Source organism: Physella acuta, unplaced genomic scaffold, assembly GCF_028476545.2.
Source record: "Physella acuta isolate Inbredline_101_S28 unplaced genomic scaffold, ASM2847654v3 ptg002269l, whole genome shotgun sequence".
In the NCBI taxonomy this organism is placed as follows: domain Eukaryota; kingdom Metazoa; phylum Mollusca; class Gastropoda; family Physidae; genus Physella; species Physella acuta.
The window spans coordinates 8,013-152,191 of NW_026733768.1; the positions used below are offsets into that span (position 1 = coordinate 8,013).

Genomic DNA, 144,179 nt, shown 5'->3' on the forward strand with positions numbered 1-144,179 from the left:
TTTTCATCATTATTGTTGACGTGGAAAAAAATCACTTTTTGTCAATTTTGCATTCATAGTAGTATTAAAAAAAACTTAAATTAAGCATGAAAATTTTCCGAAATTTAAAATTTGAAGAATCAATGATATAAAAGTTGCAAATGTATATAATTTTTTTTTGCATTAAATGCTACATTTCTAACTATTTTCTTAGCCTAAATAGTAGATTTTGCTTTATTAAGGTAAAAATTGATTAGTTGTTTAGGAACACCGTGATCAATTTTATGAAAACCCCACTTTGTCGTAATATTTTACACTCATAACTTTTTAATAAAACTACACTTTAAAAAAACAAACAGTTAACCTGGCAAGGCCATGTTTATTTACATTTTGGCTTTTAAAAAATTTGATAAGTTACCGAAAATACCTAAAACGTCCATACATTCATTCTCTCAATATAGTTAAGTCCTACAAAAAAAAACGCACAGTAAAGTTATAGCCGCATTTAACTTAGAAAACCTCACACAATTTTAAAATAATCAATGGACTATTCGATAATATTCCCGGTGGGGTAAGTTTAGTAGTGAACACAGAAATTATTTTTAAGAAGAAGGGAAAAAATCAAATTAAAAGTTTTTAAAAATTTATTTATATATATATTTTTTACAAATTTACTATTTGCATTAACATAATGCCTCATAAAATTGAGCTACTCCGTTAGAATACTTTTATTTAAGAAGTTTCTTGTTTCTTGATATTGAATAGCTAGTTATAAACCAACACAGATTTGAAAAGTAAACAAAAGTTAGACCTAACAGTACATGGGGTCACTGTTTCTGTGAATTAATAGTGTGGCCAGTACTATCCCCTGCCGCCTCTACTTTCCCGGATTTGAACTCGTATGCCCTACCATTCAACCACGACGTCCCATAAATATTGTACTGCTGTGACCGTAATGATAGATACATCCAATTTTTATAACTGCGTTTTGTATGTCAATATGTATGTCAATATAGATAAAGCTGTTATACAAATTGGACTCATCGATCATGTATGTCAATAAAGATAACAAATGTTATAGTGTGGTCCGCGATACGCCGTGCGGCATTTGCATTCCCAAACGTGTGTTAGGTAACCCCCTGAGCTGGGTGGACTCAAGGAGGTCTCATTTATTCGAGCACAGGATCCGAACTCGAGTCCTTCGGGTTTTCGCTCGCGCGCTCTGCCATCAATATTGTATTACTTTGACGGTAATGATGGGTATATACTATTTTGTTACTGTGTTCTGAATGTCAGTTTAGATAATAATGTGATAGACATTTCTATATTGTACTAACACAAGTATATATATATATATATATATATATATATATATATATATATATATATATATATATCTGCGTGTGTGTATCTGTGTGTGTATATGTGTGTGAACGCATGTTATGTTTACATTTAGGGGTATAGTGTAAATATAATCTCCACAATGCGAGAAAACGATTTTTTTTTCTCCTCACAAACATCTGTTTTGTATCTATCCTTCAGAAACGGACAAATAAATGTGATTTTTGTGTAGGTGTGTGGGTGTGTGAGTGGAGTGAGTGTGAGTGTGTGTGCGTGTGCGTGTGTGTTTGTGTGTGTGTGCGTCTCAACATGAGACGGGCAAACATTTTTCGCTAGAATATAACTGCCGCGTCTCTATTGTTCAAACCATCACGGATTTGCGAGACAACTATTTTAATGTTGCCCATGGGGGCGTTTGGCTTTTTTATGTATCAAATATGGTGTAGTTACGGCGCCTGGCTATAAGTTATGGTTATTGTTAAACTAATGTTCAATTTAGCATTTTAAGTACGTGAGATTATACCAAAATAATCCTTGGTTTTTTTTTTTTTTCTGAATTCTTTAGACGAATAAGAAAACAAAACGAACGGGGTAATGTATACTGAGTACAACGTTTGAAAGAGATATTAGAAAAAATATTGTATGTTGTTGGCTACCATGCCCTAGCGTTTAAAGTAACTCTGGTACTAAGACATTCACCCAACCGTTATAGCAATACAGGCAGAATACTATTAATAATATAGCCATTGCGGCTTTCTTTATAACAATATGTGCACCGCCGAACAATATTTTCAAAAAATGAGCCTACCACAATGAAAATAAATTCAGTTGCACGTATTGTGTTGGGACTCCACATAATTATTCCATAAAAAATGTAATCGCTCTGCATTGTTCCGTTTGTTGGCATAACAAGCTTTGTCCCATGGTCTCCGTATCTCCCACACGCCGTGTGTCGATAGTGAGGCTAGTTTGCCGGTCAATCAATACTGCAAATAGGACGGTCATAAGACGTTAAAATTAGCGGTTTTTTTTACACAATTATCGATTGTCTGTTATAATCAACAAAGTTTCTTAATCTTTTAATCAATGCGGGACACTTTTTTTATGTTTCTTCTGCGTAGTAAAAAATAAATTTATATATATATATATATATATATATATATATATATATATATATATATATATATATATATATATATATATATATATATATATATATATATATATATATATGAAACATAGCAACAAAAGAATTTAAAACACAGAAAACGGTCTCGGCCCTCGACAAAGTAATTGTCTTTCTTGATGGCCTTGTTTGTAAGTACTTTGAGGTAACCGGAGTTGTATTTGTGTTATTAATGCTGTTGAAAAATTCATTACCTAACTATTGAAATTACGGATACAATAAATGGGTGGTAGAGCTTACGAGTGCTAACCCGAAAGTCTCGAGTTTGAATCCCGGGCTCGAGTCTGTAGAACATCCTTGAGTTCACCAATTTTTTATTTGTACCAGAATCACTTTACAAAGGTGGTTCGGTATAGTACTGACCACACATTCGAAATAACTGTGTATAAAAACATAATCTCTCCTTTGTCTGCCCCATGTGTCGTGGGCACAATGAGATAGAACGACGAGATATGAGTATGTACTACGTAGAGCTGTAGCATAGATAGGATGTTGTAATAAAACATATCCACAGATTCTTGTGTTTTGAAATGAAGCACTATCAATCGTGTGGGTCAACATTTAGTCTAAATTCTCCTGAACTAATTAGTCGACGCGCGCTGAACTGCTAGCCCGCGTTCGGATCTGGTTCCGGAGTCGGACTGCGGGATGCAGAAGCGTAGCGACCCTTCCCGGCGCCCGGGGACAAACTTTGCGATTTGTACCCCCCTCCCCCCTCAAGATTTCGATGTGCACCCCCCCACCCTTCAATCTTGTGATTTGCACCCCCCTCAACCTTTCAATTTATTTTTCCAACCCATTTTGGCGCCCCCTAAGGTCGGCACCCGGGGACATATGTCCCCCCCCCCGTCCCCCCCCCCCCCTCGCTACGCTACTGGCAGGATGTCCTTGTCCACTCAGCTTTGATTAATTCCTTGCCTACGTTATGGAAAGAAAAGACTGCTGGACATAGTGCTGACCACCTTTTCCCTTCATATGCTGAGGTCAATGAAACAGGTGAACACTACAGGATTAACTTCTTGTGGTTTGACATACTTAGAAGGATTATTGCTGAAGGTGGATTAAAATTGTAACAGCTGCGTCACTGTTGGCGAACGAATTAGAAACAGTCCGCTAGTCTCAGCAGGCACGAGCAAGGTGGATTTAACTTTCTCGTGTAGGAGTGTTGAGGAAAGGTGGTAATCGTGCAAAAAATAAAATCGAAGTTGAGCTTTCGACTCTCTCGACGTTTTACCCATTCCTGAGTTGAAGAAAAAAAATTAGCAAAAAGGTGGGTGTATGTGTGTGTGAGAGAGAGAGAGGGAGTGTGTGTATGTGTGTGTGCGTATGTGGATGTGGACACTATAACGACATAGATTATATAAGTATTTGGCCATATACGTAGGTTTCTTTCAACTTTCGAGCGATTTCCGGTAACCGGAAATGTTTTTACTCTATTTCCGTTTTTCTAAAACCATCAGAATTTGATATTTTATATCGTATTTTCAAAAAACAACATATTTTAAGAACCTCCCGCATGCCTGTGTTTTCTATAATAACGAGTGGTTTTGTCACAAATTACCAACCATTTCTATAACCTGGTTCCACTAGATGGGGTACCCCGCCCCTTACTGCTATATAGGAATAAATAATTCAAGACATCTCTCTAACACTTTATTTAAAATCCATTGTTTTGTTAGACACATTAAAAATATACTACAGGGCTAACGACACGCTCTGCATTAACTAGTCAAGAGTTATTAGACAGGTATTGTTTCCGGAATTGTCAGTTGTAAAAATGGAAGGGTTATGTGTTCGGACTCCTATTGCAAGGCGTCAGATGACGCGGTATCCTAGGACGCAGCCTCGCTTTACTCTGCTTTCGTCTGCATACAATTTTTATCTTAATAACTTTTTTATTATTGCTTCTGCCAGTTCCCTGGGGAGCATGACGGCATGACTACCCTTTCTGCGAGGTAACGAAAGGGGTCATAGCTGAGTAATCACCACTAATACTGCTTTGTTTGCATGCACACTACGACAAACTTAGCTCCGCGATGACCGCTTTTATTTAAATAGCGTTTATTTGTCACCTAATCACTAAGGCGTGACCGACGCATAACAATGTTAGTTGTATTGTCCATGGAGGGCGGTTGTTTTTCCCTTAAGGCATTTCTCTGCCATCAAAGCGGGCGGCAACCTTGATGCAAAGGTGCGTCTTTATCGTTATTTCATTCTCTTTGATCTAGTTTCGTCCACCTGACATGGTAGGATTGTCTCATGTTTGTCAAGCCCACCTACGGTGTCTATCGAAACATTTTTTTTTAAATCTTCGCATACTATATTAGTAATTTAATTTTAAAATGTTTAGTGCAATATGACAAATTTATACGGCAACTATTTCTTACAATAAACAATATTTAACATAGTAAACAAAACCATATGACAATCAACACAAAAAATATCCAGATCAACTAAAATCATCCAATACACTATTACAATTTTGCTGTGAGATATTTTGTCTGAGATCAATTGTCCTTGGTATCATTGGTCCTGATATATTTTATTATGGTATCTTTTCTCCGTGAGATCATTTGTCCTGAGATCATTTGTCCTGATGTATTTCGTCCTGGTATCTTTTGTCTGAGGTCATTTGTCCTGAGATCATTTGTCCTGAGATCATTTGTCCTGTCACCCAGAAAACAGCTACTGAAACTGCTGCAGCTGGAGGTTTTTGATGATATCGCATGCAAATAACGCGGGGAACTCGGTGGTTGCTTTATCCATGAAGATTTAGCACTACTGAAAGTGCGTCAAGTTGTTGGCCTGTACTTGTTCCAAAAAAATGAGAAGTTTGGATCTGAAGGCCTTTAGGTGGCTGTATGGATCAGAAAGTAGATTTCCCTCTCTTGTAGCTTTAGGTTCAGAAAATTAAAATGACCAATTATGTCTTCAGCAAAGGCCAATTTTTTATACCCACTTTTTATCAGACTTTAATGGCTGTGGCTTGTCTTTACTTTCCATGAAGTAACTTATTTCCTTTCTTAACGTAAATACTCTGCTCAGAGTTTTCTCACAAATTAGCCATCTTGCTGCTGTGTAATATGATAAATCTTGTGATTCCGTGTTGTTTTTTTACATGTCTCTGAACTTTCTGTGATTGAGCCCATGTGATAGTATGAAATTCACTACCTTCACCACATGATTCAGTACACTGTTAATGTCCAAATTTTGCTGGTGAATAATACAGTGCAGGAAAATTGGTTGTAGAATGTTTTTCTCGTTCGCTTGTCCAACCAAACCTTTCTTTATGCCACTCTTGTACTTTCCTCTATCAACTGTCTGGCAACTGAGGTTAGTCCAGTCCAAGTTACAATCAGCAAATGTTTTCTTTAACTCATTGAATATATCCTATCCGGCAACAGTGTCATACATGTTATGTAGGGAAGCCAGCTCTTGTGTTATGTTCATGTCTACATCCATACCTCTAATGAACACAAGCAGTTGAGAGGTGGAACAGCTGTCCAGGGACTCATCCATTTTAGCCACGATGTTTTCACCAATGTCTGCAACATGGCGGGCAATGGTATTTGCACCCAAAGCTATATTTTGAAATTGTTTTCATTTTTCTGGGCAAACCATCTCCAACAAACATTTTTTTCTGTGGACAAAAAGAGAGGGCGTCGCGGGCTGTATTCGGCCCACGGACCGTAGTTTGGAGACCCCTGCTTTATATCATTGTTTTAGAATTATCCAGTCCATGTATATGTTATACTTTATATCATTGTTTCAGAAACATCCAGTCCATGTATATGCTATAATTTATATCATTGTTTTAGAATTATCCAGTCCATGTATATTCTATACTTTATATCATTGTTTCAGAAACATCCAGTCCATGTTTATGCTAAACTTTATATTAGTTTCAGAATTATCCAGTCCATGTATATGTCTTTTTATAATTGTTTCAGAAACATGCAGTCCATGTATATGTTATGTTTCATATAATTGTTTCAGATTCATCCAGTCCATGTTTATACCGTACGTCACATCATGAACCAAAACGGATTCTTGCGCGTGCTGATGCTGGCCGGCTGCATAGCCTTGACCGTCTTGCTGACCCTTCACCTTCGTCCCCACGTCATCAACTACATGGTCACGCCCACCGGAAGTCAGGCTGACGTAAGCAACATGGCGGCAAATAAAGGTGAGATCATCTCAGTTTCACGTCAAATCTCCTAATTAATGATTTGGTGTTGCAGTAGTTGTCAAGTCTCCTTGTCATTGATTACATGATTTGTGGACGTTTGTGGTTGCAACAGTTGTCAAATCGTCTAATACAGATTTTTCTCAGATAGACAGATACAACGATTGCTTTACAACTTTACAGATAAGATCATCTTATTTTCAATCTAATTAATTTTTTATAATATTTAATAAGACATTCAAAATAACACACACCATTATATATATATATATATATATATATATATATATATATATATATATATATATATATATATATATATATATATATATATATAAATACATACATATATATATACATATATATATATACATATATATATATATATATATATATATATATATATATATATATATATATATATATATATATATATATATATAAATACATACATATATATATATATATGTATATATATATATATATATATATATATATATATATATATATATATATATATATATATATATATATATATATATATATATATATATATATATATATGTATGGTACTATATATTATATGATGGGTTTCACGTTTAAGGCCTGCACAGATTAAGCCAGAGGCAACACTTATCTTAAGTTGATTGAAATATCTCAAATCCCTTCTCACAATTCGCAATAACACTTGAGTTAATTAACAGAAAGCTGAGACCTATATATACAATTACCCGCGATCAATATGAAAAACCCACAGAATTGTGAAGTATTTTTTCGAACGTAATGATGGGTCATTGTTCAGGTGAAGTAGAGTCCACAAAGTTCAATGACCTCGGCATATGGAAGTATAATGTGGTCATTTACCCAACTCAGGGACGTCGAGCCTTGATCCGAACTCGAAACTTTGGGGTCAGCGGTCCTACGCTCTATCATTCGACCACGCCCTTCTCTAACCAGCAGTTGGATATTGTTTTGCTCCTACAAGGTTGTTTTTTTTTATCTTTAACAAATAATATCCTCGCCTTGGAAAATTTAGGTCACTATGAAAACGATATAATGGCCAATATGTTAGTTACAGACCTTTGTGAAATAAAAAATATGGTATGTACTGTTTCAGAAGTTGGACAAGTTAAGGCACAAGACACGACGGGTAACCTCTTTAACCCGCTTCAACTCAAGGAGGATTTTGGTTCAGGTACATCTTACGATAGCTTCAACTATCTTTGTTATTTCTAGTAGTCGACAACTTCAAGTGAACATGAGCGGGGTGGGGAGGGCTAAACCCATATATATATATATATATATATATATATATATATATATATATATATATATATATATATATATATATATATATATATATATATATATATATATATATATATATATATATATATATATATAGTGTGTGTGTGTGTGTTTTGGGTTTAACTTTCCCTATAACCCCCCCCCCCCCCAACCCTAGACCCAGAAATGCCTCACGCAAACGTGTCAACGAGAGTTATGTTAAAACTTTTGTCATTTGTTGATTTTATGTCAGGATTCAGTTCAGCATTGAAATCATTTTTGTTTCAGCACTTCCCTTTGGACAGTTGTGTGGTTGTTGCGTGTGTGGTTTCTCGCCCTTTGCAAACTCTGTATCTGCTAGTTACCTCATACATTTTGTGTTGGCACTTCACACTCTGCCCCCACTTTTCACTCAAACGTGTCAACGACAGTAATGTTAACATTTTTGTCATTTGTTGATTTTATGTCAGGATTCAGTTCAGTATTGAAATCCATAATTTTTTTCTATCTAAAAATATTGAACTGATCCTTCAAGGCGAAGGTTTATGTTTTTTTTTTAAATCTCAGTTATTTAAAAAAAAACGTGTTGTCTGTATGATTTATCTTGAACGTGGTCTATTGTTTCTCGTCTGTTCTGGTTTGGTCCATCTGTTCTGGTTTGGTCCATCTGTTCTGATTTGGTCCATCTGTTCTGGTTTGGTCCATCACTTCTGGTTTGGTCCATCTGGTCTAGTTTGGTCCATCTGGTCTAGTTTGGTCCATCTGTTCTGGTTTGGTCCATCTGGTCTAGTTTGGTCCATCTGTTCTGGTTTGGTCCATCTGGTCTAGTTTGGTCCATCTGTTCTGGTTTGGTCCATCTGGTCTAGTTTGGTCCATCTGTTCTGGTTTGGTCCATCTGGTCTAGTTTGGTCCATCTGGTCTAGTTTGGTCCATCTGTTCTGGTTTGGTCCATCTGGTCTAGTTTGGTCCATCTGTTCTGGTTTGGTCCATCTGGTCTAGTTTGATCCATCTGTTCTGGTTTCATCTCGTCTACTTTGATCGTAAGATTCTAAATCTAAGTGAAAACAAAGATTCCACAAAAGAAGTTAGTTTTACTTTCAAAGTTTCAGTCGTTTTAAAAGGTTGTTTTTTGTTTATAATATAGGTTTGAATATTTATGTTAGTAAACAAAATGTAACCCCAACAGTGTAGAGATTTCAGCTACCACCCTGAGCTAAATGTGATGGTGTATTCGATTGGTAGAGCGCTCGACTTAATACCCGGAAGTGGCCAGGGAGAAAAGTAATCGATACTTACGGCAGTAAATGTATTGATATATAGTCCACCTATTTTCGAATGTAATCGATACTGACGGCAGTAGATGTATTGAAAAATAGTCCACTTGTTTTCGAATGTAATCGATACCGACGGCAGTAGTTGTATTGAAAAATAGTCCACCAGTTTTCGAATGTAATCGAAACTGACGTCAGTAGATGTATTGAATTATAGTCCATCTGTTTCTGTAACCTCGTAATATTACGTGGGATAGAAGTCAGTACTGCGGCCGCTCTTATTTACTTTGGAAGTGGTATCTGTCATGGACTCCGGAGAACCGAACTCGAGACTGTTGGGTTACAAGTCTTGTGCTCTACCCTACTATTGCTTGAACATTCCTGTGTATACCGAAACTAAGTAGGACTTAAGAGGTATAAGTAGTTTTTTTTCTATACAGAATCTTTTTTTTTTAATTTTCCAGGACCATTGAGCATTGTGCGTCAAAAAGGCTATGTCACAGACCTATCCAGCTTGGATCTAGACAGGTTATCCACAGATGAGCTCCTGATGACAATCCATAGTTATCCAGATAACGCAGATGTAGGTTTAAAAACTGAATTTTTTATATTTAAATCTTGACTCGGCTCCAGAGTTCGACACCTCGGTTTATTGAGGCTCGACATCTAAGAACAGCAACCCATGTAGGAGAGACAACTCCAAAATCTAAACACTGCTGCCTTGTTTACTTGTAGTTTTCTCTTGGGTGAACAAAGGCTATGGAAGCAAATCTATAAAAGCAGGCTAAAATCGGAGTGAAGTTGACTCGTAATAGTTAATTGTGTTGGAGGAAATCTTGTCCAACATTACAATTAAAACGAATACGAAGTCTACATGGCAAGAAAGGTTAAAGATGTGTGAGTGTATGTATGGCTGTGTGGGTGTCTGTGTGGGTTTCTGTGTGCGTGTCTGTGTGCATGTCTGTAGGTGTGTCTGTGTGGGTGTATATGTGGCTGTATATGTAACTGTATGTTTGGGTGTCTGTGTGCGTGTCTGTGTCGGTGTATGTATGGCTGTATGTGTGGGTGTATGTATGGCTGTATGTGTGGGTGTATGTGTGGCTGTATGTATGGCTGTATGTGTGGATGTCTGTGTGCGTGTCTGTGTGCGTGTCTGTGTCTGTGTTCTCTGGTCAGTTGTTCCTACTTGTCCAGTGTTTTGTTATTGGCAACGATCTGATATGTCAAAACAGTTTAGTCGAGAGCGAATATGTCGGTGGTCTATCGGTCTTGTGGCCGAATTCTCTGGGGAGCAAGTAACTCATCGGATATTTTGTAAGGGGTAAGGTGGAGTTTGGTGGAGTTTGTTGGAGTTTGGTAGAGTTTAGTGGAGTTTGGTGGAGTTTAGTGGAGTTTGGTAGAGTTTAGTGGAGTTTGGTGGATTTTAGTGGAGTTTGGTGGAGTTTGGTAGAGTTTTTGGTCCAGCTCTTTGCTCTCTAAGGACCAGAAATAAATGAAAGTCAAACCCCCAACATATTCTTGGAGCAACGAATTACCGAAGCACGGGATAAATTATTCACCTGCTAATCAAGCCAGCGCTTATCTAAAAGTCCAGAAAATCTGAAGGCCGAAAGGTGGAGTACAGTTACATTCAGACGTCCTCAACAAATCGATCATCTTCAACAGGGAGGGTCGGGTTGGGGCAGGGAGGGAGGGGGGTATGTAGACCGTGCTCCTTTTTTTTTTTATAGATTTACCATGCGAGTGTATCTAGCGACCTAGATACATTTTAGTGACGGGCGGGGAAAGTTTGATTAATCACGCCATTGGTGTAGGCACTGTAGGTCAAAGCGGTGAGGGGATGAAGGGGGGGAGGGGGGGTGATAGAATGAGCTCACCATGGAAATACTAAATTGCTAGTTAGCACTAGAGAATAATTTAATCAGAATAACAGAAATAACATCATTTTATTTGTGTAGAGATATATTTTACTGTATTATATTGAACTAGCTTTTGACTTTTTAATAAACCATGTTATAGCTTGCGAGTAGTAATTGTTTGGTATTATGATTCTTGTAATGGTTTTTATAGGACTAATAATAAAACAATATTTTCAATTGATTGGTAGGTAATATATTGTATTTTTAAAATATATATATACTTACTATTTTGGTTTTTAAAGGATTTTTAGAACAATGGTTATTCAGTAATTATTTTGTTGATAGAAAAAAATAATTTCATTTATTTTTCAGGTTTTATGTCGAAGAAAGATCCGTATGGGGAAGGTAGGTGACGGGGGGTGGGAGATCTGTGACGACCCAGACATCCGCCCCCGGGCACCCTGCATCATCTACTCACTCGGCATCAACTACGACTTCTCGTTTGACGACGACGCCGCCAAGCTGTACGACTGCCACGTGTACTCATTCGACCCCAGCATGGCTAAAGAAAAAGATCAATACGACAGGTACAATTGAGATCGATATGACCAATAAAAGGACTAAAAAGTCGCGGTTTCCGGTCTCGTCGGCCGGCTAATGCCGTGATCTTTTGTTTACATTCATAGAGGTTGCCGGTAACCGGTAACTATGATCAATGGCTTAGGGGGTGTGTTGGGGTGGGGGTTAGAGCCTTCTCTACCCCCCTCCACCCTCCCCTCCCTCTTACACATGAATTGGTAGTCTCACTTTTAGTTAAACTTTTTAAAATGTTTACAACAACGCTTTAAAGTGTTGTTTTCTTTATTATTTATATGATAAAGGTCTTGGTAAAATTAAAGTGTTGTGTAATAATGGTGAGAAATATAGCCACAAAATTTCTGGACATGATGCGTTGGCAGATTTAGAACACAACGATATATAAATCTAAAAAAAATGTATTTAGAAAAATCTAGTTTTAGGGAAGCGACATATAGGCAATTCATTACTTTCCCTAATTTGATTAAAGAGCACCCTTACTACACGATAACAATACTAAATAACAAATCAGTGTATAGTTGTAGTAGTTTGTTTAAATAATTCAGTGTGTTGTATCAGAAGGAAACTGTTATAAGGGAGGTCATCCTGTTAATTAAATCAAATCCCAAGATGTTACTAGATTACCTCTCTTTAAAACTACATTTCGATATTTAAATGGCCCTAAAAAATTATTTAAAGTTCTTTATTTTATTATTATATTATTATTATTATTATTATTATTATTATTATTATTATTATTATTATTATTATTATTATTATTATTATTATTATTATTATTATTATTATTATTATTATTATTATTACTATTTAATGGTTTTATTTTAAAAGACGTGTTTAAAATTAAGCTGTGTTTGCCTGTCAGTGTAAATTAATATAAACAATATTTCTTTGTAAAAATATGTATTGTGTCTAAGATATAGCGCAACTGAAAACACGAAGAAATAGTTATTGTTCCTAAAGTGAATCGGTTGTAAAATCAAGACTGTCTTTAGATTTTAGATTGCATATTTTTTATTACTTTGGTTTTGTTGTTTTGTTTTGTACTGTTGGGTTTTGTTGTGGGGTAGTGGCTGGAGGGTGGGGTAATATTATTAATTAATCACTTTTTGAGTTTCTTTTATTTATTTTTTAAATAGCAAAATAGAAAAAAAAAGATTTTTTTTCAAATCTTCTCATCCAGATCTGAAAAAGTCCATTTCTACAAGATTGGCCTGGACGGAAGCACAAACAAAAACAGCAAAAACTGGCAGCTCTACACGTTAGGTGACCTAAGGAAAAAACTAGGCCACCAAAACTCGACCATCGACGTCATCAAAATGGACATTGAGAGCTCCGAATGGGGGGCGCTGCCAGAGATGGCGTCTTCCGGCGAGCTGGCAAAAGTCCGGCAACTCCTGCTGGAGTTTCACGTGGTGAGTGCATCACGTGACTACCTTCTGCCGAGACTGAAGGCCATGCAGGCCATCGAGAGAAGTGGGCTGAGAAAGTTCTACGCGCATAAAAACCACGCATGCGTCACGACTATTCCGGGATTTCCCGTTGCACGGACGATGTGCTACGAGGTGCATTTCCTCAGGAGGTGACCAGCTACCTAGACTTTAGAATAACTGCATCAACATTCAAAAGTCTACGTGATTATTATTTTTTGTTCAAATATTGATTAAATTTCTATTTTTTTATTGTGCCTTATTGAAAGCGAGGTAAGTTTTTATAAAAACGTCAACGTAATAAATTCAATGCAATTATTTTTGCTTGTTTTCATAACCCTAAACAGAACCCTTGTGCTTACCCTAAAAAAAACCCAAGATCAAACCAAGAGTTAACCAGAATACGAACCCGGATATCAACAGAAATATTTATTGGGGTGTCTTAAAAAAAAGAAACTCAATATGACATCATTTTTATAAGAACAATGGCTTTTCAAATAGTAGATTCTAAAAAAGGGCATAGAAATGAAGGTGGTTTACAATTTCAATTTAAAAAAACTTTAAATTTCAACAAATTACCTCCAATTGAGCCTGCAGTTACATTACTCTGAGTACTCTATGGGTTAGAAATATTTTGTTAACTCTTTATCAAACACGTTTTATTTCTGTTTTAATCGTTGACTTTTAAATTATTTTTCATGTGGTGCTCTGTTATGGGTATTTTAACTTCGCTAGCTTTTTATAGTACCCGTAGATTAGCCATACCCACATATTCGTGTATTTGGTATCATCGATATCATTACACTACCAGTGATCAAAGATCCAGCTTAAATTATAACCCGACTATTCCAACAAGTGTGTATGGCAATAGTTAAACTGTTTTTTCTATAGTATTTAGAGGGCTTACATTTTTTATCATAATTCTAAAAAATTGTGATTATATATATATATATATATATATATATATATATATATATATATATATATATATATATATATATATATATATATATATATATATATAAACGTGTGGGGTGTTTGAGTGAAATTGGGGCAGATTGTGATGTAGATACAGAGTTGCTATGGCGTTTGCAAAGGGAGAGAAACCACTTAAACAACAACCACACAACAGTCCAAATGGAAGTGCTGTAATCTAAATTATTATCTGAAACTAAACGAGTGTTAAAGTTGAATCTCTATCTTTGAATGTATTCAATGCAGTAAAAAAAGTTTTTAAAAAAAAAAGAACTTACCCTTAAATTAATTTCTTGTTTTGTTTGTTTAGTATAAGAATAATTTCCCCAATCGAATACGCTTTTACCTATTGTTTTGAATTAGTATGAGCATTTCCGGTTTGATAATACAAGCTCAATACAAGCAACCATTTTGTTTTTTGTGACATGTGATAGCAGCAATCATTCCTTTTCTACGTGCTAAATTTGTGTTTATTATATCTATATAATTATTTGCATATCGTTTGTGTGTTGGTCACTTTTTAGATTACTTTATTACTGAGAGGATTTTGCTTCATGCTTCATCAGCTCATCAGGGTTCACTATGAACCACAGTATGCAACATGTACAATATTTTATGTAAAAAAAAATGTGTTATATTTATGCTATGTTGATATACAAAAGAAAATGTATAATTTTTTAAAGGGGTTTCTTTGCATTAAAACTTAAATCAAGTTTATTTTATGAAAGCATGCTGTGTAGTTGAATACGTTATTTTTTTAAAATTTTGATGAAGATGTAAAACTGCTTTTATAATTCTGGGTTGAAATAGATGTGAAATGAATTTAACAAATGATGATGTAAAAAATGTTTTTTAAAAAGCTTATATTGGTGTGAAAATGTAATTTTTGCTCATATGTTTGTGAAAACTGTTTTTTTTAAAATAATGAATAGATGTTACAACTTTAGATCTTTTTTAAAGAATAAATAATTGTAAAAAAAATTGGTTTGAAAAATAACGGTTGATACCTATTTAAATGCTTGGTTTTATAAAAGGAGTTAATTGCCTTTTTTTGTTTAACCTCTAAAGATGGTATATTGGTTTTTATTTACGAATTAAAACTAATTGCTGTGAATGTGTTAGAATCTAACACTGTACAAAAATGCAATTTCTCTTTAAAGCTGTAATATTAACATATGTTATTATTGTATTTACATTCATTTTTAAATCGTGGAATAAAATAAATGTGGTTTTATTGAAGAAACAATGTCGAAGTTTATTTTTTAATACTGAATCAAATTTACGATTTTTAGTTTCTTACCCTGACCGCTGCCTTAATGGGAGGGGAAAACCTATAATACACTATTTTTGTTTTATAGGTCTGCCAATTTTAATTATTATTTTAATTATTATTTTAATTATTATTTTAATTATTATTTTAATTATTATTTTAATTATTATTTTAATTATTATTTTAATTATTAATTTAGTATATTTACATATAGCTCGAGTCTGAAAGACACACCTGAGTTTACCCAGCTTTAATGGGTACCTGACTCACGTTAGAGAAACGAATGCGGCTGGACTTAGTACTGACATTATAACCCTGCGTACTGAAGCCATTGAAATAGACGAACTCTACTTCATCTGTCCCGTTTGTCTTTAGCACGAACGGGGGTACAGTGGTGCTGATTGTAGACCTACATTATTATATTGTATGATAAAAAAAATAAGGCTTACTCTTCAGAACTTTCAGATTGTAACATTCTCTAGGTTAAAAAAAAAATTTGCATACAATTTAATCTCATTAAATTGTTAACTTCAAGTGTTGATAACATTGTGTAAAATACAATTTTAAATATAGTGACATTGCGTTTTCATTGAAAATAGATCTTATTTTAAGTGAAAGTATGGTGTGGTCTAACGTTAGAGCGCACGACAGCGAACCCGTGAGTCTCCAGTTCGGATTCCGTGCTCAAATCCGATGGACGTGTTCACCCAGCTCTGATTAGTACCTGACTCATATTAGGGAAAGTAAAGGCGGCTGGTCATAGTGCTGACCACAGTCCCTACATATGCTGAGGTAAGAGAAACACCACAGCTTGATGCAGTATTTGTATTGGTTTCTTTAAAGAAGCCTCTACTTCGTTAACAATGTCTAGATATCTGTTTGTTTGTAGGTGGGGGAATCGGTGAATATTACCCAAATCTCGTCCCTCAATTTTTATCCAAATCCAATCCAGCAATTTACTTTTAAATTTTTTAAATAAATTCATTTATAACGCCAACACAACCATTTTATTTTTTATTTTTAGTCAAATTAAATTTTAATACAGTCATTAAAAAATTAATTTGAAGATTACTATATTTAATCACTAAAAGGGAGACAAGAAAATGAATTAGCAAGCAGCGCTGAATCTGGTGAATTATCAGCCCTGTTCACTGATTTTTTTTTTTTTTAACACGAAAACAGACTCTAAAATCGACTCAAAATTTCTGAGTGATCATCGTATAAAATATACGCAAATATCAAATAAAAATTTGTTTATTTCACCACTAGAGCAAATGTTAATCTTGCTATTCTATAGGTTTATATGAAATGAATGATTTACTTCGGCATTGTATTCGTAGGGGTATTGATATGGTGGTATTGTTTAACAAAGTATAGGACTCGTATTTATACCAGCTAATAGTTTAATACCTAATAACCATTTATTTATTGCTTAATGTAACAAACCTTTGTATTTCGAGGATTGTGTGTTGAATTACAGAGCTGATAATGGAACTTAGGTAATTCAGTCCATATATTTTTTTTTATTTCAATACATTAGGTCTGTTTAAATAAATTTCAACTTGCTGAATTAATTTAAATCATGAATTGCAAATTGTGGGACGGTGTGGTGTTTGAGTGGTAGAGCGTTCGACTGCTAACCCGAAAGTTTCGAGTTCGGATCCCGGGCTCGAGTCCACCCAGCTGTGATGGGTACCTTTGTCATGTTAGGGAAAGTAATGGCGGCATTGTGCTGACAATTTGCCCATTTCGTTTCCCGAGGTCACTGAAACAGGTGAACTCTACTTCACCTATTCCATGGACTGTAAGGTTCAAAAGAGAACTTTACTTTTTAAAATTGCTAATTAAATGCTGTTTCCATAACAACTTTCTGCCCACATAGATATTTAAGATATAATTTACACACGAAACAACACACACACACACACACACACATACACACAAAATATTCAATAAAAACGTGAGTTAATAGAATATTTTTTATTATAGACTGAGATATAGATGGTGCTATCCATACGACTTCACAGTGACCAACATGACTTGGTATACTTGGTGATGAGGCGGGAAAACAGCTTTTGAAGCTAGGCAACTGGATTAATACAATCCGCCCAAGCCGCCGTATCCACCGTATCCACCAAGACCTCCGTATCCACCGTATCCACCAAGACCGCCATAACCTCCGTATCCACCCTGGCTGCCGTATCCGCCCTGTCCTCCGGCACCAGCGGCGCTTCCGACAGCTCCGGCTCCGGCAGTGTTGGAGTTGTAGGAGAAGCCGTTCATTGAGGTGGAGCTGCCACCTTTGTTGAATCCACCCTGGCCTCCGTATCCACCCTGGCTTCCGTATCCACCTTGGCCTCCGTACCCGCCTTGGCCTCCGTATCCACCGTATCCACCGTATCCTCCTAGACCACCGTATCCACCGTATCCACCGTATCCTCCTAGACCACCGTATCCACCGTATCCTCCTAGACCACCGTACAGGCCAGGGTATCCGTAGCCGTATTGCCCTAAAGCGCAGGCAGCAAAGCAAGCAAGCAACAAGGTAACTGCAACGAATGAACCCATGCTAAACGATGTCTGGAAAGGAAAAATATGAAAAAATAATTTGATAATTTCTCAGTATATTATGTTTATAAGCCTCCTACAGGAAAGAATTAACCAATACTACATATGTAGATGGTTTATCACAGTTCACAAGGTTTTATGATTCAACTTTTCGATTGGCACGGATAAAATATGTGCCCTTTGCACATTTTATCGTCTCAGTAGCCTTATATTCCTTTTTAATTATTTTAAAAAAATCTTTAAAATAGAGCAAAGTTTTTTTCTTGAATTATTTATGTAAACTAGATAATAAATAGGAATTAAACATCATTGTTAGTTAAAGGCAATAAATTTGATTAACCGAAAATAACCTTTACGGTTATTGTTCATTTCATCTTTGAAATGTTAACTTTCATTAACTGTGGTCGATTTTTTAAAAAATTCTGAACGGACACACTTTATTTACGCTAAATATTTATTAATACAATTTTTAAACAGCAACATCACTTAGATTACATTAGTTGGTTAACATTTAAATTACATTATAAGAGGCGACTAGCGAAAAATTGTGTGAGTTTTTTATAGTGTTTAGTTACCTAAAATAATAATAACAAAAATATATCGAATTTCTATTTTTAAAAATACAGAATATACATAATAAAGTTTTTATAATCAAGTATTTTTTTAAATAATGTCACAACATTCGATAGACCAACACTTAAGATTACATTGCCGCTAGTTTAACGTTTTTCTACTTAAAATGAGCACTAAATGTTACATATTATGTCTAAGTTAAACATGCACATCACTTTTAAGTAATGACGTAAATTACCATTTAGAACAATTTATGAAAGTGTTACCCTTCTAGTTAAACTCTAATAAATTTGAATTAAGATAGTGTAAGGGCTATAGAGGCTGCTAACAATGGAAATTCACCGTATTCAATTTAACTACAGATTTATCGATTTTGTTTTCATTTGTGAAGTAAACTAATGTGGAGTTTTACCGAATTATAATTTTAAAAAAATATAATTCCCGATAACGTTTGAAGCTAAAATATTACTAAAATTAACTATTACTTAGGATTTAATTTAAATTTATATTTTTAAAAGAGCTAATGATGAATTGTTAGATAAAAAGTAAACTGCAAATAAAATGTAACATTGTCTTAAATTTTAAAAAGTTACAACTGATAATTTTTGAAGATACAAAAAAAATGTAATGAATGTAACTCAGCATACTGATGAATTTTAAAAAAAAACAACTAAAAAGGTAACTGCTGAGACATTTTACAATAAACCGGTGTACTACCAAGTAAGCCTCTACTGATGAGAAAATACCTACGATAGTATCCAAGAGTGATGAGGTGTAGTGAAGTCTTGGAGTGGACAGCTCGAGTTGCTTCCCTTCTCATTCCCCATCGCTTATATACCTGCTGAACAGGGGCCAATCGTTCACTTGCCCCCTAGCCTAGTCCGATCCATCATACTCTGTTAAGATTCTGGTTAATTCCTTCAGTCCGGCTACTGTTCACGGTGCCCGGGGGAATGACAGGTACGGAAGCGACGACTGGCGAACATTGAACCCTTAATCCAATCAGGCTTTAATTAGTTGATCGCAAGCTTCCGGTGTGATTTTGTACTTAGATTTTTTTATTGCTTGATTCTGTATTGCTAGTAATAAACCCAGTCAACGATTGCTTAAAGGACTTCTTCATTAGAGTACTTTTAATTTGTAGTATAGTCGGCTATTAAAATAAGTTTAATACTAATGAATGCCAGTTATAACTATAACCACACTTTTTTAAACCGTTTTATAAATCATATCTCTGAATCCAATAAAGAATTGTTATGCAATTTTACTAACCTATCTGCCTTTCTCCGTCGACGACCCCGTTCCCTCTAGCTTCCAATCTTTAACGAAAAAATGAGTCCTATCCGCCTCTTTTAGTACTTAAAGTTATCTCAGATACGGTACACAATACAAACATGCACCAGGGATTTCAATCCTGATTGAATGACTAAACATTCGACAGCTAATCCGGATCTGGGTTCAAGTAGAACATCTGCGGTGTACCCTGTTATTATGTAGTGGATGGATACTTCAGGGATTTTTACCCAATACCTGAGTCCACCCAGCTATGATGGGTACCTGACTCACGTTAGTGAAAGAAAAGGCGGCTGGGCACAGTTCACATGCCGTGGTTACAGAAACAAGTAAACTCTACTTCACTTATTCAATGGACCGTTAGGTTCGCAACGGAACATTACTTAATATTAAAATGAAGATGTGCGTGTACTTTTGATAACTAACTTCACACACTTTGATTTTTACAAGTTCTGTCAACTGATTGAAAATGCAAAGCGGAAATCGTTAACTAACTTGCGTTTAACAGATAAGATTGATGGCTTAGTAGGAACAGAAAAAGTACTGTCGAACTTTATAAAACGCATTGACAAAATATCAACTCCATATTATGGTATGCTGATAAATGCGGAAATTGACGGAAAATTCACTTCATGACAAATTAAGAAAACTGGTTAAGTGTCAACATCAATACTAAGAACAAGAAGCTGCATAATTGTGAAATAATTTAAATATATGGACGCTATATCGCAGACGATGAATCGAAACCTAAACTGCGCACCCCAGCTGCGCAGGCCAGATGGGCACTAAAAAGGCTTAAAATCTGAAGCACAAAGAAACAGAAGATCACTCCGATGCATTCAATTGTCATGGCCATACTTCTGTAAGCATTCGATTCTCGGGCTCTGGGATGTGAATTAGAAAATAAAATCCAAGCTATGGGAATGAGATGGTAGATGAAGTTACAGAGAATATCAGAAAAAGAACTCATTTTAGAAGACGAAGTACGTCATGTCACATGTACCCTGTTGACGATAGTTTTAAAAAAATGAAAAAAATGGTGCGAACATATTTTGATGACGTCAGGCCTAAAACTTCTTTACAAGTAAAAGTGGTAGGAAAACAGAACACACGCAGGTAGAAGAAAGGATGGGAAGACAACATCAAGGGAAAGATCGGGTTCGGTACTGGGAGAGACAGTGAGGATGACTGAAGACAGTGGAATAGAGGAACACGATCAGAAGGAATATATTAGCTTCAACAGTTTGTTGGTATTGGTATTGTAAAGTCTTTTGATTGCAAAGGGATTGACACAAAGGTCAATATTTTAAATGTTATTTGACGGTTCAGTATCTCAAAGTTGACATTTTTAAGGAATGATTTCATCGCTACTGTCTAGTACACAGCCTTTATTTTATGTATTTAAAGATCCATTTATTGTTTTTACTAAAATACTAGATAGATGTGTATTACAATTAACTAAAACAACGCACTTTGTTTTTCCACCAAAAAATACATGAGTCGCAAGTACATTCGAAAAACAGTAAAGCTCCATGCACATGTTGTTCAGATGGTATCGAAAGAAGAAAGTTTGAGGTGTGTAGCAGACAGTCATGGACCAAATCTGCACTGCAAAGCTTTGTGGCTAAGCATGAAACTAAGCAAGTGGACAAAGTTCCGACTGGACCCAACTATCAACGCTGCAACTAGAATCAGATCTAGCTTTGTATGTGACCAATATTGTATGTGACTATATTTTACAGTAACAGCCGAAACTCCAAGAAGCCTAGCATGCCTGATGACAAAAAATTCCCCCTGGCATAGGAAACAAAAAGGCTGGAATATAATGGCTTGGAGAATTTAGGGAACGGAATTGTTTTGTCATTGCGTCAACCTGATTCAACTTTAGGTGGCAACCAGAACAGTTTTTATCAGATCGACCAAAAGACAAAATGCAACTACGCGTAACAGTCAAGATGAAACAGGCCTGACAACTGTGTATCAGTCTCTTGCAGTTTCTGCCCAGAAATGGGCAAAACAAGTGGGGAAAGCTGAATAACTGGAAAGGAAAAAAACTCTTTGCGGCAGTTACTGCGGCAGGGACTTGCCTACCAGTCATCTTCCCTTGCCTGTCCCACTTCTCACTACCTCTGTTCCACAGGTTCATATCTTAAATAGATTTTCCCCGCTTAGCGCACCCATTTATGATTGATATAATGCAAATGTAATTAACTTTTTCAAACCCACTCCAGTATCGACTCCCTGTACATTTTTAACATAGAAAACATGTAATAGCCCTGGGATAAAGAGGCCCTTGTCGTAAAGCTATTCCTGAAACTGGAGAATACGAAACAACTGCTCGATACTTCATTAGACGAACAACATATATAATGAAAATTTTCTTCTGAGCCACTTCGTGATGTAGGCCTAGTTGCCGGTACAAAACTATCTAATTAGTTGAGTCTGAACAAAATTAATTAGGCTAATTAGTTGAGTTTAAACAAAACAAAATTAATTAATTGAATCTGAATAAAAATAAATTAGCCTGGCTAATTAGTTGAGAATTTATTTATAATTTAATTCTTACTTTAAACGTTTATGAGATGATGGCACGCTGTAAAAAGTAACGTGCGAATATTACGTTAAAGTGCGAATACTACATTATAAAGCAAATGATTTAAGGTATATTTGGAGGCTAACATTTAAACGAATGTGAACGGCTTTTTGCATCTAATTCATGTGTAATGTGTATCTATGGTTTCCAAAAGAAATATATTAAAAATTACATTTTTTTTAAAACTAACAGTAATGTATTTATTTTCATTCGCGTGGTTCGTTGTCAAGTCTAATTAGATTTTAAATCTATAGATGATCTTTTTTAATTAATTACAAATTGTGCTTGAGGAGGAGACCAATCGAAATTAGACTATGTAGTAATTAATCAAAAAGTTTCAGGAAGGTAAGTCCAACATTTCCTAAACAAAATTTTTTGTTTTATTTAAAACATCTCCAGGGCATATTTGGAGATACCTTTTTAGCTTGTGTTGCTTTCTTAAGCCATGGCGCCAGTTGCAATCACAACCTAATCTAGACACCCCCACCCCCCCCCCCCCTCCCTTCCATGACCCTAGCGTTGGCTTCAGATAACTTTTTTTTTTAAATACTACACTTTCTGATTGATTCCCCCCTAAATGAAACACTGAAATATGTATTAAAGTATGTATTTAAGATTTAGTTTTCCCACTAACTATATATATATATATATATATATATATATATATATATATATATATATATATATATATATATATATATATATATATATAAATATATATATATATATATAAACGTAACACCTTTTCTAATCAAGCAGTTTTTTGTGTAATTTGGTTGTATAAAATCCCATTCATTTACACTAAAAAGTATTTTAATGAATTAAGTTACAAATTTGGAAATGATTTCATCACCCTCTGCAATCGACGTGTCAATGAGTAAAGTACAAAACTGAATCCACCTTGTTGCAGGGCTATCTAATGCGTTACCTGCGGCCTACCTGTACGGCCAAGTCGTTAGGGATTTACAGAACTAAGAGATTTCGTTTGATGACGACTCTGTTAAGGTATAATACTGTCGTGTGCGTACGTTTGATCCTACATTTTAAAAGAAATATTTTATGCTTTTAAAATTGTTCCAAACTTGTTTTTAGTTAATTTAATTTTTTAAATTTCAGTTTTCCACTCTGTTAAGTGGAAGGTTAACCCCCCCCTCCCCCCCCCCCCATACTCATTTAAATCAGAAACTTTAAATTTCTCAACAATTATCGATTTTAAAACTGTATTCAATTCTGAGCATTTTTTGTATATTTATTTTGGCTTGATTAAATGTTGGTAGTATTTTTAATATTTTTTTAATTAAGGTATAATACTGTCGTGTATGCACGTTTGATTCTAAATTGTAAAAGCTATAGTTTATTATTTTAGAATTGTTCAATACTTTCTTTATAATTAGAATATGGGAATTTCAATGTTATCATTCTTTTTGTTTAAAAATTTGAATAATCGTTTTAAAATTTAGTATTTTTTTCAACTGCAACAAAATGTAGATGTTATATTTAAAACTTATGAGGAAAACTCTCAAACAATGACAAAATGATGACAGGATTTTGCCTAATTGAACAATTAAACAAACTCAAACTAAACCCCAAACAATTTTATAAATTTTTTTTTCTTTGATTTGTTTTTGCTCCAAGCCATTTGTCATGAAAGGCGGAAGTGTCAAGTCGACAACTTCCGTTTTTCAATGGGCCAAACCGAGAACAGTTTTGAAATTGTTCTAAATGCCCATTAAATGTTTTAGAAATCATGTATGATGTTATTAAAATAAATATGGTTATAACAATCTGACAGTTTGATTTTTGTTGGATTTAACTAAAGATTACATTATTTAATGTTTTAGTATTTTCAGTAACTAAACCATTTTTTAAGCCGGAAACAATTTGGTTGTTTAAATTTTATCACAGAACATGTAAATAAATATCGCATAACTAGGCCATTAAAAAATAATTATTTGGCAAAGTTTAAATAACAAATTACTAAATAGTGGAATTTACAGAATGTAGATCATAAATGTCCTGAACAGTCAATCAATGTTTGTCTTATGAAAGTGAAACTTAAGGTTATAATTTACTCTTGAAGAAAATAAATAGAAATGTAGCCTTACATTCAAAAACTTTTTTTCACATTCTCTGGATTTGCAAATTTTGAATTATTTTAGGCTTACGTTTTTTTTTTACGGCCATTTTGATTGCAAGTTCTAAAAACAAAAATCACGTTTTTTAACCATGTCAACAATAATGATGGAATGATTCTCGTCAATACATTGATGGCCATTGAAAGTGATTGATAGTCTCTTCAAAAACGCACTAGCTTTTGTATGGAGGTATAAATGTTAACACGATTTAAACATTTTAGCATTTTGGACAATGCAGCGTATTGGACCCCCTTTCATAACTGCTTATATAATTAAATACAAAAAACATACCAGGTGGTATGGCGTTAAAACATCAAATAACGTCAAAACGGATCAAGGTAATAAACTATTTCAAAATGTGAAAAAGAAAGCAAAACGTGATACAATCTTTTGAAAAAAACTTTTGAGCTGTTCTAATAATAACTCAGTTATTGAGAATGAGGTCAGTTGGCTAAGAAGATTTATCTAAGGTTAAGATCTCGAAAGATGTTTAGAGTTAATTAGTGTTATAAGGATTCAAAGTTTACGAGTAGATTAAGACTTGATAGCTTTTAGCTGTTTCAATTTTCAAGTGTACTTTTGCGTATGGTTTAGTTTCGAGTTTTAGTTTTTCACATTTTTTTTTTACTATTTCAACCGCCAACCATGGGACGGCATGGTCCAGCTATAGAGCGCTAGACTGCTAACCTCGAGTTCGAATCTGGGTTCAAGTAAGTGGAACGTCCCTAAATACACCAAGCTATGATGGGTACCTAACTCACGTTAAAAAAAATAAAGACTGCTGGGCATAGTGTTGACTACACTATCCCTTCATATACCGAGGTTAAAGGAACAGGTGGACTCTACTTCACTAGCCCTATGGACAGGTTCGAAAATAAAACTATGCTTTCACAACTTCTCGCCGCTACTCGCGGTCACAAATCGCGACAAAAAGACAGACCCCCCCCCCAACTCTTGATTAAAGACGGCATACTTCAACCGAATAGTACTTTGTTTTTTAAAGGCGATTAGTGTTTAATATATTAATTAAGATGTGTTAAAATTAGGTATGTTGAAAAACTTCATTAAAATTTATAGTAAGTTTAATCCAAGTAAAATTGCTGCAAAAATTCAGTTTAAAATAATTTGAATTAATTTGAAAGAGTGACGTCACGCTTTCTAGACCCCCCCCCCCCCCTCGTCACACAATCGTTTCAAAAAGCCGAAACCTCACCACCCCCTTTCATTAGATTGACGCCATTCATTCCCCCCCCCCCTTTCATGCCCTCCCCCCCCCCCCAAACTTCATTTATTTTTTAATATATACTTTTCAACTTTAGAATTCGATTCTGAATTATTAATTAAGACTGCTGATTCTCTTTCTGGACCAGACGGGGATATTTTTTAAATTTTGGACGTTTTAATTTGTAACAGTAGGCCTACCTCTGACGAATGTTCTCTTTGTTTTATACAAAAGTGCATCTAGCGCTACCGAAAAGGAAAGTTAAAATTTACATTTTACGAAGATCCTTCTTCTTCGATCTTTCTTATATATATATATATATATATATATATATATATATATATATATATATATATATATATATATATATATATAGGGGTCCATGGGAAGGGTTATGACCCCCCTACCCTCCCCTTGCCTACGCCACTGTGTGTCAAAATACTACGCGCCATGGTGCTCGTTGACTCCGCCTTCAGTCTGTTTTTCTTTCTTGACTTGATTTATTCCCATCGTTTTTGTCCAACCAAGAACAAATTACAATGCAGAAGTTGTTTGATATAGTTTTTTCTCTCCCAGATGGATTGCTGTCCCCAGCTAACGAGCCTAATCGGCCTGTGGTTCCGAACTCGTGACTTTTGGAGTTGGCCCAACCATGCCGCTCCCTACCTGAAGGTTCAAATAAATAGCTTCTAAACAAGGTGAATACATTTTGGTGGTGGAAGTTTTCCCAAAGACACTTGCTTAACTTAACACGTGCCCAAATGCGACATTATGCCAAAATGGACACTTGCAAGAATTCGACATTTACCCAAATGGACACTTGCCCGAATGCAACATATGCCCATTTGGACAATTGCACGAATGTGACATATGCCCAAAATGGACACTTGTCCGAATGCAACATATGCCCATTTGGACAATTGCACGAATGCGACATATGCCCACAATGGACACTTGTCCGAATGCAACATATGCCCAAATGTAAACTTGCTCAAATACGACATATGCCCAAATGGACACATGCCGAATGCGACATATGCCGAAATGGAAACTTGCTCAAATACGACATATGCCCAAACGGACACTTGTCCGAATGCGACATGTGCTCAAAAGTCACTTGCCCAAAGACCGTTACCCCGCTTGAGGGCACGTGAGAAGATCACTCTGCTCCATAATATCGTTGCTATGTTATTGTTGCTGAGTGGTTATGTTATTGTTGCTTAGTAGTTATGTTATTGTTGCTTAGTAGTTATGTTATTGTTGCTTAGTAGTTATGTTATTGTTGCTTAGTAGTTATGTTATTGTTGCTTAGTAGTTATGTTATTGTTGCTTAGTAGTTATGTTATTGTTGCTTAGTAGTTATGTTATTGTTGCTTAGTAGTTATGTTATTGTTGCTTAGTGGTTATGTTATTGTTGCTGAGTGTTTATGTTATTGATGCTTAGTAGTTATGTTATTGTTGCTTAGTAGTTATGTTATTGTTGCTTAGTAGTTATGTTATTGTTGCTTAGTGGTTATGTTATTGTTGCTGAGTGTTTATGTTATTGTTGCTTAGTAGTTATGTTATTGTTGCTTAGTAGTTATGTTATTGTTGCTTAGTAGTTATGTTATTGTTGCTTAGTAGTTATGTTATTGTTGCTTAGTGGTTATGTTATTGTTGCTGAGTGTTTATGTTATTGATGCTTAGTAGTTATGTTATTGTTGCTTAGTAGTTATGTTATTGTTGCTTAGTAGTTATGTTATTGTTGCTTAGTGGTTATGTTATTGTTGCTGAGTGTTTATGTTATTGATGCTTAGTAGTTATGTTATTGTTGCTTAGTAGTTATGTTATTGTTGCTTAGTAGTTATGTTATTGTTGCTTAGTAGTTATGTTATTGTTGCTTAGTAGTTATGTTATTGTTGCTTAGTAGTTATGTTATTGTTGCTTAGTAGTTATGTTATTGTTGCTTAGTAGTTATGTTATTGTTGCTTAGTAGTTATGTTATTGTTGCTTAGTAGTTATGTTATTGTTGCTTAGTAGTTATGTTATTGTTGCTTAGTAGTTATGTTATTGTTGCTTAGTAGTTATGTTATTGTTGCTTAGTGGTTATGTTATTGTTGCTGAGTGTTTATGTTATTGATGCTTAGTAGTTATGTTATTGTTGCTTAGTAGTTATGTTATTGTTGCTTAGTAGTTATGTTATTGTTGCTTAGTAGTTATGTTATTGTTGCTGAGTGGTTATGTTATTGATGCTTAGTAGTTATGTTATTGTTGCTTAGTAGTTATGTTATTGTTGCTTAGTGTTTATGTTATTGTTGCTTAGATCATCACTTCTGTTATAAAGTGATGATCGGGACAGGGTCGACGGAAATGAAATACAACATACACAAACGATCCAATTTAAATTATCACAGGACGGCATTGTTCATTTTCATCTTTTAATTTCATACAATAGACACGACTACATCGACGACGACATGACGAAGACTTCCACACACTCACGCGACAAGACCAAAACGAAGACTAGCTTCAATTATTTCCTTTAATAACCAAATCCTATCCTCGCACGTCACATCCTTACTCGCATCGTCACATTCACCACAGAGGCGTAGCGACCCTTCCCGGCGCCCGGGGACAAACTTTCAATTTGGTGCCCCCCCCTCGGGAACAACCTTTCAATTTTCAATTTGCACCCCCCCCCCCTTAAACTTTCAATTTACACACCCCACTCAAACTTTCCATTTACACCCTCACCCCCCCCCCCCCACATATATATTTTATATTTATAGTGCAAAACTACAGCTAAAATGATATTTTAATTTGTTTTTCCAACACATTTTGGCGGCCCCTAAGGTCGGCGCCCGGGGACATATGTACCCCTCCCCCACCCCCACCCCCCTCGCTACGCCTCTGATTCGCCATCTTTTATTAATATATCACATCATTCCACTACACACATACTCCCATACCCATTCAATACACCATTCAATACACCAAGGTCCATTCACAACACCCTCCTTCTGGCTGGTCACAGGTAGGAAATCACTTCGCACGTTACTAGTTTACTTAATGTTGTTTACATAATGTTGTGTACATAATGTTGTTTACATAATGTTGTTTACATAATGTTGTTTACATATTATTGTTGTTTACTTAATGTTTACATAATACTCTTAGCATAATGTTGTTTACTTAATGTTGTTTACATAATGTTGTTACATAATGTTGTTTACTTAATGTTGTTTACTTAATGCTGTTTACTTAATGTTGTTTACTTAATGTTGTTTACTTAATGTTGTTTACTTAATGTTGTTTACTTAATGTTGTTTACATAATGTTGTTTACATAATGTTGTTTACTTAATGTTGTTTACTTAATGTTGTTTACTTAATGTTGTTAACATAATGTTGTTTACATAATATTGTTTATTTGACGTTGTTTACATTATGTTGTCTGCATTATGTGTTTACTTAATGTGGTTACATTAAATGATGTTGTCTACATGATGTTGATTTAAAGATGTCTTTATTTACAGTATGTTGCTTACACATATCTGTTTACATAATGTTGTTTACTTAGGTGTGTTACAATTGATGTTTACATAATGTTGTTTCAATACTTTAGTTTATATAATGTTGTTTACATGATATTGTTTAAATTATGTTGTTTTTTTTTTTGCTGTCATACATAAACAAAACAATCAGAGGTTCTAGCGGTGTGATATTGTTTACTGTTTTTATTTTTCAAGGCTTGTAGATCTACATACGATAGTTTATACACAAAAGGTAACAGTTCAAGTAGTTACACGAGCATCTGTCCAGTTCTACTGACCAGTGGTCGTTCTGGTAGGTTGAAAGAGCAAACACCAGGTGTTCCCTGCTTTCATGAGCCTCTAAAGTTTAAATAAATTACGTTATCTCTGGAGTTGTTTTGTTTTACTGTTTAACAGATTCCAACAAAATACCTCTCCTCTAATTAATCTGTTATAACGAAATGGGATGAGGGGGGGTTATCGTGAGCAGAATGCTACATTTGAAAGCCACTGATCCCTGATTTTTCGATGAGTATTAACATTTAAATATTTATTTTAAATAATCCTAACAAAAGTATAAACTCAATCGAAACGATGATGAGTTTTGAAGCATTTGTCGACAGCCTAATATGTTTTACAGGAACGTAGTTCTTTTTCAAACAAAGTATTGAAACATTTTGTTTATACAAGTAATCTGAAGTTTTACAGTAGGTTATGTTTCCATTCGTCGTTGAAACGTAATTTATGGATATTTTGAATCAGAAACAAATCATTAGTCGATTTCATGATAACCCCCTCCCAGTCAACTATTTTTCTAAAACATTTTAAATTACTTCCTGAATGTTTAGTTGGACTTTTGTCATGGAAAAAATCCAATCCACTTTTATCTAGTTCGAATGTTCTAATGATCGGAACAAATCGTTGTGTATGTCGAGATCTTCGATGTAAAGCCGAAAATATGAGGAGAGGTCTTGGATGTGTGTGTTTTGTTTTGTTTTTTTGCGGGGGGGGGGGCGTTATTTGTAATGGTTTTTGTTTCGTTATTTGTAATGGATATTTTTAAAAATTCCGAATAAAATATTCCAATTGTCTTTAACAAAATAGTAGCCTGAAATATTAGTTTTAATGGTGGCTTCTGGTAAACTCGAAACATTTCAAACTAAATTTCTTTGAGTAACTTGATGAAATATGTATGATGAGCTAAGCGCTAAAAGTTCTTGTCACAAAATACATTTTTGAGTTTGATTTCACATATTTTTTATTAAAGATGGTGGATTGAAAGAGTTACTTTAATAAATACTAAAGCGTTTTAAATATTTGCAACGGATAAACTTAAACTAGATAAGCAAGGACCATTGCTTGGTTTGATATTCACAAAATTGTCACTTAAATACTTTTAGCACTAAATTCTTTGTGTTTATTTTTAATAAAGAACCACAATTCTTCTACCCACCATTGCGCCTCCCCAACAAACCAATACTATTTTAAGCCAAGTTGTCTCCCTATAATTTTTAAGAGGTCATGCAAAAAATAACAACACATCGTCATTTTTTAAAAATAACTAACAAACGAAACAATCAATACATTTTAAAATGGAGTAAAATACTGCATACACCGTTCTAAACATTAGTTTTTATTAGACTGAGATACAAATAATACTATCCATTCGACTTCACTGTGCCCAGTACACTTGAGTACCCTTTGTGTTGAGAGGAACTGGTTCATAACTTTTTATGCTTCAAGCTATAGATCAGAGTTTTTAATAAATTCCACCGAAGCCTCCGTAGCCGCCTAGACCTCCGTAGCCGCCGAGACCTCCGTATCCTCCGAAACCTCCAAGACCTCCGTAGCCTCCGTAACCTCCGGCGCCGCCGGCACCAGCTGAGCTGCCGACAGCTCCGGATCCGGCAGTGTTGGAGTTGTAGGAGAAGCCGTTGAGGGAGGTGGAGCTGCTACCTTTGTTGAATCCGCCTTGGTTTCCGTATCCACCGTATCCGCCGTAACCTCCTTGTCCACCGTATCCACCGTAGCCTCCAAGGCCTCCGTATCCACCGTAACCTCCAAGACCTCCGTATCCACCGTAGCCTCCGTATAGGCCGGGGTAGCCGTAGCCTCCAAGTCCACCGAATCCTCCGTAGCCTAGTCCACCTAGTCCACCATAGCCCCCTAATCCGCCATAGCCTAATCCACCATAGCCTAATCCACCATAGCCCCCTAATCCACCATAGCCTAATCCACCGAGATGTTGGGACATAGCGGTGGCGGCAAGGCAAGCAAGTATAACGGTGGCCTGAGCGAAAGATCCCATTCTAACGATCTGTAAAGGAAAAAAACATATCGTTCTATTTATTGATATTTACAGCATACATATAATACAATCAGATTCATTATTAGATTATCAAAACACACAAAGGAAGGTACTTATATAATACTTCCATTATTTTTTAAATTAATTTTGTTGTATATGCAAAAACAGAAAACAGTTGTAACAGGATTTTATATATATCAAGACTAACATAAACTATACGTAGTTCATCCGTTATTTAAAGGGGGTAAAGGCTCAGAATCAGGTATTAAACGGTAAAAGGAAAAGTTTTGGCCCAGAAACTACAACGATCGTTATAATATTCATACAATGAGTTGTTTATAAATAGCAGATTTTCCAAGTGGATGAGTACCCAAGTCCAGCTGCTTGGAAACAGTAGAGGGTCAGTCTCAAGCATGGACGACATGATGACCTAAATTGACCTCCCAGAACTAACCTAAACAAACTTAATAGACCGCACATTCGAAGTGTTGAGTCCTGTATACATGGGTATAATTCGATTATCCTACAGATCCTTGTTAGACAACGACTCGTATACCTTAACCTTGCATTCCTTATTTAAGTAATTGCTTTAAAAATCATTTCCGTCTGTAGTTAGTAATGGTGACCTATTATGCAAAGTATGCTTAAAATTCTGATAATTATTTTGTTAAATACATACTGATCCAAATGAAAAAATATGAGTGGGACAGGTTCTATTCTCATCAGGAATACCGTTCTGTTTTTATGCGAAGATAAATGTGACTTTTTTTTTTCAAGTTAGATACGCTTTTGTTTTCTTTGTAAGTACTTCAAATCTTCAAAACTTTTAGCTGATTATGATTATTATTAGCTATAAATATACTAGATCTAAATTAGTCTCAACAAAATTACTCTTAACTTGTTGATTTTTAAACTTGAATCCCATGTTTAAAGAAATTCTGTATAAAATGTACAGAAAATGAAACAAAAATACTAAATCTAGAAGCGTTACAAAACTTGATGGTTTTATAAATATAATAATTTAAATACAAATAGTTCTGTAAATATGTGACCTTTAAGTTAAAAGTTGATATTGTTAAAAGCCAAGTCTTTTTTATTTTATAAATTACTGAATAATTTTTTTTTTTACTTTTGAAAAATCTTTTTTTTTTGCAAATTATAACTTTCTCCTGTTAAAAAAAAATAAGTAAAATACTTTTCATTAAAATATTTATTATTTTTACTTATTATTTTCATGTAATATTCTGCAGATTACTAACAGAATTCATAAAATAAATTTGCTTGGTGGGCAAAAACTACGAATAGCCTTCTGAGAGATATTTGTAGTTAACTACGAATAGACACTATCAAATTAAATTACTTAAGGTATGTTTGTATTAGTAAAAAAAACTGCTATCAAATACTTCACTACTTACAGTAGCGATGAAGACAGGAGTCAGCTATGCAGTGAAGTCTAGTGGACACAAAGCTCAGTATGCCGTGACGGAAAGTTAGACTCGACCTCTTTTATACCCAAACCACTTGGACCTCCTTCCCATGTCCACGTCGCCTACGTCCGGCCATCCATCACACCTTGTTAAAGAATTCATCCATTTCTTCAGGCGGATGATACGCAAATCAATCCGCCCGCGGGGTCTATTTTTCATGCGGATTGAGTATGTTTGTGTACGCGAAAGACCGAGCCCCTTAATCTAAAGAGGGTTAGTTGAGTTAGATACAATCCCCTGCTTCCGCAATTCGGACAACCTAAGTTACCTGTAGAAAACACGATACGCCTGGGGTCTCGTTGTGAATCGATGTATTAGTTTACGTTACTAATTAAATTTGTTAATTATTGCGGTTCTCAGACTGTAACATTGAGTAATTAAAACAAATTTTAAACTTAATTTACTGTGACAATTTTTTAGTTGTTTTCAGTTTCAGAAGAAGTTTTAATTTAAATGTGTTGTAATATGAAAAAAAAACGGACGGAAATAAATATATTTTTCTTTTAAATTGGCGTGAGTTGATTTCAAGGGTGAATGACAATAATGTAACAACCTGCTCAGATTCCTGAGTATTGAGATGGGCTAAAGTTGTTGAAAGACAGACTTTTGTGACTCAGGTGTGATGTCAAAATAACTGGGACCACCTCATATGGGGGTGATGGGGGGGGGGGGGGGGGGGGGGAATGGGTAAACATTTTGTTTTAATACTCGCTCCACTTATTATACGTGTCATGGGATCCAATAATTATCTCAGTATAAAAAATATTTAAATTAGTTTATATGCTATTATTTTTATCAGTTATATAATCAAAATTAACAATGTGTGCAATGGATTTACCGTTTTATCGATCAGTTATTTTAAAAAATATTAAAATTAGTTTATATTATGCTATTATTTTTATCACTTATATAATCAAAATTAACAATGTGTGCAATGGATTTACCGTTTTATTGATCAGTTATTTTAAAAAAAATATTAAAATTAGTTTATATTATGCTATTATTTTTATCACTTATATAATCAAAATTAACAGTGTGTGTAATGGATTTACCATTTAATCGATTTGTGAAATAGAGAACAGTGGATGACGCCTGACGCCTGACATAATTTGAGAACCGTTATTGGAAAACAAATCTATAATTAGCTTTTTAAAAAAAAATTAAATATTAAATTCGGTTGTACCTTAATAACTTGTAACATTTCAGGGATATAATGATATTTAAAGTAGCCCCGTGGGACCTAGTCATCATTTCTCAGCATTAACGGGGATTTTGTGGGATAAAGACTAAATAGATTAAAACTCTAGAACAAAATGAGAAATAGGGGCAGGGGAGGGTATACGGCTCAATCTATAGCAGGTCGATTAAATTATTAAGTGGATAGAGGTCTAATTAAGCTAATGACGAATAGTGTTTGGGTGTTGTTTTTGTGGATATGTTGTTGTGTACTTTTTTGATAGTAGGAAGTTGGGAAAACCCCGAAGCGTTTAATGACTTTAAAAAATGTTGAAAACATCATACAAGAAAATATAATTAATGTAAAGAAGTTTGGATAAGGATGTTGTACGTATTTTAGTATTAGCTAACACAACAATGTTTTACCCACCCTCTCTAAGTTTAAAGAACATTGATATAGAAAACCACCTCGCCTAGCTTAGAGCGTTTCAAGTCACCCTCAACCCCCCCCCCTAAAGGCATAGATTTTTTTTTAAAGTCTTTATTGCTTTGGGGGAATAAATTGCGAACAAGAAAGGGTGGGGGGGGGGGAATTATTCCTATTTTTTTCTTGTTTCAACAATGCTTATTACTAGTTAATTTACTAATAAACTATTTCTCAATTATTAGATAGGTAATAAAACAAATATAAAGCCTTTATAATAAAAAGCTTTTAAATTAGCTGAAAATAAGAAAATGAAACAAAGTTGCTCTTTATAATAAAAGCTTTGGTCGTAAAATATGTAAAGGATCTCATGAGCGACGACCTTGGATGTCTTTTTTTTTTTGGGGGGGGGGGGGGGGTATTTGTAATGGTTTTTGTTTCGTTATTTGTAATGGATATGTTGGTTTTTTTTTAAATTCTGAATAATATAGTCAAATTGTCTTTAACAAAATAGTAGCCTGAAGTATTAGTTGTTTTTTTTTTTTAGTTATAGCTAAGGAACATGGAAGATCTATGTTTATTTTCTCTTTTTAGGGCATTTAAATTTTTTTATTATGAAGTGTTTTTCCCCCTTTTTTTTTTATATTTATAATCTCTGCCGGGGAAAGAACCGTCAATCAAACAAATGCTCTGATTAATCCTTTCTTTTCTGCTGGTTTTAAGTGATCTTTATTTAGTCTGTCAGTCGCAAGTTTTTGCTAGCTTGGTCGTCCTATGTTCTGTTGTACAAGGGTTTATGCCTCTCGGCTTGTTTAAAAAATAGATTCGTGGGAAAACAAAACGTATTTGTTAGTGAAATAGAATGATCTGATCAAGTCAATTGAACGCAATTACAATCTAACCCTATTCTCTGCAGCATAACAGTAAAAAAATACAGTATAAAACATTACTTCGAACAGTGACAAAACAGAAAAACTGATTTACCACTTCTCTTTTAAGTTCGACCCCACCAATTTGTGTCATTGCATGTATAGATTAGCATTATCTAGTAATCTAGACTGATTTCAATGCGTTACCACGTTTTTCTATCGGTCATTTAACCCCCCCCCCCCCCCCCCCAGCAACATGAATCACAACATCTCACACCCCGCACCGCAAAAAAAAAAACACTACACCCTACAATATACCCTAAAGTCCACAGTCCACGACTCACATCCAACTACTTCACATAGCATAACCCACACCTCACCCCAGTAATCACATGACCCACACCTCACCCCAGTAATAACATGACCCACACCTCACCCCACTAATCACATTACCCACACCTCACCCCACTAATCACATTACCCACACCACACCCCACTAATCACATTACCCACACCACACCCCACTAATCACATTACCCACACCTCACCCCCACCAATAACATGATCCACACCTCACCCCCACTAATAACATGACCCACACCTCACCCCCACTAATAACATGACCCACACCTCACCCCACTAATCCCATGACCCACACCTCACCCCACTAAACAACATGACATACAACTCACCCCACTAGTCACATGACCCCAGTATTCACATGACCCACACCCAGTGGCGGAACTAGAAAAAAATGAGCCACTCCGCAAAAAAAAATTTGGGCCCCCCATATATGTATAATATATATATATATATATATATATATATATATATATATATATATATATATATATATATATATATATATATATATATATATATATATATATATATATATATATATATATATATATATATATATATATATATATATATATATATATATATATATATATATATATATATATATAAACACAATACGAACATAGGATACTCCTTTCTGGCCTGGTCGGGTATTGGAAAAAAAAATTCAATCAAATCTAATCACAACAACATGTCATGTGTATGAGCGCATTGGTCTGTTTTTTTGAAAATCTCTGTTTTCATTTATGTTTTATACTTCTAATCATTAAGTCGGTGAAAAGTGTATGAATCTTGAAGCTTTGTATAAGTAATGGTGTCTGGTGTTATGTTTATTTTTTTTTTATTTTTTTTGTATTTATATTATTAACTTAAACTACGTTTCATTTTTATACTATACCATTCTTTAGTACTTTTTTTTTAAAATAATAATTAAGATAAGTAATTGCTGTTTAATTTGATTATTACAAATCTATTAAAAGGAGCTTTTGAGCACCCCTATTTGACTATTAGAAAAAGGGAAATAATTTATGGAAGTGGTTTGAACGTTTGCCTTTCTTTCACACTACAGCTAATGTGTTTATTATTTTAAAAACATTTTTACGCAACGGCATGTGTTAGCTACTTTATAACATCACTACTGTATTAGATCTGTTATCTGTTTGTTATTTACAAAACCACTACCAAGGTGCCAGTGACGAAACTAATATATATATATATATATATATATATATATATATATATATATATATATATATATATAACACGCTATCAATCGTGTATTTATTTGAGACGTTTGCCTTGTTTTCTAGAACAGTGGTTAACATTTAAACGTAAACGATGTCGGCACTTTATTTCTTGGATCTTAGTTGTTGGGGCGCTACTTTGTCAACACTACCACCGATACGAGCCAGCTTAGTTGTTGGCGCGCTATCTATTCGCTTCTTGTAAGGCTAAGAGCGGGAGGGGAGGTCTGAGAAAGGAACTTAAAAGGGACAAAAAAGCACCGATGTGGTTTTATCCATCAGTACCAAATTTGGGATGGTCTCAAAAAGCCGTCTTAATATCTAGCGGCCTCTCGCGCAATTGATGTTTGTTCAAAATAATTTTGCCGACAACAGCGTGTGTTTGTAGGAAAAAGAATCTACAAGAGCGTGGGATGGTGTCTATAGAATAAAGATACTCCAATCGCAGCTACAGTTTTCTTTTTTTCAAAACAACCATCAGGTAAAAAATGCAAGAAAATTAATTTTAACTATAATTTTTTTTTATTATGGGCGTGTCGTGATGTAATGTGTATGAAAGGTGAATACGTGGAACGGGTCACTGCGTGTGTGTATGTAGCATGTAGTGAGACGCGAGGCCGGGTATGTTGTTGTACGGAGTGAACGAGGGTACAAGGGAAGCGACTGGTCGGGTGACAGTGGCTGTGTTGTGAGCGAGAGAAAGGTTGTGTGTAGGGATGAATGCGGAGAGCAGTGGAAGGTTGAGTGTCAAAGCAAGGAGGTTGATGTTGGGACTGGAGGACGGGAGATAGAGAAATAAAGAATACTGTAATAGCCTCAATCGTGTTGTGCATTCTTTGAGATCCAGACACCCTCACAGGGCGGTTGTGGGCCCTCTAAACGGCGTGGGCCCCCCCCCCCGCATTGCGGGGTCTTGCGGCACTGTAGTTCCGCCCCTGCCCACACCTCATCCCGCTATCACATCACCCCTGTGAAAATCCTGCCGATTAACAACAAAAAAGTCACCCACCACGCAACCATTTCGAAAAGTTACAAGGTTCATTACACCCGTATTTAACTGTAATTAAACCTGTCTTTAAAGCAAAGACTTAACATTCTTAACTTCGAATGTGTATAATAAACATGTTACAACAATAAAAATGCAATATCTATAACTCTCGATACTTTAGAAGTCGTATGCTGTTTCAGTAAAAATAATATGTCAGATTTCTTTTCTCATTCAATCGATGTTCCGGCTGTGACTTAGCCGGTAATTAAGAAAACTAGACTGACTGAAGAAATAACGACAGAAGCTAATGTCAGTGAAGAAACCCTAATGGAACTATCGGGAACAAAGCCATCATATATCGTTCTTGGTTCCTCTGTTACTTTTGAACAAATGCAGCTCAAAGAAATTATTTCCTTGCGAAATATTATAGGTTATCTATCCAAAATTTTTTTTTTAAACTTGGTTGTATCCCTTGCCGAAAGTTGGTAATCTCGGAGTAGGCAAAGATGGGAATGAAGGTATGGAACGAATAGGTCGATAATAAAATAACTGACTTTGGTACGAGTAGACAACAACAGCTTATGTATTTAAAAAAAAAAGATTTTTTTAATCATAAAGAAACTGCTGCACGCAAAGCTGCGCTTAAGATCCTAACAGAAGCCGAGGCAGCACCTATTGAGAACGTGTTGTTAAAGGCATTAACTTGTGATAAAATCATAACTGCAAAGATTTTTCGTACAACACACAAAGTAGCCAAAGAAAACCAATCGTTTCATAATTTCGAACTAAACAGAGTTGAGATGGGCCGTATTTTTCATTCAACCAATGCTTGCATAAATGTAGTGAATAACACTAGTTGTGGAATGAGAAAAAAAAATGTTTCAAGAAATTGTACGGTCGAACAATAAAATGTCATTGATCATCGACAAATCAACTACGCTTAGCCAAAAATCGACTTTAATTGTGTATATTCATGTTTTGCCCTCACCAGTAAATTTATTCCTGGATTTGGTAGAACTCGAAAGTGTAACCGCAAATGGAGTTTTTTTATCTTTACAAAACTGCCTGAATTTATATGGGTTAATAGTAGCCTTTCTAAGAAGGAACTTAGTTTCTCTTGCATGTGATGGGGCAGCTGTGATCTTGGGAAGCAAAAGAGGCGTCAAGACAATGCTGAAAAAAAATGTCCATCGGTTCTGGTTTGGGATTTTGCAAATCACTGACTGGAACTCTCCGTTGGTGATGTCGTAAAACAAGTTTCAGGGATCAACAGATTTAAGGCATTCATTGATTAACTGTATTTAGTTTATTATTCTTCACACAAAAATTGCAGAGAATTGCAAAAATCTGCTCGTTTGTTAGAGGCTAAGTTGTTAAAAATTGGAAGAATGTTAAGCACGCGTTGGGTGGCATCCAGCTTCTGTTTTGTTTTAGCAGTTTGGGAAGATTATGAAGTTTAGTACAACATTTTGATTTTGAAGAAGCAAAACTTAACTCAACTAGAGATCAATTCATGTGTGAAGGTTTGCAGCGAAAAATTTCTTCAACTGAATTCGTACTAGACCTCGGATTGATGTGCGATGCGCTCCAAGAATTGTCAGAGTTAAGTTTTGATTTGCAAGAGCGAAATATAGACATCTACAGAGCAGATCCAGGCTCTTATTATACGATTGCGACAACTGCTGTAGATAGTAACCTTTTCAAAGGAGTTTCACTTCACACCAAAAACTGTATCAGTGATCCACCCATTGACGAAACAACTTTTTACAAAAAAACTACAATAATCAATTGAACTAAAGGTTGCTACCTAGTGAAGATGCTGAGTTGGCATATTGGGCTCGAGTGCTCTATACAAAGCAATGGCCGGACAACATTGGTACTCACTTAACTTTTAGCGAAACAGGAATTAGAAACTTGTCAACAAAATTGCAATTAAACGAAAGAATAATGATTCGCGGATTTCACTAATATCTCATCGAAAAAAACATTCCGGATAAACTACAGTTGATGACAACAACTGTAACTTCACTGTTATTTATCAAATTAGTTGGACCACCACTCTTACGTTTTGGCCGGACAAGATACGTTGATTCATGATTACTTAAAAGCAGACATTCAGTAACAGATACCAACAGCAAAGAACGCAGACATTCAGTAACAGATACCAACACCAAAGAACGCAGACATTCAGTATCAGATACCAACAGCAAAGAACGCAGACATTCGGCAACAGATACCAACAGCAAAGAACGCAGACATTCGGCAACAAATACCAACAGCAAAGAACGCAGACAATCGGCAACAGATACCAACAGCAAAGAACGCAGACATTCAGCCATAGATACCAACACCAAAGAACGCAGACATTCAGTAACAGATACCAACACCAAAGAACGCAGACATTCAGTAACAGATACCAACAGCAAAGAACGCAGACATTCAGTAACAAATACCAACAGCAAAGAAGGCAGATATTCGGCAACAGATACCAACAGCAAAGAACGCAGACATTAAGCAACAGATACCAACAGCAAAGAACTCAGACATTCAGCAACAGATACCAACAGCAAAGAACGCAGACATTCAGTAACAGATACCAACAGCAAAGAACGCAGTCGGGAGTATACATCAGATGAGAACTTGATTAAACTTTGGAATTTATTATGAATGATTAATCAACATTTATATTTCATTTTTATTTTTAACGGGGTTCTTTTCTATAAAACACAACCGAACTTAACACATTTCTTTTAAGTAAATCAAGAATAACTTGAATAAGTTGTTAGTTAAATCTTACAAATCATATACTAATAAAGTAACAATAAATCTATTTAAGTTAATTAATTATAAAATTAAGTTGTTTTAGAAATTTAGTATCTTTACAGTTGTGATTTAGCTAGCATCGAGGTGCATGGTTGTTGTTTTTTTTTTATAATTTAATTTATAGTAACATAGCGACCAAATACTATTTTACAACGTTTAAATCCGCTAGAAGCTCTTTACTAAATTTGTAATCAAATTATTATAATTTAACATATTACATTGCAAAATATACATTATTTAATGATCAAACTGATTAAATGCGTAAATTATTGTATTAAAACGTTCAGTTGACGAAAAGAGTCAATGTGGCAAGCCAACCAGTTATGTTTGTTGATTGCTTTTTATCGCTTACTACACTAGCCATGGGTACCCGTTTCACGTAAATTATATTATAGGCCTATATATATTTTTACTGATATACTTATTTGGAAAAAAAATAATTTATAACATAGTTATTGGTCAAAACACTATGTGCTTTACTACACATTGAACGGTATTAGTGACAAAGCAAAGAAATAACTAAATATATAAAAATCCGACACATTTAAAATATCAAATGCCACATACCTATTACCAGTGTTTCTTCCATACTTTTTATTTTCCGGGGGGGGGGGGGGGGGGGGGGGGGCACCTGAAATTTCTGGGGGGGGGCGGATTCAGATGTCCGGGGGTGGGGCGGACAATGTTAAAAGTATATATTTTCTATGTAAATTCCATTCCATTTCGTTCGAGGGGGGGGGGGCAGAGCACCCACCCCACCCCCCGAAGAGATGCCTGGAAGAAACTCTGCCTAAAATTACCATTATATAAATCCACCTAGAAACAGCATTTAGGGACTTCACTCTAACAGTTATTAATTGAAGTAGAAAAATCATTGAATTTGTAGTAAATTATTAAATTATATATATTTTGCTATTTTCGCCTTGAAGTTACCCCTAAACGGTGTCATTCGGTGCGGTCCGCACCCTTCTCTTCCCCCCCCCCCCCCCCTCCCTCCCCATCTCGAGACGCCTCTGGATAGGCCTAATACTAGGACTGTGTGGTCATTGAAAATGTTATAGGCTATATCTTTAGGTGGGATGCGTTTGATTTTTTTAAAAATTCTTTTATTTCCTTATTTATAATTCGTGCCGATAACTAATAAATGCATACGTGACGATAACTAATATAGGCATACTTGACGGTTCTTTTTCTTCGGAGTTTTACGTTGAAGTGTGCACTAGGCGCATGATCTGTTGAAAAGCATTTGCCATGATGGTTGAATGCAAAGATAAAACAATAAAAACTAATAAATTTATAATAGTGAGAAAATATATATAAAACAATATTTTCTTTCTTTCATAAATACACAAAATATTTTACATGGCTTATTCTGTTTAAATTATTGATTATCTTTCCTCTCTTTTCATTTTAATATTATAATATGGTTTTGACATAAGTCGGCTCAACACATCTGTACAGTTTTAAACTGTTACAACTATCTTCAAAACAATGATAATTTTGTCACGAAATAATTTTTAATAACTGTAATAATAGAAGAATTAGATAAATAAGCATCAATTTTCTTATTTGTATTATAATGCGTTTGTGGTAAATTCTTCTTTAATCTTACACCGACATGTTTAATTTCACATCATAGAGTGTAGAAGCTGCAAAATATGGGTGCTCAAAGTCCAGTTTTATCAAAATCCAAAGTAAGTTTGTTTGGTAATCTATCGTTTTGGGTACGTAAAATCGCCCGCGACTAGTAATGTGAAAAACAGGTGACTCCTTACATTTTAATAATTAGTTCACATTTTGAGGAGGATTTATGTTTTAAAAATACAAAAATGTTTCCTTGTTTCATTTATGTACCTGTTTTTAAACAATTGAATTAAAACTTTTCAGTAATAAATGAAGACTAGCGATGTTTCCAACAGATGCAACCATGCTCATTTACTATAGCAGCCATCTTGTTAAAGTTTTATTTTTATAGACTTAAAGCGCAAGATTCAGGCGGAAGTCACTCTATTTTACAAATGGCTGCTGTTTATATAGCAAACCTTGCTTGTAGACACTGCTAGGGACTTTGAGAAAATTTTCAAAATGATTTACCTAGGTTAAAAAGCATATCATCTTAAAGAGCTACATCAGATTAAGACAAAACAGTTTACTTTTTCAAAATTGGACATTCCGTTTAAAAGTTATGATTTTTTTACTGAATTAAAAGTTACTATAGGATTTGGTGGTAAATTTCGCGGGCAAATTTTGTGTGTTCTTCATATAAACCAATGCCAAATCTCTATTACATGGAAATTTGTATTCAAATTTTCAGAGTTTCAAGATTAATATGTTATGAGGCAATTAAACTTAACATATTTGTAAAAATATGAAAGGGATGACAAAATGTGTGCCTTGAGGTGATGCAACCCCCCTAATTTTGTAAAGTGACTTTTTTCAAGTTTATCATTATTCTAAATCTAACAGGTTATCAATATCAATATTATGCCACAATCTGAATGTGTTAAGAGTCACTTAAGGGACCTTTAAGGGACCTCATAACCTGGAGCTTTGTAATGTAATTTTAGACTCATTTCTCTCCAACCGGTAAAGGTTCGGATATCGCCAAACATAAATCTAGACAAAAATAGACAGCAAAATTAGTTAAAAAAGAATTACTCCATTAATGGTATTAATAAAAACATATTTTAATATAAATTACATAGTAATTTACATAGTAATTTATGACCACAACACTAACAAAATAACAAATCGCCTTGAACAACATCAGTTAATAACTAATAAGTAATGTACTGTCAATAGAGGCGCTAACATTGTCATCCTACTCCTCTTTTATTTGCAATCCAATAGGCTACTCCAAGTGAATCTACACTTTACTGCTGACTTTTTTCTTTAACTTAAAAAAATTATACTTCTAAAACAGATCTCCCCCCTTTAACATTCCACTTATGTTTAATCCTCGCCCCCTCCATTCTACAAAAAAAGTAGATAAAATTTCCTGTCTCTAGCATCCTATCATGAAGTTATTCTGGCATGAAGATGACTTACAACAAGTTGTAGCATTATAATTTAGTTGTTCTCTTAATTGCAAAACCTATGCTGCTGTCTTCTGTGCATTTTTCTTGTTACTGACAAAAATGTAGAGCGCAAAGCCATCAGAATTCTGTCCTTCTGTGAACTAACAAGAAGCTCCAAGTCCTGAAGAGATTTGGAAGGCCACTCCATTTGAATTACTGAAATAACAAGAAATAAAAGCTTTGAATGCATTCTTTTTTTTATTATATGATACTAGAAAGTAATATGTTAACTTGTACACTCAAGTTTCTATATTGTTCCAAGAAAATGAAATGCTAATTCAATTTTGGTCCAACACTAAATATTTTGAAAAAAAAAAAAATATTGTCTTTTTAATAAAATATAATGATTGAACACTGTTAAAATATAAATATCAGTTGCAGATGCCTTGAATTAGTTGAGATTTCAATAGATACATAATAGGTATCATTGTTCTTAACCAAATCGGCCATTATCGATAATAGGTAACTATCGCCATTTGCCGATCGTCGGCTTAAATTTTAAGACCATGTTCACTTCGCGAGGCATTATCTAATTCATGCGAGGGTTAAATTTACAAAATAAAGACTTTATAAGAAACTTAAAACAAAAATCTAGGTGTATCTTTAAAAAAAAAATGACTATCTTGTTTAGATATTAAATAAATTAAATATTTATACATACCTGTCCGAGAAGTGTGAATTACTCGAAGATACGTCGATGGTGAAGAGAAAAAGTTTTAATCAATAGAAAGGTGGATTATTCCTAGGTCGATATTCATGACGATTTGAGTGAAGTGAATGATTTTTAAATGAGAATCTGGCTTTATACAGTGAGCTATGTTTTGCCTGACGGAAACCAGAATCAAGTTTGATACGGCGGCGGTAGCGCAGTTTCCGGCCCGAGATTTGACGGATATCGTAGTCCCTAACACTGCTGTTTAAAGTTAATTTCTGGCCTATATTGATATATTTAGCCATTGATTTAGGTTTATTATTCATTTATCTAGTTTTATTTGACACAAACATATCAAAATATACTTCTATTACAGCCTTGACAATGAGGTAACGTTTTCGTACATTAATAGCCGCGGGCGATTTTACGTACCCAAAACGATAGATTACCGTTTGTTTTTCTTTTGGACCAGTTTTTACTTTTTTTAGTTTTGGTTTAATTTTATTTTTAAGACTAGAATCTAGTCTAGTAACTACCTAACTAGAAATTTAATTCCAACAATTACTAGCGCCTAGATAGGCCTAAAAAACTAATCAATAGTTTCATTAGTTCGGACCTCGGGCTAAGTTAAGCTGTTAGTTACGGTTAGTAGTGCAGGTAGTACTGTACTGTAGCAGTAGTTAGTAGTAGATCTAGTAGTAGTAGTAGTAGCCTTGAAAATAAATTTTTGAGTATTTTATCCCAAAATCATATGAGGAAGCATTTAGAATTCCATTGGTACCAAATTTAGATTTCTAGCTTTACTTTAATAAGAGAGGAGGGGGTCAGCGTGGTCAAGTTGGTAAAGCTCATGGTTGCTAAACCGAAAAGTCTCGAGTTCGAACCCTCTGGCATATGAGGCTTGTTAGCTGGGGACAGCCACTCATGAAGTTTGATCTTGGTTGGACAAAGACTATGGAAGCAAATCCAAAAAGAAAAGCAGGCTGAAATCGGAGTCAATGGCCTCAATGGCGCACAACCAATTGACACTTATACTTAATTGTGTTGAAGGGAATCCCTTCCAACACTAAAATTAAGAATAAAGAATAAGAGAAGAAAAAATTTTTTTTTCTATTTTAAAATGTACTGTCTTTTTTAACTCTTTACAATTCTCAGGTTTAGTAGAAAAATATTGGAGTACACTGGTCTCAATTGTAAAATGTCCACTAGACATTATTAAACAAGGAAAGTATATAGTGTTATGCACCATTCTTTAGGTAATTGAATAGAGAATCAGCAGAGATTAAAAAATCCAATGTAGCAGGTATGGCCTTGAGGGCACAATTAATTAATTAATTAATTAAATTTGATTTTACTTTTTTAAAAACAATTACATGAAAAACACCAAGAACAAAAAAAATAAGCCAAGTCATATAATGAAACAAATTAATGTTTATTGGATAGATAAATCATTTCTGCATTCAAAAAAGGTGATGTGATGCATTTAGGACAAGAACTAAAAAAAATATACAATAAACAATAACATGACCTGTGTAAGGGGAAATAAGTAAAAAATTTATAAAAAAAGTAATCTGCAAAGAAATTAATATAAAATAGGATAAGGTTATTGATAACAAAATAAAAACAATAAGATTCAAGAAGATTCATGAAATTATAACAAACAGTTACTCTTTTTGTGAATACAGATATGTATCACAAGTGCGACACTTAGTGCTGACCCCCCCCCCCCCCCCCATATTTATTACTTATAATCCTGAATACTAATTGCTTGATCAACATACAACTGTGTATAATTACCTTCTACCTATGTTCTGCTGTTTACCTTTACTGAACCATTAGTTGTCTTAAAGCTTGACATCACAGACTGTTTTATTATCGCGCCACTCAACTGATACAATGTCACCCTCGCTAAACCATAGCATGTCACCTCTTTTTGAAACTTTTTCAAAAGACCTATCTTTTAGGGCAATAAGAAAACCTTTCCTATTTTTATAATTTTGCCACAAACACCAATTCCACATTTAAAAGATCTTTAAATAGTTTAAGTTTAGTGTACAAGTTGTCAAAAAATAAAAGATATACCTCACGCAAGACTGATTGTGACAATATGGTTACTACATCATAAGATAAGCCAGAGGTGGAAGTCTGTGGTGTCTTGTCTTCAAACATCAGCATTCCTAAAAAAAGAACTCATTTATAGATCTATAGTTAAATTTTACCACCTTTTGGAAATAGGTCTTGTAAGTCCACAGTGTGCTGCATAATGGTTGGTATACATAACAATTGTCTTCACCATATCCACTGTAAAATACAGCTTGACGAAATGACACAGGGCTCAGGGATTCCCTAGCAGCTCTTTTAGTTAAAATGTCCCCATTGACTAAGATGTGTTCCATGTTTCTTAGCAGGTTGGAATTTAGGATCTCTAGGTCCACCATCTACATCAGGATGCTGTCTTGGGTCTGAAATCAAAACATAAAATATATGTTGACTTGGCTAGATGATTTATTATAAATATAGGCCTAATACTTAGAATATAAAATTAAAATAATGTAATAGCTATAAAAACAAGAGAATATTGAAATACTTAAAATATATATTAGAAGCTAAGCAATTATAGCTAGTTAACTGTGAATACAAATCAGAAATATTTAGACAAAGCTACCAGATGCTAGAGCATACACTGTAAACAGCTCCTTAGCAACCATTTTTTTTTATTTACTGGTGTGAATGGTGCATTTTATTTTATTTTTATTTAATATTTTATAAACAGTATAAATACTTCATATTATATCGATATTTCCAGAAGAGGCTGGTGTAATTAATATGAGTGTTTGTTATAATGATTAATTTCATAGTGGGGCAATTTAATTAAAAATGTTCAGTCTTAACATTGAAAAAAAAAGTTGTCAACTCACCGATGACTGTCCCTATGTTGTGTTGAGTTATTAACTGAGATATTTCCCAAATCATCGTTTGAATCTTCGAATTCTGTTTCCACAATATCTTCATCAGACGATTCATCACAAAATCTTATATCACTTGCGGTGTTAAACATTTTATTTTCATTTAATTCGAAGAGTCTGTCTCAAATCGACTTCACTAAAAATCCAAAATGGCGAAAGCAAGGCATGCTCGGTTCAAGCGTTTTCTTTTGCTTTTTTCATAATAAGAAAATAAGTTTCGCATTTTATGTGTGTTTTTTATAAATGCTAAAACAATTAGGAAAATAATGCAATTTAAAAAAAATAAAAAAGCTTAGGGATTATTATTAAAAAATACACATTTCTGCGTCGATCTTATAAGAACGATAGCTAAGGGAGAGAATTGAAAAGAGTTAAGCTGTAAAAAAATGAAGCAAGGAGTCGGCGTGGTCCAGTCGGTAAAGCTCACGGTTGCTAAACTGAAAAGTCTCGAGACTCTCGGGCAGGTGAGGTTCGTTTGCTGGGGACAGCCACTCTTCTAGGAGAGACAACTCCAAAAAATCAAACAACTGCTGCCTTGTAATTTGTTCTTGGTTGGACAAAGGCATTGGAAGCAAAGCCAAAAAGAAAAGCAGGCTGAAATCTGAGTCAATGGCCTCAATGGCTCATAACCAGTTGGCATGTATACTTAATTGTGTTGAAGGGGATCCCTTTCAACACTAAAATTAAGAACGAAGAAGGAGAAGAAGCAAGTGGGAAACAAAAATGAAAATTTTATAAAAATGTTTGCAAAAAATTGTTGAATTCAATTGATAAATTATGAAACAGGTGCTTCTTTTATGTAAATTTGCTTTATTAATTGTGCAGGCTTGTTTCTGTTTGGTGGTATGCTTTATTTTTAAAAAGGTACATTTTTGCTATGACTAATTTAGTAATTATATAGGGAAAAAAAAACATGGCCAGTCAAGGTCTGAATCTTTAAAAATTTATAAAAAATTTATTTGTAAAATTAAACCACCAGTGGTTTATTAAACTCATTTTGTTGTTTTTTGAGCAGGCAAATGTTTATAAATTAAAATCAAGTTGATTTAGAGCATATAGCCTATTGCTTTCAAATTAATTATTTTTAAAGGTTAAAGGCAAAAACGAAAGAAAATGAAAAGTAATTGCACTAGGTTATAGCTGAACCTCAGTAGATTCTGAAAATGTGGTTGCTTTGTTTTTTGGAAATTAATATCATAATTAATTTTAAATTAATAAGAGACAGTGAAAAATCAGTTGAAGTAGTTCACATAGAGTACAAGGGGTATTTTGGCAGTTAAGTATATTATCAGTATCGTCCAGTGTGTCCTGCCATACGCCTTAGAATAGTATCACTATTATAGATACCATTTAAGATTGGATTTTTTAATTACATTTTTTTTTAAACAGCTTACTATCAGTCATGTCTACATGTTATTTGGATACTTACTAGTGCATCAATGCCAACATTATTGATAGTAAATTGAAATATTATTGCCAGCAAGGATATTAAACCCAAACCTGACCCCAACCAATATTTTCTATGTAATTTTGTATTAGGCCTAACCTTAATTAAATTAGGCTAATTTCTAACAATAAAACTACTTGGGATTACAATACTACTAACAATCTAAAATACATTTATTTTTGGAAGAGTCATTGGCAGACAAAGGTAGAATCATAACTCCAATAATTTCTAGAGAAAATATATACCTTTACCATTGTTGTCGTACCACCCCCCCACCCCCTTGACATTAAAATTAAAGCTTACCCACCAACAGCTTTCTACTCTCTGAATTAGATTTTTATCTATTTCTTATTAAAGTTTTTGGAGGCCTAAATAAAATAAGAAATTTGGCCTATAGGCTATGGTTACACTAGCTATGACTATTCACTATAGTAAGTAAAGAAGAGTAGGCTTGGCTATAGACTGGGAGTATAGGCACTAACTGCATAGTATGTATCATTTGGACAGAGGGAGATAATTTTCATACAAAAACCTACCCAGAGATCTTAAGACGTCTGTATAATTAGATGTTTTGTTTAACAAACACTTTATATTGTATCTTTTCAACTTGTGTAATGGTTTATACTATTTTGTCCTTCACAGAATAGAATATGAAAGGAACTAAAATGACAGAGCAGCAAAAATGCTGAATCCATCCAACGACAATGAATGCTTCCATTCTGAACCGTGGCCTGCTGATCCTGCATCAACTGAGCAGACTAATGAGAATGTATCAGAAATTGTGGCAGATATTGATTTAGAAATAGAAGGTGAAAAGGAGCAGTTACTTGGCTGCTCGAATAGTGAAGGTTCAAAGCGTAACAGCTCATCAAGTGCTGATCAAAGCACTGAATCAAATGTCTCCGCAAGTGGGCGTTCTCTTTTTAATAAATTGCAAAATAAATCTCCACTTTCACATAAAGAAGATAAATTAAAATTCTCAAAGTCGACTACAGAATCTGCTGCGGAACATGAAAAACATGTATCTTTTAAAGCCGAGGACAAGTATGCTCCCATAGAGGATGATGAACCAGAGCCTTTTGTTTTTGTTGCAAAGAAAGCCAGCAAGTTTGGTAGAGGATCAAGTAGTACTGACTTTTTTGGATATTTATTAGACGAAGATGACACAGATAGTAATAATGTACTCAAGTCTTCGCCTGACTCCCATAAATTCTCCCTTAGCAGCAGTCCAAATAAAGATGTTCAGGCAGTTCATGAAAAAGATGAGACGAAAATTTCTTACAGTCCGGTTAAATCTGAACCAGGAAGCCGGTCTTTTCTCAAAGACAAATTCGCATCGTCTTTGCGCAGCAAGCCCAGCAGTACACCGGTAAAAGGGAGTGAGAAATCTCCTCTGTTAGGAAAACACAGTAGTCCATCAAGTCCTGTCAGCTCAGTCAACGCGTCCCTTCACAGACATTCTTCCAAAGAGGACAGCCAGCTGGAGCATCTCCTGTCACCAACAAGGTCCTATAACTCTTCTGAGGATGACTCTCAGTTTCATAATATTTCTGAGGACACCGACCAGCACCCATCACCAAGTGTTCTGTCTGATGGTAAGTGACAACCAAATTTTTTTTTCTACTTTTAACTACTCTGTAGTTATATCTTACTAAACGATTAACCATTGATTTGTTCATTTACAAGTACAAATAAATTTTAATTGCCTGTAAAATTATTTTTTATTCGTTTTGTTTTGCTTGAGAAAATTTAATTCAACCTTGCTGTAAATGCTAATCCATCACATTTATCATTAAACATCTACATTAATTGCCAACATTCCCACCTCACATTTTTTACTACCTAAATAAATTTAGTGCTGGGTACAACTCATAATGTAATTTGTTGTTTAACTCCTGTATGTGTTACTATACCAAAATCTTGTCTAAGTTCTATAATAACTTTTCTACATATTACTTAAGTTGTTGTATTACTATGTAAAAAAAACATCCTTTTTAACAGTTTTGATTATTTTTCAAATATTAATGAACTTTACAAAGGCAATACAACTTGTGCGGTATATTAGTTTATGATTTGTCCTTGAGTTTCACATTCTAAGGCTAAAAAACAAATGTATTTAGTTTCTCACAAAGTAACTTGTTACAAAGGTGTTCTGGTTTCTCTAGCAGAAGCTTCATTTGACTTATCAAAACAATAGTACTGTATTACTTTTTCAGTTTTTACTACAGGTAATTGCTTGAAGGCCCTAGAACATTATTTTAGTTTGAAATTTAATTCTTTTTTTTTCTAATCTGTATCTATTTTTCAGTATTACAATCCAATAAAAACATCCTCAATATCTTTATCAGAAATTGTTAATCAGTACATTTTTAAAAATCTCTTTTTTGTGTGCTCAAATTGTGACCTTTTATTGATCTCATGGTGTGTTCATAGTTTCCAAATCCTCTGTAACTAAAGTCCTTATTTCATATGTGAACTCTACTTCCTCTACCATATTGATCATAAAATTCAAAATATATGCTTTACTTTTCTATGTCTTCAGTATGTATTGAAGTTTAAACACATTTTGAATGAAATCATGTTATGTGTTATTTTTATGATGTCTTATTAATAGCACAACATAATAACTTCCCCAACCTGAGAAGTGGGAAGTGTAGAAACCAGGTCTTAAAGTCCAGGTATTTTCACTGTTTGTACAGGTAGTTTCTAAAGGTTATTTTCTGATCTCATGTCAACAGCCAGGAGATAAATATTTCCTTCGCGCTTGAGTGAGTTTTCTCAAAGCAAGGAGTCTAGGGTTTAATGATCTGCTACAAGGCTATATAAGTACTACGCTGTTTGCAGATAGGTGGCTGGTAATCGTGTACCCAGCACCATAAATAAGTGTGTGATGTCTGTTTTTTTGTTTACAAGCTGATAAGGGGGAATATAGCAATGGAAAAAGCCTATCTCTTTGTTTAAACTCAGTATCATTTTTAGGTACTTTAAATTTTCTTTGAACAATAAAAACAGACTGCTACATTTTTTTAAAGTGTATTAAACTATTTCTTATTTTAAAAAATAATAAGGATATAGTAGCCCCTCAGTTAAAGAATAAAATTATTAAGAATATTTTTTCGGCAGTGATATTAAAGGCATGATGTAACTGGCAAAGCCTGATCTAAGCAGTAGTTCTCAGCTGAGGGACAGTATCTTAAATTGGTTGCTTTTTATTCTGAAGAGCGGCTGCCAGTTGTTAAATTTAAAATCATGGTTGGATAACAAAAATTAAGTTTACGTTTTTTTTTTCCAACTTGCTAGTCATTAACTGAAGTTAATATATGTATAATAAATGAAGTTAATATATGTATCTGTAGTCATTGCATATAAAAGAAGTGTTGGATAATTCTATCCCATATAATCTTGGGTTTACACCTAGACCATACCATCCCTTGTGATAATTAAATTCATGTTGCCTATTAATTTTTTACCTATTTCCAAAGAAAAAGATCATTAACTTGTTGGTTTCACTTTTTTTAAAAGTATATCAATCTACCTTAGATATAAAATAATAAGTAAGAAATAGAAAGTATGTAACCACATTGTAATTGTATACAGAACTTGAAAATGTGGTAGACAGTTGTCTTAGACTCATAGGCTCTAAAATATTAAAATATATCATTAGTTAATTACAATGGGACGGAGTGGTCTAGCGGTAGAGAGCTGGACTGCTAACCCGTAAGTCTCGAGTTCGAATCCGGGTTTAAGTCAGTAGACCGTCCCTGAGTCCACCCAACTCTGATGGGTACCTAACTCACGTTAGGGAAAGTAAAGGCGGCTGAGCATAGTGCTGACCACATTATCTCTTCATATGCCAAGGTCACAGAAACAAGTGAACTCTACTTCACTTGCCCCATAGACCGCCAGGTTTGAAAGGGAAACTTTACTTACTTTACTTAATTACAATAATCAATGACGTTTTTTTTTCTTCTACCAAAGCAGAAGGTGAAGGCGTCTGTAGCAAGTACTCTCAACTGTCAGAGCATGGGTCCTCAACCTCATCCCCTGTCACATCGGGGGAGAACGGAGATCGCAGGAATAAAAGTGATGAGGATATTGTCAAAAAACAGAACGGTCTGGATGGGAATAAAGCGGATGCATCTGCTGGATTCCTGGACAATCCCCTGCAACTGGGCATTGCCTTTAGTGAATTTGTGGATGTGGAGAATTTTAAGCGCCATCTTGGAACTCATGCTCCTAAAACAGGTAACTAATATAAGGTGTGCAGATTTGTGCTAGTTCTTCTGCTCAAGTGAATTCTTTATTTTCCCAAACTATACTCATAGTGCTATTCATCTGCCAATGGGGCGGACGATAAACAAGCTAATTTCATTAACTTGACCTCAAACATTGTATCTCCAGGGTTCTAAAGCTATTGTACCCTAACACTCAACTACGATGTAGTCAATTAACAATATCTTTTCTGAAATTTTTTTTAACTGAGAAAATATTTGACAATGTTATGTTATTTTGGATTTAACTCTTCAGCACAATGTTGTAGGGTAAATAGTGCATGATTGCTAACTCTGAAGTCCAGAGTTAGAACCCTCAGGCAAATGAGGCTTGTTAGCTGGGGATGGCAACCCATATAGGAAAAATAGCTCCCGAATCAAACAAGAGCAAAGTTAAGTCCCATAGACGATATAAATACCAAGTCTGATTTCCTATCTGCGGCATCTGCAATCCCAAACATTATGCTTAGCATTCCTTTGGGCTATACCAGCAAAGGTCATGAGAGAGATCAAGATGCATGGACAAGTTTTGATTTAATGCCTCCTACATGTCCTGTAAAGCGTTATGGTTTTCTGGTTGTATCCAAAACAAAGCCGTATGAACTTCTGATAGTGTAGTGTAGTGGGGTATAGGAGCTTCATTGGGGTGGCCTTATAGGGGACATGACTCTAAAAAGTGTGCTGACTCAGGTCCTTCATTACTCTAAATTATATAATGCCTTTATTTGACATAATAACATACTTGACAACAAGAGCAAAACAGCCTTGACAATCATTTGACAACACTAACTATAACTGTATGACAAGCACACAATAGCTTCTTTGTCCTTTATATACCTTCCTCATCTGTAACCACTTTCTTGATTGTTGTTTTCTATCCTATACTTCTATACTTAAGGAATTATCATTTCTATTTCATTAGATTAATTACAAAATACTAACCAAATTAGAAAATGGAAAAATTATATTTTAAAAGATATAGCCAATCCCAATGGAAACCTAAATGATAGGTTCCCTTTTCAAACCTGACAGTATATAGGGCAAGTGAGGTAGAGTTCACTTGTTTCTGTAACCTCAGCATATGAAGAGATAGTGTGGTCAACACTATGCCCACCCGCCTTTACTTTCCCTAACGTAAGTTAGGTACCCATCAGAGTTGGTTGGACTCAAGGACGGTCTACTGCCTTGAACCCAGTTTCGAAATCGAGACTTACAGGTTAGCAGTCCAGCTCTCTACCGCTAGACCACTCTGTCCCCTAACTAATAGTAGTTCACCTGAATGATGACTGTATTGTATAATCAGAACAATTGTATGGCTTTGACAGAGGACAAATTTGGTGGGAGATCAGAAGACCATCTTCTGGTCTTGTTGCGGAGTGGTTCCCACAGAAATCTCAAGTCCTATCTGAGAAACTCTCAGTGGCCAGCTGAGAGTGATGCCAGAAGGCGTTTATGGGAAAACCTTTGTTCTCATCTCTTTGAAAAGGATAAAGGAAATTTGTACAAAGAAATAGCCGAAGAAGTCTGCGAAGAAGGGGGTTAGTGCACGTTTTTTAAAATCTTCTTCTGAAATTCAATTTCATAGTTTTTATTTTCCTTTTATTTTTCATAAAATAGATATTGCAAAAAGTTTTCACCAAATTTTGTTTTCTTTTCCCTCTACTTAAACCAGCAGTTTTAAAAAATGTGTAATGAAAGTAAGATAAGCATCATTGTTTATTACTGTAATGTTTGTTTAATGAAAAAATGTAGTCTTAAAACTTAAACAGAAAATTTAGTTCTTGAATTATTTTTGTATCTGAATGTCCGTTCTAAGCTTATTGTGTACAGTATTTTAAAGTTTTTGATGTTCATTTCCTTGGTTTTTATAATATGTTATTACAACTTCAATGAGACTTGGCTACAAAAAATTATTCCTGTTTCAGTTGGTGACGACATGGTGCTACCCACATTTCTAGACCAGAGCCACCTGCAGACGTACTTCCTGAACATCCAGGGCGTGCGATCAGTTAAAATCATCATGAATGTGATAAGTCGACTTAGTCCAGATATTATCTACTGCCCAATGCTGTACCCCATGTCTTCCCTGTTTCTGCACTACATGTCCCCCGAAGCATGTTTCACCTGCATGCAGGTGCTCCTCAGTGCCAATAGCAAGAAGCAGAGTTTGTTTTTCCTCACGCAGACCAAAGTGAAGACAGAAGCTTCGAAGTATGTCCTGTTAGACTTGGCCAAAAAATACACTGTAAGTTGGGCCCTTAACCAGTGTGTGTGTGTGTATATGTATGTGTATATATATATATATATATATATATATATATATATATATATATATATATATATATATATATATATATATATATATATATATATACATTCACACATATACATAAATAGACTGACACATTCACCAATATAAAAGTTTTACCTATGTTGTAATCATTTACAGGACATTTTTTTTTAACTCTTACTGTATTGTATTGTGCCCCCTTGTTGCTTTCACTTATGTTTCAACTATTGTGTTGCTTTAATCATTTGTTGTAGTAACTTTTGTAAATTGTTTGTTTAGAATGCTCCCTACAGTGAACCCACTCTCCATTTACAACAATTATTTGTATGGGTTATCATAGCCATTAGTGTTAACTTTTAGTTAAGTCAAAATTATTTACACAAAAATGTGTTGTACCCATTTTGACTTTTTTTTTTTTACCAAATTATCTCCCTTACCTACATCCTTCTAACGATTAATACATTTTGATATAACATTTACAAATTTAAATTGTTTTGTTGACTTTACAAAGATAATGTAGAGGAGCTCAAATAGTAGTGAATTAAATATATTTGTTTAAGAGGGGGTAACTCTGTTGATACACATACTGATAACAGGCCAAATGATTTATTGTTCTCTTTATATCTCTTATCAGTCTAATAAATAAAAGACTAAACGTCATTCCCTTTATGTTAAATATTAATTCTAAAAAGTTTAAAGTTTTGTTTGTTTTCAAACCAGGCTTACCTATAGCTTTTTTTTTTTTACAGAAACATGCTTACGTACTTATTGAAAGAAGCAGCCCCAAAAGCCCAGTGGCAGTACTTGACAATTGGATGTGGTGGATATTTAGAGATTTGCCGTTTCAGTATTTGGTCAGTAGTGACATCAGAAGATACATTTGTTGAATTGTTCTCTACCTTGTTGCTGCTAACATTAGTGTGTGTGTGATGATGATGTGGGACTTGGACATTACCCCCATCTCCACCCCCACCCAGCTAAAAAAACTGCATAAGGACATTACCCCATTTCAACTGCTACCGGCCATTATGAAATAATAAAGATGGGGATAGGTTGATAAGTTTGGGATAGGGTTAGGGTTCATGATAAGGGTGGGAAAAAGAGTAGGGTTAGGGATATGGTTTTGGATTGATATTTATGATAATTGATAGGGTTAGCTATCTGGGTTGATACTAATGATTGATGATAGGGATTAGGGAAAAGGCAAAGAATGTGGTTAAGGATAATAATAGAGAGCAGGAGATGAATATGTAGAGGTATAATGTGTATTCAAAAGGAAGTAATTGATGGGTAGGGGGGGGGGTGAGGTTTACTGACCCACCTTCACAATGTCTGTTAAATTTCTTTTCTAACCATCTGTTAATTTAAATATTGAAAAATAAGTTCATTTAAAACACTAGATTTTTTTAAATACTTCCCCTACAACACAGCCACTTTTAAAAAACATTTAACAATAAATATTAGAGTTGATCACCTGCATATGAACGGGGTATTTGGTCACCACTATGTCCAGACACCTATGGTAGAGTACACAATTGTTAGCCAGAAAGTTCTGAGTTGGTTTTCCTGAGTCAACTCAGCTCTAAAAAGTACTTGATTTGAGTCAGGGAAAGTATAAACAAAAGTAGCCTATTAAATACAATAGAAGGCTCTTTAAAACAAATGTAGTTGTTCATGAGAAGCATAGCCTGTACAAAATAAAAGTAGCCTGTTTGAAATAAGAAATACCTCTTCAAAACAAAAGTAGCCTGTTAATAATAAAATTATCCCTTTAAAACATAACATACTGTATGTTAGTTTTTTTATTAGTTTTTGGTGGTTCTTTAAAATATTGTTCTATTTACAGGTGTGTATAATTGACAGCTACCTGCTAGAAGGATACAAAGTTTTCTACCGGGTAGCTTTGGCTATAATTTTTCTTTTCACTAAAGATTCAAGTAAGTACCAAGCACCTTTATAATTTTAAAGTAACATAAAACACATCTTGACATGAGCTAGTTGTTTAATCTCAACAGCTATGTTCAAATTTTGTTTTTCTACATTGTGTTTAAAATTCAAAATTCAAATTTTATTTTTAAAGAAAATGACTCAACACTAATTATATAAATATTATATATAGTTGGTTATATTTTTGTTCAATTGAAAATAAAATATTTGAAACATTTGTTACAAGCTGCTGCAAATGGTAAAGTGAATTATTTAACATTTATTTATTTTACTATGGGTTTGGGGAATTTTAAAAAGGTTTAAAATATGAATATTGTTGGTTTAGTTAATTATTTAACATTTATCCTATAATTGGTTTTGAGTATTTAAATTGCATTAAAAATGCATGGCATTCTTGGTAAAGTAACTTATCTAACATTTATTATTACACATAGGATTTTTAATCCACTTTTGTAGATAAAGGAAACAAATGTTATAAATTATTGTAGGTTTATTATATAATAATTAGTTTTTAAAATTAATTTGCAGATAGACGAGGAAGTAGAAACTCACCTGTATTGAATTTAGGTGCTGCCATCGCTAGGTTCTGTACCAACATGCCATATGATTCCAAAAAGTTAATCAAGGTAATTTTAAAAAGCCCTTCTAAACAATCTTATATTCTTTATATATTTCTTATTCCTTTTCTTCTTTGTGTAAGGCTGATGTACTTGATTTACCCACTTGCATAGGGCAGAGTTTACTTTTATCCAATTTCAGCAATGTGGAAAACTTAGTTCAACTTTGCCAAATACTTGTTTATAAAAATGTAAGCTACAGGTGAATTTAAAAAAAAAAAAAATTCTAATTGTGTGCATAATTTATAACTAGTGTATGCAGAGACAAAAATACATTATTAAAAAAAACTCAAGGATTAACAAACTTGGGTATTTGCCATGGGTATTACTTGTAGTAAACTTGATTTAAATAGGATTTTAAGTTCCTGCAAATGTTTCTGACTTAAAACTACAGATGCCAAAAAAAGTTAACATTGTATATTCTGACTTTAAATCTGCAGACAAAAAAAAACCAATTCTTTACCTAATTAAGTTTTTAAACATACTTTTCAAATACTGAGACTTGTTTGTAACTTCTAAATTTTAAATCATCCGTTTAGGTTGGATTTGGGATTCGGGGGTTGACGAGAAAAGAGATCACTAAACTTCACACCAAACATGAGACAAACATAAAGAACCTGCCAGTCAAAGACACAATGTCTAGAATTGTAACTAGTCAAAGCATGGCCCAGCTTGGCTTAGCCAGGCCTTTCAAAGGTCAGATGACGGCCCAGCAGTCTTCGTCAGCTGTGTTGACAGCAGAGATGGTAGGTTAGGGCTGCTTTTGGCGCCCTTGTCAGAATTTTATTTTTTTTAATTGTTTGAGGCAGAGCATTTATTATCCTAATAATTCTAGTTTTTAAATTGAATAATTTGAAGCATTATACATACAGTGCTTGTACAATCCTAAAGTTCTATTGTTAACATTCCCAACACTTGACTCTGTGGAACACTGCTGAGTTTACCCAGCTCTAATAGGAACCTGGCTTAAGTTGGCAAGGTCTACAGTCTGAATTTTCACTAGTCACAATGTAGGGATGTTACTTACTTACTAATTACATGTTATGCTATTTTAATTAACAGAAATGTTTATTTCATTTATGACACCTGGCCTTTGTTTCAGTTTATATTGCTGCTCATAATACAGAAAATTTTCTGGGTTTTTTCACAAACAGCCTCTGTTGTTCACACATACCAATCATTAAAAAGAAAAGAAAATTCCTACCATTTTCTTTACTTTTTTATTCCTAGCTCCAGACCATATGGACGTGGATCCCTTTTCGCCTAACCCTTATGAGACCCAAACTGCTATTTTCATCTGACGAGGATGGTACAGCACTACGTACACTTTACCAAAAAACAGAACATGCTCCTCAAACTGTTTTAGCCATCAAAACTACAAATAATGAGGTAACAGCTACTCCCTGTTCTCAGACTTACAACTAAGTTTTTTGCCTATTGCTGTGGTACACTTTCTTTTACTTCTAAGATGATGAGTTTCATTACGAAGATTAAATTAGATTTACTAAAAAGGCTAAAAAGGTTTAAAATATTTTGACTTGCATGTTTTAAATATTTTAGATTATTTATATAGTTATTAATTTTTTTAAATTTTCTAACAAAACTGACTTCTTAACATCCTTTTCCTGATACATTAAGACCAGCTGTAACAAAAAATATATTCCAAAAAAAACTATTAAACGCAATTATTTTATGACCATCTAAGGTCTGGTAAAATGAACTTGATGCTTTTAGTTCTTCTAATTCAATTTCAATACATATCATAAGTGAGTAAATTGTCATTTCTTTTATCTGCGCTTTAAATTTTGTTATATTTATACATTTGTTTAAAAGGACACTTTTCTTTCCTTAAAAACAGCCAATCTTGTTTTTCATTTTGTCTTGCAGGTGTTGGGTACATATTGCTTGTAATGTTACTGTCGATCTTTTTTTTCCCAGGTGTTTGGTGCATACTGCTTGTTGCATAACTGTCAATCATTGTTTTTTTTCCCAGGTGTTTGGTGCATACTGCTCAGCTTCCTGGCACACTAGACATGAGAAAAACAAACCTCATTTATCATTCTTTGGCACTGGCGAGACCTTTGTCTTTACATTCCAGCCTTGTCCAATAAAATTTCCCTGGACAGGCACCCTAGGAGACAACGCACCAGCGCACCCAGTTGACCATTTCATGGCTGGTGATGACACTATGTTAGTTGTTGGCAGCGGGTAGGTAGTTTCCTTTTCATTATGTGTGGGTGGGTTGTTTCCCTTATATTTGCAGTTACTTCCCTTCACATAGTCTAGCAGCAATACTTTATGCTAGAGAATTCTGGGTTTTGTTACTTATATGTTTTACAAACTTTGTATTTGTAACTTGAATAGATTTTATTTTATTGTTTATCATAATAAGTACATCTTTTGACTATTAATATTAATGGGTTCCTGACTAAAAAAATTAGTAAAGTTAAGTCTGTACTTGCTCACAATATATGCATGTTAAGTTGCATAATCTATCAGGTCTCGAATGGATTAATATGTTATTACAATTGTGGTTTTATGTTCTATAGTAATTTAATAATAGGTTTGGCCAAACAAAAGTATATGTTTTTGTTTAAAGGACTGAGAAATTTTAAAGAAAGCGATGAATTTTAGGTTATTTAAATCTCAGAACCAGCATGTGTCAAGGGTTTTTCCATGTATAAGGATTTGGGTCTGGGTTAGTGTTAAGGGTTTTTGGTAACTATACTAGCTAAAATATGGTTTTTATATGTGTCTTAATTTAAATCATTTCTTGCAATAAAAGGATTGTTGTCCAAATTTTGAAAGTTATGTTTTCTTACAGTAACGGAGAAGCCATTTATTTAGACACCATGATGAACCGATGCAGCACCACTCACTGTGAGACATTTGATAATGACCCTCTGTGTACAGAGCAGGACTTCAGGTAAGATAGTCACGAAATTATGTATAAAATATTTTAAAAATCTGGTACAATGTCATTAGAATAAATATGGTTATAAAAACCTGTTGTTTTTTTTTTTTAAATTTTATTTTACTTAAAAATTGCATACGTTTTTAGTACAATTTATGATATTTTTATGAAGTGGGGTTTGACAATATCAATCACGGAGTTCCTGTACAGCCAATTAATGTTTGTCTTACACAAGTGAAACTTTGTGTTATTACTTAAACTTGATGAAAAAAAATAGAAATATAGCCTTCAATTGAAAATATTATTAAGTTCTCTGGATTTGCAACTTTTATCACATTTATTCTGAAAATACTACATTTCTGAATTATTTTCAAGCTTGGGTTTTTTCTTGCATTTTTTAATGCTGCTTTGATGGCAAAATTTAAAAAAAAATACATTTTTAGCCATGTCAACAATAATAGTCGAACCCAACTCGTCAAACTAGGCCCCCTCCATTTGTTAGGGAATAAAAAAAATAACTAAATAAAGAGGTGGGGGAGGAGGTGACTGGAAGCCTGATTTCTTTCCTTCTTTTATAAAGCTAATAAAATCAACTCAACTGAACTGAGATCTCAGCATGCCACAAACATAATTTTCCAACTCAATACTTGACTTACTCTATGAAGCCTCTCAGAGGCAGAGGACTGCCACTACACCTTTCCAGGGGACTCTGTTTTTGGCAATCTCTTTAGTTAGACTACTTAGGCCCAGCAGCAATGGCTTCTACTTTCACAGTCCTCCTTCAGGATTGTTAAGGCCAGTCCACTTTTCTCTCCCTCAGTAGAATGCCTGCTCTTTCTTCTCTTTCTTTCCCATCTACCAACACTTTCACACACCTAATTTTTTTTTTAAATATATTTTAACAGGTAAATTCTTAACTTGTAAGAATTTTTCTCACCCTAATACACTCAACAGTTGTATGTGTTGTCAAATATGTTTAAGGAAAAAAAAACTTTCCCGTAATATAATCAAATTATTACTTTATTTCATTATTTTTCTTCAATACAGTTGCCAGATAGTTCAAGTTTTTGGATTTGATGATTGAGCTAGGCTACAAATAGTTCTGAGTTCTATATTGCTTACTGCTTGCCTGTGATATCACTCTCTTCATGTCATAGCTTAGTAAATTTTGGCTAAACTAAATTTGACTCAAAGTAGAAACTTGGCAAAACTTTTCCTAAGATCCTTTGGTCACTACCTCACCAACAACTTCACAGTAATGGGTTATTAGTTTTGTGCATATTTATTTTTTTACTGTATCTACTTTATTTTTGTGTAAACCAGTCAAGAATTGCTACTGTGATAGGTGTGCCTTTAGGTTGTAAGTTATTTTTTTAAATATTTTGTTTCATATAAAAAGTTGCTGTTTTTGTTTTGTTTTTTCTTCTCTCAAGAATGTTATTATTTTATGTCACAAGCAAAATTCAACTTACAAATATTTTATAAATACTACAGTTTATTCATTTCAGTAAAACCATTTACAGTTTATTAATTTCAGTAAAACCTTTTACCTTTCACAAACTTTTTAGTAGTTGAAAAAGTTAATTCAATATGTGTGTGCTTATACTTTTCTATACTTTTTCTTGTAAAATTGTTAGGACATAGTGTCAGTATAGTGGATAGTTTTTGTTTTACTTCCCTTATTAATCACAACAAGCAAAGCTAATTGTTGAGCAATTATTTTTAGAATGCTATCAGCTCAAATATTTGTCTTTCATTTGCTTATTAATTAAATATGGGTACAAGTACTGTAACTCATTAGTTTAAATAAAAATAATTACATTACATAAGTATTTGTTAATATAATAATTTCTAGACTTTATTTAGGAGCTTAATTTTTTTTTACGTTTGGTTTATCTTTAAAAGTAATCTTAATGTATTCAAATTTGATCATCATCTGTTTTTGTCAAAAAATGTTTTAAAAGTTGTATCTTATTCATTTTGGAAACATTTTAAAAAGTATTGGTTTAAAAAAAGTTTGAAAAGCAATGTAATTTTCATAGTCATTTTTCACTCTAACCTATGTTTTGATGATGTAAATATTTTGATTGTTAAAGTAGGAGTAGTTTGGTGTCAGAGCTGTAAATTTGTCTGTCAAGAGTTGTCTCGACTTACAGCTGTGTTCACTCCCTTGGCTGTGGTTTATTTATTATTTAGTTATCTAGTCTAGTTCAGGTGAAACTATGTTTATGTGCAATTTGATAATAAGACATGACATTGCTGAATCGCTCTTAAATGTACAAGCTTTTCATTGGGTCAGATATTCACTTTATTTTTAGTATTTTCTCTATACCGTATTAATAAATTAGGCCTTTTCTTAAAAAACAAATCAAATTATTAGTAATGGTTAAGTACATGTACACAGTTGTAATAGGTACTAAATTTAGTTAATAAACTATATTTTGCTGTATATTTGTTTACATGCCAACCTTACTTTTTCTTAATCTGACAAGTTACAGCTCTATAAAAAGTGTAGCTTTTTGTTCTAAAATTAATTGAAATGAGAAAACAATAATTCAAACAGTACTGGATCACCAATAGAGTTACTTCCTCTTTGTTGTTTTACGACTGAGGCTGATAGGGGTTTTTACCCATGTTGTTACATACTAGGCCTTGTATATAATTAAATATGAAGTTGGTTATGAAATGATAAGTTTTAATACAGCCAGACTTTGGTGAACAAATTATTAAAATTGCCTTTTTTTAGCCATATTACCATCTTTTTTTTTTACTAAAAAATTACATGCTGCTAAAATATTGTTTCTTTTCTTTTTAACAATTCATATTTTATAGTTACAATTTTTTTTTTTGTTTATAATCAAGATGCTTCATAACAAACTTTGTAAGCTGTTGAAGTAATTTATTCTATAATATTTTTTTTTGTTATGATAATACAATTCTTATCTTCTAATACTGTTTACTATGCATAATAATTGAGTGAAATTTCAGATGAATTCTTTTTTAACATAACTTGAAATCATAGTGTACTGCAGTTTTTGTTAATTTTATTTGTTGATATTCATAAATTTTCAGATTGTTGATGTTTGGCTTTTTATTAGTAATCCACTGTTAAACAATGTTTCCTGTAAATTGTTTAAAAGCGTTTTCATTGAGAAACCAATTGGCCATGTTAAGCAGGCCACCTTAGTACAATATTTTTTTAGTTTCCCTTCCCATCAATAGCAGTATTTACAAACATTTCAGTGTTCATGTATTGAATTTATAAGCACATTTTATAATATTTTATATATGTGTTAGTGTAAAGTTTTATATTAAACATAGAATAGATACAACAGTGTATACTTATAACAATAATATTTTACTACATTTGTGCAATAGTGGATTCACTTACAAAAATACTCTACTTAAATTGTTTTGTACAAATCTGTTCTTATTTTTATGTAATAATATTTAATTATTATTTTTCTTCTAACAATGTAATAATACATAACGACATTAGCAAATTTAGTTAACTGGAAGTTAATAAAGTAGTCAGGACAAGAATGTAGCTTTAACACATATTAATTTGGATTTTTTTTTATAGCTGCTTTGTATTTTCATTTCTGAGCTTTAACAAAAAATCAGTAAATTAAAAAGATCAAATATTCATTTTTTACAAACCAAAATTACAGAATCTTCTTGCTTGTATAAAAAACAATGGCCAAAGTAGTTAATTGTTGAGGTGGTCTGAAATGTTTAAATCATACCTTTAATAATTCATAAAATGTAATGCCCTGAGTAACTCATTTTACTATACTTTATTTTTGGTAATAAACAAAAAGTAGGATTGAGTGAGTGTGTGTGTGTGTACCATTACCTTAAACCACATGATTTATTTGTGAACCACTTTAAAGTTGGTAACAAAATAAAGTTACAAAGCCCTCTCATCAAATTAATTTGTTAACATTTTGTTTTTGGTTTATGAGTATTTTCCTTTTTAACTTTTTTGCACTATAAATTCTACATAATTTTTTTTAAGTTAATTAGAAAATGAAAACTAAATGTTAGATAAAAGCAGATAGTTAAAACTTTAGTTTTAGTTTCACACAAATGAAACAATTTTACGCATATTGCAGTCAAATCATACTTACCTATTACAACTATTTAGGCTGATGAAATAATACTAGCCTTTTTTAAGGAAGATCAATTTTCTGCATTAAAGGACCGTTTTAGTGTATATATACAAAAAATGCAATAACTACTTAAAAGTATAGTGTAATTATTCAATTTTGGCTATATATATATATATATTATAAATTGTGATTTTGAAGTTTTTTTTTATCATTTTCCAATTTGACTTGCCATAAAAACTTACTTGAGAAAATACTTTTTTTTATAGTTTTTTATTAATTTTTTAAAAGGTAAATATTTAAACCTTAGATATTTGCACACTATCCTACCAGTTATTTTCTCTTTAGAAAAAGCTGGTCTTAAATGTATTCAACTCTGTGATTTGATTTCTCTTAAGATGCCAATCTCTGTTCTTTTTTTGTGTAAACACAGCTTTGGATTGTATTTGTTAGTTGACGATTATAAATTTCTTGCAATCACTTTTTAATAAATTAATGCTATAGCGTTTTTATTTCTGTGGAAAATGGTAGTGTGTATATTAAGGGTTTCCTTCTAGTTTTTAATAACCAAAACATTAATATTGCTTAAAATGCATTTGGAAGTAGTACAAAATGGATATTAAAAAAAAAATGTAAAGTTTTGGTTGATGCCTAGCTAAAATTCTAGTTAAAAGAATTTTAATTATGCCAATGCTTGTGACACCAGTAAAACAAAACTGCTGTAATGAAATGTTTAGTTTCATGTTAGTTACTTCCCTTGCTTCTCTGTGAATATTCTCTGTGTATTTATTGATCCCTCAGTACAGCTTCAATGCATGCAACTAGACTTATTATTTTTCATTATAGTGCTCTATGTATTTAATATAATCTACTGTTGATACTGGTGCTTATATCTCACTTAACTTATTTTCTTTAGGATTCCAAAGATGTCTTTAACTGTTTTTTGTGTACTTAACTTACTGTTAACTTTAACTGAAATTTATTTTCAACTCCCATTGGTATTTTAAAAAGTTAGATCAATTTCACTACTAAATGTTGGTATGTGAATGTTAATTGACAAACACTATCCTTTTCTACTGTTAATGAACCCCTATCTAAAAACTTACTAATATACAACTACCAATCAAACATCCACTTTAAATTATTTTAAAAATTATAAACTATTTTATTGTAATTAAAAATACTTTTTTTTTAATATTTATCTTGGGACCAATTAAAACTGAAACATTGGTGATTCTCTTTTGGATATATCTTGAGATATGAGTTTATAGATCTGTATGTTTGTTGTAGTGTGTGTGCTGTGCATTGAATTGTTGTAAAAATCTCTTCATAATATTAGCAAATGAAAGCAGATGTGTATGCCAGTTTGTATTTATTTAGGGGTAGCTTTCTTAGGTCTGTTGAGCATAGTGCTACTTTATGTTAAATGTATTACATAATGAATTACTAATCTGGAGCATTAGCATTATTGTATTTACTATTCTGTTGAACAATAGGTTTGTTTTGCTTTTTTATTGATTTATTTTGTAAACAAATAAAATGGTAAAGTGGACAAACACATATTAGAGTTTTAATCTTTTTTTGTGTGTATGTGTTTTGTGTGTGTCTAAAAATAGATAACAGTTTAGTCGAATAAAAGTATTACTTGTTCTACATCCAGTAAGAAACAGCAATGAAGGGCTATCCTTTTTGTTCCTTAATTTAATAATAAAATATAGTTTTGAGGAACACAAATGTAGAGTTAATTCTATTGTGATTTTAATATATGTAATAAAAAAAAAAGAATGCAAAAATAAGTAAAAAAAACTATGTATGCTATACATAAAAAGTTTAAAACAACTGATAAAAAGTATTAGTGGGGGAAAATGGAAAACATTCTGACACCCCCCAGGAGTGAGAGGTCATTTATGGATGGCCTCTAAAAATATTTAGTCAATCTGAGATGAAACCATTGTGTAAACAGATGTGAGGCGTGTTGATACAGAAATGTCCACGTAATAGCTAGACATCTAGTTAATACTGTGAGCGCTAGTACTAGGCATGTTGATACAGTAACGTCCACTCAATAGCTAGACGTCAAGTTAATACTGTGAGCGCTAGTACTAGGCAGGTTGATACAGTAATAGCCAGTCAATAGCTAGACGGCAAGTTAATACTGTGATTGCTAGTACTAGGCATGTTGATACAGAAATGTACACTCAATAGCTAGACGTCAAGTTAATACTGTGAGCGCTAGTACTAGAAAGGAGTAGACTGGGCCTGAAGATGATACTGATGTTAACAGCAAGGTGGGACACTACATGAGATGACATGGAAACCTGCTACAAGGTCTGAAGATGATACTGATGTTAACAGCAAGGTGTTATTTTCTTATTTAAAAGCTCTTTGCTATAAAGGCTTTTTAATTTGTTTTATTTCATGAATTAAACTCAAAATAACCACATTAAAATTAGATATTTAAATAACAGCGTATGTCGACTTTGCTCGCATAGTCCGCTGTAGCGAGTTTAGGGTTAGGGTTACATGAAATGGCAGAAGAGGTGGTTTGTGTTATGGAAACACGTGCAGCGGAAAAGTGTCAGTTAAGTTGTGTCAAAGTAATATAATGAGAACTACTCTTTTCTCGCGTATTTTTATCTTTCAGATATAAAATAGTCATCCACATCAATTCTCCTTTTGAAACATTTTGGCAACATAAATAGTAAATAGAAAAAAGAAAGAATAGACGGCGCAAAACCTTTTCGCCTTTTTTGTTGGAAAAAGACGATCGGCGAAAGCACAGTTTTTTTTCGTTCGGATATTTTTTCCGGTAAAGGAAAAAGATGAGCTGTGTAAAAAGAAAAATAACATAGAAAGTTACATCTCTGCTAGAGATAACCCTATATAATATATATAATGTGTAGTCCAGATATATCTATATTATACAATCTCTTCCTAAATATTAGTAAAGGTATCCAAGAGATACTAATGTGACCCACGCTTTTCTTTAAAGTCATTTAAATGGTAGTGTATAATTTATTTTCTACTTTTTAGTGTTTTATTACATAAAAGCTGTTATCAAAACGTTTTTTATGAATTTTTTTTATTTTGCAAAAGTGTGATGTCACACCATCTGACCCCACCCCTCCCCCTCATCACACACCGACACAAAATTACGGACCCCCACCCCCTCCCCCCTACGAGTGTGACTTCAATTATGAACGACCCCTTATGCATTATTCTCTACCACTTTTACTTTTTCAGTGTATATTTGGATATAGATCTAAATCTAAAATAAATAGCTAAGGTGCTGAATGAAATAAATTTGGTTTTCAATGCATTTACCATTACCTGGCATATTCGAAGGGCTAAGGGTAGATAACTCTAACAATTTTAATAAACTGTAGTTTAGAGCATACCTACAAACTAGATTTACGCATAGTACTAGATCTATTTATTGCAACCATCTGGTTCAAAATATTTTTGTCAAATAATTACAATAATTTAATTGAACATGAACAACAAATTCGAAGCGTATGTATTATGTTGTGAAATTTCTAGTTATCTGCATTTGAATATTTTATTAGTTGATTTACTAGACAATAGACATTTAGAACGAGAGTTTACTTCTTTAGAGTTAGTTTAGACTTAGCTTAGATTCTAGATCTAGACTACTTTCTAACTTACTTGTAACTTTAGAGATCTAGCCTAGATCTAGAATCTAGATTCAAGAATCATTCATTGATCAAGATTCTACTTCAAAACAATAGTAAAGTAAACATAAAAGTATTAAAATTAGGCCCTACTAAATTTCTAGGTTAAGAATTTCTTAATTAAGAATTATTCCGGAATGGTTTTGTATTTTGTAAGTTTTTTTTTCTGTGGGTTTTTTTTTAAATACATTAAAATTAATTCGGCTACTAGATTTGACTTTATTATATATAAATTATAGGCCCAGGCCTATCATCATATTATTATTAAATTATATCTACTAGCCTAAATGTTTCTGCACATTGTTTTTATTTCATTTTTGTTATGTTGATTAAACATATTTCAACTGTCTAATAAACTATGATGGTTTACACTAGTTTACAGTAGGCCCTAACTAAATTTACAAAACTCAACAAACATTACCAGATAATTACCGAAGCTTTATCGTGAGATTACGTGCCTGCATGGTTCTTAATATTTCTATAATATTTTGGCTTATTATTATGACTAATTAGCCTACTATTACTAATTGGGCCTAATATTAGTAGTATTAGTCTACCATCATTAACTAACTGAACTAACTCAATAGAATAGTGAGGGTTATCTTCAAGGTCTTGACAGGAGTATACACAAGTCATTACTACAACACTTATTCCTTGACTGCACCCACATCCACCATTACACACCTCCTCCTTACTCACTCCCCCTCACAAAACACTTCAGTCACTCGACCTGTCGCTTCCCTTGTAACACTCATTCACTCTGTACAACAACATACACATGAACAAATTTAGACTCAACACTGTCTCACAATACAATAGCAAGGTTGTACATGCACATACATACACTGTGTAATCAATTCCACATACACACTTTTCATACATTTCCCATCACCAACGGAAGTTGAGGCAATATTCAATATGCTAGCAACTTTATTGGATTCAAAAAATGAATTATTTTATATTTTTTAATCTGTATGCCCTAATACTTTATAATTTATAAACTTAAGAAATGCATAAACAGTAATATTAAAATTTTCTTATGGGGGCCTCAACAAATGATTAGATCAACATAAGATCATTGATTATTTTAATTTAATTTAATAAGCAAATTTAAAACATTAGACCTACTTGCTTCAATATAATTTCATTGGCTTTTTTAAGAATGATATCATCATAAAATGGAGAAGCTTTCATAAAATTATATATAAATGTATACTAGCTATGTTGTGGGTAAATGGAACCTCTTTAAAGTCACTAGGAAATGACATTTTTGTGTTTTGAATCAAGTTTTTGTTTTTGTTTGAAAATAAATAGCACATTTCAGAATTTCAGATGAGTGACCTGGTCTAGAATCTGCATCACTTTGCTATATCCATTTTTGTTGTTGTAATGTTTGTGTAGGGTTTTAGTAATCTTGTGTTTTTACTTTTTTAGCTTTTTTTTTTTACATTTGTTCTAGATTATCTGCTCCAGTCTTTAGTTTGTGGTTTTCATTAAACTTTAGTTACCTATTCCCTCCTCCTGCAGTTTGAACTACCCTGCTTATCACATCTTCCCCCCTCCAATTGACATTAGACTTTATTGACTTATGCTTGCTTTTTTTTTAATTACATATGTTTATTGTTGTTGTTTTTTTTTGTCTTTTGTTATTGCGATTTTTTTTTTTTACTAAAATATTAACTGAGCTGGGTCTGTATAGTCTATCAAAAAGGTTGGGTAAGCTCTACCATAATAATTTCTAATTATTTCTATCTTTCTTTTAACTGTTTTTGTTTCAGGCCTTGCTTCTGTCATTAAAACCTTTGCATGCAAACTTGGTTGTTTTTTTTTTTAACATTTAATATCCTATTAAACAAAGAATCATGAAAAGTCCTGCATGGGTCAGGTGAAGTAGAGTTCATCTGATTCATTGACTTTGGCATATGAAGGGATAGAGTCAGCACTATGCCCAGCCGCCTCTGTTTTCCTAACGTAAGTTACTTATTTAGGTACCCATCAGAGCTGGGTGGACTTGGGGGCGTTCCACTAATATGAACCCCGGATTTAAACTTGAGACTCTCGGGTTAGCAGTCTAGCTCTCTACCGCTAGGCCAGCCCCATTTCATCACTATTGAGTACTTTCAAAATGCTGCAATTATTGTAGATGTGCTTATGTGAGAAATACGTAACACAAATCAAAGGCAAAATTTAGTTAAAGGGGATAACCAAAGAACTCCTAAACACAAAGAGGAGTTGTGTGGAAAGGGAATCAATGATTTTTCAGATTTTAACATTAGTGTTTTTCTTTTTTATGCTTGTTGTCCAATTGGCTTTGCTGCTTGTGATTCTAATAATTGCTATAAATTCATATAATTATTACTGACAGTATTATAAAAAAAACTAATAGGGATTAATAGGAAGAGTCAAATGTAACACCTCTAACATTTTACTTCTACTGCCTATTCATAAACTTGACACTTACTTTCAGTTTGAATATAATTATAATAAAAGTAGTAACAAAAATTTCAATGCTAATAATCTATGTCATGTAAAACCACATTTCTTACCTTTAACCTGATTCTTTGATTCTAGTAGTGTACTATTAAATTAATTAAGTAAATAAATTGCATTTGTCTGTTAGTGTCAGCATCTTATTGGTTTGTTATTTTGGTACTTTTGTGCTAAGGCGTATCAGACATCCAAATGTGTCTGGATATATTTTCTACATGAAAAAAAAACATAGTTCCCCTACACTATGAAACTGAAAACACTAAAATGGTTTACTGGTACCTCTTAGTGTAAAAGTTATGAAAAGTAACATTATTTTTAATCTTGTGTTTTTGTAGTAACATGCATAACTACTCTTTTACAATTAATTTACATATGGAGTATTATCAATATTCTGCTACACTTGAGGCAGCAATTGTGTGTCTTTTATTGACTGTTTGATGTCCTTTTGTTTGTCTTATATTATAGTCAATCAACACAAAAGAATCTGAGCCAAGAAATGGAGAGGTAACCTGGGAGGATATTGTTTGTCTTTTTTTCTTTTCCATTCCATGACATGTCTTGAGTAGAGTCCGTTTGTCTATGTCAATTGTAGCGTGTAGGTATGGCTAGGCTAACAACAGATTTAGTAAGTTACAGCTACAAAAATATTTTCAACTGTTTTTATTTTGTAAATAGGATTTTAAAAATATATTTTAACAAAAGCTAGTAATTTTTTGCTGTTTATTTTCCCAAGTAGAATTATCTTGTACACATTTTCTATTAGTTTATGAAGGGTTTAAGAAATGATGAAGTCTTGAGGAATTGAATATTATCTAGTGTTCATCTTGTAGAGGTTAAGCAGTAACGAGCTGGTTTTTAGCTGTTCTTTACTCTTCAGATTGAAAGCTGAAGACAGTGGAGATGAAGAAGAGGAGCCCTTCAGACCAGCCCCTGTAAGTTGTTTAATTCATTCTTTCTAACTTATAAACAGTTGGGTGTTGTTATTTTTTTTTGGACATTGTTAAATATAAATAAAACAATAAGCACTTTCATTAGTATTTATAGACAGCTGCTTGAAGATATAATTTTTATTTTCAGAAACCTGGAGAAGGTGAGCACCCTTTACAATACAATTATGCAATTTGGTTTTCTCGGCGGTCACAATCAAACAAGACTGTAAGATATGATCAAAACCTCAAATTCATTGCATCCTTTGCTTCTGTAAGTATCTGCTTTTCTCAGTTTTCTTAGATATTATTTTCCCTTGGTCTTTACATTACCTGGTAGTGAAGGGTACAAAAAACATTTTCTGGCTACCTCTGTTAATAATAACACATTTTTACAGTTTATATTATCTTTTTTTTGTTTTAAAAATAGGTTGAAATTTTATTTGTATATGAAACTTTTAAAAATATATTTTTTAAAATGTCTTTCAATAAGAATGTATATCCTTTATGTGTATATACAATACAAAAAATTGAGATGGTGACATTAATTATTTTCCTAAGGTGGAACAGTTCTGGAATATTTACAGTTATATCACCAGGCCAAGTGATATGACAGGGCATGTTGATTACCATTTATTCAAAGAAGGCATTCGTCCTATGTGGGAGGTAAGACTAGCTTATTGTTTACCTTAGTTACTTCCATGATTTTATCAAATTGGATTACTCTACTTTAAATTTGTATCAAGTTTTCTTAGAATTATGTTTGTATCAAGTTTTCTTAGAATTATTCGTGTTTGCTGCTCTAACCATCTTTGAAAGTTCACTTATATTTTCTACCATAATTAGAACAGTTATGTTTTTTGTTTACTAACAGGATGAAGCAAATAAACATGGTGGAAAGTGGATTATCCGCTTAAAGAAAGGGCTGGCATCTCGTTGCTGGGAGAACCTTATAATGGCAATGTTAGGAGAACAGTTCATGGTTGGTGAAGAAATCTGTGGTGCAGTCATCTCTATCAGATACCAGGTTACGTTTAGTTTTCTTCTGTTCTATATCTTACACTGTAAAAGGCTCATGTTATAGTACATTTTATGCATTTTAAAAACTTTATATCCTGTAAAACATTTCCCTTCAACCTTATTAAATGCAACAAAATATTATAAAAAATATTTATAGAGATAAACATTGATTAGGTTCTGGATTGAACATTATCATTTTCTCTGAATTGCTTTAACTTGTAGTTATTTGCTCAAAACCACTATTTGTTGACCTTGAAAAATCAGATTTCTTATTGTTTTTTTTTTCAAGTCACTGTAAAGATATTACACAGGACAAATTATTGATCTGAAAAAAGGAATCTTTTTTTATAAACTCAAAAAAAAAAATTCTGCTTCTGTTTTCTAGGATGATATTTTGTCCCTGTGGAACCGAAGCAATGACCAGTCGGTGACGACACGGATCAGGGATATACTACAGCGTGTTTTAAACCTCCCACCCAACACAATCATGGAATACAAGGCACACACAGAGAGTATGAAGTAAGGCAACATTTCTCTCATTAAACTGATATAGCCAGAAATGTATATTTTTAAAATTCTATCTTGGTGTACATCATCTAAGTACGACATGCATTTTCTAAAATCTTTCTAACACTTCTTTGTTTTTTTTTCTTTTTTTACATATTTTGCTTGTCTTTCAAAAAAGATTGTACATAAAACATTAGTCAAACTCAGAGGTAACTATGACAAAGTTTAATTTTCTATAACCAGACGAACATTAGATATTTTCATACCTAAGCCATAAATAGCAACAATTTTTATCAGTTTAAATACAGTTTTTAACTTATTGAACGCTGCAACAACTTGATGACTTTAAATTTTGAACTCTTCTGTTTCAGAGACAACACAAGTTTTAGAAACACAGATCTATTTGTCAGATAGCAGACCATGTTTTGAACTTCAGATGCCACCGCTAACCCCATCAGCAGCAATACCAACCTTTGAATTTTTAGCCTTTTAACACATTGAAACTGTACATTAATTTTAATTATATTGACAACTGATATTAAAAAGGGGTATATGTTAAAATTGAAATTTATCTATGTAAATTAATCTATAGCTGTTATGAATTACTTCAGGCTAATAGGAACGTACACCAATTTTAAAGTTGTTTATTTTTAAAATACCATGCAATAAGTTTAGTGGATTTTTTTCTTCAGTGCTTTGGCAATATATTTTGAACGTGATGTTTTAATTCCAGCTATTAAAATTTATCTTCCTAATTATTTTTAAGCATTTGTTTTTTTGGTTATTTTTTTACTTTGAGGAGAGATTAAAAACTTTGAACAGTTTTTCTGTGAAATTATGAGCTGCCTGATAAAACAGGATACTCCAGTTCTTTTTTCATAGTTTCTGGGAGACCTGGTGTAAATAAAAAATATAAAAATTAATTATTTACATTGGTTACGTTTTTTTTAAAATGGTTTTTAATACAATTATAAATACAAATTAGTATATTTTTTTTGGAGCTAATATGTAAAGAAATGTCTTTGATATTAATGGGATTGTGAGTTACGGCAAGGCAATCAGAAAACTTGGGATAATACTAATTAATAAACCTTATAAAACAATTACAGCTAATAAATTTGTTTAATCTACATTGTTAAGTTGTAGGCCTAGTTAAATAAAATAGAAGAGTTTGTAGGAAAACAGCTAAAAAGAAATAAGCGCTCACTGATTAAGACTTAATTTTACAATATGTGTATGCAACTCAAGGAAATTTTTATACGATAAAATGGAAGCCTTTGTTAATTGTGTATGCTACTAATTAAATTAATACAGTGGGAACATTTGAAAGATTTACCAAGAGAAGCGAAGCAGGTCTGCTTGTCCAGTATCAGCTTGAGAACAGTGCTCTCTAGCTGTGCCTCAACCTCCGAGTAATACAAGGCTTTGTCTGCCTGAACTTTGATCCTTTTCAGGGAGTTTAAAGTCTTCTCAAATGGTGGCGCAGTTCCCCCTGCCGAGCGACAGGCGTCAAGTTGGTCTATTTGCTGGCTGACATTGATGACCAAATCATCAACTGTTGGTATAAGATTTGGTATGTTGTGAATCTGACTCAGATTTGGGTTGTTTAGAAAGATATAGCCATTGTCGTACTACATCAAGATACATTTTAACAATGCATTTGGTTCTCCAACAAAGAAAAATCCTATTGCCACTCACTTCGCTATGTAGAACAAATCTACAATTAAAATCATACATTAAATTCTGGTTTGTAGCCTACTTGATCAATTTTCTGTTGTATTTGAAATAACTGGCTTTTTTTTTTTTGTGGAACAGGGGAAGTCACCCTGGTATTTTTATATTTAACAATATGAAATGTGGGTACATATGCTCACATTTTAATTATATGGGGGATGGTCCATTTAGGACGTCACATTAGTTGAACTATTTATATAAACCAACAGCTGGGGCTGAGATTATTTATTTCTAATAATTTTAAGGCTGTTGTTTCCCAGAGGCGTAGCAACGGGGGGGGGGGGTACATATGTCCTCGGGCGCCGACCCTATTGGCGTCAAGATAAGCTCATTTTAGGTGCTATTTTGAATTATGAATATAAAAAATATATGATATGGGGGGGGGGGGCAAATTGAAAGTTTGTCCCCGGGAGGGGTCGCTATACCTCTGTTGTTTCCTTCATCGCTTGTTTGCTACAGTTGCGGACCTACCCATTTAATAGATATCGATGAGCACAAATTAGCCAATAGCCTGCAATTTTAAAGTAGACTATATATATTCATGTTAAATCCAACGTCTGTTGTACATCAAAGCGGGATTAATCCAGATATGTAAATATAAGCGTACTGAACAAAATTTTCTAGGCCTATATGGCCGATTACAGTGTATGTAGGCCTAGTATAAGTGCACCTAAAGGGAATCTGTCAGCAGACACATCACTTGCAGCTGCCCCTGCAAGCAGAAACACGGGGAGTCTATGGGTTTGATTTGAGTGTAAACACTTACTTCTTCTATGCCATGCTGTGAGGTAGATTTTACAAAAAGGGTGACCACTTACTTCTTCTATTTCCTGTCGTAAGGTAGATTTTACATTTAGAGTGACCACTTACTTTTTCTGTGCACTGGCGTATCCTTTCCGTTCGCCTTCCTGAAGGCACTGAAGCACTCTAACAGTGATGTCTCAATATCGCGAACCACTGCTTGGCCCTCGTAGACAGGAACTAACTTTTCCACATGCTTGGTTGATTACAGTAAAAACGCTATTATTATTTATAAGACAAAAGCTACTAATTTAAAAAATCACGTGAGCAGAGTTTCTTCCAGGCATCAACTTCTTCCCTAAGAAAATCTACCGCCCCCCCCCCCCCCCCCGAACGAGATTAATTTTATATAGTAAACATACACTTTTACTAGTGTCCGCCCCCCCCCTTCGAAAAATGTTGACCGCCCCCCCCCCCCCCCCCCCGAACATTTCAAGTGCCCCCCCCCCCCCGGAGATAAAAGTCTGGAAAAAACGCTTCACGGGAGGCAATGGTGGGGGGGGGGGGGGTCTGATGGGGCCACCTCAAACCCACTCTTGGAAGGATCCAAACATCTGATAACATAAGTAGGCTATTAAGAGAAAAAAATGGCGAATTAGAGGTGTGATAAAAATTATTTAACTTTTTTAAATTTGTGGCGTTACATTAAATCGAAATTCCACAATAATGGACAAGTTTTATTTTTTTCGGTCAAATAATCATCGAAACCAAGATAAAGCTACGACTCGTACGAGCTGAATTTGTGCGTAAGTTCGCAACATTGATCCTAACATTTTATAGCCATTTTTTACGGTATTTAAACAATTGAGGTGCCCCACTTTTGCATTATAAAATAGCAATGTTAGAAAACGAACTTTAGCCGTTATTTCACGTTTTAAAAAACTGTTTTAATAAATTGAAATAGGATTTGATTAAAATACTCCAAGTTAACATAGTTCAGACAAGATTTTGGAAAAATATCGTATTTTTGAAAAATTCAGCTGCAATTTTGAAGGGGTTGTAGGCTGAGGGGTGAGGTGTGACGTCAATTTATGGGGGGGGGGGGTCTTGTTTTTTGTGACGGAGGGGAGGGGGTAAACATTGTCAAAATAAAAAGCATGAAGTCATTTATGGATGACCCCTAAGGTCCGCTCGTATAATGTATTGTTATGGTAAATTCTATAGTTCATATTATCAAAGTTTATTAAAAACGAAAACAGCACACACAATAATACATTTTGTTTTAAAATGTTTTTTTAAGTCATGTTTCGGTAAGTACGAGAACCTAAATCAAGCGTGATCATACTAATACACCAAATCAACGTTTCATCCAACGACAGCACAGCGCCCGAGGCTTATTACTAGTGAAACTAACTGCGGGCTATCGATAAGACTGGTAAACAATTCAGCTCCTAATTTATCACTTGACTTCATATAGAAGATTGATGATGTACCAGAAGCGGACATCTATTTTTGGCTGACAGATGGTGAAGTATCTATGTGAAGGGGGCGTTGGGGGAGGAAAATGTCGCGTATATGCCTAATAAGCTAATTAATTTCTTACTTTTCAATACAATCTAGTAAGAATTTATATTAAGACAACATAGCATAGAACCTCTGTCGAAACAGTGCAGAGGCGTTGAGCTGAAATTGGGGGAGGGGATGACAGTTGTATCTATGAGTCTTATTAAATGACGTTACGCCTTGTCAGTTAATTAATGAACACGTCCCTACCAACACCGTAGCAAACTCACCCACCCAAAAGACATTTCACAGTTCCTCTTTGAAGACGTGTCTCTTGAGACATTAATTTGTCTCAAAATGTAACGTGTTTTATATCACATTGACTTGTCAATGTATTACTCATTGAATTAGTTGCATACCACATATACCTAATGATTTAGAAATGTTATTTGTAATCTGTTTGTCGTTTTTTTTTGCTAAAGCTGTTATTTAAAACATGTTGGCAAAGTTATTTTTTAAAATAGCTTACATTTCTATATCTAGCCCTTCCCCACTTTCGACCCCACTTCACACATCGTCAAATGTCAAAACTCCCCTTCCCCTCCCATCCAAATACACGACGGACGCTGGACGATACCAGTCCTGGGTTCGTCGTTTGCTGACCCGGAATTCTCGAGTTCCGACCCCCGGAAGATGAGGCTCATTAGCTGGGGACAGCGACCCAATTAGGAGAGAAAACTCATAAATCAAATCCTTTCAACGTAATGCTTAGCTTTCCTTCGGACAATACTGACCAGAGGCGTCGCGAGGGAGGGGGCGGGGGTGCGGACCGCACCGGGTGACACCCGACCTAGCGACGCCACTGAGACTGACGAAGGCCGAAAGCGGGACCAAGATGCAAGGGCAACACATGATCTCTTCATCTAATGCATTGGTACTTCTCCCTAGGATTCCACTGGGTGCATCCATTGTCTTCCGCGGCAAAACGTGTCATATTTGTTTAGTTACGGCTCCATAAATATTTTTTACCAGACAGAATGCATAAAATTGATTAAAATTTTACCGACTGCAGCGAAAAAGAACCCTACCATATTGATGTCCAATGGCATCTCGTTGATTAAAATTTTACCGACTGTAGCGAAAAAGAACCCTACCATATTGATGTCCAATGGCATCTCGTTGACAGCGAGACTCTCGTCCACAGGCCAGACGTTCTGTGTTTTGTTCCACAGAGAAGCCTCGCAGTCCTTGAGCTTTGCCATCCTTCTCTTTTCTAGGTCAGTCCAGAACTTGCTGATGATTTTCTTCTCCGCTCTAGCGGCGTAATATTCCGGAAGTGGCTGGAATAGAATTCGAACACGAATTTTTTTTTAAATTATTTTACAAATTTTTAAAAGCTTTTTTCTCTACCTTATCGTCTTCTAGTCAGTGGGTCTGTGACCCCCCCCCCCCCCCCACCCGAAGCAAGTCTACCCCCCCCTCCCCGAACGAATTATAAAAATATATTTTATATAAAAATATATACTTTTAAGCCGTGTCCGCCCGCCCCCGCTCCCTCCGGAAAATTTAAGTTCCCCCACCCCCGGAAGTTTCAAATGTGTTCAGCCCCGCGGAGAAAAAATGTCAGAAAGAAACACTGGTTTGTGGTCAAATCTTGTTACTCAATTTTCAAGCATTTCAGTAAATGATAACGTAAAAAACTAATATGCAATCCAATTTAATATATGCCCTACACTTCGTGTGTTTAAAGTATCACACACGAAATGAACTGATCCACTTAAATAATCCAGTTTCATTCATTGCACGTCTCACAAACATCTCAACTCTCTACACGTCTAAAAATAACCTGCTCCCCACCCACAAATTTAAAAAACGAGCCGGCCCGCGGCATAACATACGCCGCTATTTAGTTGTTTTTTCTACTTTTCAGTAATTCATAATTTGTGAATACGACAGTACCAACACTGCCACTGAAAATATTTCTTTAAAACACTATAACCCACCCCCTACGTTTAAAATCGTTTCAAACTAAATTATCTGCCCCGGATTTAGTCGTCACTAAACCCGGCTCTGCTTGTAAACATTAAGAGTGAACACAGCTCACTAAGACCATGTAGGGGTGGGGTGATAGGGAGCGCGTTTACAGCTTGTTTTCTAGCGTCTCCCAGAAGAGAATTATATATATAGATTGTGACCCACAAAAAAAACTACTGCAGTTCAACAGTAAGCCAACTAAAAACTAGCAAGACGCAGCTTTAAACTGTAAGGGTATACCCTCGGTGAGATGCCCGTTCTTTTGATAATTGATTTTAAAATTATTTACCTCATTGTTTATATCACCAAGATCAATCAGGGCTCCTTCATCGAATGGAACATTCTCCTGCTTGCTTCCAGTTTTAGCTTGAAGCACGGCTGTAACCGTTTGTTTGTTTTGAGAAAAACAGTTTTAGACATTTTTATGATGTGGATTTAGCTAGATTTTAAATGGTGGGGGAAAAAATATATATGAATAAAAACAAGTATAAAAATTGTCAAATATTTCTATTTTAGAAGCATACATATAATCTAGAGGAGTCAAACAAAGCTCCACTACGTGAGATTTAAAGTAAGGTTCATTTTCAACCTGGTGGTCCATAGGGCAAGTGAAGTAGAGTTGACCTGTTTCTGTGACCTCGGCATGACGTCGGCATATGAAGAGATAGTGTGGTCAGCACTATGCCCAGCCGCCTTTACTTTCCCTAACGTGAGTTAGGTACCCATCAGAGTTAGGTGGACTCAGGGACGGTCTACTGACTTGAACCCGGATTCAAACTCGAGACTTTCAGGTTATCAGTACAGCTCTCTACCACTAGACCACTCCGAAACTTGAAATTTATAATTTGAAAACATGCTACAAGTTCGCTCATTAGTGACGTCACTCTACCAAGAGGATGATGACTTTTGTGACCATATGTGAGGCGGGGGGGGGGGGGGGATGGGATCAGAAAGTGTGACCTCCCCCCCCCCCCCACTTTTGCATTTTAAAGTACTTGTGTTTTTAATTATTTTTATTAAAATTTGTAAATTAATTTCACACATTTTAAAATAACCTTTGAATTCAAGCAAATATCTGCCCTATTAAGTGAATTTTCATGTTTAGAATCTCTGTTATAAAAAAAATAAAATTCTATTGATGACGTATGACAATATGAAGAAGAGGAAAGGGGGGGATTGTCAAAACAAGCGTAACGTCAATTAAACCAACAACCCCTATTTTAAAAGTTCTAATTGTTAAGTTTTGATTATTTATACAAATGAGTTTACCTTCCACATCAAGTGCCAATGCTATCACTAAACCGCAAACCAACGCTCTAGTCCTTGTGGAGTCCATTGAATCAAGTCACTCTAACACTGGCGCAGATATTAACAGATAACATATTTATCTTCTCCCACTGACAGATATTGAGACCTGTTATTTATCTTCCCCACTACGTGTTTTTAATTAAAGTCTATAAAGTAGTTAATGACATGTTTGTCAGCTTACCTACATCGGATGGGGATAATAAAAGGGGTGGGGAGAATGGAAGGATGTATGGGCGCTTTGAAATGCTGGTGATGGGAATTGTTGTTTTTAACTGGACGTTCAAAAATACGATACAAACACTAGAGAAATCACCCCCCCCCCCCTCAAACATATGTTTAGCTATCATCCACCTTCTGGTGAATTTCCTCACAACAAATTAAAATTGACGTATTTTTTCTTTGTGCTATGCAATAAAAAATTTAGTTATTTCAGATTATACAAATTTCGTATTATATTTTGTGTCGTTACTCACGAGCATGTTAGTTGCTTAAATTATATGAAAAAAAAACACATAAAATATAAGAGAACGCTTATTTCATATAGTTTATTTCTGTGTAACAATCACAACTTAAACAATAGAAAATTCGTGTACTGAGGAATGTTTTACAAAGAGAACACGCCCTTCAATTATGCATGTATAATATACAGCCCAAAAACAATTTTAAAAATTAATCAATGTTTCTTTTCCGTATCTGACACTTGAAGGGCGGGGCTTGTCTGACCAACACCTTCAAGTTATGCTGGGGGTGACACGATTGTAGGGGCTCGGATTCTGGTGGGAGAAGGTCAAACTTTTGTAGAATTCGCGTCAGAAACAGGAAGACACGTGACCTAGCAAATACCTCACCGGGACACATGCGATTTCCGATCCCGAACGCCAGAAGACTGTAAGTTAGAGAAAAACAAAACCATTCAATGGATACGCTAGTTGCCGAGATATAGCATTAACGTCCCGAAATAACAAAGAATGGGCTTACTTTTTCCTGACTGGGTGATCCGCTGGTAGAATTTGACCAGTGGCGTCGAGAAATCGTTCAGGTTTAAATGTCCAAGGGTCTTCCCAATATTTCGGGTCGCGGTGAAAATGGCCGACATTAACCAAGATCTGCAAAGTAGATTCGATAATAATTTTTTAGGGTACCGCATAATTATATATTCTTTCTGCGATCCCCCATCCATTACTATGTCTACAGATCACATGAAATGATTTGGCCTGCTTATCAGCTTCCTACACTGAGACTTTTCAGCAGTTTTCTCTCTTCCGTGTTCAGACTCCAAGCTTCCGTACGTTTAGCTTAAAATCTAACCCCACTCGAGGCATTAGCGTTCTAATTATTGGGTAAGGACTATAGTCCTATGTATGATTTACACCTGCTTGATTCTGTAAAAGGTCAAGGCTGCTTGGCATATTTGCTGACCAGACTATCCTTGCAGGTACCGAGGTCAGAGTAATAACACATTAACTTCAGCGGGTACAGTTTTTATTAGTTGAATCATATATATATATATATATATATATATATATATATATATATATATATATATATATATATATATGGTCATACCAAAGAAACTGCTCACCAGCGTTCCTTGAGGGATGACATAGTTCTCCACGTGAAGATCCTCCTTGGCGTGTCTGACACAAATGAGAGGGAAGAAGGAACTGTACCTGTAGAGATAGAGAATCTTCTGTAGTTTAAACTTGACATTTCTAGTCACAGAGGGATAGAGCTCTAGACTTCATGCCCAGCAGTCACACGAAAACGAGTTCAATTAAATCATCGGATTAGTACAAGAACGCCAGATAGAATAATATACTATTAGATCAAGGTGGGTTCCTAGTCCTAAGTGGTGTGATCTCCAGATTCCGTCAGGATCAGCGTTAGGTTTAATCAGGGTGGGGTTAGAGTCAGGGCTAGGCTTTGGTTCGAGCCAGTGTAGCCAACAGCTATACTAGAAATAAAATAGCATAAAATAGTCCCGCCGGTGTATTAATCGCCAAGCAAATCACCTTAAAACTTCCAGAGTGACCGACTCCGTGTATGGCATCGATGCCCTGTTCTCCACTCGGGGCTTGTCGTGACCGACTACTCGATCAATCTCGGCTTGAATGTTCCTCATCACTTCCGGGTGGTTGAGGAGAATAAGGAAAGCGTTCAAGAGAGTAGCACGCGACGTCAAATGTGCTGAAATAAACATTTAAGTAGATCACGTATTTAGCTTCACTAGAGAGTATGGGAAAACATCAGATTTTGCCCCCCCCCCTCCCCGTCACGTTTACCCCCCCCCCCTCACAGTTTGGAAAGTTCGTGGGTGCTTTTTAGCAGTTACTGTTCCTTAATAGTTTTTATGTTGGTGTTACACAATTGATGTAGAAAACAGTTTATTAGGTCTGAAAAACCAGGGAGGAAATATTCTCTTCAATTTGCCAGTGATACAGCTTGATACGGGCTTTTAAATTATTTTAGTATCTCGTTTACAGTGTTTCTTCCAGACTTTTTTCTCCGGTGGGGGCGGGGGGGGGGGGGCACTTGAAATTTTCGGGGTGGCGGACTAAAATTCCCGGGGGGGGGGGGGGGGGGGACGGGACGACGACACTGTGAAAAGTATATATTTCAATATAAATTTTAAATAAATTCCATTTCGTTCGGGGGGGGGGGGGGGGGGGGTAGACTTTCTAGATGCCTGGAAGAAACTCTGCTCGTTTACAGTGGCGGAACTAGAAAAAAAGGGCCACCCCGCAAAATATTTTTGACGCCCCCCTATATATATATATATATATATATATATATATATATATATATATATATATATATATATATATATATATATATATATATATATATATATATATATATATGTATATATATATATATATATATATATATATATATATATATATATATATATATATATATATATATATATATATATATATATACAAAATACGAACGTAGGATATTCATTTCGGGCCTAATCTAGTTTTAAAAAACACATCGTTTTAAAAAATACATAATACTTTTATTTTCAGTTCAAACAAATTACAACAACATGTCATGTTTTTAGGTACATTAGTCAGTTTTGCAAATCTGTGTGTCACTTTTCATGTCGGCCGTATAGATTCCCATTAGCAAGCCGGTCAAAAGTATATGAAATATGAAAGCTTTGTATGTAGTGTAATGGTTTCTCGTGTTATGTTTATTTTTATGTTTTGTTTAATTTATATTATTAATTTTTGTTTAAAATCCCTTTTATACGATGTCATTCTTTAGTTTGTATTTTATAAAAAATAATAAATAAGAGAAGTAATTGCTTTTCAATTTGCGTAGTACAAAACTATTAAAAGGAGTTTATGGAAACTTCTATCTGACTCTTTAAAAAAAGGGAAATAAGTCATGGAAGTGGTTTGAATGTTTGTTTATCTTGCACATTAAAGCTTAAGTAGATTTTTTTTTCTTTTACGCAGCGTGTGTTAGCTACTGTAGAGGATCACTACTGTAGTAGTTTTTTTTAAATTTTTTTACAAAACTATTATTAAGGTGCACGAAAACGTAATTTCGGAATACAAAGTCATTGCTTGTTGGTCGGATTTTGGGCCCCTAAACGGCCTGGCCCCCCCCCCCCCCCCGCATTGCGGGGTCTGGCGGTATGGTAGTTCCGCCCCTGCTCGTTTACCGTCACCCCCCTCCACCCCAATACTTTCAGTGGGCCCCCGGGGCGGCCGCCCCTTCCGTCCTCCCATCCTCCCCAACCTACACCTTTGAAACGTATGGACTGTTTTTGGCAGTGTTTGGCATTGAAGTAAAATTTTAAAAATACACAACTTTTATTACAAGTAAAAATTGTCTATGGTTACAAAAGATGGCAGACCTGCAAAGAACAACAACGTGAGAACACCTTTGATGTGCTCATCGTCTTTGAGAAATTCATAGCCAGGTACGTGTCGGTGTTGTAGGAAAACATCAGCGATTCCACGAGTTGCGGATGGGTCATAGGTCGCCTTGGATAAAATATTAGTTTCTTTTAAAAGATAGTGAACACCGAAGTGTTAATCAGTACTATCGATATACCGGTTTATGCCTCTGTTTAGATTTAGATTATAAAAATATATTAATCTCACGAGGGTTTTTTTTTTTTTTTTTTTGAGCAATTTTTGTTTTTTTGTGTTAAAATTTTTTAATGAAAATTAAATGTAGCCGTACACATTTTCAGCTTTTTAATTGGCTGCTGTAATGCTAGTAAGTAAATCATCACCATATGCTTAAATTGCATGTAGTCTAAGAATTGTAACATTCTTCTACAAGCCATAACTGGGTGTTTTTCAATGTGTACGAAATGCTTCAGATACCTTCATCTTGGTGAACATGATACTCTCGGCCTTTGCTCGGGTCTCCAGGACTTTTTGACAGGCGGTTCTATACTTGCTGGGGATGAACCGCATCCAGGGCGCCGCCATCAGCACCAGATGAATGTCCTCAGCGGCCAGTTGGTTGACCGCTTGGTCGTACTCGACAATAGCGTCCGCTTCTTCGGGGGAACCTGGTCTTTCGGCATTGATCTTTAAAATGTCCAAATAATTTTATTTTATTTGGTAATAAATGTGTAGGACTACGTGATTTTGAGCATTAGCATGAAATTGTAACCCCTCAAATGTCCGGTATTTTTCATTACTTATAAATTAAAATCACGTTATATTATTTAAGTTAAAGCTACGCACTGTTTGTGATTGGTGCAAGGTTTGACTTAAGAAGTAAGGTAGCCTTCTTTTTTCAGATTTGGAAGGATATGTTTAGGATTGATTTTTTTTTCTTGTTACTTTAGCCTTAACATTATTGTGATCACTACCATAAACTACCTACTAATACTGTTTATCATCATCTTTTCCCGTTCGTAGACCGTCCCAGAGTCCACTCAACTCTGATGGGTACCTAACTCACGTTAGGGAAAGTAAAGGCGGAAGTGCTGACCACACTATCCCTTCATATGCCGAAGTCACAGAAACAAGTGAACTCTACTTCACTTGCCCCATAGACCGTCAGGTTTGAAAGGGAAACTTTTCACTTGGTGTGCAATTCCTTTTTTTTACGAGATTCTATTCTATTATAAAAAGTTTATGGGGTTGAGTTCATCGATTTCAGTGACCTCGGCATATGAATGGATATTGTGATCAGCACTGTGCCCAATACTGTGTATCGTCTTATTCAATAAAAAATATGTAGATTAAATACGTTACTTACCAGAATACAGAGTATATATTTCAAAGCATTGGACAACATGGCGTCCATTTGTACATCTTTTCCAGCAGAACTGAGTTTCTCCAGCTCTACACAGAGGAAGTCAAGCTCCTCACCCACCACCTTCTCAAATCTCTCCACGCCGTCTCCGTACATCGCCACAGCTTTGTGGAAGAGGCGCCTCTTCTTCCGTGTGATCGAATCGTAGCTTGTGAAAAACATATCCTTCCCGTTGTACCAGGTAAACTTGGACACAAAGTTACCGACACGATCGGATGTCAAGTTTCGGAACTTGTCACCTGCCAGCAGAAGTCTGGCAAGTTCCGGCGTGTTGACATGGCAGAACTTGATTCCACCGGAGTTGAAGTAGACGAGTGGGCCGTAGATTGAAGCCCATCTGGCCGCTAGTTCGGGCAGGTCAACTTGCCAGGAAGCTTTCAGCAACTGCCACGTGCAGCTCAAACCACGTGGTCCAGGTGGGACGTTTTTAGTGGAGGATGTGGTGAGTTTGATGATGAAGACGATAGCGCCAGCGAGTACACAGGAGATTAAGGCACACGATGTGTAGCTCAGTTCTAGGACATCCGGCGTCATCTTGAAATGCGCAGTCTGAAGCAAAGTGTTGTGAGTCACATTGGGCATTGAAGGAAAGGGGGCAGAGTGGTTTGAGACATTTTTCTCTGAGGGTAGGGTAGGGGCTCTTGAAACTTTTGTGTGTGTGTGGGCAGAGGCGTAGCTAGGGGAGGGCGGGGAGGGCGGCCGCCCCGGGCGCCGACCCTAGGGGGCGCCAAAAGGGTAGAAAAGAATTAAAAGCTCATTTTAAGATGCAGTTTTGAATTATAAACAGTCAAAATAAAGAAATATAACGGCTGAGAGCCTTTGCATACTGATTTAACTGTTTTCTACCTTGGTTGTGTAACTGTAAAACGTATATCTTTAAGAAACAGTGACCGGAAAAAACGCTTTCCAGCTTTCCTAGATGGGGAGGGGGGGGGGGGCGCTTTTTCGAAGACTAAAATCTGAAAAATTCACACCGGATTAAGGAATAAACCGATATCACCCAGAAAAGAAACCCATTGAACTAAAGCGTATTTTACGATTGTGTAACATAAAAAAGAGTTAGCAGACTGTCGGAGCGGGTGGATGGGAAGCAACACTCTTTGCCAAAATTTTAAGGGAGAAGAAAATTAGTATATTGTACTGATTATTACTTTGTTCAAACTACCTTATAATTCAAAATTGCAATATTGGCATACTATTATAGAAATTGTTCTAAAGATACGACCGAAAGTAGACCAAATAAGGCTTGCACCTTCTACAAAATACACTCTAAAGCAGTGGTTCTTAAATTTTTGGAGTACCGAACACAACCAGTTTCATATGCGCAATCACCGAACCCTCCTTAATAGTTGTATCGTCCACAATGAGAAAATCCGATCGTGAATCCCATGAGTCGGGTGTGTGTGTTGACCTCCGCGGAAGCACTGAGACTGAATTACCGAACCTCTTGGGTTCGATTGAGCCCACTGTTCTAAGCTCTTTTGATTTTCTACTTTTTATTCGTTTCGGCATCTTAAGGGGAAATTAATTGGCGTCCAGTGAAGTTTTAGGGAACGACAATCAGCGTAATTGTTCATTTTTTTTCCAGACTGTCGCACACACAAACACACACGCATATATATATATATATATATATATATATATATATATATATATATATATATATATATATATATATATATATATATATATATATATATATATATATATATATATATATATATATATATGGGGGCGCCAAACTGAAAGTTCGCCCCGGGCGCCGGGAGGGGTCGCTACGCCTCTGTGTGTGTGTGGGGGGGGGGGTCGAAAAATGCAATATGAATAAAAAAAATTCTTCCTGGTTGAAATTGGTGTGGAGTACTTGCTTCGGGGAGATGCCTGAAAGAAATACTGAGAGGGAGCCAGGAGATTTTGGAAAACATGGAGGCTTCGACGAAAGGACAACATCGCTCCCTAGTACTAAGTAAAGATATTTTTATCCATTTTTAAATCTTAATTGGAAATAAGATAGTCCATTAACGACGTCATGCTATTGTTGTGGTCAATTTAACTCCCACTTCATATCATCACAAATCATCACTAAAAGACAGAACACCCTTTAAAATGGCGTCACTAAGTTTCATTTCCCATAGATACAAAACTAATGTGAAAGGGTTTTCTCAATTTAGTTGCCAGTAGCCTGCCTATAAGCAACGGGAAATTTAAAAAAAATGTAAATTTTCTTTAGGCGCATTAAAATCTAGTGTGTGTACAAAGCGAATTAAAAAAAAAATAGGCCACATTATTGACTTCACAATTTCAAACGTGTTGACCTATACTCAACTATACTGTTCTTAGTGCCATTATTCATCCCCGTTTTAAAATATTTTTTTTTAAATCTGTTTAGATTAGTAGGAATATGATTTATTTATTTATTGAAATCCATTCAGTGCTTATATACTTATACGCACAGCCCTAAATTTAAATATAAAAAAAAAAAACTGCCTACCTGTTGTTAATGGCGATACCTTAGGCCTACTACTCTAATTTAAAAAAAACAACAAACATGGGTGTTTACATTCAGTTGAATGCGTACATTCAAGAATAAGGTTCAGTATAAATAGTCGTGTTAAAATATTAGCAATGGCGGTATGGTAAAGGGAGGAGTGGGGATGAGGAGTAACAAACTCGGCCTAGATTTCTGTGTTTGACCTTTAACCTGACCGCTGCTTGTCAATGATCTACACACTACAGTGTAGAGTCTACACACTAGACCCGAGTAGAAATTTGGTTCTTTATTGCCCCATAATGCCGTAGTTCTATGCTTTGTATGCCCTACTTAACAATATGGCGCTTTTACTAATTTTTTTTTTCCAAAATGGAATGGCCTGGATAATCTTACAGTAAAACATAAAGCCGAGAGAAATATGTCTTTGACGATTTTTAACACTCCTGTAAGTCAACAGAAAAGAGAGATCAGGGAAAATGATTTTGAAAAAAATATAGTTTAAAATAATTGGTTAAAAATATTATATTAGGCCTATTTCTATTTTTAGGCTGTCAGTATTATACAATTATATAAACCCGATTTTGACGTTTATTGCGAATCTTTAAAAACACTAAAACCTTAGTCTACAAGGGCAACAACTAGGCCTATTTTAAATTATGCCTGGCGGAGAATTAAAAAGTTGGCTGATGTTTTGAAAACATCAGTACACAAACACAGAATCTGCTTAAAATTTAGTTCTAAATCTAGGCTAAAGATTCTGTATTTAATTTAGATCTCATTATTATTCAAACAAAAAACGGACTTTTATTTTAATTTCAGGTGTAGATCTAGATCTAGATTCTAGAATCTAGCTAAAACTAGACACTAGAAGAAAAAAAAAAAAATCAATGATTCCACTCAAATTCCAGTTTGAGTTCCACTGCTGATGCACTGACACTGAGTAAGTCAGTAACAGTTTAAAGTTTAAAATTATAATAAAATAGTTTAGATCTAGATCTAGATTTCTAGTTTAAATTAAAGTTTAATAGATTCTAGATCTGTAATAGTTTAAACTTTAAAGTTTGAGTTTCATTACTCAATGATTACTCTACTCAAGTCTACTCAGTCATTTCTGTGTTTATATTTTTATAGGCCCCTAATTGTTTGTAGATTCTAGTCCTTATTTAATATTTATTTAGTTTAGTGGCTAACTATTAGTATAAATTATAATTAAATTAACTATTTGTGCGGTTCGCTCCCCGTTACGCTAAATAAATCTTTACCCTAGGTCCTAGGTGGCGTAATTTGATTAGGCTAATTGTAGGCCTAAATGTAATGTAGGCCTATAGGACTAGGTACTAGGTCTATACTATAGCCTACTTTATTTACTATTTAGGCTAATTAATAATTAATTTATAATTTGCTTACTGCAGCTGTCACTATGTTTTCATTTTTAATTATTTTGCTTGTATCACTATCATCATAACTGAACCCTAACATGATTGATCCAAATGATATCAAGAACTAACCACCTTGAAAGGATGATAGGCCTTTATAGCCTGTATAATATAATATAGTATTTTTTTTTACAAAATACTGTAACTTTTATCTATTGGGTCATTTTTTAGCGCAATTTCCATTCTGGAGAATTGCGTTTATTAACTCGTCATTTCTGGGAATGGATGGATGGATGAATGGATGAATGTGTGTCCGGGCTTTAAGTCGTATCTCCTCCTCAACGAAGCAATATCGATGACTAGTTCCAAAAGCAATTATGTTAAGCAAGTTACGAGAATGAGCATAGGCCATTAAAATTCCGGGTTTCTTTCATGTATTTCCCGTAAAAGCCAAAAAACCTCGAAAAAATGCAGTTTTTGGCCCATATCTCGGCAACCAGACCACTTAGCGACTTGAAACATGTACCAATCGATTCCTGCCATAATTTAGAACAATATTGCCGAAGAAAGTTTTCAAAAATATCCTCTGGTTCGGTCACAAATTTTAAAATTACATAAACACCTACAAACCGATCGCTCTTCTAGCTTGAATGCACCCCATCATTATACGTCAGAGCTATTTTTAGATAACATAAGGAAATTGCGCATAAATGTCACTAGACTTTTTTAATTAACTTGCGCGCCTACTGAACGTGATGGCGCAGCCATGGAACGCGATGACGCATCTATTGAACGTGATGACGTGTGTGGTGTGGTTGTATATACATGCCGGAAGTAGAGATCTATCATCTTAATGATTATCATGTTGATAATCAAGTTCAACTAACCAATGGTTTTAATAACCCTGCTCTTGATTTCAAGGTGCTTAGTTTAGTTAGTAGTTAGGTTTATTTAATAAAAAACGTTTTAATAACTAACCAATGGTTTTACTAACCCTGCTCTTGATTTACTCTACGACAGAGCTATTTTTAGATAACATAAGGAAATTGCGCTAAAATTGTCACTAGACTTTTTAATTAACTTGTTTGTAATCATTAGCATGGCAACAGAAGAGAGTGTCTCTAAAGAACCAAGATCATCTACCAAGCGTCGTAGTTTAGAAGAACCTGAAGCATCAAAAAAACACAATGTTGATGGCTTGGAGAATGCCCTCAGATTTATGGTTACATGTATGTAATTTCACTGATCCAATGATAAAATATTGGGTGCTATTTCCCTTAATATTATTGTAGTGTCTGTGGTATTATATTAGAATAACATAATTTGGTCATTTTTTTAAAAATATAAAGTCATAGTACACATTTTTTTTCTGGTGTAAAATAAGGAAATTAACTTTACTTTTATGTATCATTGCATTTTACTTTTAAAAATTTTGTTTAATTAACGTTGAACTTTTTTTTGGTTTTTATTTTTTATTTGTATAGACAATAGCCACTTTTGATGACCATGAAAGCTATCAAGTTCAAGATAACCAAACATTGTATAAACATGCTAGTTAACCCTGCCCTTTAAATTTTAAAGTCTCATGAATCTGATATCCATTTATACGTCTTTGGCCAGAGATTTTAGAACAAATACTCTGACTAGCAAAATAAATCAACTTTTATCTTCCTTATGCTACTGGTTTCATTGTTTTGGGATCATTCCAATTTATAATCATATGCATCTATTGCCATTCATAATATGTAACAAAATATTGTTTTTTGTCTTTTAAAATTTGAATCCATTTTTATTATACAGTGAACCCAAGCACAGTAACAAGGGGTAATATAAAACTGCACTTGGCCATTGATGAAATAGTGAAACATTCACAAGAAGAAGGACTTACGCCAGACCAGATAAAAACACTTGTTGATGTTATCACAAGCCCTAATAAAAACATTTGTGAGTTTTTAAATATTCAAAAACAATTAGTTTCCATGTGTTTTTTGGGCTATATTTTGATAATAAATAATCAACAATATATTTTATTTACCTATTAGTATATTAATTTCATAGTTAATTAAATATTAATAAAATAGATTTAGGCTTTATATTTTGTTTCAATATCCAGTTATTTAAAAAACTACACAAACTTTATTCCAACCAACAATGTTTATTCTTAATATTTTAGCTCAGACTCTGCGCACCAAATTTGTGAAATGTTTACTTCCATCCATGAAAGTGCCACAGTCGGTTGTGGTTCGAGTAATCTCATACATCAGCACAAGAATTTTCAGTACCCCTGGCCCATCAAACCTACATGTAAGCAAACATTACCTACATTCTTTTTATTTATTGAACTTAACATTTAAAAAAAAATTGATTAGAACTCATTTAATGTGATTAATTATGCTTTTATTAATTTTTATGATGTTTGATACATTAACTGTGTTACCGTAGTTACCATTTATGATGTTATATTTATATAGAGCACTTTACTACGATGGATTCTACTCACATTTGACTACCTAGATGGATACGATCAGCTCCATAAAGTTTATGACATTATTTTTCAGTTCGTCAACTCCTATCTCTTGGTATGTTCATATTATAATATAGCAGTTTATTTAGGCTATATCTATCAATGGATAACTAATGTTTGTCTTTTTCATGTTAATATATAAGCTTTATTTTAATAAAATTATTTTTCCTTTACAAATGGTTTAAAAATAATGTATAATTTGAATAATGTTTGCTATGATTACTTATTTTTTACAATATAATGAAAAATTTTTTTTTTCTCACAGCTGCCTCATGCTTGTCACCTACTGTTTCTTTTGACGAGAAAATGCGATGTTAGGCTGTATAAAGTTCATAAGTTATTGGAGCTGACAAACAAAATTGTAAGACCTCTTGAACTTTTGTTCAGTTTCAGTCGTGAAGACTTGTCTGTGATATTTGACTTGACTGAAAGTGAAATATTTTCTTTCAGGGACCTGAGCCGTACCTTGTGGGTTTATTGATGATTTACAAAGTGTTCTGTCCTCACCTAGTCAGCATGAGACTAAGCACTACTCACAAGGTAGACAAAATATATTGGTTTTCATAATGGCGATTTATAAGGCTTTGTTGAATCAATTTCTGGTTTATGTATGTGTTTAACTTAAATAAATGTGTGATTAGATTATCAGTTTACAAACTAATAAACTTTCTCATTTTGCACACTGCCTGTTATGGCTTACATACTTGTCTGTGCAGGTGTACTTCAAAGCTCATGATGTAGTTTGGAGATCGCACATTTCAGCAGTGGTCAATGGGAGACTAGTAGATGACCAGAGATTAGCGGCAGATGTTTCCAATGTCAAAATGAGACGAGAAAAAGAAGCAGCGCCACCTGTGAGCAGTATTAAATTTTTATTATAAATAAGTTACTAGGAACACAATTGATACATAGGTTAACAAACACAGGGTGATAATCTATATATATAATTCTCTTCTTGGAGACGATAGAAAACAAGCTGTGAGCGCGCTCCCTACCACCCCCACCCCTACATGATCTGGTGAGCTGTGGTTCATGCTAAATGTTCACAATCGTAGAGCCTGGTTTAGTGACGACCATTAGGGGAAGATAATTTAGTTTGCAAACGATTTTAAACTTAAGGGAGGTAACTAAGAGGAGTTTACTTTCACGTGGGGGGGGGGGGTTTGGGGAAAGGAAGGGGGGTTATCATCCTTAACGAGCTACTGATAGTGTTTTAAAGCAAATATTTTCAATGGCAGCGTTGTTACTGTCAAATTCACGAATTATGAATTACTGAAAAGTAGAAAATAAAACAACTAAATAGCGGCGTATGATATGCCGCGGGTCGGCTCGTTATCAATATAACTGAACTTTTTAAAACTTGCACTGGGCATAACAAAGTTTTCTTTCATTTTAAATTTAGCGATCAAAGAAACAAAAATTGGTAGTGCCAGGACCTCACTCTGCAGCTGATGAAGTCCAAGAAGAGAAGGACATAGAAGATGAAAATAAGAGTGTCCCTTTTGAACAGATAGAATCATTTACAGACTTTTTAGATGCATTAGAAAAAATTGAGGTGATTATTCATTAGATCTATAATCTATGTGTTTTAAAAAATATTTCATGCTTAGGATAAAATTATTTTTTTTTGGCACTAAAGTAAATGAGATATTTGGAATCAAGTTTTTTACTTATTTTACAAAATAAACATGCACACCAATTTCAGTATCCCAGTCAGATAGCAACAGCTTTAAATGATCGCCGCCTTCAGCTTTTATTGTCGTGTGAACCTGATCGAATAGTGATAACACGCCTCTGTTTTTGGATTCAGCATGTGTTTGCTTTTGGTAATTATTACATAGTTTTCTAACTACCGAAATCATTTCATGCAACTAATCGACTTTCACTATAACAGCCAAATTTAATTTATGTTATTATTTTAAAAATCATCGTGCTAGGTTTTAAAGGAGCAGATAAAGATGGGCTTGAAAGAAATGAGAAATTGCTCCAGATGTTGTTGACATTCTCACAGAATGTTCAGGTAATTTCTTATATTTGAACAGTTATATCCCTTTTAATTATGAAATGTATAGAAATATATTAGTTCATTGCCTTTTAATCACTTCAATTTTTGTGTTCTTTAGGGTCTCCCTATAGTTGAAGGATTTCTTGAGAGTTATCTCCCTACATGGAATGGACAGAGCTATGCACCTTTAATCTTCTCTTTAATTACTTGCATTCGACCCAGCTCTTATCAAGGTAAAGTGTCGGTGATCTCAAAATATTTGGGCAAACATTCATTTGGGTATTTCTCCCAGTCAAGACATTCAAATAAGGGTCTTTCAGGCATAGGGCAATGTTGTAGACTTGTTTAAAGAAGATTGTTGTGTCTGTTAAAATACTTCCAGATTTAGTGCAGCTCTTTCATTTTTCTTCCAGAGTTACATTGTTCCATTCTTGAGCCCCTGCACAGACTGTTTTTCTCATCTGATGTTTACTTTAAGGTTGGTATATTTTGTCTTGTGTGTCTGTTGATTTATCATCTAAGCTATCCATCTTTCTGGATGCTTAACTTTCATTTTCTATTTAACACAATATTAGAGAAAATAGAAATGTCTTGCCAGCTGCAAAAACATTTTCTGTGTTTTTTTACCACCTAATTTTAGTAGTTAAAAAGTATAGATTTAAATGCACCTTTGCTGTTTTATTCAGGGTTAGAGTTCTTCAGTTTTGTTTATGTTGTAAATTACTAACAGATTCATCTTTTTAAACTTCCACAGTCGATGTGTATAACATCATTGACTAAATTAATTCAAAATTTGTCCATGGAGGCGCATCTACAAATTGTTTCTAAAGAAGTCCAACAGAAAGGACCTTCAGTATCAAAACAGTAAATAGACTGTATGGCTGGGCCATACGTTTGTAATTTACATATAAATTTTTTATTTAGTTTTAAAATGTTAACTAATTTAGAACTAAAATCTACTAAAAATTGAATTCCCAGTCTATGGGTTGATTATTAAATATGAGCTTATTTATTGTTGCTGTCACTAGTTCTAAAATTTCTGAATATTTTTCTGTACACGTCATTAGAGAAGCTGGTTTAATTCACTCTAACAATAAAAATTGTAGTGTTAACTATCTACTCTATAAAAACCATCCCATTAATTTACATTGTGACACGTACTTGTGGTACTATACTATCGCCCTTGTTATATGTAAGCTGTTAAAAGAACTGATTTACTGTGTTGCAGATCAGAGATGGAGGAGAGCCGAGAAGACACAAGACCAAGCCCAGACGTCACCAAAGACCATGAAGCTACAGGAGAGGGGAGTGAGAAAGATAAAGTCTTGACTACAATACAGACCATTCTCTTCCAGCTAGTCAGCCTGCTCGATGGCGTCATTGTTGTTGGAATGAGAATGGAAAATGATCATTACCTTCTGCAGAGCACAGCGCTGGATTTAATTTATACGGTACATTTGATGTATTTTCCTTTTTGATATGTTAATATTTTTAAAAACTACTTCCGGGCTGTACATAAATAACAATAACCTCACCCTTTTTAGAATGATATTCATCCCCATTGCAACACATCTTTTAAAATGTTATACTTACAATAACAACAGCATACTTCATCCTAATTCTTGGTCATTTCACAAATGTAATAGTCAGAGTTTGAACTTAGTAACTGAAATGTATAGTTCATGCATTTAACTATGTTATATCATAAATACCTATGAAACTGTTAGAAAACATTTTTTTGTTGTAAAAAAACATATTTCATATTTAATGTTACACATTTTTTCAAATTTACTTAAAACATACAAATAATGATGTGGCATTTGTGGAACGACGATGATAATATCTCAGAATTGCATTGTTCTTATAGCTTATAACAAAACAGCCCTGAAATATTCCTTATATAAATCTAGTATTTCTGAGGACAATAAAACAATTTTTTTTAAAATTCCTGTTTGCATTCATCCAGTGTATCCCCCTGACATTACACAACAAATGTTATAACGTTTTTCTTTTTGAGCAGGTTTCTGTCATTTTCCAAAAGTATTGCATTCCACTGGTGTGTCTTCCTATTCGAATGATTCATCGTCTGCTTTTATCTGATTGTCCAGCCACCTTAGCTCGATTGTGTGGAATAATAAACTCGTAATTACTATTATTTTTAATTAAAATTAATAAAATGCACATATGCTTTATTAATAACTTAAATTTTTGTTTTCCACTTAAAGTATTTTATGTAATTTACAAAATTACTTTGCCTTGAATATGATTCAAGTATTTTTTTTTAATTGATAACTAAAAATTTTGTATTTATGTAAAAAAAAAATAACTTACTTTAAAATTGAATTTATGTTTAAATATTAGTTTGTTTTACACTGAAGTAATAATTATTTTAGATATTTTTTCTGACATGAAAGACAACTGTTTTTAAATATTTTTATCAAATAAGATTCAGAGAGGCATTCACGTCTCTGCGTAACAACAGTGAAAAATGGAACACGACAGCTATAACCTGTGACACTATGGTTGCTACCCAAGTATTTCAGGCAGACACCTTGAGGGCTGAGGGTCGGGGAAAAGACAAGTTCAATGCCCTCTTGCTCGATGCCCTCGGCATGTTATGGCAAGGTGAACTGTTGTTTACATTTAAAATTAGTTTGCATAGTTAACCCAATCATAAACTTTCACTAACAGAAAACAAATTTTAAGGACCAGCTTCATCATCTTTCCCCGTTCGTGCCCAAAACATTGGGCAGATTATATAGAGTTCATCTGTTTCAGGGACCTCAGCTTCGGATAATGTTCTCAGCCTTATGCTAAGTTTATTTGGTTTCACTAACTTAACCCTTTGAGCCCGACAGGCCGGAAAACCAGCTTCAACATTAGGCATATATGTCAGAAAAGCCAGTTTTCATAGTCCTAACCGTCTTATTAAATATAATCAGCAGCAGACAGTATAAAATGGTGCATATGTCTTTTTAGTGTGGGATTATGATTCTAAAAATAGATTTAGGGGAAAGTTTAAAGTAAAAGTGTTTGCATTTCGTAAAATACAAAAAACTGAGCCACAGCTATCGGCTATGCTCATTTTATATACATTGTTATGTTCATACATTGTAAAAAAAATTAAGAATTTCCGAATCTTGCTGAATTGTTATTTGATACTGAGCCTGGATATAAAATGTGGTTTGATTATCTCAAACGGTTCGAAAGTTATAGGCAAAGATAAGTGAAAATCGGTTTGGGCCTGGGAGCTCAGGAACTGGGAGAAATTAGGCCAGGGAGGCCCGGACAAAGGGTTAAGTCAGGTACCCATCAGATCTGGGTGGACTCAGAGATTTCCTACAGGCTAGAATCTAGGTTCTGAACTCATGGATTTTGGGTTAGACGTAAGCTCTACCATTTGACCACGCCATCCACAAGTACTAGTTTACTGCCACATAAACTCAATGAAACAATTTATTTTCAGGACGCCTGTTTGCAGAAAGGAGAAACTTTAAATCCATTTTTCAGTTTAAGCCACCCTCTCATCTGGAGGGGAAGTTAAAAGACAATGCACTAACTATTTACAATGGACCTGCATTTTTAGCGCTGGCGTACAAATTCTTAAAGGAGGTAAAGTTTTCCTTATAAGCTATTAAACTTAAAGAATATTTTGTAAAATGCCCTTTCAAACTTTATGGCCCATTCACTTACTTCAGCATATAAAGGGATAGTTCGGTCAGCACTATGCACAGCCGCCTTAGTTTCCCTAATGTTATTCAGTTACCCATCAAAGCTGGGTAGACCCAGGGAAGTCTTACAGACTTTAGCCCGGGATCCGAACTCGAGCCTTTCAAGTTAGTGGTCTGATGCTTTACCACTTGACTACACCATCCCCTTTCAACAAGTTTAATTTAAACTAAATATAACATATTTTTAAAAAATAACTTATATTTTCTACACCATTCATTATATAATTTGAAAAAGTCAGATCAGTTTTGTTTTTGCATTCTCTATTTTTGGAGGCTTAAACAAGTTCTGACCTGCTGATTTTTTTAGAAACGTTCTTTTACCAATCATACCTGAATTGATCTGTTTTTTTCTGTTACCTGCTTTTGTAAGTTGATTATCTTTTGTTAAATAAGCTGAACTATATAAATGTCTTTTTGGTTTCAGACTCAAGGAGAGGACAAAAAGGTTCATCCACTCCAGATTGAGGTTAGTCTGCTTGTTTGTTGTAGTCTGCTTGTTAGTGTCTGGTTGTTAGTTATAATCTAGTAAGTTAGTTATAGTCTAGGTTTAGTTGTTTATGTATAGTCTGGTTGTAAGTTATACTGTGGCTTGTAGTTATAGTGTAGTTGGTTGTTATAGTCTAGGTTTAGTTATAGTCTGGTTATTAGTAATAATCTTGTTTAACCCTTTGAGCCCGGGCCTCCCTGGCCTAATTTCTCCCATTTCCTGAGCTCCCAGGGCCAAACCAAATTTTCACTTATCTGCTTCCAACTTTGCCTATAACTTTTGAATCGTTTGAGATAATCAAGCCAAATTTGGTATCCAGACTCTGGATCAAACATCAATGCAGCAAGATTCCGAAATTCTTTTTTTTCAATGTTTGAACAGAACAATGTTTCTAAAACGAACACATAATTATTGTTTTGATAGAACATAGAAGAAACCAATTTACAATTAGTAATTAGTAATTGTTTTGTTATTATTGATACCTGGCCATACTAGTTCAACGCCAGAAGTCCACTTTTGTGTGACAACTTTCAAAACAGTTATCACTGCTGGACCCGATGCAAAGAAAAAATTCGCATGTTTTGCATCAGTAAACATTTTTTTTTCGTTTCAGCAAGTTTTTGTCCTTGACACCACGTGCATCAGAACGTACTTGAACAGTTTCATTGTCACTGTCAATTTCAATGGCACTGTGTTCAGTCTCAAATTCAACGTCACTATCATCACAATATAGACTATATAGATTATTATCTTCTTCATCAGAATCAATAAGTAGTTGTATTGCCTGAGATGCAGTCATTCTATTTCTTTTGTTGATATTTCGGTCTTTTGCTTCATCTTTTGCACCAACTTTATATGATGAAGTCGACGGCTGTGGCTCAGCTTTTTGTTTCAGCGGCATTGCTACGAAATGTAAACACTTTCATTTTCACTTATTCCTAAAAATCAATTTTTAATATCATAATCCCGCACTCAAAAGACATATGCGCAGTTTTAGTCAGTCTTCCGCTAATTATATTTAATTAGATGGTATACCAGCCGCAAGGAATATGACGCTAGATCATCGGGCCGGAAAACCGGCTTTTCGGACATATATGCCTAATGTTAAAGCCGGTTTACCGGCCTAGCGGGCTCAAAGGGTTAATACTGTTACAATATTTCTTAATATTATGTATATCATGGTTACGTCCCTTGAGTGTTCACTGTGTTATCCATGATGTGTAGTTGATATGTAAATGTAGTCAGTTAATGAAAGGTAGAGTCAGAGACAGGACGTGTCGTCTGAGCTTTGTGTATATAAGAATAAAGTATTAGAGTTAACTCAAAAAACTGTGTGTAAGTAAGGTAACAAATACAATTTGGTTTTAGTTGAATTGCAACATATTAGCCATTTTTATTTCTAATTTCAACTTCTCTCTTCAGTTAGATAGCATATCATATAAAATTCTGAAAAAAATCCACTATTGCAAATAAAAATATATTTTTTTTACCATTTATACTTTCAGGGTTTCAAGGACACATATTTAGTTTTTTTGGAGAGAGAAAATTTCCCAGAATTCAAACAGTTGGTCAGCCTGAACATCAAGGGCCAGAAGACTTGACCGAGTGGTTGGTGATATGGTGGAGCTAAAGTCTTTATATGTGTGGTTTCAAGTTGGAAGTGAAGCAGACATAATCACAGTTGTTTCACAATAGCTAAAGTCATCATATGTTTGGCTTAAAATAGGGAGTGAAGCAAATAATCACAGATATAATTCTATAGCTAAAATCATTAATTGTGTGGCTATCATGGTAGGAGTACACATAATCACTCATTGCACATTAGCCAAAGTCATGTGTTTGGTTTCATGTTGGTAGTGAACCACATATAATCACAGTTAATTCACAATAGCTAAAGTAATCATATGTTCAGTTTCAAGTTTCTCATTCTCCTGTCCTCTTTTGTTTATTCTAAAGCAGTGGTTCTCAACCTGGGTTTGATCAAACCCCAGGGGTTCAGTGAGTCAGTCTGAGGGGTTTGGTGGAGGTCGACACACCTCACTCAAATGATTCACGATCAGATTTTGTCAGTGATGACGATAGAACTACTAAGAAGGGTTTAGGGAATGTGCATATAAAACTTGTGGGGTTCGGCACCTCCAAAAGGTGAAAAATCACTGCTCTAGAGAGAGCACGAAATGTCTTAGTAGACACCATAGGGAGGTAACAAATGAAAACCTTTGTTACTCAGTTTTTTAGTCCTCAGGGCATGAAAAATGACTAGGTGACATTACCCTGAACATGATAAATACCATGACAGTTTGTACATTCCCAAGTCTTTTAAATGTACATTGTTTCTTGGTACATTAAGTGATTTTATTCTAATTTTAAATTATTAATTCTTTTTTTAAAAATGAACTCCGCTACGTTTCATTTAAAAAAAATATATATTTAAATGTGTGGAATTTAGGTTAGCTACTATGTTGTAACATAATGAATATGTTGTTGTTTGTGCTAAATATGTACACATCAAACGTTTTTATTGGTATTAAATTTGTAGGCTACACTATTTATTGTACCCAATGCTGTTTTTGGTATTTTAATGTACACAATTTATTGTACACAATATTGTAAGCTATACTATAAATGCTAGCACAGTTCATGATATCCCAGTATGGGAAATATGCAAGTAGAATCAATGTCACTTTAACACAGCCTTTTATCTAGTCTCTTCATCATATAATTATGAAGTTTTTTCTTAAAAAGTTAATGTAGCCTGATCTTCAGTTTACACAATTGTGTTGTGCTATTCTTGTGGACATTCATAAATATAACATTGTAACAAAAATATTTTAAAACAAAAAGAGCTTGCTAAAGATAAGTAAATTAACTTTGAATAATTTAAAGACAAAGGAAGTGTTGAAAGTTTGACTAGAGTTAACTACCCTTGCTAGATATTTCTCTGGTTTTGTACTAAACTTTCATTGTTATATTCTGTATATTTTTTTACTGTAAATATTTTGTACTTGTCTATATTTAATTCATGTATATTTATCCCTGCCCTGGTTATAAACATGCCAGAGATTTATACAGTGTTGTCCCATAGTTTATGTTGTTATGAAGATTTATTTAAATGAGAAGTAATTTGCATATTCATGTAAGGATTGACTGTCCTTCAGATATTTAAAAAATATATTGCAATAAAATAAACTTAGAATGTACTGTCAACAGTATGTGTTGATTTCTTTTCTATCCAGCTGGTCAGAATAAACTATTCTTCATCTTCTTTGTTCTTAATTTTTGATGTTGGAAGATATTCCCTCCACTATAATTGAGTATCACTTGTCAACTTGGTATGCACCATATAGGCCGTTGACTACGATTTCAGACTGCTTTTCTTTTTAGATTTGCTTCCATAGCCTTTGTCCAACCAAGAACAAACTACAACGAAGCGGTTGTTTGATTTTAGAGTTGTCTCTCCTGGAATAGTGGCTGTCCCCAGCTATCGAGCCTCATGGCCCTGGGAGGTTCGAACTCTAAATTGTTTAGGTTTAACAACCCTGAGATTTACCGTCTAGACCACACAATGTTCAAAATGTGTTACCTGTCTATTGTTCCTGTCAATACTAAGTCAACAAAGTAATGCCAGATTGTTCCATGTCCATGACTTTAAAAAGTGAAGTGGCACAACCCCTTGTATATGGCCATATGGTTTTGTTTCCTTTTGCCACAATTTTCTTTGGCCAGGGCCACTTGCGTTCTGTTTAAACATTTATTGTATAGAACAAAATTTAACCATCACGTAGCTACATGGAAGACAAACCGCAAATTCTTAATTTCGTAAATCAGTCCCAACCTTCTAAATTACATTTTTTTTAAACTTTTAAAATACGATTTAAAAAAAAATAAATTCTCCACAGCAAAGTAAAACAAAATAAAAACTCAAAACAAACAAACGGAACAAAACGTTGAGCTATTGTTTTTTTTTTCCTTCCCTTCGTGACCCACGTCTGAAAATGGAAACAAAAAGAGCTTTCATTCAGTAGTCGACGCTAAGCCTTAGCCAACAAGTCCAGACCATGTAGTGAATCGAGTATCCCACTAGGTATCGATACCTTTGACTGGGCATCAATCAAATCCTTAAGCCCCGCCCCCGGGGAGAGATTCAAAACTCGGATTTCTGTGATTCCTGCAGATACTTGCTCAATCATCTTCTTGATCTGCCACTAGAGACCACATGGGCGGCACCACGTGTGGTCGGTATGTGGCCCATAACCATCATTTAGGGCTGCTCTTTAATAGTCGTCTGGGCTTCTAGAGGAGAAGGGCCCGGGGGGGGGGGAGGAATAGTGGTAGGGCGATGTGACATCATACAATGTTTTAACCGATTCCCGTTCGTGCCCAAGACAAACGCGGAAGATGAAGTAGAGTTCATCTGTTTCAATAGCATCGGTTTACAGGGTATAGTATACTCATCACTATGCCCGGCCGTCTTGGTTTCCCCAAGGTGGGTCAGGTACCCATCAGAGCTGAGTGGACTCAAGGACGCCCTGCAGATCCTTGCACCGTGGACTAGTAACAAATACATGAATATCTTTTCCAGTGGAGCAACCAAATAAAAACGTATGCAAATAAAACTTAAAACATTTTTTAAAATACTTTATAAAGAATCTATTTACTAAACACGTTGGTCGCAAAAATAAATATGTTAGAAATTTCATAAGTGACCAACACACTTTTACTATTTCTCTGAAGTAAGACAAGTTCATTTTAGTTCTTATTTTTACTACATTTAAAGTTTATTATTATAAAGTTGTTTTTTTTAAAATAGGCCTACTTGAATTTAGAAATGTTCCCGAACAAAAAGGCTATTTGCTGCTGCACCTCGAGTAAAGGGAAACAACTCCATTACACAATAAATGAGATCCCCTGATGATTCCATACTGTAGACATAAGTAAAAGCTTCAATATGGCAGGGAAGGGAATACAAAGTGATGGGGATAGAGGTGGAGGAATCAAGTCAAAGAAAAATATTTAAAAAAAAAACTTCCTATCAATACACATGAATAAACTGGTAGCAACAAATCATCTAGTGTTTTAGGATAATCTTATTAAAAGCGCGCGCCTCCCGATAATCTGCTTGTCAGGTATGGCCATACATCCTGTATGCTGTGTCCAAGTAGCCGCATGACAGGTGTGTGATGTATGTGAATATTATGGGATGACCTCTGTATGATGTATGTGAGTATTATGGGATGATCTCTGTATGATGTATGTGGGTATTATGAGATGACCTCTGTGTGATGAATGTGAGTATTATGGGACGACCTCTGTAAGATGTATGTGAGTATTAAGAGGATACCGCTGTGTGATTATCAAGCGAGTTGTATTAGTTTGTTTTCACAAATCCTTACCACAGATGGGATTAACAATCATCCAGTACAAAATGTAGAGGGTAAAAAAGACAGTCAATGAAACAATGTTTATTTACTGATGAGACAAAAAGACAACAAAAAAAAAAAACAAAAAAAAAAACAACAACGTGGAATTGATTTCATTGTGTTATGAGAAAAATACGAACAGGGTTTGTTCCCGGGTTGGGCAAATGAAACTTCCACTGGAAAAAGGCTAGGCCTCTCTCTTTGTAATACTTCTCAACTTTGTTCGAAATGGGGAGGGGGGTGAGAACCTAGAGCATTGACTCACCATTTTTAAATTATTTAAATTCTCAAGTTTTAAAATAAAATTGAAATGTGACGTTTTTGTATTATGTATAAGTAACCCATTTTCAATGAATGAATGTACATGTGAAAGAAGTATTACTATTGTAAATCTGTACCAGTCCTCACAAGCTGATGATGAAAACTGTAATACAATAGCAAACAACCACAGGCAAGAACTTGTCTGAGGCGGAAAAAATATTCATTTACGCAATTAATTTGACGTAGAAAGCCTTCGGCTACCTACTCATCAATAATACTCAGGCGCTATGGGCATACATCACGTACGGTATGCTAAAGACATTGAGCACGGGAACCCATACATTGAAAACTGTCCTTACAGACCTAAGCGGAACACTGTATATCGATGACGGTCAGAAAGTTTACGAGCCAAGTAAAAAACCGGCATATAAAATTTGTCACCGACCCAAACAAAGGAGAGTAAGGTAGAGGTAAAAAATTTCTTTTAAATACACGGAACAAAACTGGTTGGAGTCAGAGCAGTGTTTCTTCCAGACTTTTTTCTCCGGAAGGCACTTGAAATTTTCGGGGGGGGGGGGGGGGGGCGTTAGACTTTCTTCGGGGGGGGGGGGGGGCGGACACTGTTGAAAATATATATTTTCTATATAAATTATATAAATTTCATTTCGTTCGGGGGAGCGGTAGAATATTTTCGGGGGGGGGGGGATATTTTCCGAAGAGATGTCTGGAAGAAACTCTGAGTCAGAGGCGTAGCGAAGGGGGTGGGTAGATACATATTTCCCCGGGCGCCGACCCTAGGGGCGCCAAAATGGGTTTGAAAAAAATTAAAAGTTAATTTTAGCTGCAGTTTTGAAGTATAAACATAAAAAAATATATATAAATGGGGGGGGGGGGGGGTGGGCGCCAAATTGAAAGCTTGTCCCCGGGCGCCGGGAGGGTCGCTACGCCTCTGGTTAGAGTGTGTGCACTGGTGAGGCAGCAAGATTGTTGGTTTTCTGGTATTCCGGTATCACAGTGGTGACAAAAAGTTTGGAACGCCCTGGTTTGTTGAAGAGAGCAACATAATTCTGAGTTGCACTAAGTCTATGTAGCAGATACGACAGCGATATGAAAGTGGGGTGACAGCCAATAGGCTCACAGATAGACCGTGGTCAATTACCGTGTAGTAACTGACCTCCATCAGATAGTTGTCTCATCACTGAGATAATCCACTGCAAGCAAACTACTTGACTTGACATGATTTAATCCTCTTTACTTCTTTGTAGAGAGTAGGACCTCTACAATAACGCAAGCACACTAAAATGGGAATACTTCTAAGCATAGCCCATATAGGAAGATGGTGAAAATGTAAACAAAAAGTAGGGATAAAATTAAAAACTGTTTAATTTATAAGCAATTGAAAACAATCATCACATAGGTGTTTTAAAATGTTTGTAAAAACATGATACATTATTTTTGGTTCATTTTAGAAGTTCAACTACTTGCGTTTGTACCCGCTTTGTTTCGTTTATTGACATATCTGAAGTAAAATTATTAGTTTAAAAAAAAAGAGATAATTATAGATGGTGTCTTTGGTTAGTTTTCGAATTTCTCAACAGTAGAAAAAATATCATCCTTAAGATAATCTTCAAAATATGGAATTTCTTTTTGCCTCTTTCTTTTTTTTTTAAGAGGGGAGGGGTTGATAGAAACTTATTCGGCCGTAAAATGTACTGGGGATTAGTGTCAAAAAGGATAACATCATAACAGAGTCGCTTCCCTTTTATTTGAATGAGACTATTCAAGGATTTTGTCAGTTGAAGAGGTCGGTTTTTAAAGGGAGACAACCTTTTAGATATTGGAAATGTTTTTAGAGATTGACGGTGAACTCGAAAGTTTAGATTAATTAGAAAATTAATCAACCGACTTTTGTAAATGACATACAAATTGTATAGGCCCTATTTTAAAAATAAATAAATATTGATCTTTTTAATTTAATCAGCTTCAAGGTTTTAAAATTTTTATTTTTAACAAATTACATTTTAAGTTAGGTTTTGGATTATAAAAGCAACCTTTTAAATGTTAACATTATACCAATGAGAATATTTATGGATGAGTACTTGACGTCAAGAAGCTATTTATAGAAGAAGAAATGGTTCGTGGAAAAGGAGTAACTTCTTTTTGATTTACAAACAATACGGAATGGTCTCCCCTTTCGTTTACGCCAGGGAAAAAATAAAAGCTCGCGGTAATGAAACGTGTGCCATGAGCAGAAGATCTGTCGTCTGGAAAGGTCAATTCAAGCAAATTACACGAATCGTGGTGAATCGGATCTGATGCAGATGGATCTGTGCCGGCTCCAAACTCAATCACGTGAGAGAAAGCATTTTTTGGTTTCGTATTCCGGGAGATAGTTTCGTATTTTTTAAATATATTTTTTACAGCGTTGACTTAACATATGAACGAATACACGATGAAAGCGAAAGGTGCACTATTTTTTTTTGTTTTTATTAGATTGTCGGTTTATTTATTTTGTCACGTGACGCTTCACGAGTAAACACAATTTTATCAGCCCGCTTTTACAATGGATTTACCATATTGGCAAGTTTGTAGCCAAACTTTCAAAGATGTTTTGCTGTTTTTCAGACTATTGCACAACCATCTATTCTGATTCTGATTCTATCGACAGAAAGACTCATTCAGATGTTAGTTCTAACTTACACTAGATTCTAGAATTTCTATTAAATGTATCATACCTTTAAATTAACTTATACTGCTTAATAAGTTTGTTTTGGTCATATAATGTGGGCTACGTATTCTTAAAAGAAATATTTGCTGGTAAAAAAAAAAAATTTTAACGCATATTTTTAAATTATGAGCTCATCTGATATAATTTCCATACACATGTTTTGATGCATGCAATCAATGGAAATTGGAATTGTTGAGACTTAAATTGCAATAGAATTATGTTTTAGTATGATTCTCAAATTTCCGGCACGAAATTGGCAATTATTTTTCAGATTTTGCTACGTCATCAATACCAATAGAAATACGTCATCTGTTCATGAGCTAGACTTTTTTTTTTCTTCGTTCTTAATTGTATTGTTGATATTGGGGGAGGGGTATCTCTTCCAACAGTTTTAAGTAAAATGTATCAACATGCAATGCGCCATATGGCATGTTGATTCTGATATCAGCGGGTTTTTTCTTTTCTTGAAAATGGACCTTTGTCCATTCAAGAACAATCTGCAAGGCCGCAGAGATTTGATCTTAGGGTTTTCCCTCTTAGATGGGCTTCTTTCCTCAGATTACGACACTCATCTACCAGGCGTCCGAACTCTGGGTGTAATAGATTGAAATAATTGTGAGGTCAAGGGAACTCACTCTTCTGTATTAGTTATATTTATAATATTGTTATCTTGAGTGATGTCCCTTGTATACTTCCTTCAGTCCTCTCTGGTGTGTTACCATCGTGATGTAGTTAGACCCATTAAATGTGTTATATACAACCACAGGCTTCTGTCGTCAATCTATTATAACTGGCGACGAAGGATAAACATCTACTAGAAAGAGCACCTACTTACGCAAAAAAGAGGTTTGCTAGAGCTTATTAGCTAATTATTTCTAGAATTATGGCGCTGTATGGCCAAATTAAAGAATTTGATGCGAATGATGAAATCATTCAAGATTACCTAGAGAGGTTAAGCTTTTACCTAGAAGCTAACGACGTGACGATAGAAGCCAAAAAGAGAGCTGTTTTGTTAACAGTCATAGGGCCTCAACAATTTAGGCTACTAAAAGACTTATGCGCACCAGCCAGTCTAACTACCAAGAGCTTTAACGAGCTGAGCAAATTGCTAACAGACCACCATGCGCCTGTACCATCAAAGTTTCTATGTCGAGCTAGATTTGACAGTAGGACTCGTCAACCAAACGAGTCAATATCAGAATATGTTGCTGCTTTACGTCATTTAAGTAGATTTTGTGAATTCGGCGATACGCTGTCTGACAGACTATGTGAAAAGTTTGTGACAGGTGTAAACAGCCCTGATATTCAAAGAAAGTTGCTGCTCGAGTCAGATCTAAAATTGGAAAAAGCAATACAACTTGCAACTTCATTCCAGCAGTCATCAGATGCGGCGAAATCTCTTACGCCTTCAGGGATCCATGCAGTAAACAGCAGGTTAGTCAATAAACATCAACCCCAACAGAGCATTCCAACTTATGCTAAACAGCCTGCTCGTTCAAATCCTAGATCTAAATCTAGTAATAATTATCAAAAATGTCATCGATGCAAAGGTCCCCATGCATCTCATCGGTGCAAGTTCAAGTCTGCAACTTGTTATAAGTGCAGTAAGCAAGGTCACATTGCCAAGGCCTGCTTTGCAAAGTCTTCGTCTGTTGCTAAATCTAGCCAGTCAAGACAGTACCGCAACCAAAGGCAGCACTATGTTAACTCTCACCAAGACTACCTAACCCAACCAATGAACCACTCTACCTGTGAAAATGCTCAAACTGATTCGCAGCCGGATTTCAGCCTGTTCTCTGTGAAATCAATAAGTCATGCTCCCATCAATGTACAAGTTAATATCAACGGTAAGAGCATCAGCTTCCAACTTGACACTGGAGCATCTCTAACAGTCATAACAAAGAAAGAGTTTGACGCTGTCACAGGAGGATCAGTGCCTCTACAGCCGTGTCACAAGTGTCTAACAACATACACTGGTGACAATGTTCCGGTAATAGGAGAGTGTATGGTTCATGTAAGTTATAATGGTCAAAGTGTTAAACTTCCTCTTCTTGTGGTTGAAGGAAATGGACCGCCATTACTAGGTAGGAACTGGTTAAGTGATCTTAAGTTAAATTGGGAGAGTATTTGTTCATTGAAGAATGTAAAAGAATCTAGTCTTACTTCACTAGATAAAGTAATATCTGAAAATAAATGTGTTTTTGGTAATCATGGATTACTAAATGATAGAACAGTGAAGTTAAGCATTAAAGATACAAATCCAAGATACTGCAAAGCTAGAGTTCCACCTTATGCAATGAGGAATAAAATTGAAAATGAGCTAAGTAGATTGGAATCTAATGGCATCATAAAGAAGGTAGACTATTCCGATTGGGCGACACCCATTGTGCCAGTGTTAAAGAAGGATGGTTCTATAAGAATTTGTGGAGATTATAAAACTACACTGAATAAGCAAATAGAGCTAAATAGGTACCCTATACCTAACATTGAGGAAATTTCTTTGAATTTGGCAGGAGGAGACAAATTCACTGAATTAGACTTTAGTCATGCTTACACTCAACTAGAACTGCATCCAGATTCAAAAGTCTACACGACAATAAACACACATAAAGGACTCTACCAATATGAAAGACTATGTTTTGGCATATCATCTAGCCCTGGAATTTTCCAAGCTGTCATGGACAGTATTTTTAAGGATATTCCAAATGTTTGTGTGTACTTTGACAATGTGTACATAACTGGTAAGAATGACACTGAACATCTTAAAACACTAGATAAAGTATTGAAAATTGTTGGTGAAAAAGGTTTAAAGATAAACAAAGATAAATGTCAATTCATGCTGACAGAAATTAGTTTTCTTGGTTATATATTGAGCAAACAAGGCATCAGACCTCAACCTGAGAAAACAAAAGCCATTAAAGAAGCACCCAAACCTGAAAATACCCAACAACTAAGAGCTTTTTTGGGCTTGATAAATTACTATGCAAAGTTCATAGGAAATCTGTCTGGTAAACTATCACCACTGTACAAGCTGCTACAGAAAAATGCAACTTGGCACTGGGGTAAACAACAAGAAGCTGCTTTTAACACAGCAAAAGAGGCTTTGTCTACTGACACCTTACTAACTCACTATGACCCAGGGAAAAGACTTATATTAACATGTGATGCTTCACCAGATGGTGTAGGAGCAGTCTTGTCCCACATGGATGAGAAGGGTGACAGACCCATTGCTTTTGCCAGTAGATCTTTGAACCAGGCTGAGAAAAATTATTCTCAGTTAGATAGGGAAGGCTTAGGCATCATTTTTGGTGTTAAGAAATTTCATAAGTTTCTGTTTGGTAGGAAGTTCACCATCTTTACAGATCATAAACCATTGCTAGGTTTATTTGGAGAAAACAAAACCCTGCCTGAGCATGCCTCACCAAGGATTCAAAGATGGGCTATCACACTAACTGCATACAATTATGAATTGAAATACAAACCTGGATCTGAGAATAGTGCAGATAGTCTTAGTAGATTACCTTTAAAAAACCAAAGCCTGAGCTATGTACCAGAAGATGTTTTTGTTCTCTTCACTATCATGGATAACTCCAATATAAATGTGAATGATATTAAGAGAGAAACACAAAAAGATGAGTGCTTAATAAAAGTATATGAGTACTGTAAGAATGGTTGGCCTGAAGAGTCTGTGAATGAGGACTTTAAGCCATATTAAATAAGAAATAAAAACCTTTGTGAAGATAATATAAAAGATGGAGAAGATGCAGTCCATTATCAGTCAGAGTTGCCTAAACAAAGTACTTGTAACTTAATAAATGATTATGGTGATATGGCAATTTCAAATGTTTTAAAGAAAATACATTAGTAAGAAGGAATGTGATCATCAAACAACTTTGCTAACATCATTAGCACTTACAGAAACTAAAAGGGTAACATCAAAAGAAGGAAAAGATTTTTGCAATTTAATACACCCACTTCAAATACTGGATCACAGTTGCAAAGTGATATGGTCCAGAATAGTACTTTTAAACAGTATTTTTGGTTACCAACAAGCACTATCAGATTACCTGAGGAAATTGATCAATCAAAGAAATCTATGTCAGTCAAGGATCTGAATAACAGCATAATACTTTCAGATGCCAATTCAAAAATAGTTCCATTAAATCATGACAAAACATCCATTGAAGAGAATTTGGTGTTAATGAGTATGTGTATCTAAGAAATTATGGGAGAAAGGAAAAATGGATTCCAGGTCAAATTGTTCAATGTACAGGACCTGTGTCTTATAAAGTTAAAAATAACTTGTGCAGATAATAAGTGTGAATCTGTCAATCCCACCAAATCTGATCAGTTCACACTAACTCAGTTTGTTCCACAACCAAGTTCTGTTGATATGAGTGAACCAAGTTGTCTGGAGTCAGAAAATGTAAATTCTGGAGTTAATGATTTAAATCCTAGACCTCCTGAGATAGAGAATCCAGATGGTCAGAATCTTGAGTCACCAAATCAGAAGCCACTGAGAAGGTCAAGCAGGACAATCAAGGTCCCAAATAAGTTAGACCTATGATTCTAAAGGTCAAAAGGACTTTGACATTATTGTTTTGTATTTTGATTATGTTGTAGCATATTGTGCATTGTTTGTAAGGATGTAATCTACCATAGTGTTCATGTAACAATATAATTGGTGATTTTAGGATACTATCAATTGTTCTATTGAGAGATGTGTTATTGTGTTCTAAGGGTAAAGGGATGTAATAGATTGAAATAATTGTGAGGTCAAGGGAACTCACTCTTCTGTATTAGTTATATTTATAATATTGTTATCTTGAGTGATGTCCCTTGTATACTTCCTTCAGTCCTCTCTGGTGTGTTACCATCGTGATGTAGTTAGACCCATTAAATGTGTTATATACAACCACAGGCTTCTGTCGTCAATCTATTATACTGGGCTTTTGGAGTAAGCAATCATGCGCTCTCTTGCCAACCATGCCGTATCCAGCCAGACTTTCAAGGCGGTGCACTTCTACTTTGATGGATTGGCTCCTAAAAAACTGACTACCAAGACAAGGGGTGCTTTCCCGTGATGTCCTTTCATGTCTTATTCCTTAATATCATGGGTCAGCGGCCTTATCCGTTTTGTCCTGTCATGTCCTATTGCTTTGTTTCAAGGATGAGCAACCTAGTGTAAGTAAAAAAAAAACTTTTGTTTTTGGTGTCATCCACTCCTCCTTCAGATTGTAATAACCGATTTGTTTCAACACTGTGTCTGCTTTGTGATGAAACAAATTGTACAAAATCGAGGGAAATAATAAAACAAGTTAATAAAAAGTCTAGTGACAATTTAAGCGCAATTTCCTTATGTTATCCATAACAATTTTAAATCGAGATAAATCATATATTCAGCAAATAAATAATGCAACACAAGTAGTTTTAATAATTCAAAACAAAATAAACTTATAGCAAGATCTAAAAGACAGCGAGAAATAGATTATTTTGACACATCCTTTTCCCCATAGATCTATATCTATATATTGCTATATAGTACTGTAGTGTATTATGTATAATGTAATTTTAAAAATTTTTTTGTGACCGAACGAAAGGATATTTTTGAAAACTTTCTTCGGCAATATTGTTCTAAATTATGGTAGAAATCGATTGGTAAATGTTTCAAGTCGCTAAGTGGTCTGGTTGCCGAGATATGGGCCAAAAACTGCATTTTTTCGAAAATTTTTGGCTTTACCGGGAAATCCAGGAAGGAATTCCGGAAATTTGTTTGGCCCACAATCATCCTCGGAACTTGCTTAACATATTTGCTTTTGGAACTAGTCCTCGATATTGCTTCGTTGAGGAGGAGATACGACTTAAAGCTGCGGACACACATCCATCCATCCAGAAATAACGAATTAATAATCGCAATTGTCAGTATGGAAATTGAGCTAAAAAAATATTATTCAGAAGTAAATTTTAAAATATTAGTTCACTCCTTACCCCCCCCCCCCCCAACTCCCCGGAAAAAACAGCAACCGCCTATCGGTTGTTTCCTTTTCCTACTCGTTTTCTGAACTGTTTTCAAAGTGTCAATAAAAACAACAAAAAACGGGCACGGATTCATGTGCTACCAATACCACATTTCCCCATTCACTGATATAATTTATTGTTAGCCTACCTCTCTTTCAGCGAAAACAGTTTTTTCTTTCTTAAATAACCTAAAGGAAAAATAAATTATATTATAAGCAAATTTCTAAACCTCTAATTACAAAAACAACTGTTTAATTAAATTGCGACCGCAACAGCTTGCCACCGATCTGCCAACACCTCTCGTCGAAGTATCGGGACGGCCGAGATCTTGTCACGGGCAGCGTGCGTTGCTTCAGGGGCTGGCATAAGCTTGCGGTAAGTGCGCTGAGGTAATTTCGTCCCCGTAATTCACTTAGCTAGAGGCGAAGGATAGAACAAGACCGAGTTTCTCGCTTTGTTAAATGTCGCGACCAGTGTGGGCACTAGCCCTGGGGGTGTCAGGGTGTACGCGTTAGGTGAATATTTCAATAATAAAAAAGACAAATTCTGAAACATACTTTTTCTTCTAATTTTATTTTTTAAAATTATACGGCCTACATCCCACGGCAAATGCCACAGTTCCTGGCATAATTTATTGTTTGTTTTAAACGTTTCCTTTTTGGTTTATTCGGGGTAATTTTATCTGGCTCATAAATCTAAAACTCAGCGCTGATCAAATCAAGGCCGTAACTTTCCCACAATGACTCGTAGAAGAATGTAGGATCGGAACACGTTAAAAAAAAGGTGGTTCATTTTTTTTTTTAAATTTTTTTTTTTGTTGAGCCGATTTTATTCCATAAGTTGGTTAGTACTACTTCATCGTAAGCGGGACTGTGCAGAATTTTTGAAAGTTTTTTTGTGTGTGCTTTTATCGCGGTTAGGGTTAGATTTTAGGCTACTTTGTTTTGATATTTAATTTTATTTTAGCTTGGCCAAGAATGGGAAGAGATGGTAGCATTGAATTTTAGTAAGGGATTTTAGCAGAGAATTTCAGAAGGGAATTTCAGCAGTGGAATATAGTAGGGTTTTTAGGGAAAGAAATGTGGTACAGGATTTTAGGCAAGGGAATGTGGTACGAGATTTTAGCAGGGAAATGCAGTAGGAGATTTTAACAAAATAATGTAATAGAGAGTAGTTGGACAGTGTAGCAAGGGGTTAAAGAAGGGGTTTCAACATCACATTGTAGCAGTTAATTTTAGCAATGATTTAATAAATCCAATGCAATATGTTTATCTAAACAGGTGAATGGTATTTGACGTTGTAGTTGTAGCAAATGATTGTTGTAGAGGATTTGAGAAGTCTAAACCAAACCCAACCCTGCATTAGAACCTGATCATTTGGGGATTCTATTTCTTACCAATAGACTTTCATTATCTAACCTACTATAATTTCTTTTAAAGATATAATGCGAGAAGCGCATTAGCTTATTAATGAAAAGAGTGTATAGTTTGTTTTTTTTCTTCTTAACTTAATAAAATAGTTAAATAAACCGGGAGTGATCTCCCCTAAACTTTCTCGAATATTCTTATATAAAATAACAGGGGATGGGAACTCGGGCTATAGACATGATTTTTAATCCATTTTAAATACTTAAAGTTTTAAAAATAGAATAAAATCTCGTAGACAAATTGACCAAGTGAACGCCAAATAAAAAAGCGCATAATAGTGCACAATATTATTAGTACTTTTAAAATTTACATTAGTTTTTTGAGAAATCGGAAGTAGCGTAAAGTACTACTTCCAGTCAACGGAAATTACTCAAAATTTAACAGAAGGTAGAGAATTAGATATTTTACTTACATGTGAAATTTCATTTATCTATCTGAAATAATACTCAAGTTATAGGCTTTTGAAAAATTCAAAGTAGAAAAAGTACCTTTTCCGGTTTTCGGAAATCTCTCAAAAGTTGATACGGATCTACGATTTTGATAAAATACTTATATATGAAATTTCATCAACCTAGCTGTAACGGTACTCAAGTTATCGTGTTTACACACGGACAGACAGACACACAGACAGACACACAGACATACGGACAAGATTGCAAAATTATGTTTTTCCGTATCAGTGAGGTGTAAAACGTCGAGATTTGTAAAAATCTCGATTTTTTTTTTTTTGCACGATTACAAGACTTTCTCTATACTTCGTATATACGAGAAAGTAAAAATGACATTTCTACCAACAGTCTTCACCAGCAGTTAAATGATAAATTAAATAGGTGTTTATGTAACGTTTGTCAAACTTCATGTAATTTTATTTTAAAATACGAAACTTTACTTAAATAAAATACTTGTTTCTGTTCTTTCATACGACTATCGAATTTAATCTTTAGCGTTATTTTTTAAGTATGAGTCTATTCAAATATCTTTTTATATATGATAAAAACTGTGTTTCGAATTTCGTTTAGAAAGGTTAGCAGTCGAAAAAAGCCCATTAAAACCGGATCTCCAAAGTGGAGTATTATTGGCGCGGGACTCTAGTGTCCCAATTGACTCTCTGAGAAGGGAAGTAATTCTCCATCCAACGTTCGTGGAGTTACGTGATCATCGGCGGTCGGACAGGAAAATTATTATTCTCATGGTCCTCAATAGATTTTTTTGGTGAATATTTGAATGCTTTGTTTTTGTATACAGGGTTTATATAACAGTTTTGAGAAATTTAAATTCAGGATTGTCGGTTACAGGCCTAAATTTTGTAAACTTTTAAGTTGGTTAAAATCTGTCTGGGTGGAGGATATTAAATGCCTAAATGGTAGTATCGAGGTTAGTTTTTGTTGGAATGGCTTTCCTAACCTCGACATCAACCAAACGCAATGACACACATTATCTCTTCACTAAGGGGGTCGTCCATAAATGACGTCACACACGTAAGGGGGAGGGGGGGGGGAGTCCGTAATTTTGTGACGGTGTGTGATGGGGGGGGGGGGGGTTCAGATGGTGTGACGTCACACTTTCGCATAAAACGAATTTTAGCCGTTGCTTCGCTCTTTAGATAACTGTTTTAATAAATTGTAATAGGAATTAATTAAAATACTCTATGTTGACAGAGTTCAGATAATTTTTTTTTTAAATATCGTACTTTAAGAAAAATTCAATTGCAATTATGAGGGGGGTTGTAGGCTGAGGTGTGGCGTCATTTAGGCGCGGGGGGGGGGGGGGGGGGGGGTCTGGCTTTTTGTAACGATGTGTGACGGAGGGGAGGGAGGGGGAGATAAAACTCGTCAAAAAAGTGTGACGTAATTTAACGCGACAATAGTATAATATACAATACTGTGTTTACTAGTAGGCGATCTTTATATATATATATATATATATATATATATATATATATATATATATATATATATATATATATATGTATATATATATATATATATAGTCATATTAAAATTTCATTAGAAAATGACAATAGCATTTAATCAGTTGCAACAGACATACACAAATGCACTCATGCATACACACATACAATGCACACACGTGTCACCATACACACATACAATGCACACACGTGTCACCATACACACATACAATGCACACATGTGTCACTATACAAACATACAATGCACACATAATTTTATGCCAGCTCGGTAACATATTAACATATATTAAAATATGTTTTGATCATATTTATGCTTAATAGGCATAGGCTAAGTTAAAATAATTTTTAAAATATTTTCAATGAGACAGTAATATTTAAATTCACGTTAAAAATACAATACAACTTTATTAAATTAACCCAACACATCTTTGAAAACTGCATCCCAATTTATTTTTTAAAGTAACTAACTTACGTTCAAAGTAGGCCCTCCAACATTTCATGTACATACAGATATGTAATCAATAATTAACTGAAGGAAACCCTCGAATTAAGCTCAATCCATTTAACTGGTTCAATTCAAACTCAGTCGGTTAATCCTTTTTCTCAATTTGCCTTCCTAAATGGCGACCATTAGTCATGAACGGATAAAAACGAATATCAAATCTTTCGATTTTAAGGTAGCACATTAGGGACGAATTCTCTCCCTTGAATAATAAAAAAGGGCAGATAAATGATGCTAGGAGATTTGGGTTGTCTTCCCTTTTGACGGGGTGAAAGTTAGCTGGAATAGGATGATGGTGCTCTCGAGACAAGCGGAAGTGGAAGAAAATTATCGTTGCCTTGGTAACGTACTGTCTCCCTTTACCTGTAGGGCTTGGGCGAATCAATGTAAAACTATAAACTTGAGACAGTTTTATTAGTTTGTTATTATTTATCCTTTTCAGAGATGTTGTAAAAACCATAAACACCAAGAAAGTGGAATATAGATATTTAATTTGTTAAAAATGTTCCTTTCATTTTTTTTTTGAGTCAACTGTTATTCACTTTAAAATATTTTGGGTATTATTTTATATATTTGCATTGAAAATACCAGAAGATATTTTTTTTAAAGGATTTCTTCTTCTGCTCTGATGAAAGCAGGAACGATGGCTTCATAGAAAGTATCAAAAATACTCTTTACATCCAGAGTTTCTCCCCTCCCCCCCCCCCCAAACGAAATGGAATTTATATAGAGAATATATACTTTTAACAGTGTCCGCCCCCCTTCCCAAATTTTAGTCCGCCCCCAAAAAATTCAAGCCCCCCTCCTCCCGGAGAGAAAAAATGACCGAAAGAAACACTGTCTACATCGTTTGTCATAAAGTATCATACTTACCAGTAAAAACAAAACAAACCCATCGTTTTGAAGCTAGTATAATTAAAGCAATACATAACAAACACATCACCTTGTAGCTAATATAATTACAGCAATACATAACAAACCCATCACCTTGTAGCTAATATAATTACAGCAATAAATCTACACAAGACGACAACAAACACAACAGCGGAGACCTCAGGCCATAAGCCCCAATCGGCTGTTAAGTTCTGTAAAATTCTTTCAGCAGAAAATTAATCCGTTTGAAAGAAAAAAAAACTGCAATATTTAATCAGGCAGTTTGATCCCACTTTTTAATGTGTCAAGTGGCCAGATAAAAATTAGCAAGATAAAAGACGCGATAGGCCAGAGAAGCGTTTACTGTTTGAACAAATTAAACAGTGTAGAAGATGTAAACAATGTACAAGAGTTTAAATAGCTCGTGAATTAAAAATATTTCGTTATTTGAGGCTATTTTCTCCTTTCTGTCTGAATAGCGAGGTCTCTTCTTATCTTAGATATAAGGAATTAGGCTCAAGAAAGTTATAAAACGTTTTTTAGTTGTTCTCAAGTTCTATTATTCAGAAAGGGTAGATGGGTATGTTTAATTACAGGCGTAGATGGCCGTCCACCCTCCACCCCCCCCCCCCCCCCCCCCAAATCAATGTATGCCAGGTGTTTCAATCAAATAATTAACCATTTTTTATAATGATGTGGTAGTTCTAGTTAGTAAAGTTCCCGTCTCGAACCTGACCTAACGGTCCATGGTGTAAGTGAAGTAGAGTTCACCTGTTCCTGTAACCTCGAGATATGAAGGGATAGTTTTTTAGTTATAATTATTTTTTAACTGTCCCATTTTTTTTTCTTCTTGGTTCTTAATTGTTATATTTCAGGTACATGAAATATCCTCTAACACAATTAAGTATTACTTGTCAACATGTTATGCGCCATATGTCATGCTCACTCAGGCTTCAGTCTGTTTTTTTTTGTTTCGTCCACCAGAAAACAATCTGCAAGACAGCAGCTTTTCTTTTTTAAATTTTGGAATTATCGGTTCCAGATGGGTTTCTGTCTCTAGTGAACGATCCGGGGTCCGAACACAGGACTTTTGGATTAGCAATCATGCACTCTCCCTCACAACCACACCGCTGCCATTGGCGTGTTTTGATTTGTTTGGTTCGAAGAGTCGGGTGTATAACAGTGCGGTATAAACAAAATATAATTTTAAGAAAAAAGGCGAAATCTGATAAGAATTTAACAATCGCGTTACTATTTATTAGAATTTTAGAATATAGTAAGAATTTACAATTGAAAATGAATAAAATTAATCTACTATATTCTGGCGTCTAACGAAAAACTATTAAGACAAAGGAAACAAGAAAATTGGATAATAAAATAAACTACACTGCTCACGAATCAATCTCCCACTTCCATCGTCAACAGAATGTTTTTTTCAATCTCCAGTTGTGAACTCACATTTAAAATGTTTCTATCATACATGTTTCTCTGTCCGCTGCCATTTCTACGGCCTCTTTAGAATAATTAGGTTCAAATTAGCTATAAGGAAAACATGAACTATCCCACCGAAAATCTAAATTGTTTGAGCTATTATTAGAGTTGTCACTTAGGCAGGGGGGTTCACTCTAATGTATATATTTGTTTACAGCATAAAACCACGATTTTTGTCGTACAGTTGTGATGTTGAAGAAACGAAAACAGCTGTAGAATAGGTAGATGGTATCTCTTACATAAGCTACACCTATAGGCTCTCAAATATCTCAAATATCTCACCACTGAGTCAGTGTGGTGACTCCCAGATATAGGTCACTTTGGTGACTCTCATATTTAGGTCACTGTGGTGTCTCTCAAATATAGGTCAGTCAGGTGACTCCAAGATATAGGTCACTTTGGTGACTCCCATAATTAGGTCAGTGTGGTGTCTCTCAAATATAAATCAGTACGGTGACTCCAAGATATAGGTCACTTTGGTGACTCCCATTATGGTCAGTATGGTGTCTCTCAGATATAAGTCACTTTGTTGATTCCCACATTGCTACCTATCACTTTTATGTCTACCTACATAATACATACTACAGTCATAGTCATTATAACTGGTATTCAGGAAAATATTGTGAAATTCCCTCACTGTTTAGCCAGTTTGTGCATAGCACAAATGAAATACTTCATTGCTGCTATAATTGGCATGACTCCCTTTGTTTGAAAAAGACAAAAAAAAATTAAAATTATTTTCATTTTTTTTGTTTTATTTTTTTCATAATCGAATTTGCCATGGAAAAAATGAATTTTTTTAAAAATATTTAGCCGAATTAACTTTTTGTTGCAAATTAAAACAACACTAATTAGAGCGTTCCTAATTTTTCTATGCCTGTCCTTCGTCATCAGGTACAATTGTGTTGATCATATTAGAGTATTCTTCCTTGATTCCGCCGCCAGCGTTGAAAAAAAAATCGTGAAAGAAAAAGTACAAAACTATAAACATGGTTTCCGGAAACGAAACAATTCTTCTCGTAGGAGCCATTAATTTCCCGAGAATGAGCGGGAAGCTGACAGCTGATTGGTCGGCTGCCCGGCCCGCGCTCAAGCCGTGAGGTAATTACTTATTTTAAATGAGCAAAACAAGATCTACAGGCCGGCTCAAGTTGTCGGTACAATTTCATCTTGGAGCAACTCGAGGCCTTTCGTTAAATTTTTAAAGATGGCGGTTTTAAGCCCCAAGGTTTATCGTGGTGCCGTGGGGGAGGTAATTGGAGACACGAGTCGAATACAACTCGAGAATTTATAGTCAGAGTCGAATACAACCTAAATGTTGGTGATCAGAATCGAATACAAAAGTTATCTATAATCGAATACAACCCGAAATTGGGTAGTCAGTATCGAATACAACCCGAAAGTTGGTAGTGAGAATAGAATGCAACTCAAAAGTTGGTCAGCATCGAATACAACCCGAAAATTTATGGTCATAGGCGAATACAACTCAAATGTTGGTGATCAGAATCGAATACAAAAGTTGGCTAGAATCGAATACGACATGAAATTTAGTTGTCAGATTCGAATACAACCCGAAAGCTGGTAGTTAGAGAGTAATGCAACCCGGAAGTGTGTAGTCAGAATCGATTACAATCCAAAAATGGGTAGTCAGTGTCGAAAACAACCTGAAAGTTGGTAGTCAGAATCGAATACAACCCGAAAGTTGGTAGTCAGAATTGAATATAACCCGAAAATTTATAGTCAGAGTCAAATACAAAACAAATGTTGGTGATCAGAAAGGAATACAAAAGTTGGTTAGAATCAAATACGACTCGAAATTTAGTTGTCAGATTCGAATACAACTCGAAAGCTGGTAGTTAGAGAATAATGCAACCCGGAAGTGTGTAGTCAGAATCGATTACAACTCAAAAGTAGGTACTGAGCATCGAATACTACCGGAATATTTATGGACAGAGTCGAATACAATCCGAAAATTGGTGATTAGAGTCGAATACAAAAGTTGTTTATTCGACTTGAAAGTTGATGATCATAATCGAATACAAAAGTTTGTTGGAATCGAATACAACCCGAAAGTTGGTAGCCAGTATCGAATACAAACCGAAAGCTGGAAATTACAGAAGAATGCAACCCGTAAGTTGGTAGAGTGAATGCAACCCGAAAACTTCTTAACGTATGCAACCCTGAAATATATTGTCCCATTCGCTTGCAGTCCGAAAGTTTTTAGTTAGTTCGCATTTAGCTCATTGTTTACAAGAAAAAAAAATCATTAGTATCTTTTCAGACTTGTCCTCCCCTGAGGAAGGTGAAGTAGAGTTAATCTGTTTATGTAACCTCATTACATGAAAGCAGTATATGCTCAGCACCGCGCATGTGTTTCTCTAGGACTAGAGTATGCTGTCGTTCACTGAAAAATGAACGAACCGATGCATCCCAAATATTCACGAAGTCGAACTACATTATTTACTCTACCCCTTGGTCATACGCCTACAGATATTGATCGGTAGTTATTTATGTAAACATTTTTTTTTCTCATTTATAAAAAAACGAATAAAGATGAATAGTTTCACCTATTTCATCAAATGTTAACAGACTTATATTACTAGTGGCGTCACAAGGCGGTAGTCGGTGTGTGTGTGGGGGGGGGGGGTGTGATAAAATAGAAAATTTATAAAATTAACCGTCAAATATTAATAATGTTTTATGCAGGCTAAATAATGATACAGTAAGGCATAGTGATGAAAACAAAGCGAAAGTGATAAATGGGGGGGGGGGGGGGGGGGGAAGGGGAGACAGTCACGTGGCAACACAAGACCCAGTGACACCATTGTATCATACCATTTCGTCAGCAGGATAATACGCTCTACGGTCCTTTAAACAAGTCTAAAAGTTTTAAATCCAAAATGTAACCTAATTTTTAAAATAATTTATCGAGATAAACAATATTCTTTCAATAATATATAACACGTTTTTTTCCCCACATGGTTAGTTAATTACATATAATTTTTACCTTGAAATATTTTCTCTTAAAAAGATATAAAAAATCCGCGATTCATTATAGCTAAGTCTCCTACCAATGAAAGCTAATAAAAATTGTCATTCAAACCTACACAAAAACGCATGCCATTAAAGCTGAACATGTCGTAACCTTCAATTGATTTTGTAGCATGAAAGGTTTAAAACTCCGTTAATTAAAATTGGTTTAGCTAGGCAGTCTATTGCCCTATTCATACTAAAAGCGTGATTACTTTTTTTCTGCACACTCATAATTGAAATCCAAATTTAAAAAATTACACGATCCTTATTAATGTAAAAACATAAAACTTAATGTAATAAATAAAAATTAAATATAATTTTTCGTATATAAGCCTTTCACGCGTTAAGTAAAGATAAAAAATTCGGAGAGTATTTAACGCTAAACCATAAACCCACGAAGAGTCACCAAATGAAAGTAGTCACTCACGTAGGTAATAGGTGACAGTAGCCACATGTGGCAGTAGCTACATGACAGTAGCCACATGTGGCAGTAACCCCACACACAGAACAGACACACACATATGTACACCGACATTATATACACACATGCAAATACACATACAGTACAGGCACACATGTATAGACACACAGTGGACACATACATGCACAGACACATAATGCAGACACACACGTAATGCAGACACACATTCACAGACACACATGCACACATGCACAGACACAAAGTGCAGACACACACAAGGTGCAGGTACACACAAGCACTGACACATAGTGCAGACACACATGCACAGACACAGGTGCAGACATACACATGTACAGACACACATGCACAGACACACATGCACAGACACACAGACACATATTTCAGACACACTCGGCTCCCGTCCATTCGTCTCTCCCGACATATTTAATTCTGTCCTGCAACTAATTAGAAAACTCTGCCCAATATGTTAACCTCTCGTATTGTGTTACCAAACTTCATTATTCTTTTACCTGAGGTCATATGCTATTTTTAGTTATGCTTGAAATCATTTGGTATGAAAAAAATTATTGGTTTACATAGCACTATTTTAAAATGCTTTTTAATTGTGATTTTATGTTTATTTCCAACTCTTTTGTATTTTGAAAAAAAATAATAAAATTTAAGTCGAAATGTGGATCTAAAAAATATCTAAAATACTTTTATATGTAAATCAAACTTTTAAAATGTTTAAACTTTTACTCGTAGTTTTCAAAATTTCTCATTTGTTGAATAACGAGTGAATAATTAAGGTGAAGCCAATTACGTGTTCCCCTAATTGTTTTTTACTTTCTTCCTGCTACAGTATCTGGCCACATGTGACCAAGTAACAGCCGGCGTGGCCACAAGCTTGGCTCAGGCGGGCTATAAATAGCACAAGTCCCTTGTTGGCCTGTATAAGCCAATGTGGCATATCTAAAAAAGTTTTATTCTGTTATATTTATTGAACTCACTTGGAGCCAGAAAAAAATTGTACAAACGTGTGTTAATTGAACATAAACTAAATTTATATCCAGTTATAGGTTAATATCCTTTTTTAGCGCAATTTCCATACTGGACAATTGCGATTATTAACTCGTCATTTCTGGATGTATGAATGGATGGATGTGTGTCCGCAGCTTTAAGTCGTATCTCCTCCTCAACGAAGCAATATCGAGGACTAGTTCCAAAGCAAATATGTTAAGCAAGTTCGAAAGATGATTGTGGGCCAAAAAAAAAAACCCCGGAATTCCTTCCTGGATTTCCCGGAAAAGCCAAAAAACCTCGAACAAATGCAGTTTTTGGTCCATATCTCGGCAACCAGACCACTTAGCGACTTGAAACATTTACCAATCGATTCCTGCCATAATTTAAACCAATATTGCCGAAGAAAGTTTTCAAAAATATCCTTTCGTTCGGTCACAAAAAAATATTTACTACTTTTTTAAACTGAGCATCGTGTAGGCCTAGGAAGAACATTTAAACTGAGCATCGTGTAGGCCTACTCGTTAAAATAAAACTATTTCCGTTGATATAGGTAAATATAGTTGTCTTTTTTTTAGCGCAAAAAAATATCCTTTCGTTTGGTCACAAAAAATTAAAAATTGTTATGGATAACATAAGGAAATTGCGCTTAAATTGTCACTAGACTTTTTATTAACTTGTTTTTGCACCAGACATGTAATTTACAGCGTCAGCTTGCCTTGCATGTTCGCTTTAGTATTACAATTTTCATCATCGGCTTGTGAGGACTGATACAGATTTACAAAAGCAATATTTTTTTCTTACTCGTAGCCTACTTTCATTCATTTAAGACGCTTTACTTATACATAGATCTAATACGAAACGTCCAAATGTAAAAAAAAAAATTATTAAAAAAAAACAACCTGAAAATGCAAATGTGTAATTAATTAAGTATATTTTTTCTTTCTTTTTTTTTTTGCCTCAGACATGTAACTTACAGCGTCAGTTGTGTGTGTTTGCTTTAGTATTACAGTTTTCATCACCGGCTTGTGAGGACTGATACAGATTTACAATGGTTCCCAGAAAGAACCGCAACGGAAAAAAGCGCAACGGAAAAAAGCGCAAATCAAAAAGCGCAACGGAAATAAGCGCACACGGAAAAAAGCGCAAAGAGAAAAAAGCGCACACAGAAAAAAGCGCAAAGAGAAAAAAGCGCAAACGGAAAAAAGCGCAAAGAGAAAAAAGCGCACACAGAAAAAAGCGCAAACAGAAAAAAGCGCAAACGGAAAAAAGCGCAAAGAGAAAAAAGCGCACACGGAAAAAAGCGCAAAGAGAAAAAAGCGCAAACAGAAAAAAGCGCAAAGAGAAAAAAGCGCAAACGGAAAAAAGCGCAAAGAGAAAAAAGCGCAAACGGAAAAAAGCGCAAACAGAAAAAAGCGCACACGGAAAAAAGCGCAAACGGAAAAAAGCGCAAACGGAAAAAAGCGCAAACAGAAAAAAGCGCAAACGGAAAAAAGCGCAAACAGAAAAAAGCGCACACAGAAAAAAGCGCAAACAGAAAAAAGCGCAAACGGAAAAAAGCGCAAACGGAAAAAAGCGCACACAGAAAAAGCGCAAACGGAAAAAAGCGCAAACAGAAACAGAAAAATGCGCAACCAGAAAAAACACAACGAAAAATGTGCAAAAGAGAAATTTAGCACAAAGACCATATTGACTAGATGACACATTTATACATGACTGTTAGGGCTGCTGTGAGAGTGTCGTGTTTGATCACGTGATCTACTACCATTTAAAGCGTACCACTACCATCTGCATTCCCATCACCACGATACAGGCGATAATCACTTTACACAATGCCTATTATTTTCTTGGTCAATAATTATTCAACTACTATTCTCGTATAAACATAAAACTATCAACATTACACGAAGTATCTTTCACATTCTCCCTTTTTTCCGTTTGCGCTTTTTTCTGTTTGCGCTTTTTTCTGTGTGCGCTTTTTTCTCTTTGCGCTTTTTTCCGTTTGCGCTTTTTTCTCTTTGCGCTTTTTTCCGTGTGCGCTTTTTTCTGTTTGCGCTTTTTTCCGTTTGCGCTTTTTTCTCTTTACGCTTTTTTCCGTTTGCGCTTTTTTCTCTTTGCGCTTTTTTCTGTGTGCGCTTTTTTCTCTTTGCGCTTTTTTCTGTTTGCGCTTTTTTCTCTTTGCGCTTTTTTCCGTGTGCGCTTTTTTCTCTTTGCGTTTTTTTCCGTTTGCGCTTTTTTCTGTTTGCGCTTTTTTCTGTGTGCGCTTTTTTCTCTTTGCGCTTTTTTCCGTTTGCGCTTTTTTCTCTTTGCGCTTTTTTCTGTGTGCGCTTTTTTCTCTTTGCGCTTTTTTCCGTGTGCGCTTATTTCCGTTGCGCTTTTTGTTTTGCGCTTTTTTCCGTTGCGCTTTTTTCCGTTGCGGTTCTTTCCGGCCACCATTTACAATAGTAATATTTCTTTCTCACTTGTAGCCTACTTTCATTCATTTAAGATGGTTTACGTATACATAGATCTAATACAGGGGTCGGCAACCTTTTGAAGCGGAAGAGCCAAAAGCTACAATTTTCAAAATTTCCCTGGTTTTAAAGAGCCACTAAAATTTTTTTTATTTCAAATATTTTATTTTTTTATTAAGATTATTAGTATTTGTTCAAGGAGCTGGAGAGCCGCATCTTGATATCAGAAAAGCCGCATCCGGCTCGCGAGCCGCAGGTTGCCGACCCCTGATGTAATACAAACGTCTAAATAAAAAAACTTATGATTTTTTTTTTTATTTTTTTTTTTAATACTTTTATTTGCAATTAAAACAAGTACATCAACATCAAATTTTGTAACATAATTTTGAACACCAAATGAAAACGGAAGGTTTTGCAAATGTACATAATGAATGTTTACATGATGTCATGTATTTGATTATAAAAAAATTGCAAAGGATGACAGTAAAAGGGGTGAAGGTCAGATGAAAGTGTCAGAAGTCTGGGTGGGGAGAGGAAAGGAAATTTTTCAGAGAGGGTCAATGGGACAGTGAAGCATTTTCTATGTAGGGAAACAACTTAAGTTGAATTGTTGATAGGGTGTTGTAGTGGTCGCATTGAGTTTTCAAAAGGTTTATTTTATTTTTATTTCCGTCAGTAGGTCTAATTTGATTTTTTCCTACTTTGAATCCCAAAAAATCCATTTCTTCATTTGCAAATTTTAACTTTTCAGGTGCAATAGTCGCGCCATGCTCCCTTAATTTTGTTAGTACCTCTCTAACTGACTGCATATGTGTTTCCATTTTTATTTTGACATTGTATAATACCTTATATGGAATGATTGTGTAACTCCTGGGGTTTTTCCACTGTCTTACCAAGGGTGTCTAAGACGTAGAAATTTTCCATTAAGATCTGATTGAATGATTCTGATCATATGACCCTCCCAACCAATGGCTACATGAGTTGAGGATGACCTCCCCTGTGGCAGAAGTCTTTAACTGCCCCGCACACTCGCCACACGTGGCAGTTTCACCTTGATCAGGCAGTCTACCAGGATCAAACGGTCCATTACGACCAAGCCGTCCATATTGTCCGGCAATAGATTCTGACCATTTGAACGTGAGAGAACTTAAGTCCTGTGTGTGCCTTGCTTTCTTAAGTTGATTTAGTCTTCTAGTATAATATTACTTGTCGCCAAGTAATTCTTGAAGCTATAGCAGTGTTGTGTGGCCTGTGGCTATTATTAGGCAGTGTTGAAATCTGTGATAGTGTTTTTCCCTACATTTTGTAAGTTGGGTTTTGATATTTTATACATTAAATATTTTATCTAGTTTAACCTTGTGTTCTGCCACAACTGTGTTCGCTTATTAAAGGTTGTATGCAGATTGGATGAGTGTTAATTACAATAGTATCACTAGTTTTCCCTAGACATCGAGTTCGAGCCCTAGTGTGTCGTTGTGTTAGTGTTCATCCATTTAGGCCGTAAGGCATTTGCATATAACCCCAAAAAAAGAATCCGGGGACGTTCACCTTCTATCTGGCTGATAGATAGGTAAGCGTTACAAAGTGGGGGCCCGTCCGGGATTTAATCTGTCGTTCCAGTTGTTGGTTATATCAGTAAACACTAAGTTTAGTTTGATTTAGTTGTTTTTATATCCAGTAGCGCAGTGTTCTTACAACGCGCGCAAGCATAGAGGTATCTAGGTCAATAGCCAGACGTGTCGTCCTAGATTGAAGAGGTCAAGTACACGGCCCAACGCACCGTGTTAAGTTAGTGAACCTAGGCTTGTTGTGATTTGAAAGTTAGTGTTATGGAGTCTTTTTTGGCTAATCCCACTTTTGAGCAGGTAGAAAAGTTGAGTAGAAAAGTTTTGATTAATGTTGTTAAGGAATTGAAATTGGATTATTCTGTTACGCAGAAGTCAGAGGTGTTGAGAGATAAAATTGTTGTTCATTTTATTAATGAAGGAGTATTTGATGAAAGTTTGTTGGCTGGTGTGTTACTCCGCGAGGAGAAACCTCTAGAGAAGATAGAATTAGAAGCTAGAATTGCTTTAGAGAAGGCTTTAAAAGAAAAGGAGTTTGAAACTAAAAGTGCTCTAGAGAAACAGGAGTTAGAGGCTAAAATTGCTTTAGATAAGAGGAGGTTGGAATTAGAGTTTGGTCAAGTTAATGATGTCACTTCTCTGGTAGATCCAAAAAAGTTGTCGGTGGGGCAAGTGATTGCCAAATTTGGGAAATTAGTTCCTAAATTTGATGAAACAGATTTGGTCGTTTTCTTTAACTCGTTTGAGAGTTTAGCGAAGACATGTGAATGGCCCGAAACTTCCATTACTGCTTTATTGAGCTCGGTCCTTACTGGGAAAGCTGCAAAAACATACCAGGCACTCTCTCACGACGTTCAAAATAACTATAGTTTGGTCAAGACTGCCATTTTGAAGGCCTACGCACTGACGCCCGAGGCCTATCGGACAAAATTCCGAACACTCCGCAAGTTACCCACTCAATCATATGTGGAATTTCTCTTTGAAAAGGAGAAAATATTCTCAAGGTGGCTACACTCTGAGGAAGTTTCTGAGTTTGAGAAACTCAGGTCACTTATCCTAAGGGAAGAATTCCTATCGTCCCTGCCTGAAGAGATACGACTACACATACTGGATAACAAGATAATTGACATCCAGAAGGCTGCTGAGTCGGCTGACACATATATGTTGGTGCATAAGAAACCACCAGTGTCAGGAAACCGCCTCAACCCCGTGCTTCCCCTTTTTGGCAGCAATCCTCCTGTTGGCCAATACTTGAAGGCATCACAGTCCAGAGAGAAACCAAGATCAACTCCCAATCGTCGAGCGGTATGCCAGTTCTGCAAAAGACCTGGTCATCTTGTCAAGGACTGTTACAAACGTCGTCAATAACAGAGAGGTAGTGCGTACTTCCGCGCACTATGCTCTATCCCCTCAAGCAGCCAGCTCAACTATGAACTCTAGAATTCTAAAGGACTCTAACCCTAAGTGTCCGCAAGAAGGTAGTCAAATTTCCACGCATTATGTGCAGTCACATTTTGACTGTTCTCGCCACCATCCAGTTTCTTCCGAGTCTACCGATCTCGAGGGATCGAGAAAAGTTGACTTTTCATCTTTTATTGCCGAAGCCATCATTAGCAAACCAGGTGATCCGTTGTCTCAGCGGAATATCACCGTCCTAAGAGACACAGGAGCGTCACAATCACTCCTTTTGAAAAGTTCAATGGACATTACACCTGAGACGAACACCGGAAGGATTTCCATTATCCAGGGAGTGGGGACAAAATCAACTGTCGTCCCTTTACACAAGTTTGCTCTGAAACATCATCTCGTCGAAGGTGAGGTCATTTTAGGTGTGATAGATAGTATTCCTGTCCCAGGAGTACACCTACTTCTAGGGAATGACCTTGCGGGAAGCAAAGTATACCCCTGTACGGTTTCAGACCCTTGGTCAACAGTTCCAGATAATGATTATGAACTGTATCCTGCATGTGCGGTGACAAGAAGCCAGACCAAACAATTGGCTGACATAACGTCTGAACCACACCCGCCATCATCGTCAAGAAATTCGACTCCCAAATTGGAGTCTATGCTTCCAGAAAACACAAGCCTGGGCTTACCCCTGAGAATATCTCAGGAAGACATCATTAAAGCTCAACAAGTCGACGCGGAACTCAAAGCAACGGTCGAAAAATCTCTATCATCTGACGATGGAGAATATTTCTCCGAGAACGGCCTCTTCTTTCGTCGCGCTATACCAGTGAATGCCTCACCAGCCGAACCATGGTTGGGTAAAAACCAGCTGTGGGTCCCTCCACCTTATCGGCATGAAATACTTAAGCTGGCACATGACCATCCAATGTCAGCACACCCAGGAGTCACTAAAACGACGGCGAAGATCAAAGAACTGTTCTTTTGGCCCAAAATGAGAAATGATGTGTCGCGGTACTGCAAAAGTTGCACGAACTGTCAGTTGGCCGGAAAGCCAAACCAGACAATTCCTAAGGCCCCTTTGAGTCCGATTCCTGTATTAGAAGAACCCTTTTCAAAAATCGTCATGGACTGTGTAGGTCCCTTGCCTAAAACCAAGGCGGGCAACGAGTACCTACTTACCTTTATGTGTTCAAGTACCCGTTTTCCCGAGGCGATTCCCTTACGGAACATTAAGGCAAAGACTGTAGTCAGAGCCATGACCCGGTTCTTCACTACCTTTGGATTACCTAGAATCGTGCAAACAGATCAAGGCAGCAACTTCACCAGTCACCATTTTCAGGAAGCACTAGCCAAGCTAGGCGTTACCCACATCACTAGCTCAGCCTACCACCCTCAGTCTCAAGGCGTACTTGAGAGGTTCCACCAAACCCTCAAAACCATGCTAAGAACATTCGCTAATAGTAACACCCAATGGGATGAGACTGTTCCTTGGATTATTTTCGCCGCGAGGGACTGTGTCCAGGACTCTTTAGGTTACTCTCCTTTTCAACTTGTGTTTGGACATTCTGTCCGTGGTCCCCTGAAGCTGATACACGAACGGTGGACAGGTACCAGCGATCATCCTGTGGAAAACTTTGACGATTTACACGTTCGACTGAAAGCCGTGTGCGAAATGGCTCACAAGAACTTAAGAAAGGCCCAAGTGAGAATGAAAGGACTGTATGATAAGAGTTCTTGTAAACGAACATTCAATCCAGGCGACAAAGTTCTTGTGCTAGTGCCTAATCTGAACAATGCGTTATCCTTGAGATATTGTGGACCCTTTACTGTGCATTCAAAATTAAGTGATTTGAACTATGTTGTCAATACGCCCGACAGAAGAAAGAAACAGACAGTGTATCATGTTAACTCACTGAAAAAGTATTATGATAATTGTAACAATTTTCATTCCACAGCTAAAATTACTTTACCTGTATGTTCAAATGTTTCTGATGATGTGATACATGATAAATTGAAACCCCCAAAATTGGTAAATTCTTCCTTTTTAGATAATTTGAATGTCCACCTTATGCATTTGTCCACAGAGGAAAGCCAAAGATTGTCTCAATTATTCGAGACATTTCCCTCTATTTTTGGGGATGTCCCCAAAGAAGCGAAGGTACCCCCTCATGATGTAGACGTAGGTGACGCAAAACCCATTAAACAACACCCCTATAGAGTTAACCCGGAAAAAGCTGTTTTGATAAAAGATGAAATTGATTATATGCTCAAGAATGATATCATTGAGCCCAGTTTCAGCAACTGGAGTTCCCCATGTCTCCTAGTACCGAAAGACGGTGGATCTTTCAGGTTTGTGACCGACTTTAGGAAGGTGAATGCGCTCACCAAAGCTGATTCCTATCCTTTACCTCGAATAGAAGACGTTATTGATAAAGTTGGTCAGGCTAAGATAATTTCCAAAATTGATTTACTTTCAGGATACTGGCAAATCCCCTTATCTGACCGTGCTAAAGAAATATCTTCTTTTGTAACCCCTAATGGTTTTTATAGATACAAACGTATGCCTTTTGGTATGCGCAATGCTGGTCAAACTTTCCAGAGGGTCATTAACTCTGTCATTGCTGACATAGACCAATGTGAGGCCTACATAGATGATATAGTTGTACTTTCTAATACTTTTGAAGAACATATTGTTCAGTTGACTAACCTTTTTGGAAAATTGTCTGAAGTGAATTTTACTGTAAACTTACATAAAAGTAATTTCTGTAAAGGTTCAATTACCTATTTGGGTTATCAAGTGGGAACGAACCAAGTTCGGCCCATTGAAGCTAAAGTAGATGCTATTGTAAGGTTACCTCCTCCCAAAAATTGTAAAGAAATCAAAAAGTTCCTTGGGATGGCTGGTTACTATAGGCGGTTCTGTCAAAACTTTTCAGCTATTGCTGAACCTCTTACTGCATTATTGAAAAAGGGTGTTGAGTTTGAATGGTCAGATAAATGTCAAGAAGCTTTTTTTACCATTAAGTCATTTTTATCTAATGCTCCTGTTATGGCTGCGCCAGATTTCAGCAAGCCCTTTAAACTTGCCATTGATGCTAGCAACTTAGCCATTGGCTCAGTCCTATTTCAAGAAGACAACATGGGAATTGACCATCCCATTGCTTTTTTTTCCAGGAAGTTAAATGAGAACCAAAAGAATTATTCTACTATTGAAAAAGAGGCTTTAGCTTTGGTTTTGTCATTACAACATTTTGAAGTCTATGTCTCTGCTTCAACCAATCCAGTCAGAGTGTTTTCTGACCATGATCCCCTGAAATTTACCTCTAAGTTAGGACAGACAAATCAAAGAATATTGAGATGGTGCTTATATTTCCAAAATTTTAATCTGGAAATTTCACACACAGAGGCGTATCCAGGTTTTCGTTGTAGGGGGAGCGAAAAGAGAAAAAAAGGCGCCGAATTTTTAACACGTTCTATATACGTGTATATTATATATATATATATATATATATATATATATATATATATATATATATATATATATATATATATATATATATATATATATATATATATATATATATATATATATATATATATAATTACTAGCTGTATCTCATTACTTCGCTATGATGTAAAATAAATTGAAAGTAGCACTCTGAAGAAATAAGAAAAAACACACAATGCATGCCGAAAAAAACAAAAATTATATCAATCTAAACAAAAAAAAAGTATATATGCACACTACAACCAAAAACAATGAACGTAACGCTATCTGTTTTGTAATTCTTGTAAAAAAATTTCTTACATAATAATTCCTGGGAAATTATTTAAGACAAGTGAAATAGGGGAAATAATCACTCTCTTAATATAAATATGTATGTATCTACACATTTAATTATTAATGTCAAAACAAATAAATAATTACTTTAGAATACAATGAAATTGTTTAACACTATTCGTGTTTACAAAGTGTTTTTGTCTCTTATCAGAATTTAATATATCGTCATCATAAATGCTAAGGTATTACAGCATAATAAAAGTTTTTAAAATCAGAGTTTGTATAAAACCACGCTCTTCGATATATACTAGAATACACTCGGAATAGTAGCCTACATTTAACTAAATATTGGTTTTTAGTTCTAATCATATATTTTAAATTATCTACTACTTCTTTGTGTTCTTTAAAGATCATTTTTTTAACATAGTGATAGGTATGGGTTAGATCACTGTAATGATCACACACCTTTTTACTGGTAATTGCAAAAACAATATTCACAGAGTTTTACGTTTAAAAAACTAATTTTCTGGCGGCATGGTACTTTGGTACATCATTACGCGTCGTTTTTCTACATGTACTTAACAGATCAGTTTGTGGTGGGTTAAGGGGGGGGGGAGGTGGTGGTGGGGGGGGGGGGTTAAACTTCATTCACCACTGTCCGGTCACTTTAGGTCAATTATCCATCTCAGTGTTTACCTAGGTGTGACATGTAGCTCTACACAATTGTGGTGGTGAGGTGTGTGTGGGGGGGGGGGGGGGGATAACCAACTGAGAGTGAACATAGCGTCAGTTTTTAGATGACTGTTCTAAACATACATATATATTACGCAAATATATTTTACACAAATATATATTACAGAAATAGATTTAAATAAGTAGCAGTGGTATTATGACAATATTTTTTTTACAGAGGGGCCATGGAGGAGGGGAAGTTGTAACTGTTTCATATAATTTGTAATCGTAATCACTATCGCCCAAACTGTAAGAATACTACTACTTCATCGTGATGACTTTGTTGACCTTGTCAAAATTTCCCCACCACTACGCAGTTTGCTCATAAGTAAATTTAAATTGAGGTGCCACATCAGTTGTATTTGTTTCTGTATTGTAATTTAAAAAAAAATTAATCACACGATTCAAACTGTAGGCCTATATATAAAGTAATTATGTATGAAATTTTATGTATAACATTTTCTAATTTAATTATTCGTAAGCAAATACATTATACAGTTGCCTTAAACTTAACACCCCTCTTGCCAAGTGGTACTACCCGTAGAGGTTTTTTAAATATTGCAATGCATCGTAATGGTTATTTTTAGAATGGCAAACTGATGCAGCTGTTAATACGTGTTGTAAACGTATACACTACTAGACTAGTACAATAATGTTTAATTGCTGCATGAAAAGAAATCTTGTGATTTACAAAGATGTCCCGACCAAAAAATTTTTTTCAACAAATATCATTGTTTAAAACTTTGAGTTTAAAAAGTTTCCAAAAAGGCGCCACTTTGCTGAAAATGGCCAGAGGGGGAGCGGCCGCTCCCCCTGCTCCCCCCCTGCGTACGCTACTGTTCACACATTAAGGGTAGTGATAATGTTGTGGCTGATTGTTTGTCAAGGATGTAAAATCTTATTACACACATTGATCATGTGACATGTTTTGTGGTTCATTAAGACCATACCCAAGTGTTGTGTTTTAACATGGAAATGAGTGGTATGATTTTGATTTTTTCAAAATTCCATTCCTGTTGAATATTTTGTTTATTTTCAGGTGAACCTTAATTAAAGGTGGTTTTTGATTATATGTAATCTTTTATAATAATATGTCTCATATGACTCAGTTGATATTGTAGCTAGTCATTGAAATAAAGGTCTTACCCTGGCGGGTTTACCACTTTTAATATCCACATGGAAATATTGTAATACCCTTTTTTGAGGGATTTTGATGTATAATTACCTGTTGAAGGGTTACTTCCCTTTCACCAATTGTAAAAGTTTGAGTTACTTCCCTTTTATGTTCAGGGATGTTTTCATCTGGTATTAAGATTTTGATTGCCTACATTTGTAAAACATTTTTTTATTTCATTGCCAGATTGGTTCCTTCTGTATGCTTTTGTGGAACCTATCTGTCACTTCCAAAAAGGGAGGGGATGTGACCTACTTAGGTCGAGTCAGGTTCCATTTTTATTTTGACATTGTATAATACCTTATATGGAATGATTGTGTAACTCCTGGGGTTTTTCCACTGTCTTACCAAGGGTGTCTAAGACGTAGAAATTTTCCATTAAGATCTGATTGAATGATTCTGATCATATGACCCTCCCAACCAATGGCTACATGAGTTGAGGATGACCTCCCCTGTGGCAGAAGTCTTTAACTGCCCCGCACACTCGCCACACGTGGCAGTTTCACCTTGATCAGGCAGTCTACCAGGATCAAACGGTCCATTACGACCAAGCCGTCCATATTGTCCGGCAATAGATTCTGACCATTTGAACGTGAGAGAACTTAAGTCCTGTGTGTGCCTTGCTTTCTTAAGTTGATTTAGTCTTCTAGTATAATATTACTTGTCGCCAAGTAATTCTTGAAGCTATAGCAGTGTTGTGTGGCCTGTGGCTATTATTAGGCAGTGTTGAAATCTGTGATAGTGTTTTTCCCTACATTTTGTAAGTTGGGTTTTGATATTTTATACATTAAATATTTTATCTAGTTTAACCTTGTGTTCTGCCACAACTGTGTTCGCTTATTAAAGGTTGTATGCAGATTGGATGAGTGTTAATTACAATAGTATCACTAGTTTTCCCTAGACATCGAGTTCGAGCCCTAGTGTGTCGTTGTGTTAGTGTTCATCCATTTAGGCCGTAAGGCATTTGCATATAACCCCAAAAAAAGAATCCGGGGACGTTCACCTTCTATCTGGCTGATAGATAGGTAAGCGTTACATGTGTGTGTTTCTATGTGTGTATGTGAGTGAGTCACTGTGTGTGACTTTGTAATGTGTGTGTGTGTGTGAGTCACTGTGTGTGTGAGTCAGTATGAGATACCACCCCACCCAGCAGCCATGATCCCCACCCCGAGGGTGCCTGGTTCTGACAAGCTTCGGGTTTGTTCTCATCATCTCGGGACTACGTCTTGTGCATTCGTTTAAGTTGTGGATCTCTCAATACCACGTGACCACACCCCACTACCACGTGACAGTACACTACTAGACCACACCCCACTACCACGTGACAGTACACTACTAGACCACACCCCACTACCACGTGACACCACACGACTACTCCCCACTACCACGTGACACTCCATGACCACACCCCACTACCACGTGACACTCCATGACCACACCCCACTACCACGTGATACTACACAACCTCACCCCACTACCACCTGACACCCCTTGACCACTCCCCACTACCACGTGACACTACACGACCATTCCCCACTACCACGTGACACCACACGACCATTCCCCACTACCACGTGACACTCCACGACCACACCCCACCACCACACATTATCACCACACCACATAACCACACACCACTACAGCAGCTCAACACAACCCACAGCGCCAAAATTCACGCGCTGATATAACTAATAAAGACCGTCATTTATCAGAGGAAATTTCAACCGCCGTCCAAGAAGGCACGCCCTCCTACGGCCAACGTTAGACTGGTCATCGATTGGACCAAACTGACCATTAAGGTTTTCTTATTATACCGATGTCACTTCCACACTCTTAACTGGTAGAACGTTGATTTTGGCCAGGATCGTGTCGGCAATAGCAACCAAATAATATAATATCGCTGGCGATGTTTCTAAATAGAAGACCCTAAAGGTTTTGGAAATCTTGACCGTCGAACAGTCTTTGCGTCTTTGTCAGAGTACCACTTCCAGTTATCGGAAATCGCTCAAAAGTTGAAACGGATCTACGATTTTGATAAAACACTTATATATGAAATTTCATCAACCTAGCTGTAACGGTACTCAAGTTATCGTGTTTACACACGGACAGACAGACAGACAGACAGACAGACAGACAGACAGACAGACAGACAGACAGACAGACAGACAGACAGACAGACAGACAGACAGACAGACACACAGACAGACACACAGACATACGGACAAGATTGCAAAATTATGTTTTTCCGTATCAGTGAGGTGTAAAACGTCGAGATTTGTAAAAATCTCGATTTTTTTTTGCACGATTACAAGACTTTCACTATACTTCGTATATACGAGAAAGTAAAAACAACTCTAAACCTAAAGGAATGGAACCCCAGGGGCGGAACTACAGTGCCGCCAGACTCCGCAATGCGGGGGGGGGGGGGGGGGGGGCAGGTCGTTAGGGGCCCACAGCCGATCATTATAAAAAAAATAATTTTCTTGCATTTTTTTCTTCATGGTTGTTTTGTAAAAATAATAAAGCAGCTGCGGTTGGATTATCTTTATTCTATAGACACCATCCCGAGTCCTCTTTCTCCTACAATCAAACACACGCCATTGTCGGTAAATTCTTTTGAAAAGAAATCCATCGCGTGAAAGATGGGCAAACGTTCGAACCACTTCCATGACTTATCGCCCTTTTTTAAGTAGTCAAATATGTGTGCTCGTAAGCACCTTTTAAAAGATTTGCACTTAAAACAAATTAAAAAGCAATAACTTCTCTTTATTATTAATTTTTTTTAATAATACATAATAAGGATTGACAAAGCATAAAAAGGAAATGTATTTAAAACTAATAATTTAAATACAAAAAAAAAACATGAAAATAAACATAACGCGAGAAATCATTACACATACAAAGCTTTCATGCTTCATATTCTTTTGACGGTCTTACTTTTAAGAAGCATTATAGCAAACATATATTAAAAACGAGATTTTCAAAACAGACTAATAGTACTCACACAAATGACGCGTTGTTGTAACTTGTTTTAATTTTAAAAAAAAGAAACTAAGTATTTTTAATTTTTTTAAAACTCGAACAAGCCCGAAATGAGTATTCTATGTTGGTATTTTCGTATTTTGTTTATATATATATATATATATATATATATATATATATATATATATATATATATATATATATATATATATATATATATATATATATATATATATATATATATATATATATATATATATATATATATATATATATGGGGCCCAAAAAATTTCTTTGCGGGGTGGCCCTTTTTTTCTAGTTCCGCCACTGTGGAACCCATGCCACGAAACTATGTTGATTGATGCGCTACCACTTCGACCACCCGAATATTTGCATCAATTTTGGAAAGTTGGGTGCCATTCGCAAAGAATGCTTATCGATGTGCCTACTTATTTTCTCCGCCTAGACTAGGGCTTTTGGGAGGCTAGGCGGAATGCAGTTTGCTCCGCGTAATTAAATGCCCTGAAAATATAAAAAAAATAAAATTAAAATAATTTGCTTTTTTTAAATAAAAGCTTTGGTTGCTAAAATATGTAAAAGATCTTACGTGCAATCAGAGCAGAGGCGTAGCGACCCTTCCCGGCGCCCGGGGACAAACTTTTCGATTTACACACCCCCCCCCCTCGAGATTTCGATTTGCACCCCCCCCCCCCTCAAACTTTCGTTAGACTGGTCATCGATTGGACCAAACTGACCATTAAGGTTTTCTTATTATACCGATGTCACTTCCACACTCTTAACTGGTAGAACGTTGATTTTGACCAGGAACGTGTCGGCAATAGCAACCAAATAATATAATATCGCTGGCGATGTTTCTAAATAGAAGACCCTAAAGTTTTTGGAAATCTTGACCGTCGAACAGTCTTTGCGTCTTTGTCAGAGTCGGAACCAATGAGGAGTCAGGGGAAGCGGTCGTTGACCCTGAGACCATTTTCCAGACAGTGGTGATTTTTCCTGAGATTCCCTTTCTTTCATAAACTACAAATTAGCTGTAGGTATCAACAACTATGATATACACCATGACCATTCGTAGAATATATTTTCACCTAATCTTTTGAGGCTAGTTCTGAAACACAGGCTATGTGTACTTTGTTCTCATCTTCTGTTGTGTTGACACGCAAGATTGCGTCTCGTTATCGTAATAAACTAAAATGTCATGTCACTCCACTTTCTCAGAATGTCACTTCATTTTGTCATGGCGTTACTCCAATTTGTCACAATGTCGCTCTACTTTGTCACAGGACTACTGCCCCCCCAGCATATACCAACCCCAGTTCATCCCAGGGCTACTGTCCCCTGTCCCCCCCAAACAGATACGAACCCCAGATCATCCCAGGGCTACTGTTCCCCCCCCCCCAACAGATACCAACCCCAGATCATCCCAGGGCTACTGTTCCCCCCCCCAACAGATACCAACCCCAGATCATCCCAGGGCTACTGTTCCCCCCCCCCCCCCAACAGATACCAACCCCAGATCATCCCAGGGCTACTGTTCCCCCCCCCCAACAGATACCAACCCCAGATCATCCCAGGGCTACTGACCCCAGCAGATACCAAGGGTAACCTTTCGGGCATCAGGGTAAACATTCGTTGACTTTATTTCTGCTATCTTTGGAGTTTCTAGCTCAATGCCTGTCTACTGATGATTAACTGTGCCATCTTCACTACTCTTTTTTTTTTAGAATTTTAAGAAAGGATTTAACAGGCCACTCGCAGACCAGCAGATCTAGAACCTCTCAGCCCTGCCTTGTATTCATCCATCTTGTGAATAATTAGTACACTAAGACAGACTTTGCAGTCGAGGATATATATATATATATATATATATATATATATATATATATATATATATATATATATATATATATATATATATATATATATATATATATATATATATCAGAGGCGTAGCGAGAGCGAGGGGGGGGGGGGCGGGGGGTGCGGACCGCACCGGGTGACGCCATTTAGGGGGGTGACACCAAGGCAAAAAGAGGCAAAATATGCGGAGAAAAACTTGAGGGGGGGGGGGTGCAAATCAAAAATTTGTCCCCGGGAAGGGTCGCTACGCCTCTGGGGCGTGAGTGACACCATTAAGTGCCGCACCGGGTAACACCCGACCTCGCTACGCCACTAATATATATATATATATATATATATATATATATATATATATATATATATATATATATATATATATATATATATATATATATATATATATATATATATATATATATATATATAGATTTCTGATGTATGCCTTTTTACCGAAGCATTCGACGAATTCAGTCAACGCACATTTTATTTGTAAAATTTGAAAACCCCAGCAGGTAGCAGTAAAAGCCAATGAAACCCAGCACCCTGGAGTGTCACATAGACGCTTCGAGCACGTGCCACCCTCCCTGGGCCAGTCCACGTCTGCGTCCTGCTGATCACTGCCAGAACTTGGTTACCGTCTGCTGTCATTCGTCTTGTCCACCCAATCTTAGCGCAACACGTTTTTTTTTGGTGTGTGTCAAAACTTTTTGTCATTGAAAAACAAAAGTGACATATTGGAATATATTTGGTTCTAGTTTACTTTCAATAACCAATCAATTTTGAGGAATTTTGCCTGAGTTGAAACTAAACTCTACCGCTTACAAGATCATCTAACTGAAGGTATTTATACTTGTATGTCTTTCACATATGTTTTTGTGTATGCATGCTGCATGATTTTTGGAAAACAAATTATATTTTGAGAAACATTATCTTGTTTTAAATTAAAAAATTCAATTATCAACATAATTGTAAGCCGAAATGTGTGAGTAGCTAGTATGTACATCTGAAATAATGCAGTGGTATAGACATGTTTTGGTGTGGAGCGGTGGGGGGAGGGAAGGTGTACAAGCAGTAGCTGTAATTGGACAAAACAACTTTCAGTTTGGAGTTCCTTGTGTGTGTTGGGAAGGGGGAGGGGAAGGGAGCTATGATACCCCCACCCTAAACACCCAACTGCCTACATTTTAATATCGTTGCTAAACTTTTCGAAACATTTCGATTCAACAATAAAGACTATTAAGTCAAAATGTTGCAGACTATTCTGAACATTGTTGAATATCCATCCAATCCAGCAGAATATCCGCTAAATCTAGTTGTATCCACAGATTTTGCTGCACATCCACTAGAAAGATTATTGATACAATTTCTGAATGTCGAAACAAATAAAATCGTATTTGGTTGCGAAATTAACTTTTGAATTAGTAATTAAAAGTTTGCTGTTGTTTATTTCTGTATGAATTTTTGAAGCAAAATTAAAGGTCCAAAAAAAGTATATTTCTTTGTAAAAATGATAATTTTAAATCTTTAACGTTTCATTGTTTATGATGTCTAGCGAATAGTTTTAAAGAAAGTGAAATTGCGTTTCATGTTTAATTAATATCTTTTAAGAATTTCCGGTTTCAATTTTTTATTTTTTAGTAAGAATATACACTCTTATACAGTCTTTCATAGTGGAAAACATTTTTAAAAATCGACGTTTAAGCAAACATATTATTATTTTTATAACTGTCTGTAAAATTAAAAAAAAATAATTGAAATTGGTATTATGTGACGTCTTTTTTGTAACTAGCTAAAACGACGGATGAATACGCATTCTCTTTTACCATGCTTTAAAAGCCAACAAAATGCTCTTTTGGATTTTCTTCCCCACGATTGAATATTTAACTAGCAATATTACAGCAGCCTGCCTTTTAAATTAGTTTACATTTTTTTGCTACTCATATCAAAACATGTTTCGTTTTTTTCACAAAATAATAAAAACATTTTTTTTTTATCTTTACCTTGAATTATGTTTTATGTGAAATGGCGGTTTTTTAAAATGTCCAATCAAATTGTTCTGATCCTGAAAGTAAAATCCCATTTGATAAATTATTCATAAGAAAACAGGCTCAATTTTTTTCTCTTAAGAACATTAATGTGTTGAGTGAATATAGTGTAACATTGAAAAGAAGACATTGAAAATTGAATTTTTTTTTTTGCATTCAAAAACTTCGGAAAGAAACGGCTTTATATGTAATTAGTTCAATAAAAGGTTATTTTTTTTTACAATCGATATCTCTCGCTATGAAAAGCTTTGAAAGGTAAGTAATGGGCACATTGATCAGGACGGAAATTTAGGGAACTTGACGACATATATAAAGACAAGGTTATGTATAGTGAACGGTGGAATATATAGGGAACTTTGGATGAAACACATTATTAATTACGTTGCATAATTATGTGGAATAGAGAGGAACATTGGGGAACATGAAAAATTACACATTGAACAGGACGTAATGTATAAGGAATAGAGAAAATATATGAAGAATATGAAAATTACACAATATATAAATATATAAACGTTATATATAGTGGATAGAGTAAGTATATGAAGAGCATGATAAATTCACATTTAAAAAGATACTTCGATGGCGCAAATAAATTAAAATCTTATTTTAAATTTAGCTACAAAAAGTTAATGTAATATTACTTTGTAATTTCCCATGTTTCCAACACCCATTTGTAACACTGTTTAGTGCTAAACGTACTGCAGGAGTCCTAATCTCAAAGTTTAAAAATGGCTTTACGTGTACACACCCTGGAATCTAACAGTTTATTGCTAAACTTATTGCAGACATGCTGATCTTAAAGTTTTAATATGGCCTTATATATGCACCGTGTATATGCACCGTATATTTGCACAGCGTATGTGCACCTTGTATATGCACCGTTATATGTGCACACCCTGGTCAGCTTGAGGAGTATATACATATATTTTCTCTCATTAAGAGAGATAAGCGTTGACCCTCGATTCTCTGGAAACCTCGTACAAAGCGATCTTTAGGCATGGCAAGATTAGCTCCCGCCCTGAGGGGTTGGACAAGGTGGGGGGGGGGGGGGGGGGGAGGAGATTCGGTGATCAAATGGCACTGGATACATAGATAGTTTAATCAGGAATGAACTAGTATAAATACAAGGCCCAAAACTCGGAAGTTGGTGTTCTGGTGTTTATTCAACACATGATGATAAATAAAGTGTTGAACAACCACGGACTGAAGGCAATGTTGAAAATTTATCAACCCCTATGTTGATAGGTTAAATGATTGACAAAATCTAGATTTAACAAGTTATTCATAAAGAATTTTGAAAAATTATACTAGTAATAGATGAAACATATAAAATGACCCAAAATTTCGATCCTACAAAGTAATGTCCAATTATGTTGACAAAACAAATGGTCAAATATGTTGATGAAACAAATGACCGATTATGTTAATGAAGCAAATTAATGACCTAAAATGTTGATCCAACAAAGTAATGACCAATTATGTTGACAAAACAAATGGCCAAAAATGCTGATAAACAGAAATGACCAAAGATGTTAATAAACCAAATAATGACTTAGAACTATGGATGAAATAAACCATCTAGGGTTAAGATCGTTTCGAGTCCGCTTTTTAAATTGAATTAAAACAATTGTTTAAATAATGCAGCATTCACACACATTCTGTTCATATTATTGTTCATACATACTGCACACTCGTGTATTTAACCCAATGCCAAGCCCTATTCCTCCCTAACCAGATTTTCTGTCAGGCATCTCTGCAAGGGGGCACATCAGCCCCCCGACATCCACCCTCCCAAGAAAAATTCTGCAAGAAACACTGTCTCTAACCCTGTCTAATCCCAACCTTAATGTCTTTATGGCAATCCTTAATGGTAACCCTCAGACAAAAGTCTAACCCGCAACACTTCAAAAGTTCAGCACCAGC

General features: G+C 35.1%; 8 protein-coding genes across 15 annotated transcripts in view; 4 read left to right on the forward strand and 4 right to left on the reverse strand.

Annotated features, from left to right (window-relative positions):
• Positions 1–15,327, forward strand: part of LOC131932746 (putative methyltransferase-like protein 24) — a 23,339-nt gene extending 8,012 nt beyond the window's left edge. For both annotated transcript variants that reach the window (XM_059289657.1, XM_059289655.1), the window contains exons 2-6: positions 6,503–6,692; positions 7,810–7,887; positions 9,715–9,833; positions 11,482–11,696; positions 12,887–15,327. In XM_059289657.1, the coding sequence (XP_059145640.1) occupies positions 6,539–6,692; positions 7,810–7,887; positions 9,715–9,833; positions 11,482–11,696; positions 12,887–13,289 (969 nt within the window). In that variant the 5' untranslated portion in view covers positions 6,503–6,538 and the 3' untranslated portion in view covers positions 13,290–15,327. The remainder of the gene's footprint in view (positions 1–6,502; positions 6,693–7,809; positions 7,888–9,714; positions 9,834–11,481; positions 11,697–12,886) is intronic.
• Positions 15,328–17,343: 2,016 nt separating this feature from the next.
• On the reverse strand, positions 17,344–19,361 carry LOC131932742 (uncharacterized). 2 transcript variants are annotated; one of them, XM_059289646.1, is made up of 2 exons: positions 19,270–19,361; positions 17,344–17,958 (listed from the first exon to the last, which is right to left on the reverse strand). In XM_059289646.1, the coding sequence occupies exon 2, from the start codon at positions 17,944–17,946 to the stop codon at positions 17,473–17,475; it is 474 nt and encodes a 157-aa protein (XP_059145629.1). In that variant the 5' UTR covers positions 17,947–17,958; positions 19,270–19,361; the 3' UTR covers positions 17,344–17,472. The 2 variants fall into 2 exon arrangements, with proteins under 2 accessions (XP_059145629.1, XP_059145631.1); XM_059289648.1 differs by having other exon boundaries at positions 19,266–19,334.
• Positions 19,362–30,832: 11,471 nt separating this feature from the next.
• Positions 30,833–33,142, reverse strand: LOC131932745 (spidroin-1). Its single transcript, XM_059289654.1, has 2 exons — positions 32,997–33,142; positions 30,833–31,590 (listed from the first exon to the last, which is right to left on the reverse strand). The coding sequence occupies exon 2, from the start codon at positions 31,579–31,581 to the stop codon at positions 31,033–31,035; it is 549 nt and encodes a 182-aa protein (XP_059145637.1). The 5' UTR covers positions 31,582–31,590; positions 32,997–33,142; the 3' UTR covers positions 30,833–31,032.
• A 9,333-nt stretch (positions 33,143–42,475) lies between these two features.
• Positions 42,476–63,903, forward strand: LOC131932741 (GTPase-activating protein skywalker). 3 transcript variants are annotated; one of them, XM_059289643.1, is made up of 13 exons: positions 42,476–42,649; positions 49,740–50,692; positions 53,076–53,342; positions 54,694–54,906; positions 55,294–55,613; positions 56,408–56,512; positions 57,505–57,595; positions 58,134–58,231; positions 58,762–58,968; positions 59,453–59,611; positions 60,216–60,430; positions 61,047–61,148; positions 62,184–63,903. In XM_059289643.1, exons 2-13 carry the CDS (start codon positions 49,780–49,782, stop codon positions 62,218–62,220), a joined length of 2,727 nt encoding a protein of 908 aa, XP_059145626.1. In that variant the 5' UTR covers positions 42,476–42,649; positions 49,740–49,779; the 3' UTR covers positions 62,221–63,903. The 3 variants fall into 3 exon arrangements, with proteins under 3 accessions (XP_059145626.1, XP_059145627.1, XP_059145628.1); XM_059289644.1 differs by having other exon boundaries at positions 53,079–53,342; XM_059289645.1 differs by lacking the exon at positions 62,184–63,903 and adding an exon at positions 61,717–61,826.
• Positions 63,904–68,604: 4,701 nt separating this feature from the next.
• LOC131932744 (eukaryotic translation initiation factor 4E type 2) lies at positions 68,605–74,645 on the forward strand. 4 transcript variants are annotated; one of them, XM_059289652.1, is made up of 9 exons: positions 68,607–68,758; positions 71,893–71,931; positions 72,305–72,359; positions 72,505–72,627; positions 72,915–73,019; positions 73,228–73,380; positions 73,759–73,892; positions 74,059–74,089; positions 74,252–74,645. In XM_059289652.1, exons 1-8 carry the CDS (start codon positions 68,739–68,741, stop codon positions 74,075–74,077), a joined length of 648 nt encoding a protein of 215 aa, XP_059145635.1. In that variant the 5' UTR covers positions 68,607–68,738; the 3' UTR covers positions 74,078–74,089; positions 74,252–74,645. The 4 variants fall into 4 exon arrangements, with proteins under 4 accessions (XP_059145636.1, XP_059145635.1, XP_059145633.1 ...); XM_059289650.1 differs by lacking the exon at positions 74,059–74,089 and having other exon boundaries at positions 68,608–68,758; XM_059289651.1 differs by lacking the exons at positions 68,607–68,758; positions 74,059–74,089 and adding an exon at positions 69,060–69,082.
• LOC131932743 (uncharacterized) lies at positions 74,644–81,272 on the reverse strand. Its single transcript, XM_059289649.1, has 6 exons — positions 81,162–81,272; positions 80,182–80,270; positions 79,013–79,198; positions 76,485–76,611; positions 75,217–75,435; positions 74,644–74,774 (listed from the first exon to the last, which is right to left on the reverse strand). Exons 1-6 carry the CDS (start codon positions 81,226–81,228, stop codon positions 74,716–74,718), a joined length of 747 nt encoding a protein of 248 aa, XP_059145632.1. The 5' UTR covers positions 81,229–81,272; the 3' UTR covers positions 74,644–74,715.
• A 471-nt stretch (positions 81,273–81,743) lies between these two features.
• Positions 81,744–89,162, reverse strand: LOC131932739 (steroid 17-alpha-hydroxylase/17,20 lyase-like). The gene is made up of 8 exons (XM_059289642.1): positions 88,987–89,162; positions 86,439–87,044; positions 85,550–85,759; positions 85,072–85,201; positions 83,213–83,387; positions 82,783–82,870; positions 82,179–82,306; positions 81,744–82,086 (listed from the first exon to the last, which is right to left on the reverse strand). The coding sequence occupies exons 2-8, from the start codon at positions 87,027–87,029 to the stop codon at positions 81,870–81,872; spliced, it is 1,539 nt and encodes a 512-aa protein (XP_059145625.1). The 5' UTR covers positions 87,030–87,044; positions 88,987–89,162; the 3' UTR covers positions 81,744–81,869.
• A 521-nt stretch (positions 89,163–89,683) lies between these two features.
• On the forward strand, positions 89,684–102,374 carry LOC131932747 (centromere protein I). Its single transcript, XM_059289658.1, has 20 exons — positions 89,684–89,926; positions 91,461–91,591; positions 92,163–92,306; positions 92,536–92,666; positions 92,834–92,941; positions 93,152–93,247; positions 93,337–93,426; positions 93,603–93,740; positions 94,289–94,441; positions 94,592–94,712; positions 94,824–94,906; positions 95,010–95,124; positions 95,305–95,369; positions 95,646–95,755; positions 96,120–96,342; positions 96,912–97,033; positions 97,338–97,516; positions 98,358–98,503; positions 99,047–99,088; positions 100,615–102,374. The coding sequence occupies exons 2-20, from the start codon at positions 91,462–91,464 to the stop codon at positions 100,708–100,710; spliced, it is 2,292 nt and encodes a 763-aa protein (XP_059145641.1). The 5' UTR covers positions 89,684–89,926; position 91,461; the 3' UTR covers positions 100,711–102,374.
• Positions 102,375–144,179: the final 41,805 nt, after the last annotated feature.

What these genes read in the sequence shown, in the direction of transcription:
- LOC131932742 (XM_059289646.1), bottom strand. Translation starts at nt 17,946, where the DNA reads ATGGGTTCATTCGTTGCAGTTACCTTGTTGCTTGCTTGCTTTGCTGCC.
- LOC131932745 (XM_059289654.1), bottom strand. Translation starts at nt 31,581, where the DNA reads ATGGGATCTTTCGCTCAGGCCACCGTTATACTTGCTTGCCTTGCCGCC.
- LOC131932741 (XM_059289643.1), top strand. Translation starts at nt 49,780, where the DNA reads ATGCTGAATCCATCCAACGACAATGAATGCTTCCATTCTGAACCGTGG. An exon ending in AGAAGTCTGCGAAGAAGGGG is followed by an intron (nt 54,907 to 55,293) that starts GTTAGTGCACGT and finishes TTCCTGTTTCAG; the next exon opens with TTGGTGACGACATGGTGCTA. An exon ending in ATTCCAAAAAGTTAATCAAG is followed by an intron (nt 58,232 to 58,761) that starts GTAATTTTAAAA and finishes TCATCCGTTTAG; the next exon opens with GTTGGATTTGGGATTCGGGG.
- LOC131932744 (XM_059289650.1), top strand. Translation starts at nt 68,739, where the DNA reads ATGAACAACAAATTCGAAGC. An exon ending in CTGAGCCAAGAAATGGAGAG is followed by an intron (nt 71,932 to 72,304) that starts GTAACCTGGGAG and finishes TTTACTCTTCAG; the next exon opens with ATTGAAAGCTGAAGACAGTG. An exon ending in AGCCCTTCAGACCAGCCCCT is followed by an intron (nt 72,360 to 72,504) that starts GTAAGTTGTTTA and finishes TTTTATTTTCAG; the next exon opens with AAACCTGGAGAAGGTGAGCA.
- LOC131932743 (XM_059289649.1), bottom strand. Translation starts at nt 81,228, where the DNA reads ATGGACTCCACAAGGACTAGAGCGTTGGTTTGCGGTTTAGTGATAGCA. An exon ending in TGCCATTGGACATCAATATG is followed by an intron (nt 76,612 to 79,012) that starts GTAGGGTTCTTT and finishes TAATCAACCAAG; the next exon opens with CATGTGGAAAAGTTAGTTCC. An exon ending in TACGCCAGTGCACAGAAAAA is followed by an intron (nt 75,436 to 76,484) that starts GTAAGTGGTCAC and finishes TTATACCAACAG; the next exon opens with TTGATGATTTGGTCATCAAT.
- LOC131932739 (XM_059289642.1), bottom strand. Translation starts at nt 87,029, where the DNA reads ATGACGCCGGATGTCCTAGAACTGAGCTACACATCGTGTGCCTTAATC. An exon ending in TCATGTTCACCAAGATGAAG is followed by an intron (nt 85,202 to 85,549) that starts GTATCTGAAGCA and finishes ATTTTATCCAAG; the next exon opens with GCGACCTATGACCCATCCGC. An exon ending in GATCACCCAGTCAGGAAAAA is followed by an intron (nt 82,087 to 82,178) that starts GTAAGCCCATTC and finishes TCTAACTTACAG; the next exon opens with TCTTCTGGCGTTCGGGATCG.
- LOC131932747 (XM_059289658.1), top strand. Translation starts at nt 91,462, where the DNA reads ATGGCAACAGAAGAGAGTGTCTCTAAAGAACCAAGATCATCTACCAAG. An exon ending in GGACCTTCAGTATCAAAACA is followed by an intron (nt 95,756 to 96,119) that starts GTAAATAGACTG and finishes ACTGTGTTGCAG; the next exon opens with ATCAGAGATGGAGGAGAGCC. An exon ending in CGTACAAATTCTTAAAGGAG is followed by an intron (nt 98,504 to 99,046) that starts GTAAAGTTTTCC and finishes TTTTGGTTTCAG; the next exon opens with ACTCAAGGAGAGGACAAAAA.